Source organism: Anoplopoma fimbria, chromosome 21, assembly GCF_027596085.1.
Source record: "Anoplopoma fimbria isolate UVic2021 breed Golden Eagle Sablefish chromosome 21, Afim_UVic_2022, whole genome shotgun sequence".
Lineage (NCBI taxonomy): Eukaryota > Metazoa > Chordata > Actinopteri > Perciformes > Anoplopomatidae > Anoplopoma > Anoplopoma fimbria.
In genome coordinates, this window is record NC_072469.1 from 966,075 (window position 1) to 1,081,074 (window position 115,000).

A 115,000-nucleotide genomic window follows, 5' to 3' on the forward strand; every position below is an offset into this window, starting at 1 on the left:
GCTGACTTCATCTAGATATGTGTGTGTGTGTGTGTGTGTGTGTGTGTGTGTGTGTGTGTGTGTGTGTGTGTGTGTGTGTGTGTGTTTATGAGCGTCTCTCTCTCTAAAACTCTCTCTCTTAAATCTTTACAGTTGATCCACAATGCTGCAGCACGTGTTCTAACAAAAACTAAGAAAAGAGATCATATTACTCCAGTATTAGCTTCTCTGCACTGGCTCCCCGTTAAATCAAGAATAGAATTTAAAATTCTTCTCCTTACCTACAAAGCTCTAACTGGCCAGGCACCGTCTTATCTTAAGGAACTTATAGTTCCATATTACCCAACTAGAGAGCTGCGCTCCATCAATGCAGGGTTACTTGTGGTTCCTAGAGTATATTACATTACATTACAGTCATTTAGCAGACGCTTTTATCCAAAGCGACTTACAGGAAGTGTATTCAACATAGGTATTCAAGAGAACTACTAGTCACCAGAAGTCATAAGTGCATCTCCTTTCTTAAACAAGCATCTTAAAGCATAAACCAGAGCAAAAGTATAGTGCAGAGGCAAATTACTACGAAAACAATAATTGCAACAGACTAATACGAATGCAATAAGTGCTACGAGGAAGGCTCCGGGTAGTACTTCTTGAAGAGGTGAGTTTTCAGCCTGCGCCTAAAGATGGGCAGCGACTCTGCTGTCCTGACGTCAGTGGGGAGTTCATTCCTCCACTGTGGGGCCAGGACAGGAAGAAGCTGTGACCAGGTGGATCGGCTGCAGGGACCTCTGAGCGACGGGGCAACCAATCGCCCCGAGGCAACAGAGCGGAGTGGTCGGGCGGGGGTGTAGGGCTTGACCAAGGCCTGGAGATAGGAAGGAGCTGTTCCTCTCACTGCCCTGTAGGCTAGCACCAGAGTCTGTAACTGGATGCTCCTACAGGGAGCCAGTGTAGAGAACGGAGAAGGGAAGTTGTGTGGGAGAACTTGGGGCAATTGAACACCAGACGTGCTGCAGCTTTCTGGACGAGCTCCAGAGGTCTGATGGCCGACGCCGGGGCTCCGGCAAGTAGTGAGTTGCAGTAGTCCAGGCGGGAGATGACCAGAGCCTGGATGAGCACCTGCGCCGTCTCCTCAGTGAGGAAGGGGAGAATCCTCCTGATGTTGTAGAGGAGGAATCTGCAGGAGCGTGTGACCGATGCAATGTTTGCTGAGAGCGACAGTTGGTCGTCCAGGGTCACACACAGATTCCTCACAGTCCGAGTTGGCGTCACCACGGCATCATCAATGGTGATGGACAGGTCTCGGTGCGGGCATATAAAAGTAGGATGGGAGCCAGAGCCTTCAGTTATCAGGCTCCTCTTCTGTGGAACCAGGTTCCAGTTTCAGTCCGGGGGGCCGACACACTCACCACTTTTAAGAGCAGGCTTAAGACCTTCCTTTTTGATAGCGCTTATAGTTAGGGCTGGTTCAGGTTTATAGTTAGGGCTGGTTCTGGTTCGCCTTGGTCCAGCCCCTAGATATGCTGCTATAGGTCTAGACAGCCGGGGGACTACCTAGGATACACTGAGCTCCTCTCTCCTCTTCTCTCATCCTTCTTTATGTATTAATCTCCTATTTATGCACATTACTGATTTTGCTTCTTCCCTTGTGCTTTCTCGCCTCGCAGGTTCCCAGGAATCGGGGTTATATTTGGACTGTCATCGTGGCACCTGCTGAGGCCCTGCTGACACCCACTGCTACTACCACTATCATTATTAGTCACATTACTATTATTATTGCCTGTACTATTACGCTTATTGACTTGCTTGTACCCTGGAGTCTCTGTGCTTTCTCGCTTCGCAGGCTTCTATACATCGTGGCTGTACCTGGACCGTGGATGTGCATCCTGCTACGGCCCTGCTGACACCGACTGCTACCACCATTATTATTACTAGTCACATTACTATTACTATTACCTGTACCATTAAGCATTTTAGCTTTACTTCCACCCTGAAGCCCTTTTTGCTTTCTCGCTTTGCAGGTTTCCATGAATCGTTGTGGTACCTGGACCGTAGTCGTGCCTCCTGCTGTGAGCCGACTGACACCCACTGCTACTTCGATTATTATTATTAATCACATTACTATCCCTATATCATAATTATAATTCTACTGTAATAATTGCTGCTGTTATTATAAGTAGTCTTATTATATGAATCATTTATGTCATATAAATTGAATGTGTTGTATCTCTGTTATGCTGTTAATTCTGTACACGACATCTATTGCATTCTGTCCATCCTGGGAGAAGGATCCCTCCTCTGTCGCTCTCCCAGAGGTTTCTTCCTTTTTTCTCCCTGTTAAAGGGGTTTTTTAGGGCAGTTTTTCCTTTGCCGATGTGAGGGAAGGACAGAGGATGTGAGGGTCTAAGGAGAGAGGATGTGAGGATCTAAGGACAGAGGATGTGAGGGTGTAAGGACAGAGGATGTGAGGCTCTAAGGAGAGAGGATGTGAGGGTCTAAGGACAGAGGATGTGAGGGTCTAAGGACAGAGGATGTGAGGGACTAAGGAGAGAGGATGTGAGGGTCTAAGGACAGAGGATGTGAGGGTATAAGGACAGAGGATGTGAGGGTCTAAGGACAGAGGATGTGAGGGTCTAAGGACAGAGGATGTGAGGGTGTAAGGACAGAGGATGTGAGGGTCTAAGGACAGAGGAGGTGAGGGTGTAAGGACAGAGGAGGTGAGGGTCTAAGGACAGAGGATGTGAGGGTGTAAGGACAGAGGATGTGAGGGTGTAAGGACAGAGGATGTGAGGGTCTAAGGACAGAGGAGGTGAGGGTGTAAGGACAGAGGAGGTGAGGGTCTAAGGACAGAGGATGTGAGGGTGTAAGGACAGAGGAGGTGAGGGTGTAAGGACAGAGGAGGTGAGGGTGTAAGGACAGAGGATGTGAGGGTCTAAGGACAGAGGAGGTGAGGGTGTAAGGACAGAGGAGGTGAGGGTCTAAGGACAGAGGATGTGAGGGTGTAAGGACAGAGGAGAGGGTGTAAGGACAGAGGATGTGAGGGTGTAAGGACAGAGGATGTGAGGGTGTAAGGACAGAGGATGTGAGGGTGTAAGGACAGAGGATGTGAGGGTCTAAGGACAGAGGATGTGAGGGTGTAAGGACAGAGGAGGTGAGGGTCTAAGGACAGAGGATGTGAGGGTGTAAGGACAGAGGAGGTGAGGGTGTAAGGACAGAGGATGTGAGGGTGTAAGGACAGAGGATGTGAGGGTGTAAGGACAGAGGAGGAGGGTGTAAGGACAGAGGGTGAGGGTAAGGACAGAGGATGTGAGGGTGTAAGGACAGAGGAGGTGAGGGTGTAAGGACAGAGGATGTGAGGGTGTAAGGACAGAGGATGTGAGGGTCTAAGGACAGAGGATGTGAGGGTGTAAGGACAGAGGAGGTGAGGGTGTAAGGACAGAGGATATGAGGGTGTAAGGACAGAGGATGTGAGGTCTAAGGACAGAGGATGTCTCATGTGTACAGATTGTAAAGCCCTCTGAGGCAAATTTGTGATTCTGGGCTCTACAAAATAAACTGAATTGAATTAAATTCGACTTAACAGCTAAATTAACCAAGATATATTAAAAGTTAGTCTGAGTTAAATTAGCTAACAGGTATAATATAGTTTGACACGCAGATATTGTCTTCTGATCTGAAGTCAGTCTGAGAGCAAAACAGTAACACTGACTGTGAGCTCACAACACAAGAATCAAGACCGAGAGAACAGGAAGTAAACACACACACACACACACACACACACACACACACACACACACACACACACACACACACACACACACACACACACACACACACACACACACACACACACACACACACACACACACACACACTAAAGTGTAATACAACAATCAGATGTTGGATTAACACTCACCCTGCCTCAGCCTTCACTTTACCTCCTTCTGCTCGTTCACTCAACATGGAGTCTGAACTGACGCACTGAACTATTCAAGGTTCACTCCCTCATGTAACAGGATCACATGGTCACTGCTCCTCCCCTCTCCATTTACAGGAAATCAAGTGAGTTTATCTAGAAGTGTGTGTGTGTGTGTGTGTGTGTGTGTGTGTGTGTGTGTGTGTGTGTGTGTGTGTGTGTTCATGAGTGTCTCTCTCTCTAAAACTCTCTCTCTTAGATCTTTACAGTTGATCCAGAATGCTGCAGCACGTGTTCTAACAAACACTAAGAAAAGAGATCATATTACTCCAGTATTAGCTTCTCTGCACTGGCTCCCTGTTAAATCAAGAATAGAATTTAAAATCCTTCTCCTCACCTACAAAGCTCTAACTGGCCAGGCACCGTCTTATCTTAAGGAACTTATAGTTCCATATTACCCAACTAGAGAGCTGCGCTCCATCAATGCAGGGTTACTTGTGGTTCCTAGAGTATATAAAAGTAGGATGGGAGCCAGAGCCTTCAGTTATCAGGCTCCTCTTCTGTGGAACCAGGTTCAGTCTGGGGGGCCGACACACTCACCACTTTCAAGAGCAGGCTTAAGACCTTCCTTTTTGATAGCGCTTATAGTTAGGGCTGGTTCAGGTCTATAGTTAGGACTGGTTCAGGTTTATAGTTAGGACTGGTTCAGGTTTATAGTTAGGACTGGTTCAGGTTTATAGTTAGGGCTGGTTCAGGTTTATAGTTAGGACTGGTTCAGGTTTATAGTTAGGACTGGTTCAGGTCTATAGTTAGGACTGGTTCTGGTTCTCCTTGGTCCAGCCCCTAGATATGCTGCTATATGCCTAGACAGCCGGGGGACTACCTAGGATACGCTGAGCTCCTCTCTCCTCTTCTCTCCCTCCATCTTTATGTATTAATCTCCTATTTATGCACATTACTGATTTTGCTTCTTCCCCAGAGTTCTTGTGCTTTCTCGCCTCGCAGGTTCCCAGGAATCGGGGTTATATTTGGACTGTCATCGTGCCACCTGCTGAGGCCCTGCTGACACCCACTACTACTACCACTATCATTATTAGTCACATTACTATTATTATTGCCTGTACTATTACGCTTATTGACTTGCTTGTACCCTGGAGTCTCTGTGCTTTCTCGCTTCGCAGGCTTCTATAAATCGTGGCTGTACCTGGACCGTGGATGTGCATCCTGCTACGGCCCTGCTGACACCGACTGCTACCACCATTATTATTATTACTAGTCACATTACTATTACTATTACCTGTACCATTAAGCATTTTAGCTTTACTTCCACCCTGAAGCCCTTTTTGCTTTCTCGCTTTGCAGGTTTCCATGAATCGTTGTGGTACCTGGACCGTAGTCGTGCCTCCTGCTGTGACCTGGCTGACACCCACTGCTACTTCGATTATTATTATTAATCACATTACTATCCCTATATCATAATTATAAGTAGTCTTATTATATGAATCATTTATGTCATATACATTGAATGTGTTGTATCTCTGTTATGCTGCTCATTCTGTACACATGACATCTATTGCATTCTGTCCATCCTGGGAGAAGGATCCCTCCTCTGTCGTTCTCCCAGAGGTTTCTTCCTTTTTTCTCCCTGTTAAAGGGGTTTTTAGTTTTTTTTTTCCTGTGCCGATGTGAGGGTCTAAGGAGAGAGGATGTGAGGGTCTAAGGAGAGAGGATGTGAGGGTGTAAGGACAGAGGATGTGAGGGTCTAAGGAGAGAGGAGGTGAGGGTGTAAGGACAGAGGATGTGAGGGTCTAAGGACAGAGGATGTGAGGGTCTAAGGACAGAGGATGTGAGGGTCTAAGGACAGAGGAGGTGAGGGTCTAAGGACAGAGGATGTGAGGGTGTAAGGACAGAGGGTCTAAGGAGAGAGGAGGTGAGGGTCTAAGGACAGAGGATGTGAGGGTCTAAGGACAGAGGAGGTGAGGGTCTAAGGACAGAGGAGGTGAGGGTCTAAGGACAGAGGATGTGAGGGTGTAAGGACAGAGGATGTGAGGGTCTAAGGAGAGAGGAGGTGAGGGTGTAAGGACAGAGGATGTGAGGGTCTAAGGACAGAGGAGGTGAGGGTGTAAGGACAGAGGAGGTGAGGGTCTAAGGACAGAGGAGGTGAGGGTCTAAGGACAGAGGAGGTGAGGGTGTAAGGACAGAGGAGGTGAGGGTCTAAGGACAGAGGAGGTGAGGGTCTAAGGACAGAGGATGTGAGGGTGTAAGGACAGAGGATGTGAGGGTGTAAGGACAGAGGATGTCTCATGTGTACAGATTGTAAAGCCCTCTGAGGCAAATTTGTGATTCTGGGCTACAAAATAAACTGAATTGAATTAAATTCGACTTAACAGCTAAATTAACCAAGATATATTAAAAGTTAGTTTGAGTTAAATTAGCTAACAGGTATAATATAGTTTGACACGCAGATATTGTCTTCTGATCTGAAGTCAGTCTGAGAGTAAAACAGTAACACTGACTGTGAGCTCACAACACAAGAATCAAGACTGAGAGAACAGGAAGTAACACACACACACACACACACACACACACAGTGTAATACAACAATCAGATGTTGGATTAACACTCACCCTGCCTCAGCCTTCACTTTACCTCCTTCTGCTCCGTTCACTCAACATGGAGTCTGAACTGACGACTGAACTTCCTGATCTCATGTAACAGGATCACATGGTCACTGCTCCTCCCCTCTTCATTTACAGGAAATCAAGTGAGTTTATCTAGAAGTGTGTGTGTGTGTGTGTGTGTGTGTGTGTGTGTGTGTGTGTGTGTGTGTGTGTGTGTGTGTTTATGAGCGTCTCTCTCTTAAACAGGTTGAATTAAAATGAGTTCTGGTCATAATGTTGCTGCATTATCTTTATGTTTAAATCATGAACATTATCTGTTTGAAGTTCTCTGTTACAAACTGTGAGGGATAAAAACACAGTGAAGCATCAGCTGCTCAGAGGTATAGTTATAGAATTCACAATTCCCCTCTATATCTTTGCATGTGGCTGTGAATGATCTACTTCAAACAACTGTATGTGTTCAAGTTCCTCACCAACACTACGTTTCAATAGATTACATGTGAACACAACATGATACCGTTAGAGGTGCTGCCACCAGCAGTTATAAATACCGACTAACTTAACCTAGTTATCGTCTATTTGACTCTAAAAAATAATGTTTAAAAACTGCTCACATTCAACCTCTGAAAGAAAATAAATCAGCCACAAGCTGTGGAAGACGTTAATTCACAATATTGGTGAGAAATGTTCAAACTTTCAGCCCTGAAGTTAATCTGACAAATGTGTTTAGTTAGCTAATGACTTAACTAACAGCTAACTTAACCAACATACATTTATACGTTAGTTGTCACTTGTGTGTGTGTGTGTGTGTGTGTGTGTGTGTGTGTGTGTGTGTGTGTGTGTGTGTGTGTGTATGTGTTTTTGACTGGTGTGTTTTGTGTTTAAAGCAAAAAACTTAAATCAAAATATTTTTCATTTTCAAACACGTTTAATACCAAGAACATAACAATCTGAACTCATTTCTCAAACAATCAATGTGTTCAGTTTTCTATTTCATCCCAACCGTCCAAATGCTCTTTGATAAATGTGTATTTACCAGCATGTCCTCACTTCTACCACAGGTCAGCCCGTAGAGTCTTCCTGAGGTCCACCATGAGGACTGGAACCAGCTTCGGTCTCTTCAAAGTGAAGAACAGACTCCCACACATTGTGCGTTTCGCCTCATAGGTTCTCTGTGGAAGATGAATACTTTGCCACGTGATGAAACTCCCTCACAGGTCACAGCACATTTTTCATTTCACCAAAGTCACAGTGTGAAGAAGTAACGTGAGCGTCTACGCCACAGCGGGTATGAAATACTGCAGAGACACATCTTCATGCAGCAGAATCAGGTGGACGACCCTCTCATGGACGATATCTGAGGAGACGAGATCCAAATATGATTTAACCAGTGAAGGAACATATCGAATACTTTATTCAAGTAAAACAAACCGTCCCACAGAGCAAAAGCACTGTTACAGGTACATTCAGTTTGAAAAACAGACATTTTCAGTGTATTCACAATCATAGTAATTTATAAAATTAAATAAATAAAAGTTCAAACAGGAAATTAAAACATTGAATTAAAAAATTAAAATGATACATGTGCACACAGAGGCAAAACATTTTTTTCAATTTGCTTGCTGCGTTGTTGGGTGGCCAGATGGCAACCTCTGGTTCTTTAAAGGAAAGCCAGAGCTTCCTGTGTTAAAGCTGCATTCTCTCTCCTGTCCACCAGGGGGCGACTCCTCTGGTTGTATGGAAGTCTATGAGAAAATGACTCTACTTCTCTCTTGATTTATTCCCTCAGTAAACATTGTAAACATGAGTTTATGGTCTCAATCTCTAGTTTCAAGTCTTCTTCAATACAGCATGATGTTCATTTAGTAAATGATGCTCCATCTAGAGTCAAACAGACCATAAAGCAGGGGATGCTTTAGGGCGGGGCTACACACTGATTGACAGGTCTCTACTTCAGCGTTGTCCGGTAGATAAAAAAGGGATTTGTTCCACTCAGCTGATATAAACCCAGCTCAATGATCATAATAGAAGATATTCCCCTGTTTCTCATTTCAGTGCTGATGTTATTAAAATAGGAATAGAATTGCAGTCACTAGGAAACATGACACCAGTGACTTGTTTCCCTCTGGATGAGGAGCTGTGGGTCGACTTACTGCACATGGCCTTGCTGGGGTTGACCTGCTGTCCCGTGAGGAACTGCTGCAGCTTCCTGATGTCCACCCGGGCCTGGACCATCGCCTCTGGGTCCCTGCTCTGAGACGGACCACCATCCTGGGAGGCCTCATCACCTGCAGGGACAGGAAGCAGAACGAGGGAAGGAGGAAGGTTAGTGGAAGACAGGAGGAGGAAGAGAAATGTGTCCTGAACTAAACCCTGAACCCTCTTCAGAACAACAGCAGCACTGCATGATTAAGGAAGAAACGTTCCACAGCGTGGCTTCATTTCACGGAGAACGATGATGAAACGTTGTAGTTTATCTTAACACCTTTAAATGTTATTCTGCAGACTTTCTGCACGGTGATCTCAGAGAATCACCGCCTCGTGTTTGTTTGTCTCCACCAACCAGAGAGTCAGTGTCCATCCACGTCTGTCCAAAAGACGTTTTTGTTAATATTAACATAACTGGTTATATAAAGTTTTCACTCCACAGTGACCTTTGACAACAAAATACTGTCCAGTTCATCTTTAAGTCCAGGTGGACGTTTGTTCAATTTAAAAAAATTCCTTCCAGATGTTCCTGATATATCACGTTAATGAGAACGGACGAACAACCGTCGACGGCGTGGAGGAATAAAAAAATATCTGAAAACCTGCGTAGGCCTTGTTTTGTTCCACACAGACGATTGATCAGCGATCGATAAAGAACCGGGACGATAAGCAGAATCAATTATGGCATCGGTATCCGTTAAATCTGATCAATTATTTCCTGACTATTACTTTTGCAGTTATTTGTTTTGGACCAAATAAAACACGTTGCTGCATGAAGAGTCAGAGGATGATCAAAGTGGTTACATTCATCCTCAGGGGAACATGAATGTCTGGACCAACGTTAACAGCAAATCATCTGATAGTTTAGACATTTCACTTAAAACTGAAGGTGAAAGTCAATGTGTTTAATCCTCTGGGGACCATGAACTTCTGCCGTGAACTCAGTCTGGACCAGAGTGTTGTCCTGAACCACAGCTAGCATGTTTATAAAAACAGCAGACGGTAACGTTGTTTTTACCCCACGGAGGGTTTCCCAGGTCTCTGAAGTGAGTGGTGACAGAAACCAGATCCGTCTCGATCTTCAGGTTCATCTCTCCGTTCAGGTTGGCCTCCATCACCTGACACACACACACACACACACACACACACACACACACACACACACACACACACACACACACACACACACACACACACACACACACACACACACACACACACACACACACACACACACACACACACACACACTTTAATTTAAATCTAACAGACTGAACTTTAAGTGAATTTACACTCAACATGTCGCGTCAGCTAATGTTTGGACCAATTTAAATGATAACTTCCTAAAATGTGCTTATTATTTTAACATCTATCAGTAAAAACAACATTTTACTCACCAAGTTCAAAGCTAAAACACAAGCAGCTCTTCTCACAACGAAATAACTTGAAATATTCCTTTTTTTTTAACAGAAGGACATTGATCTGTTTGGGATTTAAATACCAGAAGCCAGCTGGTCCAAAGGTCATTGTGGCTGTAATGAGTTCACATGGAATATTAGAATCAGTCCACCTCCACCAGAGACAGAGATCCTGTCTGAATGAGGCTTTAAATAAAATGCAGGTTATCATATAAAGACACAAAGTGACTTTACGGACATTCACTCACTTCTCCTGGTGACACAGTTTGTGTTTTATTTCCAAACCCTGGCTTGATAGAAACTTGTTGTTCCCCATTTTACGTGTTTTAAGGTTGAATTAATGCCTCACTATATTTAAAACAACGTTTATACTCTTCTTCATTTTAAATTGATACGCCCTGAACTAACCAAACCTGGAGTCGAGAGCCGTTTGGAGGAATGTGAACCTACCAGGAAGTTGGAGAGGTTCTTCATTCGGTCCACGACGTTCTTGATGGTCTTCAGAGGAGGCAGGTAGATACTGACCTGCAGGGACGGACAAATAACAGCACGTCTTCTGAACTGCACTTCTAATGAGGGACAATATTCAGAGGTTGATCCTGTACAAACAGATAACGTCTCCAGTGTTTGGTCAAATATGTGGCCGCTGGATAGAGGTGTCACTTACGTCGAAGTCTGGCATGCTGGGTTCTTTGAACTCGTGCCAGAGTCTCCGGGGGATGACGTCAACCGGGACGTCGTGAGTGACGACTCGACTGATGCTGGACATGGTGGGCTGGACGGGACATCGCTCCGTTAGGCCTCTCAGACTTGACAAAGCTCAACACTTTATGCAGTTCAACTTTACATTTAGTCTAACTGTAGAGCAAACCTTGTCAAGCTTGGACGCGTACCGGGCTGAAAGGAAACTGTTTGGTTCAGCACGTTGTTCCTCGTTTGATGTTTATTTAATCTCTCAGCTTTCTTTCAGTTTAAACAATCTTTACTCTCAGGCAATAACTTACTTTAATTATTGTGCACAATTCACTTAAATAATGAACTGGCTTCATGAAGTCCTAGTTATTTCTGTAGCCCAGTAGCACACATTCCCCTCAGGATGCTTTACAATGGCCATCCTCTGTCGGGATTTCTGCCAGAGCGACGTTGTGAGTCTCACCAGCTCGGCGGCGATGGTGAGGCAGGCGCAGTGCTTCTTGGTCAGTTTGACTTTGACGGCCTTGGCGCTCTGGACCGTCTTCAGGGCTCTGGACAGGTTCTCTGGAGTCACCTCCAGACAGATCTCGTTGTCCTCAGAGGACACGCCCTCCATCTGGTACTCATCGAAGAAGTTGGCCTGCAGGGAGGAAGGACACGTAAGAGGAGCAGCTGGAGGAATAACGGGTCGAGAAACGGACACGAGCGTCGCTTCTGTTTTACTTTGATTAAAAGAATTCACTGGAGCTCAAATACACAGAGAAAGAGACACCGATCCATCAACTGTTTCAGTCATTCCCAAAGTTAGTTCTGGTTTCGGTTTCTCGATTTGTTGCCTTCGTTGCCATAAATGTTCTTAGATTCAATGTCTTTAAGTTTCAGACTGTCGGTCGGACAAAACAAGAGAGTTGAAGGCAACACAGTGAGCTGAGAGGCTTTTAATGTCTCACACTCACACAAACGTTCATTCACTGATGGAGGAATATAACAAATCATTTTTCTCTGCCGTCCCGTCATTACAAACCACTGAGTGGTCAGTTAGTTCAAAGAGAACAGAGAAGGTCACGTTTTGAGATCTAATCAGGTGTCTCATGAGCTCCTTCCTGATCATATAATCATAATAATATTTTAGTTTTTATGTTTTTTTACTTATTTATCACACCTTTACTGTGTGATTACTTATTTATTATACTTGTTTTGTTCTTTGTTTTTCCACTTATGCCTCTTGTTGTTCGTTTGCATTGTCCTCTCTCCTGTAAATGTCCCCGCTGTGGGACTAATAAAGGTTTATCTGATCTGATCCATCTCCATTCTGCCGGCATGCGGTGACGGTTTTGTTCCCCAACAGGTGAAACATGGAGCTGAACTGGAACTCTTACCTGTGACAGTTCACACCACATGCTGACGCCTCCGTTGGCCACTTTACCCGACAGAACGAAGAACAGGTTGTCTGGAGTCAGTCGCAGGACGCACGTCTTGGTCAGCTTAGAGATGGTGGTGATGACTCCTGGTGAGGACGAGGAAGAGCAAAGTTACTAACAAGACACATAAACTAATGTTGTAAAGTTAATAATCAGCTGTTCTTCTTTTCTCTTCAATAAGAACTCTTCATAACAGTTTGATTCAGACACCAGATGTCTTATATACATGTTGAACTTTGATTATTGATTGAAGAGGTTTAAACTGTGATTAGTTCAGCTGATATTCCTACAGCGACTAACCTGCTGTTTCTATTGTGAAGTCTGAAGACCAGCTTTGCTAAAACTCATAAAACGAGTCACAAGTCACAACCGAGAGCTGTGATGATTGTAGAGATGCAAATAATTACAAGTAATGTAACATAAATTTCCCAATGTTCATTTTTATAATCTCTAGTTTTCAGTTTGAGTTTACACTAATATAACACAGGAGAGCAGAAAGTCCTATTTGATACATTTGATCTAATTATTTGATGCATAATTCAATTGTTTTCTTCAAAAGAAGCATATAGTCAATACCTCACAGCACTGATCTTCTCTAATAACAGATAACTTTGATATAGTTCAAAATAGAGCTGAACGATTCGACAATTCATTGATTAGTGCAACTACAGCAACATACAGAACATCTGGACTGAATCCACTGCAGAACATCTGGACTGAATCCACTGCAGAACCTCTAGAGTGAATCCACTGCAGAACATCTGGACTGAATCCACTGCAGAACATCTGGACTGAATCCACTGCAGAACATCTGGAGTGAATCCACTACAGAACATCTGGACTGAATCCACTGCAGAACATCTGGAGTGAATCCTTCTCTTTAAAGTTTGTTCTGTAAATGTTTCAGGTCGTGTTTCATGCCGAACACTAAACTGTCTTCTAGATTTCACAAAACTAACAGCAGAGTTTGAATGAGAGCCTCGTGGTGCTGTGGTCACGTGTCCCAGGAGACACGTGGGTTTCCTTCATGGACTCTGGTGGGAGCTAACGATGCTAACCATGCTAACCATGCTAAGGATGCTAACCATGCTAACAGAGACTCACGGGTGAAATGGTTCAGACACGCCACGTCCACGAGCTTCCCTCGAAACTTCATGTTGAGTTATGACTCACAGCAGACACGTGACGTCATCAGCGCTCAGGCGGCGTGTTGTTGTCTGTGGTCCGTCCGTGTTTGAGGTCCGACGGAAACATCAACCGGAGTCAACAGTTCCGGAGAAACAGAAACAATACTAAGGCTTCTAGTTAAGATATATATATATATATATTCTGTAGTTTGTATATTATATATATATATATATATATATATATATATATATATATATATATATATATATTCTGTAGTTTGTATATTATATATATATATATATATATATATATATATATATATATATATATATATATATATATATATATAATATATATATATATATATATATATATATATATATATATATATATATATATATATATATATATATATATATATATATATATTATATATATAATATATATATATATATATATATATATATATATATATATATATATATATATATTGGTGCATTGTTTCACCAGGTGGCGCCAGAGTATTTGTTAACAGAAGATAAGATGGTCCAATTTGTGAGGCCTTCAGATCTGCAGGTGACCTGCCAATTACAGCAATCATCATTCATATTATTTATATATTATGTTGTTGAATAAGAAGTAGTAGCATTCGTAATACGTGTAATAATGTAAGTAGCAGTTGTTGTAGTAGTTTTGGTGTTATGGTTGTGCTGTTGTTTGTAATTTAAACAAAAGTTACTACAAACAACAAGAATGTACTTACACAGCGATCAACACAACACACGGCATTTAAAATGAAACTAAATGATAAGTGTGTTTAGTTTGGAAAGAGATAAGTTCAGGGGAAGCGGTGGGCTATGATGCATGACACATTAAGAAATAGTTGGTTTGAGTTTGGCTCATACTTTCTGATGCATCAACTCTCTGTTTGACTTCCTGTCTCTCTGTGATGGATTTTTAAAAGAAAGAAATGCACAGAATGAACCGATATAACAGAAACTTGTAACCGGTGTTTACAGTTAAAATAATGTAGTAATTTTTATGAGATTCTTTGGTTGAGGCTTTTACACACACATTGACAAACTATGATATATCGACAATTAATAAAATTTTAAATATTAAAGCAGGAAGAGTATCTGTAACATATTCCCCAGAGCAATTGTCATTTTAACAACAATTTTAAAAGGATATTGTAACGGACTGAGTGACATATAATGTCCAACTGTTATGTTATCAGGGTTATTGTGTTACAAGAAGAAGTTGTTCAAGTTAAGAGTAAGAGTTATGACATTTACTGAGTTCAGCAGGTCAGTGAAGGTCTCATGACCTGTATAGCTGTCAAACCTGTCAATCATTTGAGCTTCCTATGGGGTTTAGGTGGCACAAGAGAGAATACCTGGGATTGGCAGATACAGTTGGGTGGGATGTAATTGTGTGGTTCTGCTAACCTGAGGGAGTGAGTCTGTGTGCTGGAGCGTGATGTCCTGCCGGTTCAGACTGTGTTTAACGGTGTATCTGTTGTGTTGGCGTAGGCTACGGCCCACGTTAGCCTGTGTACTGTCCGCTAATAAACTGGAATAAGCCAGATAAAGTCTCGTAGCTTTCCTCACCAAGGGTCGCTCCAATATTAACAAATTTAACCAAACTCACATCAAGATAATGGCTTACAAGATGAACAAAAAACAAATAACATGTCGGCTATGTTAAACATAGGCTTATAGGTTACTCTGATGATGCTGGGTAAAAAGCACTTGCCCACCAAAACAGTGTCTTATATTCTGTTTCACGTAGGTTTTCTAATTGTGCATTGCATTATTGTTTGTGGGTGGGAAGTCAGTGAGGTATCATGTTCTTGTCACTGCAAACATCAGGTTACATTAACTTGTAAATAGTACTTGTAGGTTGTGGCTAATCAAGCTGGATTTAACTTTTTTGACTTACTTTGATACTTACTTTACTTATACTTAAATTATATCAATGCACTAAAATGTATTAGTTGATCAAATGTTTGTAAAATCTTAATCTGAAAAGAAAGTAACGGTAGCCATCAGAAAAATGTAGTTGAGAATAGTTATAAAGTAACATGACATTATGTATCTCAAGATTATACTTGGTAAATGGATGGGAAATGGAATTGTGCATGTATAGCACCATTCAATGCGCTTTAACACTACATGTCATTATTCCATACACACCCATTCATACACTGATGGCAGAGGCTACCTTGCAAGGGGCCTCTGCCCATCCTACTCAAACACTGTAGGCAAAGCCTTCTGGAGCGATTTACTCTAGATGTTAAAGGTTACGATATTCAGAGCATTAATAAAGCAGAAAACAACTACTATGCACCCTTTAAATCAATTATGATGAGTCATCTGTGTTTCTAATGTGATTTAAACGTCTCTGTGTTTTTTTAAGGTTTCAGAGTGTTTAAAACACATTTTGGTAAAATCAGGTGACATGTTTTGTAGTTTACTTTGAATGGCAAACTCTTGCAACACAAAAGTGTTGACAGGGACGGATCTGTAGATGGGGGAAGTCAGTAGTAAACACTTCGTTACGCACAGACGCTGCTGAGAAGACCGACAATGAAAGCGCTCTCATGGGTCTGTCTCTTTGGGTTCTCCATCTCTGTTACAGGAGACAGTCTCTATGTCATCAAGGGAGAACAGGTTGAGTTTACAGCGACTGAAACGTGTAAAGAAAACGGAGCAACACTGATACACCGGCTAGAAGATGGCACCGATCTGTTGGTGGCTCAGTATGACGGGATTTGGAAGCCGGGACCAGGTTTTGGAGACAGGATCACGGGGACCAAAGTCGCCATAGCAGAAGCTGTGGTTATTATTGTTATTGTTATTGGTGGCCTTTATTGGTTCATATCCCACAAATGTAATGTCTCATCTCATGAAAACTCAGATGTGGAGATGAAAGCATTAAATGGGACTGGTCCTCCTGGATCTCGAGTTCTCGAAGACCCCCCGTCTTCGATGTCCAACACATATGATTAAGGGGGGGGGACTAATACTTTTTTAATTAAATCATGAATTCCAAACATGTATTTTGCACTACTAGCCTGTATGTTTACCTGCTTTGCCAATAAATTAGATTCAAATATTTTAAATCTTTGTTGTCTAGTCATGTTCTCTGTGTGTGTGTGTGTGTGTGTGTGTGTGTGTGTGTGTGTGTGTGTGTGTGTGTGTGTGTGTGTGTGTGTGTGTGTGTGTGTGTGTGTGTGTGTGTGTGCAAAGTGACTGAATTATTGTGTAATAAATGTGGACGGGCCGATGAGGTGTAAATAATATAGAAACCAAAGCGCCAAAGTGACTGAATTATTGTGTAATAAATAAATAAAAATCAAACTAATGTCATCGGTGTAAAAAAAAAAAAATATATATATAAAAACTATATTTTGTTTTTATTCCAACGCAAAATCGGTTGGTGTCTAGTTTAAAGACCTTGTTTGGATGTTTTTATACCAGTTTGTAAATAAATATTTACCCTTTTGTGTGTTATCCTTTGTTCTTTACATGTCTGCCTTTTAAAAAACACTTTGCGGAGGTACAGTTTAAGATCAATTTTAAGAAAGCAGAGAACAATATACTTAGTCTATCCTAGCAGAATCAAGTAGTTCAGTATCCCTCCAGAGTCAAAATACACTGGAGTAAGGTTTGTGTGGTCTGAGTATATATATCCTTGAGATGTGTTGATGGCGTTTAAATCCCAGAATAAAAAAGTCCTCCCCTAGCAGTTAAGAGGACAATTGACCTATTGAAGCTAAAGCACACTTTTCTCAGAGCAGTTCCTGATTAAAGGCACAGGAGCATCAAACACTTCTTGATTAGAGAATTTCAGAACAGTTAGAATCAAGAGAATCAGCATCAGTCACTAACCCTTTTTTAAAAAGCACTTGGTACAGTTTAAGATCAATTTTAAGAAAGCAGAGAACAATATACTTAGTCTATCCTAGCAGAATCAAGTAGTTCAGTATCCCTCCAGAGTCAAAATACACTGCAGTCAGTCTACACAAGCAGACTGACTTTTCCTCATTCACCTACAGGACTGAAACCTTGTTAATATATATTACAGTGAAGATAACCGGAGCTGAGTTGCTGACGTCATCAAGTTCGCTGCTGTTCCGATTGCAGAATGACGTAATGACGTAATGACGTAATGACGTACTGCGTCCTCGGGAGTTTGTACTCCCGAGTCGAACTATCCAAGTCTGAACTAGCAAGTTTGCAAGTCCAAACTTGACCATACTTGGTATTGAGAAAGGGCCACAGAAACAATACAAAGGCTTCTGTAGTTCTGTACTTTACTACTTAAGATGAGAATACTTCTCTACTTTACTACTTAAGATGAGAATACTTCTGTACTGTTATGGAATGAAAGAAAACATTTAAAATTGATTTTTTTTATGGCTGTTGACAGTATTTTCTTATTTATGGAGTGATACAAAGTGATATCCTAAATTCCCTCTGTAAAAACCTTTGAATCTAAAACGTCAACAAAATGAAACAAGAATTTTGAACCTGGCTTCATTAATGTTTTTACACTATTAACCCGTAGTGTCTCCTCTCTAACTGCAGATCCACAGCCCTATACATCATTTGATTCTCATTCAAAGGTCATAAAGTGCATCGTGATTGTATTTATTCTCAGTGTTTTATATTTCATTGTTCTGCTTTGGGTATATTTCTGACTTTCTCTCTGTTTTCTTTGCCCCTGGTGAATCTCTTTGTCAGCTTATTTCTCTCCTATAAACTGATTTCTGGTCAGGATTTAACAGCTCGTAGTCTGCAGGATGAAGCAGTCATCATATTTGTTCAGGCAGTGAGCGGAGCAGACGGACAGTATCGGTGATGAATTCCTGTTTTATAGCTCTCGGGGCTGTAAACTGACTCTGCAGCAGCTGAGTGGTGCTTCATGGTCTCCGTCTGGAACCTGTTCCCCCACACGGCTCTGGACTCTGCTGAAGAGTCACTACGTCTGTGTTGTTGAAGTAAAAGTAGCAGTAGCACAATTTAAAAATACTCTCTGTTACATGTAAAACTCTTCAGTAAACAATATAAATAAATAGCTCTAGATGTATGAAGATAGTCACTGCAGTGCTCTGTTACGTTATTATACATTAAAATATAGGATTATTGAGATTTAGACTCAACTGTTGTATTTAATGTGCTCTTACAGGTTTTAAAATCTTTATCTGCAAAGTAACTACAGGTACTGGATACATGTAGCTCTGTAAATACCAGAGCGGACATATAAAGTAGCTGGAAATTAAAACACTCAGAGTACAAGAACCTCAGAATTGTACTTGAGTAAATGTACTTAGTTACTTACCACCAGTACAAGCTGACTCATGGAACTGGTTTGTAAATCATTTACAAAATATGTGTAAATATCTGTTATTGTAATTTAAAAATATGTATAATGAAACATAAACAACTGCAAATTATTTGAAATCTTGACACTCATTTTATTATTTAACTTACTTCTGTTTTTGCAGCTATATCTGTTTGCGTTTTGTTGATCTGTGATCAGCTCCTGTATCATTCATGTACAGACAACATTCACTAAATCACTGAAGAAGTTCTGCAGCTGTAAGGAGAAGAATAAAGCAGCTGCTGCAGGTAAAGAGTGTGTTTTTAGCGTTCATTAATGATTGAAAACAATGACTTGGAAATAATAGAAATGTTGTCAATATTGAACTTGTTTTTCAGTGATGCTGTTGAACGGAGTTCAGGGATGAATTGATGAATTGATGAATCTGCTGCACCTGTTGCAACATATGCAACATATCATTTATGTGATGAATTGTTTATGCAGTAAATTCACTACAATAGTTAAGAACTGGACTGAAACCTGCTGCTGCAAACAAACAAGTCGTTTTTACATTTATAAATAAAGTTATATTCAAATGGGTTGAAAAGAGAAACATATGTTGGAAATCATCTAAATGATTAATTTAGTAACATCCAAATAAAAAACCTAAATAATGTAAAACAATAAAGCTCTGCATCAGAACATGGAATAATAATAATAATCACAACAGCATGAGTCTGAAGTATTGGAAGCATTTCTGTGGGAAGAATAAAACAAAAGAGAGCTTTTATGCTGAGTGGGCCGAACCGGACCTGCGGGCGTGGTCTCGGGAGCGCGCATTAGAGGAGGAGGAGACGGACGCGCGCTCCGGTTTAACAGACTCACCGGATAAAAACCTGCAGCAGAGAGAGAGAGAGAGAGAGAGAGCAACAGAGAGCAGCAGAGAGAGAGAGAGAGAGAGACAGACAGAGAGAGAGAGAGAGAGACAGAGAGAGAGAGAGACAGAGAGAGAGAGAGACCGACAGCAGCAGGGAAGATGAGAGAGATAGTCCACATCCAGGCCGGACAGTGCGGGAACCAGATCGGGACCAAGGTAGTAATAATACTAATAATCATAATAATAATAATAATAATATCATAATAATAATACTAATAATAATAATACTAATAATCATAATAATAATAATAATAATAATAATACATAATAATAATAATATAATAATAATAATAATAATCATAATAATAATACTAATAATAATAATAACTTTATTTGTTTTGCACCTTTTAAAAACAAGGTTTACAAAGTGCGTCGACAGACAAACCAGCAGAACAATAGAAGCAATAGAAGAAACATTAAGAACAATAGTGAGGATAAAACTAAACTAAGAAGCAAAATGAAATAACAAGTGACAATCAAATAAACCAACGAAATAAGTAAAATAAATAAAGTGAAATAGGTAAAATATAGTAAACGAATATAAGATAAAATAGTAAAACCAAATGAAAATGAAACATTAAAACCACGACCTCACATAAAAGCCATTCTGTAAAAATGTGTTTTAAGAAGTGATTTAAAAGAGAGAAGCTCTTCTGCTTAGTTGAGTTCATATGAACACTCACACTGGATCCAAACCAACAGAACGTCACGTTTACAAAACACATCAGGCTGAACCTAGTTGTTGAAATGAGTCCTAAATAATGCAAAGACATGAAGAATATTGTCTGTTTGAATATTTAACTCAGTGTAACTTTTATAAAGCTTCAGTTCAAATCAGGGACATGTTTCAGAATGTGTTGAATTAGATATTTGAACATCTTTAAAAAGGTGGACTATAAGGGAAATATCCTACATGTGCCTTTAAGTGCATCAAGTCCAGTGCAACCAGCACTCCCCATTATAATACTTAATATAATAATACTTAAATAGTTTGCAGCAATTTGACTAAAAACAACTTTAACAAGAACATGCGTCATAACTATGTCATATTGAGATTCAGGAAAACTCTGTATTAAATGTGGATCAGCGGTTTATTCTGTTTTAGTGCTGATTCTGATTGGATGGGTTGGATCAATAAACACACCAGTGTCTGCAGGTTATTAAAGGAGCAATAAACAATATTTATATCGTTAATATCTGATCAATAACTAGCCTTTTAGTGCATGTGAGCCTGCATTTTAGTGCATGTGAATGTGCTTTTTAGTGCATGTGAGCGTGCCTTTAGTGCATGTGAGTGTGACTTTTAGTGCATGTGAGTGTGACTTTTAGTGCACGTTAGTGTGCCTTTTAGTGCATGTGAATATGCTTTTTAGTGCATGTGAATGTGCTTTTTAGTGCATGTGAGTGTGCCTTTAGTGCATGTGAGTGTGACTTTTAGTGCATGTGAGCGTGCCTTTAGTGCATGTGAGCGTGACTTTTAGTGCATGTGAGTGTGACTTTTAGTGCACGTTAGTGTGCCTTTTAGTGCATGTGAATATGCTTTTTAGTGCATGTGAATGTGCTTTTTAGTGCATGTGAGTGTGCTTTTAGTGCATGTGAGCGTGCCTTTAGTGCATGTGAGTGTGACTTTTAGTGCATGTGAGCGTGCCTGGTTAGCTCATCGTTCTAGTCTTGAAGAACCGTTAGCTGCTCAGGCATCGCCATGTTGAGAGCCATTGAGAGGCAATAGAAATGCCCCCAATGTCGGATCTTGCACAATGCTCTTTAAATATGTATAAAATGAATAAACTGTCATGTAATGTAGTGTAGTGAGCATAGACTGCTCTCTGTCCTGTAATAAACCCTTCATGGTGAATGGGAAGTGAACTCAGAGCCATGACTATTCAAAGAATGTGAGCAACACATACACACCCACAACACACACACACACACACACACACACACACACACACACACACACACACACACACACACACACACACACACACACACACACACACACACACACGTCAAGTTAGTGATAGAAGTGTGCTTTCCCACGCTGTGACAATATTGTGTAGATGAAGCAGTAAGTCCACCATGATTTCATGCTACAGTTACAAAACATAAAAAGCATCAAATGACTGTGGTGACTCGTCAGTTTTGGGAGGTGATCAGTATTGTGTGGATGAAGCAGGGAGTCCACCATGATTTCAGCTGGACCTAGTCACGTTACAAAAGGCATCAAAGTACAGAAGATCAGTAGAGACCTGAGTGTGGGGAGCCACTTCTTCTGGAAATAAATCACATTTCACCTCGTAAACCAACACGAAGCTTGTTTCTTAATCGATACAGGAGAGTCAATGGGTGATAAATATTCACTATTTTCTTTTTCTTTCTTTTTTTTTAAATAGGTCAGATAAAAAAAATATTTTATCTGACCTAGCTGGAAATTGTTCTAATCTTGTTTTCATCAAATTAAATTTAGTTTGTTGCCTTATGCAAAAATACTTTTCAACTTGAGGCATCATGTAAGTATTAAATATGTAATTATATGCGTACATGAAGCAGCACTGCCAGGAAAGAGTTTTTGATTAATTGATTGATTGAGGCCGCACTTTTCTGCATTAATCTTTGGTCAAATATATTGAAAAATGTATTTATAATTGATCCACCAATTAAAAGTTACGATCCAGAAACAATGTGAAATATTTAGAAGCTTTGGCTCAAATCAAAACAATTTCAATTTACATATTTATCAAATATTCCCAAATGTTACAGTTTGATTTTCTATTTTGCTGAGTGCCATTTAACAATTTAAAAACTACTTTGCCATGTACATTTTTCTACATCCACCTTTCCCTCCTCTTGTAGAAGTAACAAGCTGTTTTGTAGGTTAAATATACAACATTTCTGGTGCCAGAAAGTGTCGACTCCTCTCTGTTTGTGCAGCACATAAATACGTCCCCCGGGCTGTGTTGGTTGACCTGGAACCAGGAACCATGGACAGCGTTCGCTCAGGAGCCTTCGGACAACTCTTCAGACCGGACAACTTCATCTTTGGTAACAATCTCCTGCTTTTATTCCAAAGATTTATTCAGGGGTTGGTTCAGTTTAAGGCTGTTGGTTCAGGGTTGTCAATGTGACGCCTTGGCGGTTAATGTTCTTGCATAGATTGACAAGATATCGCACTCTGCCGTACTTCCATTGCCAAACATACATAAGTCATCATCGTTTACAGACTGTAAAAGGGTCTATTCACTCTCTTTTAGCTCTGTTTTTGGTCTCCACCACCGCTTAAGCTGCTCAATGCTCCACTATGATCACCAGCTAGTCTCTAACTGAGTCTGTCCACTGTCTTCTGCTGATTAGGTATTGAACACTGGGTTTATCAGAAAACACTGAGACTGAATGAGACAGAAAATAACTGCAAAACCAAAACCAAGAGCTGAAAGAGGCTAAAATAATTATCTGCAGACTCGTCACTTATAGATACCTTGTGTGGTTACTGAGGACCGAGCAGCGCTAAAACTTTCCAGCATTAAATCTGCTCAGTAAACAGACGGAGACTCCTCCAGCGTTTGTTTAATGAACGGATGTCTCAGTCGGAGGAGAAGCAGGGAGGTGGTGGATCGCTCTCCAGAAAATGGGTCACCAGTCGAGTGTGCGTCTGCAGGAAACATTCCCATCTGTCGTGGCGATCGTCTTACATTTCACAGATGGATTTTTTTCTCTGTGCCGATTGGTTGTCTGCAGGTCAGACAGGTGCGGGGAACAACTGGGCCAAAGGTCACTACACGGAGGGGGCGGAGCTTGTGGACTCGGTCCTGGACATAGTGAGGAAGGAGTGTGAGCACTGCGACTGTCTCCAGGTGACTTATGGGTTTTAGATTCTTAAGTGTCCAAGGTGGAGCTGCTTGGGAGGCAGAAATACTTTCATTGGTTGAATTGAAGAAGCCTTTTCTTCTTTTCTTTAATATTTGTAGGTATTTTAAAGGATATATGACTCGACCCCTGCTAATAACTTTGTGATTAATTACAAATTAGTTTTGGAATATACACTAAAAACCATAAAAGTGAAATGGTAAGGGTCTCTGAGAAGACAAGGTCAGTCAGTCCAGACTGAAATATCTAAACGACTATTAGATTGATTGCCATGAAAAAAGGATGAAGAACGTTGACTTTGCCATTTTGAAACAAATTTCAAGGACTTTTATTTTACTTAGTGTCATAGTTCTTGCGACTAACGACCCTCTGAACTACTAAATTTGCCAATTTTAGATTTAATTTAGACAAAAAGTTGTTGTCTGGCTGCTTTTATTCAGACCATATTAAACATTTAAGAACTTTGCTTTCTTTTGTTAAATGTCAAAAAGTTTTCTATTTATAAAAAGGTATCTGTACTAAAACTCATGAGCAAAAATAAACCAGTAAACTACATAAACACGTGCATAAATATCTGGAGACAAAGCCTGATCATCCGTCTACGTATCCGTCATCTTTCTCCACATTCTCCTGCAGGGTTTCCAGCTGACTCACTCTCTGGGGGGGGGCACCGGCTCGGGTATGGGCACCCTGCTGATCAGCAAGATCCGGGAGGAGTTCCCGGACCGGATCATGAACACCTTCAGCGTCATGCCCTCACCGAAGGTATCAACGGGACTTCTCTGAGGGATTTTATTAAAATACTTGGTATCTTTTTTGTTTGGCTTTCCTTGATTCTTCTCTTCTACCATAAACCTAAACGTTTGATGTATTGGTGTATTTGAACACACAGACCAACCTCTCTGTAACCCTTCCACTTCAACCTCTTCCTTTACATCTGATCTGCTTTTGCCCCGTCAGGTGTCGGACACGGTGGTGGAGCCCTACAACGCCACCCTGTCCGTCCACCAGCTGGTTGAAAACACAGACGAGACCTACTGCATCGACAACGAGGCCCTCTACGACATCTGCTTCCGCACTCTTAAGCTCACGACGCCCACCTACGGCGACCTCAACCACCTGGTGTCGGCCACCATGAGCGGCGTGACGACCTCGCTCCGTTTCCCCGGGCAGCTCAACGCAGATCTCCGCAAGCTGGCCGTCAACATGGTGCCGTTCCCCAGACTGCACTTCTTCATGCCGGGGTTCGCTCCTCTGACGGCGCGGGGCAGCCAGCAGTACCGGGCGCTCACCGTCCCCGAGCTCACCCAGCAGATGTTCGACGCCAGAAACATGATGGCGGCCTGCGACCCTCGCCACGGGCGCTACCTGACCGTCGCCACCGTCTTCCGCGGGCCGATGTCCATGAAGGAGGTGGACGAGCAGATGCTGAACGTCCAGAACAAGAACAGCAGCTACTTCGTGGAGTGGATCCCCAACAACGTGAAGGTGGCGGTCTGCGACATCGCCCCCCGGGGGCTCAAGATGGCCGCCACCTTCATCGGCAACAGCACGGCCATCCAGGAGCTGTTCAAGCGCATCTCGGAGCAGTTCTCGGCCATGTTCCGCCGAAAGGCTTTCCTGCACTGGTTCACGGGCGAGGGCATGGACGAGATGGAGTTCACGGAGGCGGAGAGCAACATGAACGACCTGGTGTCCGAGTACCAGCAGTACCAGGAGGCCACCGCCAACGACGGCGAGGAGAACTTTGAGGACGAGGAGGACGAGATCGTGGAGTAAGGAGCCAAACATGTCGGGTTAAACTCTTCAGAGAACACATGTAGAGTGATTCTGGGATGCCAGAGTGAAAACAATCATACGAGGAGTCACTTTAAATTCAGACAATCAACTCTTTAATTAAATTATAAAGTCAAAATATTAAACATTTGCCTCAGATTAAAATATAAAATCATTAAAACAAATTCTTCTGGGTTCCTTCCTTCCTGATTGGATATCTCCAGAATTTTTTTTATTAAATATCTTTTCAACATTATATAGACTAGACAACTAATAACATAAATGAATAAAATCATCAACAAATGAATCCAAAGAGAAACTATCTGTTTTTATTCTAAAACACTTCTGACATATTCTAAAAAATTGCTAAATATTTTACATAATATCGTCTTTTAAAAAAATTACTCAAAGTTCATGACTAACCTCACAACTTCAACAATATACTGCAATATCTAACTATTTATTAATTTATTTCTATTTGAGGAGGTGTTTTGTTTCTGCATTAAGGGAGAATCTAATTTTAAAGTGAAACTCTTCAATAACAGTATACATTTGTTTATTTTGACAATAAACATGAAGTCTTCCTCTAACTTTAATCAAAGCATTGTCACATCAGAAAACTCTCATATGTTTCATTTTGGAAGGTTGTGTCACATGACTCCTTTTGTTGAAGTATGAGCGCCTATATTTTAGTTTAAAGCAGTGAATATGTGTCATAAATGTATCAGCATACACAACACAAGATAGTAAAAGTTTAGACTTGTCTTTTGAACATGTGAGAACGTCTAGATGTCTGAAGAGAGTTTTAAATAAACGCTTCTATAAAGACCTCACACTGTTTCATGTCTGCTGTGTTTGTGTCTGTATTGTTTGTTATGTGTCTGTATATATTTATGGAATAGAGGAGAGATGGGGTCATTTATAAGATAACAGACAGAAACGAACTGATCAACAACTCACATGTGTTCTATTATATAAACATATCAGGTGATACTTATACAAATGTGGAATAACTTTGGTGCAATTTGACTTTGAATGGACTTTGTGCATCGTTACTCTCACCTTTGTCAGTCAGGTAAAAATAACACACTGATATAAACTTGAATTTTTTACATCATTCTCTTTAAAAAAAACACATTTCACATAGTTTCCTTATTAATATGTAACACTTAGCTATTACGGCCCTTAAATTTGATTTAAAAAATATTATTTATATTATATATAATATATATATTATATTTTAATTTCAATTTTCAATTTCATCAAACGTTTACAGCAACAGTTTGTAAAGAAAATTTTACAGTAGCCTATAATTGTAATTGTATTGCGTTACTTTCGTATTCTTACCTCGTTACTTTCATATTGCAACCACGTACCACGTTGCACGATGCTACTTTCATCCTGCGTTTCTTTCATCAAGCGTGACTTTCGTCAGGCGCTACTTTCGCTACTTTTGTTCTGGATTACTTTTTTTATCAGATAATTACTAAATAAAACATTATTCCCCCCATGCACACTTTTAAAGAAGATTATTGTGCAGCTACTTTGTATTGAGACATAATTGAACTGAAATGGGTTTTATAAGTTTAGATTCCTCTGTTAGACAAAAATAAAAATAAAAAGTTAATGTGGCTCAAAGTGAGGTGTCAAAAGTATTCAGTCAGCTGAAAGCTTTAAATTAAGAGTCAATACAGGAGTTTTGTTGAGGTTTCCCAACCACACAAGGTCACCTGAACTCACCTCACTGTACTGACTAAACACCACATCAGGCCTCAGCGGGATGTTAATCTCCCTCGTCCAGCGTTGTGTGTGAGACTTGATTTCCCAGCAGTTCTGTTTGTGTTGTGGATTATGTGGAGAGCAGCAGCAGCCGTCAGAGACAAAGAAACGCTTGGCTCATGTCTGTCGGTGTGAGCTGGTGTCTGTGGGTCTATTCTCCACCACGGCTCTTTGTATCTGTGCAACACAAAGTATTCAGAGCTCTAATCTATTACAGCAGCAGACACCTGCTGTTTACTCCAAAGCATCAGTAACGTTGCTTCATTTAACGGATGTTTAAGTGAGGACTTTTCGTCTGCTCCTCACTGTTTCACAAGCTGTTTGAGAGTTAGGACTTTGTCACAAGGTTAGAAATAGTTCAGGGTGGGGGGGTCGTGGAATGTTTTATCATCAGCGATGGCTTTGGTTCAAACGTCCGGCTGCTGTCGAGGTCTAGAAGACAGCTGGGACAGAAATAACATCAACTGTCGGACTCTTTCTCTTTTCCTGCAAGCAGAAAACTATTCTGAACCATTTTTGACTGAATATATTTGCAATTGCAGGCGTGGAGCTAAAACTCTCATGAATTTTTTTTTTAATTTGGATCCTTCATAGCAGCAGATTAAATCATTTAAAGAATATTATTAGTCTAAAGTTCAGTGTTCATTATAATGAGACATGTACAGTAGATGGTGCTTTTATTCATTATGTATATCTCAGACACAGTGTATTTACAGCCCATATTTAATGTAATGTGACTGTGTTTTACTGTTGATCCTATAAACAGGAGCTGGAATGCAGAGCGACAGTTTGACGAGCCAATCAGAGAGCAGGACGACAACTTAAGCCCAATCGATTAGAGGCAGAGAAAATTTAAATAAAATGAAATCCTGCAACGTGAAAGCTTTGAGAGAATTCAAAAATAGCATAAATGTTTAATCAGGATATCTGTTTATACGTAATATGTTTACAATTTAAATCTGATTTAAAACTAATTTACTGTTTTTGTGAGCAAATGACCCCAAACTTCTACTCAACCAGACAGAAGGATCAATTATGTTTTTGTACATTAAAGGTGAACATTTATGTCACTAATTATCATCCACATGGAGTTTAGTCAAATAAATGACAAGGTTATGTTTACAAAAAGATTGTTACTGTTTTTAAATATCTCAAATAAAAAAATCATCTATGTCTTACATCATCTTTTTGTGTCTTCCATTTCTACTTTGAGTTCAATCTTTTTAGTTTATGTTCAATTGAAACAGAACAGGATTCACTGCAGTGCTTTATTTATTTATTTTGTTTCGTCTTATTTATGTGAAAACTGTGCGGCGTTTATTACTTATTGTTGTTCTGAAATGTAAACTAACAAACTTATAGAATAGAGATTCACTTTCACTCACATTAACTCTGATGTTCATGACTGGATGAAGGGTTTGTTCGTTACTGCTGAAGAACATGGTTTATCCTGACCTCTAGTGGTCGGATGTAAGAACTGCAACTAACATAGAGTCAGATAACGAGTCTGGAGCGTTCTGCTCATAACAAAACTGTTACCATCACACAGGAATGAAGTTGAATCAACTAATATGTTTTCATTACCTCAATACAAGAGTTGTATTTATGTTGAGTCAACTTAAAGTCTTCTAGACATCAGTTGTTCTGTAGTTTCTAATAAACAAAACACAACCAACATATTAGGAGACGTCCCAGAATGCAATGCATGAGAACTACGAGGTAAATATTGTACTTTTTACTTAATCTCAGAGGCAGATATTGTACGATTTACTGTACTACATCTCAGAGGTAAAAATTGTATTCGTAAAAATAAGTATAAAAACACACATTAGTGCAATTAAAACCATTCCCTGTCTTCATTGTTAATCTTTCTTTTCATCTCCTTGAATAACAATTACTTATTTTCTCCATTTCTCCTCCAATCATTCTCTCCCCCTCTTCTCTCCTGATGTCATCATTTCCTGTAATTGTCATGTGCAGCCACAAGGAGGCGCTGCAAGACAAATTATTGACCTTCCTGACTGAGCAACCTGATACACATTTACTACCAATAACCATGACTTTGTAGTTTTTAGGCCTCTTTTTAATGTGGTTTTATGTTCTGAGCCTCTTTGTAGTGGTTTTATATCTAATTGTAGTTGTTTGTGTCTCTGTGGTTATTTTGTGTCACATCATAGTTGTTTTATGTCGTTATGTGCTTGTCTAGTGTCTCTTTATGGTTATTTTTTGAACTTGTGTTCTGTCTATTTGTAGACGTTTTTGGTATCTTGGTTGTTGGTTTATATCTCTTTGTAGTTTTGTGTTTCTTTGTGTATTTTTGCAGCTGTTTTGCATCTTTTGTAGGTGAAGGCCTACAGTAATCCATCCATGCCAATAACTACATATAAGTCTACATATAAGAACTTTATGCACTGTTGCATTCAGCCAATGTTTCAAGGGCACTTTGTGTTTGCGTGTGTGTGTGTGAGTGTCTGCAGTGTTCCAATGAATAATTCCACATCTTGGCTTCTTCTTTCCTCAGAAACCTCAAACTGAACTTCAGGAAACATGAAGGTGAAAATCTTTGGGTCGTTTGCAAAGCCAGCAACTTTTTTGAGTGTGTTTTAGTCAATTAACGTACCTTTGAGATAAGCAGCTGCCCCTAACGAGCGACCTCAGATAATTGGCTGCAGCTAACGAGGAGGCTGCGATTAGTGCCCATCTGCAACACGGCGGCTCAGATGAGTGGATAATGTTAACTAGAACACTGCTCTGTGATCGGCTGCCAAAACGCTGCGGAGACGAGCTCGCCGTACGCCAGATGGTTTAATTGGCAATTACAGGGACAAAAAGCGCCGTGCTCCGAGGGTTTGAATATTCAGAGAGGCCGGCCGGTCGCAGCGGCTGGTCGTTTTAAGAAAGCCGACTGGGATTCTGCTGCTAGATGCTGTCTGTAGTTTCACTTTGCTTCCATCACCCAAACATAGGCAGACTTTCTCTCTTCGGGCTTCAACTTAAATCTTTCCCTCTGTTCCTTTGACATGAAACATACCGTAAGCAGCAGACTAATATATTAGAAAGATGGAGAGAAATGTTGCTAATAGACCAAACCTTTATTAAGATGAACAGATGGCCAGCTGTTGGCTGGCTACTTAGCTTGCTAATTCCACCGTGCTTTTATGAAACACTCATTACAGAAAATGATCCAAACAAAGTTGTTACTTACCTGTTGATAGCAGTGTGCTTCCCTACGCTGGGACAAGAGTGTGTGCAGGAATTATCTAAGTTGTTTAATTTTACTCATTTAGCGGCTGGCTAGTTAGCTAGCTAGCTTGCGATTTCTGTCATGCTTCCATGGTAACGTCACACTGGTTACAGAAAATGAGCGCAACAGCGGCAGCGCTGACACTAGCTAGCTAACTAGCCATTGCTGGATGGATGGACAGTATTGCTAGTTAGCTGACTAGCCAACTCTGGAGATGGATAAGATAGCTCTTGAAATAGACAAGCTAGCTAGCTAACGAGAGCTCCCGTCTGCCAGCAGCGTAGAGTTGGTTTAATATGGTCCTGTTGATTAATGGTAACTTTCTAAAAGATTTCAGAGAAACGCTTATATTTTCAGCCATTCTAGAAAAAACAAGCCAACAAAAGTTGCTAGCCAGCGTTAACACATCATTCTGTTAACTAACATAAAAGGGTCTATTAAGGGGTTTAGATAATGTGGATAAACTGCTGGAGTTTAACCATCATCTACGTCTCTATTTTCAGCTGCCAGATGTTTTTTTATTTTCTTCTCACTTGAACAGAAGCAAATATAAGTCTTCATGTGAGTTATTTTAGTTTGTTTTGTTCTCTTTATACAAGCGTATATCCACAGTATCTACAGATTGTTTTATGTTTATAGTTTTACTGCTGCTCGGATTAAGAAAGAAAACTGAAGATCAATCCTGGAAACTCCAGTCTGTGATTTATAGACCGTGAACTCTCTGTCACCCTGTCTCCTGGTCTTTTGGATTAATGTCTGCAATCTTCACGCTGACTGCAGAAGGCCGTGAGGGCAAACGGAAAGAGACGAGGCAAGAATACAGAAACAGTTAGAGGCCAGCTGATGAACATAGTGGAGCATTTAGCAGCTACAGAGGTGGTGGAGACCAAAAACAAGCTAAAAGAGATAGAATATTGGAGTAACATTCATCAGATGACACAAACACAAAGACTCCTGATGACGTTGTTTTTAATTGATGGATATGTAAAATAAGAAACTGCTTACTAACACATTTGTATGAACATATTTTATAGAAAGTTTAAGTCAAGGCTAACATTCATTAGCTAGTTATTACTAGCTGCTATAAAGCCGAGCAGTCTTTGCATTGATTAAGTTTTATTTAAGCCATAGATTGGTCGCCAAGGACTTATGAAACTTCCCCACTGATTGCTAACTTCTAGAAATTAGTTTTTAGTTTTTTAAGTTTTCTGAAAATGTATGTTTAAATATGCAAACGGGGCATTATCTAATCAATATAATATGTAAACAGTAATGTGTATATTTGATGAAGCCATGTTCAAAATTCTTGTTTTATCTTGTTGACATATTAGAGTCAAAGGTTTTTAGAGATGGAATTTTTGATATTACATTACATTACATTACAGTCATTTAGCAGCTTTTATCCAAAGCGACTTACAGGAAGTATCTCTTTGTATCTCTATATAAATCTCCCAAAAATCCAATTTCCTTCATGTTTTAGTAATAAATGTTGTATAAATCAGGCTGTGAATGATATATGAACAAACCCCTCTGTAGAAACCTTCAGAATATAGAGAGGAATGAAGCTGTAAAGTTTGGTGTATGTAAGAGCTACTGAAGTGGAGATTTCTGGATCAGAGTCTGAGAAAAAACTCATTTAGAGAAAACGTCCTTTAAAGATAATGTTTAGTTAAATTACATACATGTTGAAGACTCTACAGGTGAATAGGGTAAAAAAAATAACTAATAGATATCAACATGAAACTTCACCAGTTGATTACTGACATTAATACAATTTATTTTTTGTATAACAAGTTATCTGAAATGTTATGTTAAAATATGCAAATTAAGCATTATCTAATGGTAACTTTTGGTGAATTAAGGAGAAATCTACAGACGCAAAAAGATTTGTAAAATAAATGTTTTCTTTCCCCTAGTCTAAACGAAGACGTGTTATGGAAGAAAAATAGACCAACATTTCTAAATGAAACAGTTCTTTAAACCCACACAGGTCTATGGCCTTATGGGATATGGTGTTCGTTAAAGAACACCATCCTAAACAAAAGTTAGGATTAACATTATTAGATGTTCTTTTAAGTTACCCACGGTACCTAAACATCTCCGGTCGTTGTTGTTGAATTCTTCCGCCCTCTAGTGGCCAAACTTCCCTAAAAACAGTTTTAATTACTGTAACAGCATTCATCATTTATCACCTGGACACCACATACACACCAGTGCACTGAACACATCAAGCTCCACATCGAGCGGCCTCAGCAGCGACGGCCGTTCTTTATGTTTGCACAACTTTATTGGCATTTTTACAAATAGGGCAATTACCGACATGCCCTGGGCCTCTGAGCTGTTTTTATTGGAGTGTTTACCATGTATGGCACAGGACCGAGGGCTGGGGGGGGGACAGAAGTAAGAAAAGGAAAGTGAGATAAATGGGGTGAGAGCTTTTAATTTGGCGAGACTCTGTGAAGCTGCATGTGGGAACTGAACCTTAGTGAGACTTACCTTGCTGCCGTGGTAACGGGGTAAAGAGGGGGAGGGAGGGGGGGGGGGGGGGGGGGGGTACAGTAGCATGTGAATGTAAGAAAGGGGTGAGGAGAGGGTGAAGGGAGGAGAGAGGGGGAGTCTCTCCAGTGTGAGAGGAGGGACGCCAAAAGGAGCCTCCTTCGTTCTTGCTGAAGACGCACACACACACACACACACACAACACACACACAACACACACACACACACACACACAACACACACAAACACACACACACAAACACACACACACACACACACACACACACACACACACACACACAACACACACACACACACACATGCACGCACACACACACACAACACACACACACACACAAACACACATGCACGCACACACACACACAACACACAAACACGCACACACACACACACACACACACACACACACACACACACACACACACACACACACACACACACACACACACACACACACACACACACATTGGTAGGGAAAGAAAACGCTGGGTGTGCAGCAGACTGGAGGGAGGAAAGAAGAGGAATGGGGCTGAACGAACAAGCCTGAGCACACACACACTCTCTCTCACACACACACACACACACACACACACACACACACACACACACACACACACACACACACACACACACACACACAGTTCCTTTGCCAGGCAGTGAGACGTAGAGCGAGCGAGGCAGCAGCAGCTTGAGGAGAAACCAGAGCTGCAGAAACACCAGACGTCTGCTGGAGCCGCCGGGCTGCCTGACAGTCCCGAATCAGGGTTACACAGGACCCTGACAGTCTGGAATGAGGGTTTATTGGACCTTTGAGACAGTCTCATGGTGGAGGAGTCTTCATTTTCTCCCAGAGCATCTTCACGGACGGAGACCTGCTCCTCCAGCTGCTTGGACTTCTTGATCAAACCAGACCTGGGGAGGACCTGCAGACAGCAGCACTCAGCTGCGTCATGTTTTTAACGCTCTGCAGACCTGCACACAATCTTTATTTAACAAGGTTTCACAGAGTCAAGTGTTTAAACTAATGTAACCAAAGGACCCACAAGTTGCAGGATTACAAACTGTTTTTTTGTCCACAATGGAAGAAGAGAAGTTCAGTAATCAATTGAGTTGATTTTATCGCTTTAAAGTCAAAAAGGAGAAGTTATCTGGATCTGGACACCTGCTCACAGTTCTTCACTTCTTTTCAGGAGCGGTCGTGGAGTTTTTTGGGGGGATATTAAATCATCATCTCAAGTAAAAAGAAGGGGTCATTAGAACATCATTTCTGAAGAAAACCTCTGTTTAATCCTGTTTTATTTTGAAAAGGAAGAAGTTTGGATTTAAGGATCTGAGAGACACAATGCATCTACTCACAGACTGTCGGCAGCCTGAAAGTGTTTTTTTAGGGAGTTTGTTGTGTGTATTACTACTTCAGAGGCAAATCAAGTAGCTTTCAAATCTAAGCTGAAGAACCTGAAGGAGAACTAGTAAACCCCTTTAGGGTTTTACTTTTAGTCAAATAGTTTACATTTCAGAGATGCTGCTGCATCTCGAGGACCGTCTGCAGTAAACCTGTGAGGAGATAAAAGGTGACACTGACCAGGTTCCTGCAGGATTTGTCTGGTGGCTGCAGAGACCGGCTTCACTTCGAGGACGCGGTGAGTGAAACAAGCGGCCTGCTGGTCCGCTCGCTAGGAGGAGATCCGGAGGGTTGATTGTGGGGGTTTTGGCACCTGTTGCATCTGAGCGGCCGACGGCAGCTACTGTCTGATGTGACTCTTAAACCTGGTGGAAAATCACAGCAAGCATAACTAGGACTTTATTCTTCATCATTCAGCTGATAGTAAAAACCGACAGCATGTAGAAAAAAGTCATTTTAAAGTAAAACCAGACGACTGACACAAATTAGAATCTAAGCTCTGAGAGACACATTTAATAAGAATGATGAGGAAATGATCTGGCAGGTCACAGAAACGTTGATACGTTCTGTAAGATGTTTAACGGACACATTTATATAAAAACTTGTTGAAAGTGTGAAGCATTAAAAGAGGAAGATCGTTTAACATTTTGAAGCAGATAATCAAATTATTTTATCACTTATGGTGGAGGTCTGAACTCTCCATAATATTAAATCTTGTAATATATATATATCTGCTCGTATCTCCTGCAGCGTTATTGAACTTCTTTCTGGTTGTGTTGACGACCCTGTGAGCCCGTTAGCTCACAAACATACCTTCATTCACTCAAACACATTGTTCCCTATGAGCACCATGGCTCTCATATGAAGATAAAGCTGCACTGATGGCTGATATGTGGTTCTATCTCCTGGGAGCCGAGGCCTCTCTCCACGACCTTCTGCTGGGTTTCTCTCCTTTAGGACTATAAGAGCTGGTTTTGTTCATCTGGATCTCTGAAGAGCAACACAAGGCTGCTCGTGTTTTTTCCAGTTGGTGGTTTGGACGCTGCAGAGAGAGGAACCACAGAACATCAGGAAACCGTAATGAGGGCTAAATAACGGGACAGCAGAGTTTCTGGATGTGTCTGCCAAAGTCTTTACAGCGTTACAGAAAGACCCCTCGCTGTGCTTCCTTCAGATTTAGACCAGAGGACAGATATGAAAGCAGACTGACGAGCTCTCTCTGTGAGAAACGGACTCTTCAAATCCAGGAGATAATTAACTTTTTAACTAGAACATCAGAGCAGAAACCAGTTTTATTAGTTCGGTTTCCTCTTTTCAACACTAAGACGAGGCGTGAAAGAGACCATCAGATATCAGAGAGTTTCAAAGTGAACTCAATATGATTTCACAACTTTGAAGCTCGAAAAAAATCATGAAAGCAAAACTTTGATCAGCAAAGTTTCTCTGAGACTTAATTTCTGTTCTTCTTTGGGGAGTTTTTGATTATTATGTTTCCATCTGAGTAAAGATCTAAAACACTGACATCAGTTCTCTCTCTCTCTCTCTCTCTCTCCACACAGATCTTTTTCCACTGTTCTCAGATCAGTGTTTTTTTTATCAAGGAAACTTTTCTGCATCTCTTTTTTTCGCCCATTAAGGAACTCTTCTCCGAAATAAAAAGGACGTTTTCCAGCATCGCAGAGCCCCCCTCTTGATTTTTCTAAAACCAAGACTTTCTTCTGTCGCAAGTTTCTCGTTTGTTCCCTGTAAATAATTTCAGGGACATTTTTTGTCCGAGCTTGAAGACGAGACGACCGCAGAGGCTACAGACGCCACGAGGAGACGTGAGGACGACATCGCAGGGACGTCTGCTGCCAGTGTGTGAGAGTGCATGAGAGAGTGTGTGTGTGTGTGTGTGTGTGTGTGTGTGTGTGTGTGTGTGTGTGTGTGTGTGTGTGTGCAGCTTCATGCATGCTCATGTGTCCGTGTGTCCAGATGCCAAACTGCCACACATCACGGCGGCGGTTCTTTCCTGTTGCTCAACACTCGATGACTCGCTGTGAGGAAATAAATGAAGCAGTCGGACATGAGAAGACCAAGTGTCAGTGAGAAGAATCTGAATTTCCAAATATTTCTGGTGAAGCTGGAGGTCGCCTCGCTCTGATTGGATGATTACAGGCTGCTTTCTTCTGCAGAGTTTTGTCTTTGAGCGTTTCTGTGTCTCCAGGACGGATCATACTTCTGAGTTCGACCGGACTCTTCCAGGAGAGACGGGCCTCGATGAAGTCGATGTTTTTCATTAAACACAAATTCTTGAAGTTTGGATTCAACCTTAACTGACTGCAGAGCATCATGGGAGATACGGCGGCACGATGAAAACCTGGTTCCTCACTGGTGCAGGAAGATGCAATTAACACAAACGCCCTCTTTCTAAATTGAAAATCACCAAATGATCATGAGAGAAAAGAACGTTTGAATCCTAAACTCATTTCATAAGCGCCCAGAAGTATTTATGTGCCGTCCTACGTTGGATTATTTAGCTTTTTCCAGACAAATAATAAACTCCTTCAGGCTATAGATTTGTTTTTTTTTGAGCGAACATTATAAACATCCAGAATCTGGATCTCTAGTTGGACTGCTTTATAAAAACACTCTCCGGTAACGGCTCAGACGACCCCCCCGGTGCAGACATGCTCCCTGGAGGACTGGTGTCGGGTGGAGCGGGCCGCGGCGGCGGGCGGTGCCTGCTCCGGTGGCTGGGCCTCAGGCTGTGGTCCCGACGGGGGACCCTGCTCTTCGCTCTGCTCTGGTTCGGATCCTGGCTCTTCCTCAACGGCCTGGTTCTGGTCCACAGGAGCATCCTGTCCGACTACTGCACCGACGACAAGAGCAAGAGGATCCTGCAGAGACTGGTGAGTCCGACCCGCTGCAGTACTGCGTGAAGGTGATGCATGGAGACAAACACACAGACTTCTTCTTCTTCTGGAGAGTTTGTTCACTTTTACACCTGTAGACATTTTATTGTTTCATCCTTGACTTTTAATAATTCAAAGTAAAGGTTCTCTTTGTCCCAGAGGTTCTTGATCTGATCAGACGTACATTTCTCTGGATCTGCATAATCTGTGGAAGAAGTAATCAGACGCAGCAGCTTTTCTCAGAGAACTAGAGTCCAACACGGGGTTAATGACGCGTTGTTAACGGAGACACAAGCACAGCTTCCTTTCATTTTCATTAACGGAAGCCCAAAGCACCAAAAGTGACCGTCTAATACAACATAAGTGCTTTGTGAGTTATGTTTCTAGGGAAAAGAATGTTTTGTTGGTGTGGATTTGATGTGTTTTGCTTTTATTTATTTTTATTCATAAGTTGTGTTGTTTAATTATTCTAGATGATTATTTAGGTTAGATTTTGGGATGGCTTTTTCTTTTGGTAGTTATTTAGTTGAATTATTGTTGTTGTTTGATAAACTTGGTTTGTTCGTTTGTTTATGAATTTGGTATCACTGTGGTTATAAATATGAGTCGGCAGGAACAGGACCTCTCGTTGGCTTCTTTTGTTTTGCTCAATAAATCATCAGAAACACAGAATTTCTTATCAACACTCTTTTGTCTGCTTCGACCACACACCCACAGTGCGTCAGTGGCCCTTTGATTTATGATTTCTTTGTTTGGATATTTCGGATTAATGGCCTCAACATGTGCTGTTGATGCGTTTAGTTTTAATTCAATTACATTTTTAAGCCAGACTATTGTGTTTTTCACCAAGTAGTTTTGCAGACTGTAATCTGGGACGAAACACGTCTATTTGAGAATCTTGTGGAGTTGTTTGGAAACGCAACGTTGATGTTGAACTAAACTAGAAAGAAGTTTGAGTTTGTTTACTCAATATCTAACTGAATGATTTATGATTGATACAGATGTGAATCTAATGGTCTTTGTGTGCAACTACATCACTGTTACAGGTTGATGAGTTTATGTGTGTGTGTGTGTGTGTGTGTGTGTGTGTGTGTGTGTGTGTGTGTGTGTGTGTGTGTGTGTGTGTGTGTGTGTGTGTGTGTGTGTGTGTGTTGTGTGTGTTACACATCGTTTTGCTGTTTATTGAAACTGGATTATTGGAGGAAATATTCTGTCTTCTTGAAGTTGAAAGAGTTTTTGTTTGAAAGTTTCTCTTCCTTTCGACAGTGAATCAGTTTCTTTTGGAAAAGAGTTTAAACTTTAATGACAACAAAAGCTTTTTCATACCGATAACAAAGAGCAGAAAAGATAAATGATAAAAATAACTCATGTGTTTGCTTCTTTTTTTCTAACTGCTCGTTTTTAGTCATTGAGTTTACGTTAAATGAATTTTACAGATAATTTACATCGGTCACTAAATCAGTTTTAACATTGAGTTCCTGTTCTTGGCTGTAGATATCAGAGAAATGTGATCTTTTCAACATCAAAGCTAGTCAATGAGACGTGACAGTCAGTTATCTGACATCAAAGTGTCCTTGAATGCATCACCAACTACACAAGACTTGTCTCTGTAGATCTGCTGCAGGTTTAAAGTCAATGCAGGCTGATGTTCTTTGTGAACAGAAGGAAGGAGATCAGAAACTGATGATGAAGATTTGTAAAACAGTCTGCAGGAATGTGAGATACGTTCTCCAGCGTGTTTACGGTCCGGAGGTCAAACTGCGTCTCTCGTCTGTCTCTGTCGTTCATCAGTCAGACGTTTACAGTGAACGGCCAGAGGTCAAGAGCTTTTAATGGCCTGCTGTCTTATCTCCTGGTGCACTCTGGGTAAAAACACTGATAACAAGACTCTTTCTTTCTGGTCCGTCACAAACACGTTTACGTCTCTCTCTCTCTCTCTCTCTCATCTTTCCTCTTTGGTTCTCTCGTCTAACTTATCTCTTTCTGTCTCTACATTTCCTTCCATCGCCAGTCTTTTCTTTGCTTTGTGTCTTTCTCATTTGTCTCTAACTAAATATTCCTCTGTTTGGTTTTTAGTTGACACATAATCTCTCTCATAGTGCTGCAGTGGAGGATGATTAGAGCTGGGTCGCCCCATCATGGATTCATTAAAGCTAGGATTGGTTCTAATCACAGTTTAGCAAAACTAGTTTTTAAATGATTAAATCCAGATTTAAATGTAGCTCTGTTACGCAATTTGAAAATAATCTTCAGACCAAAATGGATGATTATACACAATGAAAACAAACATATCAATATTATATTCCAATCTGACTATAGATCACCCTGAATGCTACATACCTTTCCTTTAAGAGGACTTGTAGAATTTGCAGCAATTGATCTTGTATCGGTGTCGGGTTCTGAAAAGTGAAGTCAAAGCTTCCTGTGTTAAAGCTGCATTCTCTCTCCTGTCCACCAGGGGGCGACTCCTCTGGTTGTATAGAAGTCTATGAGAAAATGACTCTACTTCTCTCTTGATTTATTCCCTCAGTAAACATTGTAAACATGAGTTTATGGTCTCAATCTCTAGTTTCAAGTGAAGACAAACTAAGATGGCGACAGGTGATCCTCCGTCACACAGCTCCCTCTGGAGTGTCAAACCGGTGGAATTCACCTTTAAGTCTGGAAACATTCTCTCCTCTTTTTTTACCCTCTGAACAAACAATGGGGACATTTCAGTGTGGTGATGAAGAATGGAAATATACAAACACTGTTGTTGTTGTTGTTGTTGTTGTGAGAGTAACCGTTTAATCAGAGAGAAGAACATTTCCCATCACACAGGCTGTGATGTCACTCCCTCCCTCCTGATATTAACCCTCTTACGGATCCAAAGTGGAAACTGATGAAATCCTAAATAAACACAGAGATCCAGAGTCAACAAACAGACGAGCGCTGCAGTTGTGCTCCATCCATCTCGTTGTTTGAAAAGAGGACGGCTCCAGTAACATGCAGACTGAGACCGACGAGACGTTTCGTGTTTCCAGAAGCTCATTTAGCTCTGGAGGCCGCAGTAATGAAGCACAGATGCATGAAAAACCGCTGCACGGATCAGCTTTCTGCAAATCTGCTCTAAAGACGAAGAGCTTTGCAAACAAAAGCTCCACGTTGTGTTCGCTGACTGACAGCTAATCCTGCCGTCGCTGCCCGTCCAGGCTTGTGTTAACTGCTCCAGGTGTTGTCGTTAGCTGAGCATAGCTTCCTGTTGGATCATCCCTTCTGCTGTCAAACCTCTCAGCCTGCCTTTGAAGCTCCAGCTTAAACAGCTCTCCAGTTCTTAAATGCTGAGGTTGAGTGAGAGGTTAGGAGATAAACCATGTGGAGACATTTGAGGTGAGAAGCTCCAGTAGAGTGAAGAAGGAAACGAGGCAGCTTGGCCTGGGCTTTAATGAGCTCTCATTAAGGATCATTAGCTTCACTCTGCGTGCATATCGTGGACCAACATCTCTGATTGGAGCAGCATGCTGAACGAGAGGAGCTAACCTGAGCTTTGGATCACATCTAGTGCTGCTGCCAACCCTCTAATGATGCATTCACTGCTTCCAGAACTTCACTGAACCCTTTTTCACCCCAGTGGGAAAAATAAACCGGCCAATCAGATCTTTGTCATCTTCCTACGTCTAGCTTCCTACGTGGATAAACAAATAAATACATAAATAAATAAATAGAGCTGCAGGAATGAGACCTGAAACCAGGTATGAATCCTGTTCCCTCGTCTGGAAGTCAACGTGTGTCATTGTAAGAAATAATGTCTGTGTTCAACACAAGCTGAAGAGATTTTAACGTTTAGTTCTCTGATATAACATATGTCAGTAAATGCCCCTCTGGTGAATTTAGAAGCTTTTACGTGTCTCTAAAAAAGTGTTTAAATGAGATGATGAAATTTGTGAAGATATCTTGATGAACAAAACCTGTAAGAATCATAAACGTCTGTTTGACACGACTTCCTGTTTGGTCTACTGAAACACGTCCTCCATAAATGTGAAGTCATCAGGTTCTTCTTTTCAACAAGTCCTTCAAACTGTTTTGTGCCTTCAACACTCGATACCAAATAACTACTTCTTTAAGAAACTATCTTGGTTTTTGTTGAAATAAGCTCTTAGTTGAGGTCAGGTCATCATCACCATGGTAACAAGTATAACAAAAATAGAGTTGCAGGGGGCTGTATTCTGGTTCTGGAAGTAAAACTACTAAACATTTTTTTCTCATAGAAAGTGTAACGACACTCACAGCTGGAGAACTTCTGCCTCTTGGATCGACATGAAACTCTCCTGGTTAAGTCATCAGAGCCAAATATGAAGAACTCTGTGAGCGCTCTGGTTCTTTCATTAGAGAGCCGAGCCGTGAAGGCCAGGACTGTAAGGCAGACTTTAACTGAAGCTGCATTTTGGCTTTAAAACGTCCAATCAAGATTCACTCGTTTACAGCGTGTGGAAGCTAAAGATAATGGCGTTAAGAAAACATAAGAGGCTGCTTAGATCAAATCACTTTTATTTATTATTTTCACCTTTTCGCCCGACGGACAACCGTCCCATCGACTCCATGATGGAGGTTAAAGTCACTGCTTCACTGTGGCAGCTGTAGTCGTGCAAATAAAGTACATTTACTCAAATAGTGTACTTAAAGGACAACGTTGAGGTACTTGTACTTTCCATTTTATGCTACTTTATACTTTTACGCCACTAAATACATTTTTAAGCTTTATTGACTTTACAGATTCAGATCATTAAAACAAATGATCAACTAATAAATTATGTATTAATACAGATTAAACTACCAGCAGTACATAAAGTTATTAAAATGAGCTCCACCTTTAAATGAAGAAGATATTAGTGCATCAATAAATATAAAAAAAATAATAAAATAGTTTATTCTGCATAATGAGTACTTTTACTTTTGGTACTTTAAGTATATTTTGATGCTGCTAATTTGTACTTTTACTTTCATTTTAAGAGAGTATTTGTACACTGTGGTATCAGTACTTTTAGTGACGCAAAAGTGGGCGGGGCTAATGCATCACTCATTGCTGATTGGTTGAAAATCATTTGGATTTTATTGTGGAAGACGAGTGATTATAACGTCAGGTTTCTGTTGATTAGTTTATGAATCTGATAGAAAGCTGCTATGCAGATGCTGAGAATCTATTCTTTGGATTGTAGTTATGGATGCTGGAATAAGTTTGAATGAAACGATCATTCCATCAGTTCCTTTAATAACAGTTCTGGATTAGAGATCAGAGCGACTCTCTGTTCAGACGTTGTGCAGGACGGTGATGTCATGGGACGGAGACAAAAATACACTCTTGGGAAACTCATTCATCTCAGAAACATGAACTGTGAGCGGACAGCTGCTCCACACGAGATCTCAGGAGGAAAGAAAAACGTCTTATTTTGGGCCGAGAAGTCCAGAATTCGTTTTATTGCCTGAATGAAACTTTTCTAAAATAAAAGAGTTCCCACTGCTGTAATGGACAACTTTTAATTTCAGTTTAAATATACATTATGATCACAAACACACCGTCCTTCACTCCAATTATTCATCCGTCCTGCTGCAGGATAAACTACTAAAAGTTCTCTCTGTTAGGAAACGTATGAAAGAGAGTTTTCTCGGCCCTGATGTCAATAATACAACATTAAACAGAGTCATATTATTATTAATAATTCTCTGTCATGTCTGTATTCTGCATATGTCTCCTTCATGTCAGGTTTCTGAGAGAAAGACATTGATCAGAAAAACTAGACAGGAGCTTAAATAACTGCTTGATTTAAAATGTAATGAGAAAAGAAAAGCACCACAATTGTAAATAAGGAACTCTTAATGCATTAAAACCTTAATTATTAATGATATTCATTCATGAGCAGATGGATTACTGAACGGAGATACCAGGAACAAAACCAGGGGCACAAAGTGTCGGGAGTCCCTGGGACTCCAATATACAAAATGACACAGGAAGAGACTTCAAAGAGACACAAAAAGACTACAAAGAGACACAAAAAGACTACAAAGAAGCAGAAAACAACTAAAGAGAGACACAACATCACTACAAAAAGACCAAAATGACTGTAAAGACACACGAAGAGACAAAAAACTATAAAGAGATACAAAACAGCTGCAAAGAGCAACAAAGAGACTCACAACGACTATGAAAAGGGGAAAACACAAAAACACTTCAAAGACACACAAAACAACCCCAAAAAGATTCTAAATGACAACAAAGAGACACAAAATGACTACAAAAAAGCAGAAAACTATAAAAAGAGACAACAAACCAACCACAAAATCACTACAAAGTGACCAAAACAACCACAGAAAGAGACAAAACAATACAACAAAGAGACACAAAACAACTACAAAGAGACTAAAAATGACCACAAACAGACACCAAACAACCAGACACAAACAAAAGTCTCTTCAGACACATCTGATGTGACAGATGTCTCTCCTGAGGACACAGTGAATGAATCCACTTCTTCCAGTCTGCGCTCATAAACTCTGTTGTGTGGAGCCGTCAGGGTGCTGCTCCTGATGTTCAGGTCTTCAGTCTCTCGTAAACTGAGGTGTGTGTACGTCTCTGTTACTCACTGACTTCAGATAAATCATGTGGTCTGAGCTGCTCGGCACACATGCTTTCTGTATGTTTGTAGCCGTCCTCTGACTATTTATGGTCTCACCCTGTCCCTACTTGTCTCTGGCATTCCTCTGCCTATTTATGGCCTGGTGCTTTTTTAATGTTGCTTTACAGGGACATATGTGAGAGAACGGTAGGTTTATGTAGAGCTCAGCTTATCAGGCATCTAACGTGGTGCATTCATGACCCTGTAAAACTCTGAGCTGTTATGTGCATGCGTGGGAACTGTCTTCTGTCTACGGCTCTTTGTGCAACAAGAACTCGTCCATTGACAAATAAACGTCAACGTAAAAGGGGCAGGAACTAACTTCTATCAACCTCTGAATCTGAACATTTATACAACGTTTCCCCAGAGTCTCTTTATGGACTGTGTTACCACAGACCGTCTATAAGTCGTCATGACGTCTCTCTTTGGTTTGTGGATGTTTTGAAGCCTTGAATTCAGTGTTTTTGGACGTTTTTTTGCAACCAGTGAACAGGAAGTGACCATATATGGACTGAGGAGGAGTGAGGTAGAGACGCAGTATACATCTCTTGAAGACTTGAAACTAGAGATTGAGACCATAAACTCATGTTTACAATGTTTACTGAGGGAATAAATCAAGAGAGAAGTAGAGTCATTTTCTCATAGACTTCTATACAACCAGAGGAGTCGCCCCCTGGTGGACACAGAGAGAATGCAACTTTAACACATGAAGCTTTGAAGAACCGGAAGTTGTCTCCTTTTTGTGATATCCATTAAATAATGAACAATTTTTGAAACATGGCTGCACACACATGAACTTGCATAATAGTGTTTAAGAGATGTTTGTGTGCTTGTTTCTTTTATACTTGTTTTTACATAACTAGTCTTATTATTCATTATCTTATTGATGCATGTAGTCTGGTGACCCCCCACAGACTGAACACACCTGTGATGAGCCTTTAAACTGATCTATTGTAATATTAATATATATCTGTAAGAACTAAAAACACTAGAATCTCATTTATTATATTTATTTTAAAGCAGTGTGAACGGTGAGAGAGAAAGTCCCTCCATTACCTTCATAACTCCGGTTGGAGGTCTGTGGAGGTCCCGACCCTCAAAACAAACACGCTGACATTTGACATGAGGTGGCGCCGAACAGCGTGGCGGCGTCTCTGTCCCCTCCGGCAGGAAGACTTCACCTTCGTCTCTGAGGGAAGAAACAAACACCACGTTTAGCAGCTGAAGGTCGACTGAGTGAAACGAAAAGGCTTCAGGTGTTTAAGTCAAAGTCTTCTGACTGAGAGAGAGAACACACAACGCTGTAATTTAACCGGGTTAATGTACACTTTTATACCTATTGACCTTTGATAATAAAAAAGGCTTGATAGAAGATTAGTTAGAGCATTTTGCCGTCAGGGTCCAAAATGATGCCGAGACAAAAGACAAAAGAAGATACAAATAAATAAATGCCAGATTTCAGCAGATTTCACCTGTATGTTGCTGCATTCAGTCACAGGAGACATTATTATTATTATGATCCAACAGGCCTCAGCCTCCGTGTCTGAAAAGCTAAGCCAATGCTTCCTGTGTTAAAGCTGCATTCTCTCTGTGTCCACCAGGGGGCGACTCCTCTGGTTGTATAGAAGTCTATGAGAAAATGACTCTACTTCTCTCTTGATTTATTCCCTCAGTAAACATTGTAAACATGAGTTTATGGTCTCAATCTCTAGTTTCAAGTCTTCTTCAATACAGCATGATGTTCATTTAGTAAATGATGCTCCATTTAGAGTCAAACAGACCATAAAGCAGGGGATGCTTTAGGGCGGGGCTACACACTGATTGACAGGTCCACACCAGAGACGTATACGGCGTCTCTACGTCACTCCTCCTCACTCCATATATGGTCACTTCCTGTTCACTGGTTGCAAAAAAACGAGATGGCGACGACCAAAATACCAAACACAAGGCTTCACAGAACAAGTTTAAGACCATAACTCAAGAATTCATAAATTATGACAATTTCACACAAATGTGATTCCATGTTGGTCAGACATGGATGTAAACTGACACTTGACTGGTTGTCGGAGGCAAACGACAAAGAGGTGGTTATTCTAGTTTTTAAAATGAAATGTGAATTAAAAGCCTTTAAATGGCGCTGTTTGTAAAAGGTCTGCTTCCATCCTCTGGTGTTTAACTTCAGTGATGAGATGAAGAAAATATGTATTTCTTCTCTTTCAGATGTTGATTTTCGTAGATTTATAGTTTTTGCAGCAGCACAGTGTCTTCAGTTGTGTCAGAACACTTAAAGATCAGACATTAAGACCGGAGCTTTGTAAACAGACGGATATCGGAGTACTTTAACTCACCGTACTGGTTTGATGTACTGGTCCTCCACTAGAGGCTGATGGATGGACGAGCTGCTCCGTCACTGACTCTGTGTGCAGACGTTGATTCAACCAGACTGTGAGACTAATGCTGAATGAAGCTCAGACTGATCCTGGATCAGTGTTCTCCATTCAGCAGATTTACAGATTGGATTTCTGTCAGAGGAGAAAGAAAAGTTTTCCAGAGATGAATGAAGTGTTTTCTGCAGAAAGACGTGAATGTTGAGTTTGATGAACGAGTCCAAGAAGGTTTTTCTAAACATGGAGGTAGTAAAACATTTTATAGTTTCATTTCCTGAGATGCATAAACACATATATCCATGACAAAGAAATGGAAAAATAAATAATAATAATAATAATAATAATAATAATAATAAAATAATAGATAATAATAATAATAATTAAATAAATAAAACATAAATAGATTTTTTATTTTTGTTTTTAAAGATCAGTGGGAACCAGAATTTACTTTAACAATCCAACACATCTTCCTTTATTCTAGTCACACTGGCATTCTTTTTAATTAAAGCTGTACACAGTATTAACTGTAACCGTGATATGACCTTGTGTGAATGCTTTAGATTCAGGTTTCAGGTTGATTTCTTTAGAAAAGAAGTGAAACCAACGTCCGCCTGCAGGAAACAAAGTCCATGTAGGAAGAGATGAGGAAAGTTGATGCATTAAAAAGGAAAATAGAGACACGAGTGCTGCAGCTGAATCCCTGAACGTTGCTCCTCATTAAATCAGTGAAACAAACTGATCATCAGTCCGTTCACACATCCAGGAGAAACAGCTGAGATGTCCTCACGAAGCTAGAAGAGCATCAGTAGACGAGATGTTCACAACTGGGTTTATATCATCACAACACATTTCTCCTCCAAAGAGACGAGCAGATGGGAGAGTGTGATGATGGAGAGACTTTAATCGCCAATGAACAGTTATATAATTATGATTCAGCTCATCACATCGTTTCCTAAAGACCTGATCTACACACTGAAACGAGTGGAAACCAACGGTAGCAAGAGTTCGTAACAGAGTTAATAAAAGCAGTGTACTTTAAGTATTCTTGTAACCCGATACAGTCCCGAGGAGAGAGACATCATGTTTAAAGAACTCCTTTAGAGAAGTTAACTGAGGTTAAACAGGCGTTTTAATCATCAAACGTCACGATGAGGCCGATGAAGCCTCAGAAACACGAGTCAGGAGCCGATAAGGCCGGAGAGGAGAGGACGCTGCTCTAGTTAAACATATGAAACCATGAAGTAGTCTTAAATCCTCTAATATGTCAGTATATTGATGTATATTCTATATATATTATGAACAACATGAATGTCTGCATTTTCACAAAACAGCTAAAAATGCTAAATTCATCTCGGATCACATTTTGTCTTAAAGAAAACGTGAGTTAATCCATTTACAATAAATCAAATAAAACTCAGTGTTGGTAGAAGTATTCAGAGTCCAGAGTTCCCGTTGACCGGACCGGTCTTTGACCGGAAAAAATGAGGAGGACCGAAAATTCCAAATGTCTCCGGTCAGAATGACCGATTGGAAATAAGGCCCCGTCCACGCGGAGCCGAAACGTTCTATCCGGTTTCGTTTTATGCGGAATATTCAAGGCGCTGGTTCTCCACAGAAAAAGCGCAAATGTGCGCATGCGCGCATGCTGTATGCGCGCATCAACCCTGCGCACATACAGCATCAGAAACGCTTTATACGAACATTCAGTCACGAGGAGATTCAACCTTTTAAATTAAATACTTTTGAATGTGTTAATTTGAATTGTGTTTAAATATGCTACAGTGGTCATTTGTTTAGCCAATTCATGTAAAAAATGAGGGTTTTGATTGTGCGTAGCCTGTGTGATAAAATAAATAAGTTGTTACATTTCGTGCACACGCTCAAATTGATCTATAGACTACCGTATGTTTATGAACAGCCAAGCGCGAAGCGAGATGCCATCCCAATGATGACAGCCCTCCGCAGTTACGGGGGCTTGCATTTTTCATCGGCCTGCGAGATGCTCATAAGAGATTACGCGGAAATCTTCCCAGAGTGGGTCAAACTGGCAAATAGCCTGTGTTATCCCCGTCTCCAGTGTGCCAGCGGAGAGAGGCTTCTCCCTGCAGAACCGCATAAAGAAGGAAGAGTCACAATTATGCATTACTAGATACAACTTTAATTCAGCAATGTGCCAAATATCGAAAGAAGTAAAATATCGATTTTATTTATTTTATGCTTAGGCCTAGTTCAAAAATTCAGTTTCTTATCCACTTTAAAAAAATGCGTAATTATTTTCATTAAGTTGCATTTTATGTTCAGTTTGTTTTACTGTAGGTATACTTTGTATTGTTTTACATTATTTATGCCTTGCCTTGCAATAGACCTAAATAATTTTTGTTCGTCTGCACTTTAAAATGCAATGTTTAATTGTTCTGTCACCTGCCAACCTTTAATTAAAAACACCAGGCTATAAATCGACATGCCTTGATGATATTATTCTTTATATAGCCTGCCTATCAATTTTTTTAAGTGCAATAAACACGGACATTATATGGACCGATTTTTTTCCAATTTGACCGGTAAAATTAAACCTTCCCGGTCATATGACCGGCACCAATTTCTTCTAGCGGAAACACTGATTCAGACCCTTTACTGCAGTACAAGTACTAATACAACAATGTGAAAATACTAGTTTAAGTCCTGCATTCAAAAACTTACTGCAAAAAAGTATATCAATTAAAGTAAAAGTATAGCTTGATTCGTAAAATGTTTTTGAATTAATATATCTGCTGCATCAATATGTATATTGCATTGTAACTCATTTAAATCCTGTTGGCTGGTTTAATCTACATCAATGCATCATAATCCTACATTATTATTAATAATATTTAATAATAATAATTCATATTTTTAAAAGGATAAACAGCCTGTTTTTAGCTTTGTGACGATGCATTTTCAGCCGACTGCAGAAAAATGAGCAATCTGTGGTCTCCTGACTTCTGCTGATTGTTGCCTAGCAACAACAGAAAGCCAGACAGAGAGCACACTTTCTGCCAAAGTTAAATATTTCTTTAAATATAGAGACACAGCTCAGTTTGGCAGAAACATCAGCAGAGACGGATCTATGGAGGCCCAGAGGGTCCAATATTATGTTTGACTTTACTTTTGATTTGTTTGGAATAAGTCAGCAGACCCATGACGGTGTAATAGGGCCATAATGGGAAAAATATAAGTATATGAAGAATGAAAAATGCTGAATTTAATGTGTTGTGGTCCATTAAGAAAAAAAAGATTCTCATAAATTAGTGTGTTTCTTCTCGTAAATTCATAAATTAACATCTTTATAATCTCATAGGATAGGATCCTTTTTTAATACATTTGAATTTTTTTCTTGTAAATTATTAACTTTAATCTCAGACAATTTCTGATTATTTTCTCTTGTAAATTTAGTATTTTACAATTTCATAGAATATTTTATTTGTACATTTTTTTAACTTTTATTAGTAATTTTACGAGTTTTTTTCCCTCCGGCTCCGTAATTTATTGTTTTTTTTACCTACGATGTTTTAACAGACCGGGCCGACTATTGATATCTTTAACTAAAGCAGTGCATCATATTTTATAAGCTAATTGTTTGTTTTTTAATTAAAACAACATTGTTTTAAAAAGTAGAAGATTCAATTATTGGACTAAACTACAGAAACAACTTCAGTAAAGTGAAGCCAAAACTTTAAATTGGATTTAATTAGATGCACTTTGTCAGTTTTCCCCTCCGCTCAAAGAGAAAGCGTTATCAGTAGAAACCAAATGCGGTCATGGATTCTTGATGTGTATTCAGCCACGGAGAGAAGAAGAGAACAGAAGGTCAGAGACTCAGATAAGAAGAGAACTGAGACAGATGAGAGAGATGAGAGCGGCATACCAACGAGGAGGCCTGCAGGGTCACAACAAAGCCTCCGCACCGCGTCAACAAGGCCGCTCTGCTATTCTCTCTGAAGAACCACCGCTGACCCCGAAACAGTTTCTAACCGAGGCCGGCACAGAGCTGCAGCTCCGCCTCTGAACAGAGAACATCTACACCAACGAGGTCTTTAATCTGCAGCGCCTCATTAAAGAGTGAGGGTTCTGAATCAAAGAGGTTTTGAGGATATAGTGGATCTCAGGTCAGCTGCTGATGAGCTGTGAGTTTGCTCTGGTTATTTCATAGATGTTATGGATTCTGGATCTCTGTCCAGTATCTTTGTTGTGTGATTTGACTGTCTGCTGTCGTCCAGATGAACAGAACTCTGGAGCGTTGTCTCCTCTGTGTGCGGTTCTTTTGGGTTCTCAAACTCTGGTCCAGGACCAAACAAACACTCTCTGTTCTGCTGTCATGTCAACATGTTTTTCTATCAGAGGTGTGGCTCCAGTCACATGACTCGTTAACACATCACGCTCTCCTCAGAATCAGCCTTTTGTCTGCACGCTGTGGATACAACAGGCGTGTGTGTGTGTGTGTGTGAGTGAGTGAGTGAGTGTGTGTGTGTGTGTGTGTGTGTGTGTGTGTGTGAGTGTGTGTGTGTGTGTGTGTGTGTGTGTGTGTGTGTGTGTGTGTGTGTGTGTGTGTGTGTGTGTGTGTGTGTGTGTGTGTGTGTGTGTGAGTGTGTGTGTGTGTGTGTGTGTGTGTGTGTGTGTGTGTGTGTGTGTGTGTGTGTGTGTGTGTGTGTGTGAGTGTGTGTGTGAGGATGAATGGTAGTTTTTTGACAGGATTTTAAAGCCCGCGGCCAAAACACACGACTCAGCACAAAGCTGCTTCAGCTCTCTAATTACATCATTGTGTCAAACTATTATACGGCTCATGAAATATTTACCTTCAGGACGCTAAAACCTCAACCTGCAGCTGCTCTGTGGGAGGTCGTCTGAAGCGCTCCATGTCTTCCTCCTGAACCAGTAAAACCATAAACTAGAACCATCATCACTTCGGCCTTCGGTTCATTTGCAGACACCAGAAACTTTGAATTTCATTTTGAAAGGTCTTGGTGTCGATGCATTCAGGGACAATCTGACAACCTGAAACTCAACACTAGCTACAGTATGAAGCAGATAAAAGAAAATCTGATTCAGGAAAAAATAAGTCTCCCCCTATATTCAGCTGTAGATATTGGAGTAAATGCATTAAAGGTGTTTTTAATAAAACAATTTAATTAAAAAAACATATATATATATTTTATATATTTTTTCAAATCTTAAAAACTTCATGCACCAGTGGACATCAGTCAGACTGTGATGTATTTTTAGATCTATCCTTTTATTTCCTAAAATCTTTCTGGAGAACTTCAGACACCCAGTCTTTAAAGTTAGTGCATATATAAATATATATAAATATCTATGTGGGTTTTAATCTATCATTTACCTGTTTGTATAAAAAAGATTTAGATATCGTATATTCAAAAACTGTATACTATGAAGAATACCAGTAGTACTTCTTTTTCAGAGCTCAGAGAACCAACGATGATCGCCTCTTGTTGGAAAATATCAAAGTGAAAGTAAAAGTTTAACACAAACAAACTGCTGATGTTGGGAACTTCTTTTAACAAGCGGGTAGTTTCCAGAACAGTCAATACTTTCAGCTACTCAACAATCAATAATATTAAAAAACACAAGAAGAGATGACTTAGTGCAGAATTCTACATGTTGTTAACTCCTCACAGTTAACCTAGTAGTTCTTGAAATAAATATTTAATTGACTGTTTTATACTCACTAACTCTTTGAGTCCCTCTCAGACATTTTGAGTCCTTAATAAACACTTTACGTAAATCCACATTTCTGCAGATTTTCCCTGAAGGAATTACCCACAATTCATAGCAATGTGACGTTAAACACGGGGGTTACCAGTGGAAGAAAGAGACGTAAAATAAAGGTAAACAAAGAGAGGAGATTAAAGATGGAACATAAAAACACATGAAATCAGAGGAATGGAAGCAGAGATCATATTACACAGATCCATTCATCAAACATTTCATTTTATTATTGAAGCTGTTTTGAAAAAAAAAAAAAAAAAAAGTAAATAGATTATTTTAAATCAACATCTTGTGAGGAAAGAACCTGGAAGACGTTCAGATCAGGGAGTAAAAAATATGAAAATATAAACCAACAGTTGTGCATCATATATGTTGACGTTGCCATGGTAACATGATATGTTTGTATTTACAACATTTCAACCCTTTACAGTTTCTCACACTTAAACCGTCTACCAGGTGACAGGTCGGTCCCTGAGGGTTCAGGGTCAAAGGTCGTAGTGGGGACACTGGGATCGGGCCGATGAGAATAAATCCCTGTAAGGAAGCCTGGAGGGACAATTAAGGGATTCAACTCTATTTAGTTTGGGAGGACAGAGGGAGAAAAAACCCCGGAGGAGATCTGGAGCTCTCTACTTTTCTAGAAAGCAATGAACCAAAAGCAGCTGCTGACAGAGAGAGAGAGAGAGAGAGAGAGAGAGTGTTTCTTTAATCTCTATTTTTATGTGATTTAATATGAAGTGGAGCCTGCAGGGAGACATGGCAGCTGATAAGTGTGTGTGTGTGTGTGTGTGTGTGTGTGTGTGTGTGTGTGTGTGTGTGTGTGTGTGTGTGTGTGTGTGTGTGTGTGTGTGTGTGTTTCACTGCAGGCTGGTTAGATCTTCTGGCTTTCTGAACATTCTGAACAGAGGGAGGAGTTTGTACCTTCGGGTGTGATAAGCGTCCTGACTCTCAGCGTCTCTGAGTCTCAACACGCCGTTTGTCTTCAGGTGTTCTGAGGCTGTTAGATTCATCGAGTCTGGAGAAGGTCGTTAAAAAATACAACAAAAAGATGCAATTACATGCAATTGTTTTTATCACATATATCACAATATCTGGATCAATAACTATGTTTATAGTCCCTCTGCCTTTTAGGATAATTAAATCCAAAAGTTATGGACATAGTAATATTTCGTCAATGTATTAACCCTCACATGACCGACTCTGCAATCTCACAATCATCGTGAGTTGAGAAGTTATAAACATTGGTATAGTTTCCGTCTCTGAACGCAGCATTCGTTTTTATTAAGTAATGAGTCCAAGAGGAAGACATCCCATAATGCTTCAACTGTGTGAGCAGAAGGAAATTGTAGGATTTTTTTTTTTTTTGCAGATAGATTCATTTATCTATAATGATTTTTATCATCTTTTATTTTATTGAAAAAAATAATTCATTAAGATTTTATTATATTTTTATAATCTTTTATTTTATGTAATAAAAAAAAATCATGAAGAATTATGTCATTTTTAAAGAATTTAGATTTTCTTTTATATCAATTTATTTCAAAATATATTTTATAATATTTTATTTATATATATATTTTTTTTTTAACTGGAATTTTATGAATGAAATGCCCCCTGAGTAAACGATTAGTCAATTGATCGATCAATGACCTGCAACTGTTTTTATGATTGCTAATAATTTCTGCAAAAATACAAAATTTTTCTTTGTTTCTACCTTTTCAGTTGGGAGGATTTGCTGCCTTTTTTCTGTTGAATATGACTTTAAACTGAATATATTCAGCTTTTAGACTGATGGTCTACTTGTAAAATACTTTAAAAAGGTTGTTGCTAAAGTACAGAAGTTACGTGACAAATAAATCAAACATTCTGGTTTCACATGAGCAACAAACATCAGTCTACTGTCTGAAAGATCGGTTTGTGTTTGACTCGTCCACCTCCATCCACTGTTTTGTGTCTTTATACTTCCTGGTTCATGATTATATTGATTACATTGAAATAGATTTGATCAGTAAATCAAAGTGTCACCTGCTCGTCGTGGAGGAGAACTGTGTTCATCAGCAGCGAAACAGTGATGTGAGTCTGTGAGATCAGCAGACACTTCCAGTGAACCGACCCCGAGGTCGACTGCTCCACCCACGCTGTGTGTGTGTGTGTGTGTGTGTGTGTGTTTGTGTTAGTGTGTGTGTGTGTTAGTGTGTGTGTGTGTGTGTGTGTGTGTGTGTGTGTGTGTGTGTGTGTGTGTGTGTGTTAGTGTGTGTGTGTGTGTGTGTGTGTGTGTGTGTGTGTGTGTTAGTGTGTGTGAATACCAGCCATTCAGCCCACACCTCGTCCGTCCCACTGGCTGTAAAAATCACACTATTGTTCTGAGCACAACAGGAACTCTGCTGAGAGTTGATCTACGCGGCGGGCTCGTGGGACACTGTACGTTACTGCACTCGACCTCTGACCTCCTGTCAGCCGTGATAAATCTGTCGCCTGTTTAAGAGCAGCTTCTCACTCCACAGACTAGAGGGTTGCAGAGTGTTGCTCGACGGCACTTCAGCAGCTCTTAGGTCCTAGAAACAAAAATATATATATAAATAAATATATAAATTATATATATATATATATAATTTATATATTTATTTATCAAAATAAACATTCCTGTCTATCTTCCATGAAGAGGAAACTCTGTTGTCTCTGCAGTCAAAAATATTGAAATGTAGACAACAAAACTACTTAGTTAGGTTTAGACAACTAAACTACTTAGTTATGTTAAGACAACTAAACTACTTAGTTAGGTTCAGACAACTAAACTACTTAGTTAGGTTTAGACAACTAAACTACTTAGTTATGTTAAGACAACTAAACTACTTAGTTAGATTAAGACAACTAAACTACTTAGTTAGGTTTAGGAAAAGATCGTTGTTTGGGTTAAAATAACTACAGAACTGCCGTTACTGAAGTACAGAAGTTAAATGACCAATAAATCTGACGTATGAAGTGGACTAATAATCAAACTACTAAAAGACAACATGAAACCACAGAAGTAATATTGACCTCCTGGTCTTCTGTCTTTTCTCCGTCTACATACAGCAGCTACATTTCAGGAGTGAATTTCCAAAACTCAAAACTTATCCAGCCTCTAAAAGTTATTTCATTAACTGAAGCTGAACTTTAAAACACAGCATCCGTTTCTTTTAATTAGAAGAGAATGCTCCTCTAGAGCAGAGCTGAACTTCCAGAGAAAATCGATCCAGAAGTTTTTAGAAAACCTCCAGACAGAATGTGTCTCTGCTGCTCGCTGAGCTCGGTTCACTCAGGAATGTCATTAAGGCCTTTTAATGTTCCTCGTGTGTTCAGGCTTTTACGTTATGGAATGTAATGCCGAGACAAACAACAAAGACGTCCTTTCTCTGTGAACCGGCTCGGCTTTCACTCTAGAAAAACTCACGTCATTCACTCAATTTAAAGTATCAGTACATCACAGTACAAACAACATAAATACTGCATTCACATTATACCGAAGTTAAAGAAGGAGAAGCTGTTATCAGCTGTAAAAGTACTCTGGTTTCATTTCAAATGAAGACCGGAATAAACAAGGGAGGACAAACGAGAGGAGGCAACAAAGGAAAGACAATATAATAAAGAAAGGAAGTAGGAGGAAATTAAAGAAAAATGAAAAAAGAAAGGAAGAAGTAAAGACGGAATTACTGAAAAATAAAACATGGAAAGAGACAAAAAATAAATGAAACGGGGGAGAGAAGGAACTTAGGAAGACTACAAGAAAAAAGAAAAGAACAAAAAAGGGAAAGAAATGAAAGGGAGGAAGACAAGGAAGAAGGAAAGGGGACATGGGGAAATAACAAATGAGAGGTGAAACAAAAGAGGAAAGGAAAGGAAAGAAGAGGAAGACATTTGAAAGAAAAGCTGAAGGAAAAGAAGAAAACAGAAGTATAAAATAGAAACGAAAGAATAAGGAATTAGGAAATAATAAAGAAATAGAACAAACAAATACAGCAAAGAAATAAGGAAAGAGGTAAAGAGAAGGAATGTAGGAAGAGAGGAAACAGAAAAAGGAAAGAAAGGAAAGAACAAAATCTGTGAAGACAGAAATGTGAAGTGAGGAAAAGTAGAAGAGATGAAAGGAGACACAAACAAGAAATAGGAAGTAGGAATGACAGATGTAAAGAAGTAAAGGGAAGTAGGAAGGAACTAAAAAAGGAAACGAGAGGAAGGAAGGAAAGACCGCAGGAAGAACTAGACAAAGATTTGGAAGAACTGATAGAAAACATGGAAAAGATAGAAAAGAAGGGAAGGACAGAGATAAAGAAATTAAAAGAGAAACAATAGAGGAGTAGGAAGAAATAAAAAAAGAAAGACGAAAAGAAGAAAACAGAAAGAAAGCAAAGAAGGACGGAAACAGAAGGAAACATTAGGAAACATGAGGACAAGTAAAAGTCTCCAGCATGGAAATAAAAACCAGACCCGACTGGATCTCATCTGTTTCTGTTCTCAGCTCAAATAAACACATCAGCTGACGGACTCTTTAGGATCCATGTTGTTCATCATCACTGTGTTTCCTCTGAGAGCTGAAGCTTCTTAATAAAACAGGCAAACCAGAGACACACTGAGACAAACACCTGCTGCGTCTCAAACCAGCAGCTGGACATAAACGCTTCATTAACGCGTCATAACGGGTCATAACGGGTCGACGACACCGGGACACACAACGGACAAACCATACATTCATTCATCTCTAGTTAGATGTATTTTCTCTTCTGTCAAACAGTTTTCAAATGTTCGATGAGGTAAACCGGGAACATTTGCGATTCGACTCTTTGCAGATGATGTGGTTCTGTTGGCTCCTTCAGAATGTGAACTTCAGCAGCACTGGGGCGGTTTGTAGAGTGATCGGTAAGAAAGGCAGTACCTCCATGTCTGAGGCCATGGTTCTAGTAAAACGGTGGATTGCACCTTGTAAGTGAGTCACTGGCCCAAGAGAGGGAGTTCAGGTATGTCGCGGTCTTGATCACCAGTGAGCGTGAGATGGACAGGCGGTACGGTGCAGCTCTCAATTTACCAGTCCATCTACGCTCAGACCCTCATCTATGGTCACAAGCTTTGGGTAGTGACTGAAAGAATGAGATCGCGGATACAAGAGGGAAACATGAGCTTCCTTTGTAGGGTGTCTTAAAGCTTGTTTGCTACATTGATCCATCTTTGTGGATCATTGTAGCAAACAGAGCAAATTATAGTAAATTAATTTCCAAAACTGAGGTTCATTCAAGACAAACTTTGATGCTTTTTAACCGTCTCTCTGTCTCTGCAGCGTTGCAGAACAACAGGATGAAGTTTTGTCGGCGGGTAAACAGGGAGGTTCAGGCAGGGAACGTGAGCATCATGAGCTAGCGTTAGCACGTCTATGCTTCGCTAGCTACTGAAGTCTGTTTCACACCCTTTAAACATGAAGACCATGTGGAACCTTTTAAAAGCTTATACACATAAAATACATCACACACACACACACACACACACACACACACACACACACACACGCACACACAGCAGTAGGTGAGGAGGCGGTGGGGTCGAGGACGGAGGAAGCAGCTGCAGAAAGTGATGTGACGCAAGACGGATGAAATCCAGGGAATTAGAGCGGATGTGTGTGGAGGCTGCAGAGCTCACAATAAAGAGTTGTGAGCTGGAATAAAGAGTCAGCAGTCCAGGAGGACTAGTCTTTAAAAAACAAAGAATGGACACTCAAAATAGAAGTTGTGTGTTGAGTGTTTCGAGCAGGTTCTCAAAGATTAAAATCACAATCATCCGTTTGAAATGTTTCAGTTTAGAGCAGAGAGATGAAACAGAGTCTAAACCACGTCTACAAAGTTTCTGTGTACATATGACCGATGCTCTTTGTGTTTATTCAACTATTTAATACAGAACAATCCAACACTAACAGGAAACGTTCATCATTCAGAGGGATGTTACTCTCAAACTAATTGTTCTACTCGTAATGAAAGATTCAGAGGTGTAATAAAAACAATCCTTTGATGTCTTTGAGGCTTTAAGAAGTTTCGCTATGGAGGAAGATGATGAAGATGCTGTGAGTCCAACGTTAAACGTCTTTGTATGAACTGGTTTCACAGATTAAACCTACATGATTTGGTTGTAAACCTTGAAATGTGAGCGCTCACTCCGGTGCAGATTTACAGAGCGTGTGCTGACGTCTCTCACTCAGGAGACGGACGGAGAGCTAAGCGTCCACGTTATCTCAACTCTCCCCTTCAACACGTTAACCGTCCGACGCTGAAACCACGGAGGAGCGTCCGTCATCAGGCTGCTTTCATCACGCTGCTTTTCCCCGACGTAATAACAGAGTCTCTGTCTCTGAGGACAATTAAACCTGTCTGTGTCTTATCTGTCTGTGTCTTATCTGTCTGTGTCCCATCTGTCTGTCCGTCCCTCACACTTCCTGCCTCTTTAACCTCGACTCATGTTACCCGCTGAGCTCGTCCACTGATCCGGAACGATTTCAATCCTGACTATCTTCCTACAGCAAAGTCCTCATAAAATATCTATATTTTCATACTTTTGACATCATTTTCAGTTTAGGACATTTCATCTTTGGTGTATTTTTTCCAACTGGCTCTCTGTAACGTTAAGTTAGTTCCTAATCCAGTCTGATTAGTTCAAACAAAGTAGATCTGAGGATTTAAGTGTTGAATTTCTGGTTAGAAGGTTTATCATTTATCATTTTCTTTCAGCTGACTCACTGAACATTAAGTGCAATATCATGGATCCCTATTGTTAACCTGTTTACATCTTAACTTTGTATTCATTTTGAATCTGCACCTAATTGTTAATGTTATCTGAGACTTTCCCACTTTGCACTGCAGCTGCTGCCCAGTAATTTCCCTCAGGATAATTTAAGGTTTATCTCATCTTATTTAATTGAATTGTGACCATGCATCCAGCGGTGCACTCTTCCATCACATGTACAGACAATCAGGCAGCATCCAATTAAATAGGAATTCCGCCTGAACAGTGAAAAGTCATAATTGAAGGGGGGGTTACAGGGAATGTTTATCTGATATTGTGAAGTATTTAAGAAGAGTTTACAATTCTGCCTGCTTATTATCTGGTCAAAGTGAGTTTTCCATTCATTCAGTTTATTCCCATTTAATGCCAAAGGAATCTTTCCATCTTGAATATTCTTAGAATTCTGCCACCCTCAGTGCAACTCAACTAATTTGCACTCTTGTTTTCAGTTCGCAGCATTTTAATTTGACTAAACTGAACAGTTGGTATGTTGTGGATTTAAAACATGAACCGACGGAGCTCATCCAGCAGGTGTTTTGTAGATCTGGAGGTGTGTGTTGTCTCTGAGATCCTTACTGACGGATGTTTGTGTTGGAATGTGGGCAGAGCGAGGATTAGCCGGGTAATCCCTGACCAGAACGACGCTAATCCTCAACCTCATCCTCACACCTCTGGACACATGTGTTTATCATGACAGCGTTCACTGAGAGGTACAATCATCAGGTCTCCTCAGGCCACGATGAAGAGACTCTCAGCTGTTTAATCGTTTTATAGAAAGTCAAAGAAAAGAAGGAAATTCTTCACGTTAAATAAGAAATAAAGAAAGCCAACAGACTTTAGCCAGCTGTGTGTTCTAACAGGATAACTCAACACATTGTCAACACAGATTCATTAACTTTAGAATATACATTTTTTGCCGAAGGTTTAAACATAACATCATTTTCTGGTGTATTTTTCAGGAAAACTTCTAGAAAGATTAATAAAAATGTTAATTTTAGGTGAAACTATTAGAGAGATAAAGAAATGTCCCACTGTTGAGTTTATTTCTGTAAGCAGTGTAGCATTATAGCATGGTGGAATTAGCAAGCTAACTAGCAGACGGCTGGCTACTTAGCTAGCCTGCTAATTCCACCATGCTTAGATGCTATACGGTAACAAAAAATTTCGCTTATCTGTTGATAGCAATGTGCTTTCCTACGCTGTGACAGTGTGGATGAAGCATTAAGCTGTTATATTTTACTTATTCAGCAGCTGGCTAGTTAGCTTGCTAGCTAATTCCGCCATGCTTTCATACTAACTGGTGGCCAGTGGCAGCACTTAATCTATGGTCCAGCTAACTTGCCAGCTCAAGAGATGGACGAGCTATTTATCTTACTCGCCAGTTCTCGAGATGGAGAAGCTAGCAAACTTGCCAACTATGATTATGGACAAGCTAGCAAGCAATCTAGCCAGCTCTGGAGATGGCCAAGCTATCTGGCTCTATAGATGGACGAGGTAGATAGCTAACTCGCCAGCTGAAGTAGTTGAAGTAGAAGTTGACTAATATGGTCCAGTTGGTTAATATTAACCTTCTAAAGTAACATCGTGTGTCTGGTTCCACTTCTACTTCTTCTTCTACTCTGTTTAATGGCAGATCACAGCTTTGCATAGCCTACAGCGCCAAGTGCTGACAAATTGTACTGTAGTTTGTACCGTATTTATCAGCTTTAAACCAGTTGATGGAAACACACCGAATTCTTTTATTGCAACATTTCCAAGGTCCACTTCAAATTAGCTTGACAGTAGAATGTTGACCCAGCTACTGATTGGTGGTCCTGTACTGAGGTTTGTGCTCTGTGTGTCCCACCCGCTCTGCCGTACAGTGTCTGGAGTTCGGCGAGGGTTCGGTGACGGGCGACATGTGCGAGGACCTTTGTGTGCTCGGCCTGGTCGAGTACAAGCGCTGCCTCTACTACGAGAACGGGAAGAAGGTGATCGAGGCGCGCTGGAGAGGAAACCCCATCATCCTCAAGTCCAAACTGGAGAATTTCTCCTCGTATGAGCCACTGGGAATACTGGACTACCAGGTGACGTCCCTGATTATTGATCGGGGGGGGCTCGGCTCGGCTTAGATACAAAGAACACTGAATAATGATTAACAGTCATTCTCTCTGACAGGACACGGCAGAGGAGCTCTCACCGCTGGATGTGGTTTTCTACGCCACTCTGGAGGTAAGTCGGATCCTGTGATGCTAATAAAAGATGCTAATCACTCAAAAATCTGAACTTCTACTCAGAATTCAAACTGATGTGTGTAAACCTCCCTGTGAGAGCAGCTTCCTCTTTCCTCTGATCTCAGGTACGAAACTCTCTGGGGCTGGCTGAGGATGAAGAGGACGAAGAAGGAGGAGGAGGCGGAGGAGGAGGAGGAGGAAGTAACAGCTCTCTGGCCAGACTTCTGGGGAAGAAGCTGAGAAACCGAGATAAGAGTTACTCCAGAGCGGAGCTGGCCTCACTGTGGTCTCTGCTGCAGCAGGAGGAGTACACCTTCCTCCGGTAAAACTACCAGACACAGGAAATAACAGGAAATACCATGGAAGCATGTACAACCTCAAAGAGAACGATTTCAGTCTTAGAAATAAGGGCTCCAATCAGGTTCTTTCTGAAGGGTTAAGGTTCTCTCTAGAACTATTAGCTTCTGAAGAACGAGGGTTGATAAAGGAGTTTTCTTCGTAAGACTAATGGTTTAATTAAGAACACATTTCATCCAAAAAAAGGGTTATTTTTACGACTATGGGTTCCACTAAGAACCTTTTTTTGAAAGAAAGGGTTCTTCAAGGATTGTTGAAAGCATTCATGTTAAAATAGAATGCCCACAAAAAAATCCAAATCCCCAAAAACTGTGATTGTGAACCAGGATTGTTGTGAGTTGAGCTGAATCACATCCACCCTTTTCCCAAAAAAAGTCCTGCAAAAGAATCATGAAGATAAAATAGAAACGTAACTTCATCTTCCCTCCTCTTCTCTCCAGAGTCCTGCAGGACCTCAGCATCCACGTGGCCAAGGTGTTGGGCTCCTGCGGTCACTTCTACGCCGTGGAGTACCTGTCCGCCGGCCACGCCTGGGACCAGAACATCTTCTCCCTGGAGGAGGTGGCTGGAGCCCGGGGGAGGTGGACCGTCAGGGAGAAGGTGCATCGCATCGCGCGGAGTTTCCTGGACATGGTGTGGCACTTTGACAACGACTTCACCCACAAACTGCACCTGTGTGACATCAAACCGGAGAACTTTGCCATCAGGAAGGACCTGACGGTGAGTTTTCTGTCTCCACAATGAAAACCACAAGGCGGGTCTGAATGTTTCCTGAGTAAAGTAATGAACGTAAAGAGACTCAAAGCAAAGCAGGGAGAAAAGAGATCAAAGGGACGTTTTTTTTTATTAGAGGGAGTAGAGCCGGACGGTGGAATACGTGAGAGGTTTTTATAAAAGCAGAAGATGTGACCCTGAAGCTGAGAGAGAGAAGGTCATTCTGCATCGACCGCACACACACACACACACACACACACACACACACACACACACACACACACACACACACACACACACACACACACACACACACACACACACACACACACACACACACACACACACACATACTCACTACACACACACACACGCACACACACACACACACTCACTACACACCACGTTATTATCAAACTCGTTTAACTGATATCCCTAATCAGATTCAAAATTGGTTTATTGCCAAGTAGGTTTGAAGGAGATTTTTTCACGTTAATATAAAATAGATATTAGAGATGAATTATGATGTTTAACTTCCTAACATTAGCTCTAAACAGATTACTATACATCATTAAAACTACTCATGACTAAATCTGTTTTAAATAACATACAATATGTTATTTCCTAATCATTTGAATTGTGTGTTTTTATGAATGAATAAAACACTATAAATAACTCTAACAAAGTAAAAGTATAACGTTTATTATTTCAGAGCGGTGAAATTATTTATGGGACGGTGATGAAAAATATCAATAGTCTGGATTCTTGTAGACCAGCTGCTATAATCAAACAACAAAGGGATCTGTATCTGTCGGTATGGATCATCAATGATCAGTGATTAGTGTTTGCTCTCTTTTTTCTTTTGTGCTGATCTGATCCGTGAGTTTAAGGATCCGTTGCACAACTAGAAATAATGGAGGAAACAAAAAACTAAATAAAAGTACGTTAATATTAAAGTCAAAATCTGACACCTGTTTATTTAAGCTGTACAAATAAGGAGCCTGACAGAGAACACGGTCTTTGTTCTCTAACTGCATCACAAGCAGCGCTGAGAAAATCAAACAAAAGTCAGCGGTTGTTTTCTCAGCGCTATCAGATGCTTTTATGGTTTCGGCAGCAGACTGAGCCAGAACGTCATTAATCCAACACCGTGTCAGCGCCACGCTGGTCTCCGGCCAACAATCACGACTCTTTCATCCTCCACTCTTCATGATTGAGGCAGAATGAGCAGCTGGAGAGTGGGCCACAGGCTCATCGTTGTTCTCGTGTTTCAGCAGGATTTGTGTTGTTCTTTCCTGTAAAGGTTGTTGACATGGAACAGATTTAACAACTCATTGTTTATAACGCCAACATTGTAAAAGGTTTCTTATAAGACAAGAGCTGACATAACGTTCACGGCCAGAACAACAAGACGTCGTCTGCAGAAGCTTTTGTGTTTATTTTGTTTTATAGACAAAACATTTCACTTTAATGTCTTTTCTGACAGTGAAAATCAGTGAAAACAGCTTCCAGAGAGGAGTAACTGAAATGAATAACTTCATCTAATTAAAGTAGAAGTCTTGTGTTATCATCTCTGACAGCTGTAAGCCTTTAAGGAAATGATGTGCTTGGTTGTGTGCGTGCATGCGTGCATCTCTCTGTCCACGGCTCATCTCTAATACTACAAGACTCACCAGCCTGATCTTTTCTGTACTCATTCGTGAGTATTTGCTGAAAGACCTCTTGTGGTTGCGGTAATTCCCACTTTTTGAAAAATCTACTTTTTGACGGTTTAATGTCGCCATTGACCGTTGATTCCTCACTCCTCTTAAAGGGCCAGAAGGGGACGTGTTAGCTTTTGTTGTGGTTGAAGAACTAAACAAAAAGGTTGGTCTCATTTTTAACCTGAGCATCTGCAGATTAACTCCATACCTAATATGTTAAGATCAACTACATTTAGACAGATACGAGATGGATAAATCTCTGGTTTTGTTATCTTCCCCACCATCTTAACTGTAAGGAAGCCCCGAGGGACAATTGGTTGATTTAACGCTGACTCATTTCTGGGTTTTAGGACTCATTACTGCAGCTCTCTATTGTCAAAAAAAGGTGTCACTCCGTCTCTAAATTCTCTCTGACTTCCATTGGTTTTAACTGAAGAAGTAAATCTTTAAAACCACGACTTTCAAGTAATTTTCTTTCCTCTAAACACAAGGGACTATTTGTGGGTTCTTTATAAGTTGATTGCAGTGTTAATGTTCAAGACAGAAGAGAAAGTAAGACATGCAGAATACAAATAAACACAGCAGCAGATTCACCTGTTCACAGATCAACTCAAAGGTCCAGTGAAACAAACTCACTTCACTCCAGCAGCCACTAAAAAGACATGCAGGACATTAATACTTAAAAATATACTGTAAACAAATAGATTTGAATTTAAACATCTGAAACTTGTGATTTCTTCAGATCATTTTGGTTTGACTCCAAAAACCCAAAAATGTTTGATTTATAAAGATCCCAAAATTGTGCACAGCTGGAGTCTGGAGTCACCTGAATATTATTATATTAAATTACATTATAATCAATTAATTATGTTTCCTCTAAAACAAAGAGTTTCTTCAAGTGTTCTGTTAAGTTTATAAACTATTTAAAATACTTGTTAAAAGGTAATAAAAGTATTAAATTAAAGGTGCAAATTACTATTTTAAAGTGTTAATAGGTCATGAGCTGTAACATTTATAAACAGAAGAATTTAATTAAAATCAGTAAAAGTGTCAAAATATTCTGTTAAAATGTGTTGTAGTCCTAAATGATCTTTTCTTTATGACATGAAAACCTTCAGGATGATACTAAACTCAGTCTTTTCTTTCGTGTCCATCAGGTGGTGGCGATCGACGTGGACATGGCGTTCTTCGAGCCGAAGATGAGGGACATCCTGGACCAGAACTGCAGCAGCGACGACGACTGTAACTTCTTCGACTGCTCGTCCAGCTGTAACCTGAACAAACGCAGGTGCAGCCCGCGCCGCCGCAACAGCAACCTGCAGGTGAGACTGAGATCGAGGCTCCATAGGAAAATGAAATTATTAAAATAACTCTGTGTTGTGAATTCTAGCAGCAGACTTCATAACAAGGTTTGACTGTTTATTATCTTTGTTTTTATTTAAAAATGGGCAAAACTTTTTCTGTTTACTAAAAAGGTTAATTAGTCCAGGACAGGAGTTTCTTCTAAGGTAAAGTCCTCAAAATGAAATACTTGTTTTATACATTTATTAATAAATAATTCAGTATTGCCTCAACAGAATTTTAATTTATGGTTTAAAACATTAATTCAGATCTTTATGATCTTTAATTTCCCAGAAAAATAAAAAGACAAATATATATTTTTTTAATTTTGTATTTTTGTTAATAGTATAACATTCACAGAAAATATATTAATTTTTAAATAAATATTTTAGTTTATAGTACAAAATCCAGATATTTCAAAATACAGCTTTTTTTTTTTAGTTCGGTCCAAGATTTAATTATTGATCTCAGGAAAGGTAACTTATATATATTTTTATACATTAATGAATTTCAAAACACTTGTTTTAATTTATTCAGATTTAGACAATTCATTTTTACTTCAGTTGATCAGTTTTAATCATGAATTTGAAGTTAAAACTACATTAATTAGGAAACAAATGACTTTAAGAATTTAAAATTGAATAAAGAAAACTAATGCAAAGATTTTTTTTTGGGAGATTTAAAAACACAGGAAAACTACATATTTAAAAGTTCTCTCCTGACTCGGTTCCAAGTAAGGTGGATGATAAATTACAGGGCTGTCTGTTTCCCAAGAATTCAGAGCGATCGGTCTTTCACAATACTTAATTATACGTGTGTGCCGCCTGGAATGATAATTACAGGAGGCTTCAAACCTGCCGACAGGTTCTGTTTTTAGATCTGACATGAAGAGACATTTCATTAGAAATCTGCACTAATACATTTTCATTTATTCTCTTCTGATACTTCAAACACTTTATTTTCTTATCTAACCTGTAGAAGTGTTCAGAGGAAAGAGAAAGATAGATCTAATCTCATCTTCTGTTCTAATCTACAGAAATCTGTAAAAATGTTGTTAAAATGTTAATTTTATTGATTTAAATTGGACATTTCTTTTTCTTACTGCACAGACATTTTGAAGATTTATATTTTTCATCCAATGCATCAAAGATTTAAATTCAAATAAAAAAATATTAAAACTTAAAGTCACAATTTAGTTTGTGATCTTTCTCTATCTACATATTTTACTTTTTTAGATTATCCTTATCAGTGTTCTAATTAATCTTATTTTATTTTTGTTATCTTATTATTAAAACTATTATTTTTAATTTTGTGAAACACCTTCTGAAACTGAGGTGCTTTGTAAATAAAGATTTCAATTCATTTAAGAATCATAAGGTAGCATTCACCAGTCATAATAATAATAATAATAATAATAATAATAATAATAATAATAATAAGAGTAATAATAACTAGTCACATGTAATAAATGTTGATATTGAAATTATATTTTACATTATAACATTACATTATTTTAAATTCAGTATTCATTATTTACAAAGTATTGGTTAAATTATTACCAGTAGTAGAAGAAGTATTATAACCATCATGTAATTAAATTATATTGCATTTTGATTGACTCCATTTAAATCAGTGTAATTCTAAAAGCAACATAATGGCTCATCAAGTTGAAAAATATTATATATATATTATAATGATGTTACATTATTGCAGCTTTCAAATCATTTAAAAATGATTACGCAGAATACTTTTATTAATTCTATTAACACTGCAGAAAACTGATATGTATCAGAGTAAATGCTAAATTGTGGCTTTTTTATAAGGCAGTTTGAATAATAATAATAATAATAATAATAATAATAATAATAATAATAACCTACAGTTGGCCTCTATATCAAGCGTAACTTGAAGCCATTTTGAAGCGTCGGCCCGTCAGACTCGGAGGAAACGTCCAGGAAACAAAAGCCAAGCGGGACATCACCACCATCACCACCATCACCACCATCACCACCTTCATCTCCATAACAACGCCGGGGACGGACTCTCATCACCCTGCCGGCTCCGGTATCACATGTCACATGATACGAGATACCTGCATTCATCACAGGAGAATATGTGTGAATATGAGACGGAGGGAAAATATTTTTCTACGGCCGATGACTGGATGTGATGCACAAACACAGAAACATCTGATGATGAGAAAAGAGAAGAAAAACTTTGACATTTTATAGAAATAGGACGCAAAAAGCAATCTGTAATAGTAGTTGGTTGTAATGAAGGTTGCTAAAAGAAATTAAATGCAAGAAATTAAGTAAATAAAATAGTGAAAACTAGGAAACAAGAAGAAAAGGATGTAAATAGGTAAGAAAAAAGGAGAACGTGAAGATGGTAGCAAAAACTACAGATGAGAAAGAAAAAAGATGATTAAGATGATGAAGAGAATAAACTTAAAATAGGAAAACAACCAAAGAGGAGAGGTTGAGGATAAACTACAAATTAAAGAAAAGTTTAAGAGAGAAAAATAATTAATAAACAAAAGAGGAAACGAACAGTCAACGATGAAAAGAAAATTCAACAAGAGATTATTTAAACATGAAAAAAAGATGAATAAAAAGGGAAAATATGGAATGAAAATATAGATTAAATTAAATAAAGACAAAACTAGGAAAGAAAAGAGGACACAAGAAAACAGCAGAAAAGATACACTAGAAATAAAACAGGAAATAATCAAAGTGTAAAAATATGGATGAAAGATCAAATGAAACAACCAAAGACGAGAGGCGAGAAAAAACTACAAATCAAAGAAACAAATAATTAAAAGAATAAAATGGAGGAAACAAACAAAGTCAAAGATTAAGAGAAAACAGTCCTTGTTTTTAGAAAAAGGACGAACAAGAAAACAAGAACAAAAACAGAAATAAACTTAAGATGAAGAGAACAAAGAGAAATCTAAAAAAAAGAGTTGAAGACAAATGGAGAAAGAAAAGAGAGAGATGATCAGAAAAGATGGAAAAAGTGTAAAATGATGAACAAAAGAAGAGAAGAAGAAAGACGCGACGATCAGACCGGACAGAGGGTGTTGATGACATGGCGATGACACGCTGCCGTCCTATTGGTCCACCTGAAGCTCCACAGGTGTCTCCTGGCGACCCTCCGCCTGTCAATCTTCTCCTCAGAGAAAGGAGGCATTGTCTTTTTAACTGTGTGTGTGTGTGTGTGTGTGTGTGTGTGTGTGTGTGTGTGTGTGTGTGTGTGTGTGTGTGTGTGTGTGTGTGTGTTTGCGTGATGACTGATTGAGAATGAAAAGCGAGGCGTCGTCTGCATAATGACGTAGAAACAAAAAGCATTCTATTCAGGATCACTCATCTTTTGTCTCTTCTTTTATCTTCCTCCCCTCTTTACCTTTCCTTTCCTCTACATGTTCATCTTGCCTCCTCTCCTCTTGTCTCCTTTCCTCTCTACTTTTTTCTTTTACTTCTATTATTACCATTTTTCATTTATTTTCCTTCCCCGTCTTCTTGTTCTTATTTTCTCCACTTGTTTCCTCCTCTCCCATCTTTTCCTTCGTCTCTCCTCCCGTTTTCTCTTTCTCTTCATCCTCGTTTCTTGTCCTCTTCTTGCGTCACACCTGTACTATCCTTCAACACTTATCTCCTCACCTCTTCTTTCCTTTCCTCTCAACCTCATTATTTCCCTTTTCCCCTTTTGTTTCCTTTTTCTCCTCTCCCATGCTTTTCTTTCTTTTTTACCTTTTCTTTCCTTGTCCTCTTCTCTCTCCACATCTTCACACTCAACTTTAATTTCTATCCTCTTGTATCCTACAACTCGTTTCATCTCCTATTTCCTTCCTAACTTCCAATCTTCTCAACATTTTTCTTCACTTTATCCACTTCTTCATTTCCTTTACTTTCAGTTTTTCCATCATCTTTTTTCATTTCTTTGTATCTCTTTTCTTACTTTATTTTATTTTGTTTCCTCCCAACTTCCCTCCTCTCTTCCTTATCATCTCTTATTTTCATTTCCTCTCATCTTTACTTTTTGTTTCTTTCTTTTCACACTTATTTTATATGTTCTCTCCTTTCCTTTCCTGTCATCTCTCCATTCTTCTTTACTTTTTTCTCCCACTATATATTTTTCTCTCCTCTTCTTCTCATCTGTCTGCCTCCTTTTTTCTTTCTTTCTTTAACATCTCCACTCCTGTCTTGTTCTTCTTCTCTCTTAATCTTCTCTTCAGGTGATTTGTGAAAAGATCTTCCGACCTTGGTTTTCTCCCACACTGCTCGGTGCCAAAGCAGGTCTCCCTCTGCAGGTAAGATTGTTCATATTTTATTTACTTTAATATCTATATGTATTCATGTTTTGTACTTAAAACAATCTAAAATGTTTGTTTTATTTATTAACATATTTTATCATATTTTTATTGGTTACTTTTGTTCAAATAAATGCAGCAGCAATAGAATGAAGACAATCATCAACACTGTTAAGTACTTGTTTGGGTTTAGAAAAAGATTCTGGTTCGGGTTAATACGTAGGCAGACGTTTGTTACGTAACTGGCTTTAGTGATGTACAAAAGTTGCGTAACAAAACGATTGAAAAGTCAGTCAATGTTGAATTGGTGTCATACGGGACATGAACAGCGGTCTCCTGGGTGAAAGTTGAGTGTTTGTTTGTTCATAAAGACACCAAACTGTATAAGACTGTGTCTTTAATTGACGAGTGGGGAACAAGAACAAGTTGAAATATGAGAAATTGAGATTTTCTCTAAAGTCTGAGTCTTTCTCTAAATTGTATATTATCTTCTGTGTTTGTCTTGATCAGGTGGAGCTGCAGCAAGCGGTGCAGGAGTGTTCAGAAACAGACGGAGGTGTGGAGGAGGATGGAGGAGAGGCAGGTCAAGATAGGGGCGTCCATCAGCGCCTCCTCAGCATCCTGACCCGCCTCCTCCAGGAGGGAGGGGCCTCAGGTGAGGGAGGAGGGGCCTCGGAGGAGAAAGGTCACGTCCACACTGCACTGAACTTCTGAGGTTTTGGGGTTGAAATGCTCATCCTGGAATCCAACGACCCTCCTGGACAAAACCTGGACGTTTGTTTACACGTTTGATGTTTTCAATCAGAATCAGAATCCAGATCCAACAGGACTGAGATGGATCAATATGGATCGTTTCTGAGACATATTCAGGATTATTTCTGATCAAACTTTAAACGTGAATATGTCCGTTATGGCTTCTTAGTTCCAGAGAAGGAAGAGAAACAGTTCCTCCAGTTTGGTTTGGAAGAACTTGACCTCACCTCCATCTAATACCTTTGGGATGAACTGGATCACCGATGTGAGCCAGACCGGATCACCAGCATCGATGCTCTGGTGTCTGAATGGGAAGCAAAACCCAGCAGCTGGTTCAACATCTGGAGTAAAGACTGAAACCAGGAGACTGGAGCCTGACAAACCTTTGAGTACATCTTTGGGACACATACACAAACTAGATTTTGTAGATCAGATGTTCACTCTTTGTCGTCCAGGAGGATTTCAAGTTAATGTGTTTTCAGATTGTTAAATCTCCACAACACAACATCCAGACCAGGACTGGAGTGAGAGAGCTCAGCGACGCCTCAAGTGTCTTTTCATCAGAGGAACCTGTTCTGGATCCTCTGAGAGGTTTTTCTTCTTTTACTCATCCAGTTAGTCTCAGTGAGATATATAAAAAAAAATCTCTCTCGTTTGCAGAGAGGCTGCAGTTAGAAAACATCTGTGTACATAAGTGTTAGCTGCATACGACATGTAACAATGTAGTAAATGTATTAATCATTAATAACATCAGTTAATAAGTAAATTAATGACTAATGGCTGTCTTTGTGTTTTTTAGGCTTTCAGGATTGGGTACAGTTTTTTTTTAAAGCGGAAATGATTTTCATTCCAAACAGTTGCACAAAACATTACATTCTAATTTCTAACCCTGACTTGACTTGACTACATATGAAACTTCTTCGTTCACCATTTGTTGAGTGAAATAACACTTGCAGTCCTTCAGAGTGAGTAACTGAACATATTGATAAAAACTGGTATTTTCTTCAGTCAAAAAAACAAGTCAACCAGACTTGGTAGAAAGCATTAACTAACGAGTTCAGAGAATTATTCTGTCTCCATCTACACTCCACCCATTAAAATACTTTATCACATTTAATCACAGAAAAGAGGTGTATAACCAGAAACCACATGGTCAAATACGTCACGTGACATGACATGTCAGCTTGTCATTTCATTTGGTTGTAATTTAAAATCATTTTAAAGAGATTTTTGGCAGTTTAGGCCAACGTGGATCCGACAATTAGCACAAAATGTTTTCAGGGTCTTTTAAATGTGTTCTGGCCCTCCGGAAAGAATCCAAGAGATAACATTGTGTTCATGATCCGTTTGCACCCAAACTGATTGGATGAAACTTGTTGGACAAATGTTTTTTTAGAGATCCTAATAGCAGAACATCTTCAAGGTTAAAAACCAAACTAGTGCACGTGTTTCTTCAACAATCACTTAATGAATACAAACCACAACTGGCTAAATACCGTTCTAGACACGATGAATGCCGGCAATCGAAGACTTCCTAAAAGATATTTCATACAAAAGTTCAACTCAAAAACCTGTCTACCAGTCAGAATATACATTACATTACATTATTACATTATTACATTATTACATTACAGTCATTTAGCAGACGCTTTTATCCAAAGCGACTTACAGGAAGTGTATTCAACATAGGTATTCAAGAGAACTACTAGTCACCAGAAGTCATAAGTGCATCTCCTTTCTTAAACAAGCATCTTAAAGCATAAACCAGAGCAAAAGTATAGTGCAGAGGCAAATTAATACGAAAACAATAAGTGCAACAAACTAATACGAATACAATAAGTGCTACGAGGAATATACTGATTGTACTTGCATACTTTTAATGAAGAAACATTTCCAATGCAGGACTTTTACTGTAATAAAGTCCTTTTTCAGTCTGCTGGTGTTTGGACTCCTGCCCTCCACAGTCCAGTTATTCTGTGAGGAATCTACAGTATGGGATTTCTGGTTTGTTCAGCTGCGGCGCTCCGAGGATTTATTCTTATTGTAAAGTTCCTCATGTATAAACACAGAGTCCAAACCTTCTCCAGCTGCTTCTCTAAACCCAGCTGCCGGTGGTTTAGTCAGATTTTTTTTTTGACGTGCTGCGAGTGACTGAGCAGCTTCCAACAGAAGACATCATATGTGAGAGCAGAATAATCATCTGCTCTCCTTTGTGTTGAACGTGTCTCCTGACAGCTGGGCGTAAAAGTGATGAGCTACTTTACTTCATCATATAGTAGTTTGGAACAAAGAGATTGGTCTTGTTCTATGAACAAATGCTTCTTTAAGGGTATAAATATAAAGAAAGCAACTTAACTCTGGACTGTACAACCCCAATATCAGGAGTGAACAGCAGGACTTCAGCTCTGTGGTTTTCCACCGACAGTCGATCTCCTCCTGCAGACGTCGGCCTCCCGGCTGATCAAGTTTCAGTGTTTCTGCAGAAATCAAGAAGAAAAACGGAGATGAAGAAGAGGAAGAGGAAGCAGCAGGAGAGACTGAAGGTAGACACAACATGTCAGAGACGACCTCCGTCCATCTGGGCTGAGAATTCAAAATATAAACTAAAGCTTCTATTAAGATAACAATGACAGAAAATGAGAAATCTAATATCCACTTAGTTTAAACAGAGACTGACCCTGGGGGGCCTCAGGACTGGAGAGGAAACATGAAGCACAGGGCTCATCGGAAGGAAGCTCACATGCATATATTTATATTAAAGGAGAATATTGAATGTTTACTGGACTTTTGAAGTTTTTCCATAGTTTTGTTGAGGTTTTCATCATTAATAATCAAGCTGGAAAACGGGAGGAGACGCTGTTTTTTCCCTTCTGACATTTAGTGTGTTTGACTTGTTTTTATGCCCAAAAAACCTGAGTGGAAACACAAGAAATAAATATAAAAAGCTGAAATAATTGGTTAGTGTTGTTAATCTGACGGATTAACAACACTAGACAAAGTCAGACAAACAGACAGGTTAGAGAAACTTATTTGAACGACAAAACAAACTATTAAAAGGAAAACCAACGACCCAAACTGTCCTTTTAGAAACACAATGACACAATTGATAATCAATATGAACCGGCTGTGAAGAGATAACTTCCTGACAGGATACAAATGAGACGGTCCTCGTTCTGTGTGAAAAGGATTTTTAAATCCAGCTGAATAAAAAGGACAAACTTTAGCAGTCTGAGTTAAATAAAGTTTGTCTCTTTGTGTTCAGCTCACTTGAACATTGTCCAAACCCAGAGAGGGAATTAGAGACTCAAAAAAACTGTTAAATTGTAAGAAACAAACTGTATATTTGTGTTTACGTCAGACTGCAGAGGCCTCAGATTACTGGAGCATGACTGGACAAGAACCTGAGACAAACTGTTCTGTTTTGTAGAAATGATTTACATGAGAATCCTGCAGAGCGGTGCTGGCACTGCGAGGAACCCAGCCTGGCATCCGCCCACTGTTTTCATCTCCATGACTACACACTCTGCAGAAAAAACATCTACAAAAAGAACCAAAAACTAACCCTGCATCAGTTTCTTGTGATATAAAACACCTCAGACCTCCTCCTACTTCATGAGCATTTTACTGAGAAAACTTCGGACTTCTGGGTATCGGATTCTCCAACGATGAGCTCATGCTGCGTTTCTGCTGCCAACATGCAAAGACGTTGATGGTTTATCAGACATCAAAACACAGCTGCTTCTACTTCAGGACTCTTATTACAGCGACAATCATTTCATCCTCCGTCTCCATGACGGTGAAGCTCATCTATCTGTTTTCTGTTACTTATCCAGGTTCAGTTAAAGTGCAGATTGGTAGAAATAGGTAGGAACGATACTTCTATGGAATGAGACGATTCATGTCCAGTGGCAACGCAGGAAGTAGAGCGTCCTGTTCAACACATTCGTGATCCAAAATCGTCAAATACCGACGCTTGGTCAGTGACCCTCGATTCAAACTATAACGATCTACGTACTCTCTAGTTTTAGAGGTCGGCCCGCCTCAAACTAATCTACCAGCGCAGGTTTTTCTGCCAAACAGAAGTACTTGGATAGGTGTAGGCAACAAACGTACTCTGTTAGATTTAGACAACAAAAATACTTGGCTAGTGAAAGCAACAAAAGTACTTAGGTACTTAGGTTAGGTTCAGTCGAAAAAAGTACAGGGTTGATTTTACGCAAAAGAAGTACTTGGTTAGGTGTAAGGAACTGAAGTAATCGGTGAGGTTTAGGCAGCAAAAGTACCAAGATATGTCTCGGCAACAAAAGTACTTGCATAGGTTCAGGCGACGGTGGATTTTATGCAGAAAAGGTACTTGGTTAGGTTTAAACAACAACAGTACTTTGTTATGTTTAGGCAGCAAAAGTTCAGTAAAAGATCTTGGTCTGGGTTGAAATAAGTACATTCATAACCATTCATACATACGTAAGTTACGTAACAAAACTACGGTAAAATAAGTCAGTGTTGACTTGGTTTCACACAAGACATGAACATCGGTCGTCTGGGTTAAAGTCCTTTGTTTGTTTGACCTCAGGGTTAACCAGGAGGAGCTGGAAAACGTTAGTGAGGAGACGGACATCTGGACGACTTTGGTAATAGAATGGAGAATGGATTTATTATGTTAGCCATCACTAAAGTCTAGCTTTGATGATGTCATCTATGTGCAGAGGATCTTCTAAAGAGTTCTAATTAAAAGGTGGTTTTTAAGGTTATTTTGCCAAAACTCAAGCAAGATTCGGAGGTCGACTTCAGGTTGGACTTGTCTTATGTTGATGAGACAAACTGAGAACTCAGCTCAGGGCTCTTTAACAACAACAGCATTGTTTAACTGGCGTCACAGATCATCAGCTGTTTGACTTTCAAGTCTCCGAGAGGTTAAAGTGTCGCTGAGTTCAACATCAGCTGTCAGAGGCACAAACACCTGCTGACACACCACTGACCCAGGTGTTTAACGCGCTCTGTGCTTCAGAGGGGATTTGGTTGCATTGTGGCACAAAACGAGCAGAAAGTGACACGGTGAACTCTCAGTGAGTCGGGCTGTGAGATTCAAACGACTCCTTCCAGTCTGAACTCGTAGCCTTCATGCATGAGGAGACAAGTTCAGCGATGCGGCAGGAATTCTGTTTGGCAAAGAAGCCTAAAGGTTACTTCATCATCCGAGATGTCTGTTTGATGTTTGTCACTTTGTGGCTTCTTTCAGCCAGATAATCAGATTAATCAAAAATGTTTTTTGACGTTTTTTTGATTGGAGATAAATCATGTAGTTGTAAATGAACTTTAGTACAATAAGAACCAGTTCCAGGGTTCAGAGGAGCTACCAGGCTGCCGGTTTAACTTCAACCCTCAGGGAGTATTTACAGAGCTGTAAATAGCTGTAATCACTGTAGTCTGAGATCAGTCAGTGAGTACCTCTCTTATTTTAAAGACCAAATGGCTCTTCAAAGAGTTGTTGTTCAGATACTATTTTTTCTTTCCTGATAGCGATCTGATAACTGAATTTGCGTATCGGCGATACCTAGTACGATACATACTTTTTAAAGAAGTGGACGGAGTCACCATGACAATGTTGCTTACTGAGTTTGGCATTTTTGCCGTCGCCCTCTTGGTTTTTGGTCGTTGCTATCTTCATTTTTGGTCCGCACCCCATCTTCTTTTCTGGGCCTCACCATCTTGTATGAAGGCAGTTACCATCTTAGTTTTTGTACGTCACCATACAGGCTTTTGGTCATTGCCATCGCCATCTAGTATTTAGGCAGTTACCATAATGTCCTTTTGCAACATGAAGTGACATGAGGGGAAGAGCTAAGTACGGAATGCCGAATACGAAACCAAAATGTTACAATAAACTTTCATGTAGTGAAAACACACTGTGAAAGGATTAAAGTAGTAAGATTAAAACATAGACTCCTCCCAGACCGGCCAACGCCATGCTGTCGACCTGTCAATCAGTGTGTAGCCCCGCCCTAAAGCATCCCCTGCTTTATTTTACTCTACATGGAGCATCTATTGAAGAAGAGTTGAAACTAGAGATTCTCTCATTTCACAACCAGTAAGAATCCCAAATGTGATTTCATTGCTGTGGAAATAAAACGACACAGTTTGGCCTCAAACGACATGGAAGATTTCCTGGTTTAGAAATCACTGCTGTATTTTTCATCTGCATCTAATTTCTCAAATAGCTGATCTACATTTTCCACCGAGAGGAGAAACCTGCTGGGAGCCACGCCTCCTCCTAAACACACACCATCACTTCAGTTCAGCTCAACAGAGGACAGAGTCTGACAGCAGAGCCGAGAACACAGTATTTCTACTGTGTGGTATCAGTACTTTTACTGTAGCAGAGTATTTACTGTGTGGTATCAGTACTTTTACTGTAGCAGAGTGTTTTTACTGTAGCAGAGTATTTACTGTGTGGTATTAGTAGTTTTACTGTAGCAGAGTATGGTATTAGTACTTTCAATATAACAAACATAACGGTGTGATTTTGTTTGGTCGTTTTGGATAAAGAAAGTAGTTCCAGTGAATTCTGTTCACAAGTTAATTCTCATTAAGCCGCAGAATTAAACTCCGACTGTGTAATTAATTGATCTTGGAGTTTTGTTCTTTCACAGTTTGAGCTCCGCTGCTCTGCTCCAGTTCAATTAAAGAAGACGAGATAAAAGGTGGTTCAGTTCTTTAGAAACTAATTTCACACTGCGTTAAGTCTGACCGGGAGCAATAAACTCTGTGAGCTGTGATGAAGAGTGAGACATCAGAGAGGACGACCCACAAGGATATTCAGAGAGTTTGGGTTCTTTTTTCCATCATTAATAAACAAAAACAGAAGTCAGAGAGAAAGTTTAGCAACTTCCCTCTGGATTAATACAGTTCTATCTTGTCAGTATGAAGTATGCATGAAAACATAGATTAAATAAATAAAAAGATAGTAAACATAAATAAAAATACAGATAAAAATATAGATAAAAACATAGAAAACATAGATAAAAATATAGATAAAAATATAGATAAAAACATAGATAAAATAGATAAAAATATAGATAACATTTATAAAAAATTGATAAAAACATAGTAAACATAGGTTAAATAGATAAAAACATAGAAAACATAGATACAAATATAGATACAAATATAGATAAAAACATAGATAAATAGATAAAGACATAGATATAAACAAATAAATAAAAACAGTTTTGCAGAAACATTCCTGACACATTGAAAATCTGAAACCACAGAAACACTGATCATGTTTTTTGTTTATCAGGATGTCCTTCAGTTAGCTTCATGGAACTTTGACTGGATAATCTTCCTCATCTGTAATACATATATTGTCATAACACATAACAAATAAAGTTGTTTATTAAAGTAATAGTATAGGGGACAAAAAAAGAAATGTACCACCTTTTATGATTATCAGTGTTGTATAAATGTAGTCAACTGAAGTAAGAATTTCCTCACTGCTGCTATAATGACAAGGAAAGCTGCACTATCTGTAGTTCTTCCTGCATCCATCCGTCATGTGACGTAGCTGGATGCAGGAAGAACTACAGGCTGTTTCTCTAGATGATAACAAACTAGTTTTGTTTTCAACAGCAAAAAATGCCATCCCATAATATGAGTGCAGAGGACGTTTATGGATGGAGTTTAATATTCAGCCTTATCTATTGGAGCCAGACATCCTATCTTTATACACCCGTTCTTTTTCTGTGCGTTTTCCTACAAAAGTCCAGCAACTCATGTCAATGTCTGCCTGTTTCATGAATACATTATTTTCAAAATAAACTACCGTCTTCACAGGAAACAATTTAGTTAGGTTTAGGCAGCTAAAATACTGAGATAGGTTGTGCTCTGGTTTAAAATAAAAGATGGTGAGTATTTGATACATGAAGCTTAGATTTCAGGTGAAATATGCCTTCAATGTCCCACAGCATGTCAGCGTGTTTGAGCCGGCTGACGACATCATCTTAGAACACACACACACACACACACACACACACACACACACACACACACACACACACACACACACACACACACACACACACACACACACACACACACACACACACACACGGACACACACACACACTCAGGAGACCTCTCCTGCTCTCTAACATGTGATCAGTTTCCTGCCATCTGGCTTCAGTTGTTGTAGCTTCTCTGATCACAGAGCAGCAGACTTCAAAGACGAGCTGCAGCCGACAGGAGGCTCATCGACGGAGGACAGAGGTGTGTGTGTGTGTGTGTGTGTGTGTGTGTGTGTGTGTGTGTGTGTGTGTGTGTGTGTGTGTGTGTGTGTGTGTGTGTGTGTGTGTGTGTGTGTGTGTGTGTGTGTGTGTTACCTGTACAGACCAGCATTTACAGACAAGGTGTGCAGAAGGAAATGGAAGCAGGAAGAATATACCATTTTGAAAATACCGTTAATACACTTTAATCATGGATGGATAGGTCGGTCAGTCAGTCGGTAGATAGGATGGTCGGTAGGACGTTGGGTTGGTAGGTTGGTTAGTTTATTGGTCAGCAGGTAGGATGGTCGGTCGGTTGTTGGGTAGGTAGGATGGTCAGTAGGTCGGTCGGTTGTTGGGTAGGTAGGCTGGTCAGTAGGTCGGTCGGTTGTTGGGTAGGTAGGCTGGTCAATAGGTCGGTCGGTTGTTGGGTAGGTAGGATGGTCAGTAGGTCGGTCGGTTGTTGGGTAGGTAGGCTGGTCAGTAGGTAAGCCATTGGGTTAGTCGTCGCTCACTCTCTGGGCAGGTTAGTCAGTTTGTCGGTCAGTGGTCTGTGGTGGATGTTTGGTCAGTAGGTCGGTCAGTGGTCAGTTGCTTGGTCCCTCACTCGGTAGGTTGGTCGATCGGTCAGTCGGTAGATAGGATGGTCAGTAGAACGTTTGGTCGGTAGGTCAGTCCATGGGTAGGTAGGATGGTCAGTTTGTCAGACAGTCGGTTGGTCAGTTGGTTTATCGGAGAGCAGGTAGGATGTTCGTTGGCCGGTCGTTTGGTAGGTAGGATGGTCTGTAGGTAAGCCAGCGGGTCAGTCGCTGGCTGGCTCTCTCGGTAGGTTGGTTGGTCGGTCAGCTGGTAGATGGGCTGGTCGGTAGGTTTGTCAGTTTGTCAGACAGTCGGTTATTGGTCAGCAGGTAGGATGGTCGGTTGGTTGGTCGTAGGGTAGGCTTGTCGTAAGGTCGGTCAGTTGGTAGATAGGATGTCTGTAGGACATTTGGTCGGTCGGTGGGGGGATAGGACGGCCTGTAGGTTGTTCAGTTTGTAGGTCAGTTGGTCGGTTTATCAGTCAGCAGGTACAACGGTCGGTAGGTAAGTAGTTCGGTAGGTAAATGGTTTGTTGGTCCGTCGGCAGGTAGGTTGATATGATGGTCAGTATTCGGGTAGGACCAACTTTTTATTTTATAACAATAAGAAAACAAATATATATACAGCAAATTCTAAAATAAATAAATATTCTACGTTCAAAAAGGAGTTGGCAGAAGTAAACACTTAAAAGGTTCCAGCCCTTCACTAACGTATACTGTAAATTAAACAATGAAGTGAACCTTGAAGTAAACATTTGAATGCAGGACGTTTACTGTTAAGTATTACTAGTTTTACTTTTAATAGTGATAGTTTTACTTTGGTTAAAAGTCTTCTTCTACCGCTGTGAATACCAACGTTCCCAGTTAGATAAAGAGTGAAAAGTAGCAGCGTTTCTCTACAGCCCAAAACTCTCTGAACACACCAGACAAAAAACGTAAATACTCAAACTAATCATGTGACTTTCATCATGAGTGTCATCAGTTTGTTCTGAAATAAATGAACACTGATCTGTTTTGAGCAGCTGGTTCCTCGTGTGGAGCTTTCTGGAAACCATCAGAGAGGAAAGTGAGCATGAATAAATGAATGAATGAATGATGTCGGTAAACAGTTTTACATGTTCAGTAAATCACTTTGGATTAACACTCAAACATTATTTTTAATAATTAAAAGTTAGTTTGCAGGATATTTCACGGATTTATGATTCAAAGAACGAAAAAAAAGTTTTAGATATGAATCCAGGATTTTTAAAAAGCTTTTCTGAAGACATTTTGTCATTAACTTCTACACTTTCTTCAAGCTGTATTTGTCACATTCAGTACTGTGTAGTACATTATGTAAATCTCTGTGTGTGTTTAGATTCAGATGTTAAACTGGGTCCAGATGTTAATGTCTAAACATGGATGTAAACTGATAAACTCTACGATTAAAATAACATTTAAACTAAAAGTTGGAGTGTTTTCCCGTTTGTGAAATGCTACTGATCTGTTGCATAAACAACAGATCTACCTGATCAGACAGTTCACATGAATCTCCAAACAACAACTGGTCCATGATGGCTCCAGATGTTTGGAGGAGGTCAGCTCTAATAAACCTCTGCAGCGAGATGATTAACAGACGGCTCGTCCTCATGCTAATAACAACCTCCTACTGAATAAAGACAGACTTCATGTTGATGAGGTTTGACGGCTTTACAGATGTTTGCAGTTTACAGCTGCGAAGAAGGATTTTTACTCAACAGATTGTAGCTTCCTCACAGATCCACTGGTTTTAAACCATTAATATCAGTTCCGTATTTGGGAGGCAAAGCGAGATGATGACCAGCACGACTCCTGAAGGTCAGAAGGTCAAACTAAGACTTGGTGTCACATATCAGTCGCCTCGGGCTCCGTTTTACCTCCGTGACACGAGCCGAGGCCTCGATGCACCAAACGGAGTCGGGTTTCTCAAAGCTGAACCCCCCCGAGGAAAAAAAAATCTGAAGTGGATTGACTTTGCTTTTAAATGTGAAAAGATTCTCTTTTCCGCTTTTATAAATAATAATTTGGTATTTTTTATTAGTTTTTTGCTTTGTTTATCGCCCTGATCAGTTTTTACAGGTTGTTTAACTTACATTTATCAGATCAGCGATCAATAAAATCTGGGATGTTTGAGCTGATTCAGACGTCTTGACTTTTGAAAAGTGAAGTTTTCACCTGACAGAGATGACATCGTTTATTTTAATAATATTTAATCTTATTTACATAAAAATATATCGTTTTTAAAACACCAACAACGCTCGAGCCAAATAGACCAAACTACATTTAAAAAACTACTAAATTTAGAAATGTTGAATATTGATTTTGATCTGAATCTAATATTAATATGTGAGTTAACAGAGACATGAGGTAAAACAAGTGTTTGAAGTTCTTCCTATCAGTACAATCGTGTTTCCTGTTTGCTGTGAAGGGTTAAATGGATAGAGGTGGTTTCTCCACACTGAGTTTCCTCACAGAGGATCCAGAGGAGGCCTCCGGCTGCGACTTTCATCTGCTGCTCCTCTTAATTAATCACACCTCCAGCAGCAGAGCTCCGCCTCCTGCAAGCTTTTTTAATTAATCACCTTCTCTGGGAAACATTCATCACATCTACCCGATGGATTAAGAAAAAGAGGAGGGCATTTGTCATCCTGCAGAAATCATTTATAACATCACATATGTTGGATTGTCTTTAGTACCAAGAGGTGATTCAGAGAAGAAGTTTGCTGCAGGTCGACAACGACGACGACGATTTTGCAAAACCCCAAATTATGTTCAATATCAGCCTTTTTCAAATGATTTCTTTGTTCAATATCTGCATGTTATTTACATCAGAGTTCAGAGATAACAGGACACACAAGAAGGATGCAAACCTCTTTCTCTGGTGTCTAATTTAAGATCCTATATTTTTGCATTAATGCATCATAAAACTTCTTAATTCTCCGTCTACGTCGTTTGTTGAAGGAGCAAGCAAACAAGCATTCACCAGCTAACAGCTACAGTAACAGTGGATCTCTCTCGCCCAAAAATAACCGCAAAATACACTAAAATGACTCAGTTTTAGTTTGTAAGAAGTTTGTGTTTTCATTACTTTTGGTCTGTTTTTGTTATGGGCAAATGAATTGGCACATTTCATTTTGGACGGATCTAATCGTTTGTTGTGTATTTAAAATAAAAAAAGATGATTCCAGTCAGCATGGCAATGTTTCTGTTACGTTAATAAGAGCAAATCCTCCAGTTACAGATACAATCTTTCTGGATGATGACATTTCTCTTCACTTTCATCTCTGACCTTACACGGTCCTGATCATTAGTTTTTCTTCAGCACATAAACCTCCTGAAATCACATAATTTAATGTGAAACAGACACAGAGCATGAAGGAGGCCGGATACACATGAGGAGAAACAAAGGGAGGTTAAAGTCTTCTACCTTTTGATGGAGAAAACCTGGTTTCATCAGCGGAATTCGAACCAGCAACCTCCAGGTTTTGTCATTTTGTCACCGAGGGGAAGTTTGTCAGAAGAAAGTCTTCCTTCCTGAGGAGAAGACAAACTGTGGGAGAAGTTCAGCCGTCATTTCATCACTTAACAGGAAGACTGATGACTTTCTCTCAAAGCCTTTGCTGCTGATGAACGATGATAAAGACGGATGCCTCTGCTGAACGGCCGACAGAAAGGCTTCATGGGAAATATTCTAATTATTTTCTCAAACAGACGTGATGGATTATTGGGCCGGGAACAAATTAATCTACTTCCAGATAAAATGTCCTCTCCGTGACCGAGGCGGAGACGCTTTAAAGTCAGAAGCTGCTGTTTGAGTGCCCAGGTTTTCTCTTAGAATGCCTCTTTCTGTAGTTCACATGTGAAATATTGGATTTTTCCTTTAAAGCTCATCTGATGGTGAAGTTTTACTGGAGAGATGGTTGTTCTCGTTACGTCTTCAGAAATGTATTGAACGGTTATTTTTGTATTCAGTCTATTAGTCACTTGTTGTAAAAAAAGAACTGGATACTTTGTTTCCCATAATGCAACTGGATGCATCTTTCATCAGACCCTCTGTTCCTGGTAAATGCAAATATCTTTTGAAATCCAGTTTTATGTTATAAATCGCCGTATACGTCTCTGGTGTGGACCTGTCAATCAGCGTGTAGCCCCGCCCTAAAGCATCCCCTGCTTTATGGTCTGTTTGACTCTAAATGGAGCATCATTTACTAAATGAACATCATGCTGTATTGAAGAAGACTTGAAACTAGAGATTGAGACCATAAACTCATGTTTACAATGTTTACTGAGGGAATAAATCAAGAGAGAAGTAGAGTCATTTTCTCATAGACTTCTATACAACCAGAGGAGTCGCCCCCTGGTGGACAGCAGAGAGAATGCAGCTTTAACACAGGAAGCTTTGACTCCAAGAAACTCTTAGAAAAACCAGCAGAGAATCTCTTTGATATATAACAACTTCACACAGACTCAGAGAGGCTTTGATGTTTGGTTATGAACTGACTTTATAACAGACAGTGACTTCATACCCTCCAACAATAGAGGAGTCTGGTGTTTGGATTCTGATTGAGTATAAATGAGGCAGTGGACATTAATGGACGTCCTCCATACTTTATAACTGTTCGTTTGTTTGTTTGGTGTCACTTTAAGACGAGCCCCTCAGGACATGTAGAACATAAACTACACAAACACTAGAACATGGAATGTGTTGCTGAAAACATAATGGAAGCAGATTTTCTCCTCTGCAGCAGCTTCTCGTCTCCTGAAAACATCCCTGGACATAAAGAGACAGGACGGCTGAGGATAAATCAATACAAGGAATCACATGAATAATAAAGAGCCGAGTGCTTAGTTGTGTCTCCCTGCTTCATCCTGCAGAGAAAACACAGCTAATAACTCAGTAAACATGCAAACATCACGCACGCATCTATTCAGACGGGTTGTAATGAGGTTTATTTGTTTCTGCTTTAATTCCCAGGAGGCCGGCAGCGTCTCTGGTTCCAGACAAAGTCAATCGATGCGACTGAATCATTTTAAACAGGTTGAGCCTTCAGAGCCACGGGTCAGCCGCCAGCAAATTACACTGCTTCATCCTCTTCATCCTCTTCATCCTCATTCCAGACGCTTCAAAGGTCAAGGCCACGAGGAGGACGACTAACACCTTCATCCAGTCACACATACCAACACTCATACCAGCTGACCAGCAGAACCACAGTGTGATACTGGGATTCCAGTGAGACGCTGCAGCTAGCAGCTGCTAACGGAGACTTTTCACTTTATTAGGTGAGAAATGAACCTCGAGTGTCCCAGAAGGTCAACGCCACGGATCTCTCCGACCAGACAGCTGGCCATCAGGAGGTTTTCCTCTCAAGATAATGAACTTTTACTGCAGTCACGTGCACAAAAACAACTTTTCATGCTGCTCTATCCTCATTCTCCTCCACTGCTCGTAAACCTGCCTGTATGGTACATTAGCTGCTTTTATTAAAAGGCATTGCTATGGATTTATGAGTCTTTTGGGGATATCATCTACCTAAAACTGAAGCTGAAAGATCAGATTTATTTCACACTAGCTCCTTATTAAGCACTATTTGTTCAACATAAAGCGAGTTTGATGCATTTTGTCCTTGAAGTTGAATTATGCTGCAGCTAAGGATGGGTGAACTTTAATAAATATTTTAATCAGAGCTTTAAACTGAAAAGTCATAGTTAAGTTTTGGAGACGCCTGTAATGATGGTAAACTTTTTTAGTATTCAACATATTAAATGACATGACCAAACATGGTAACCTTGACAATAATTCAGAAAAGTATGAAACTTGGGTTCAGTTTCATAAGAAGGTGGAGTCCAAAGACACACATACCAAGAATGAAAGGAGCCGCTTTAAAGGCATCACACAGAGGTTTCTCTCTTTGTCCTCGGCTGTCACTCACTCTTTTGTTCTCTTGTTTGCTTTATTTTCCGTCTGCATAAACAGACGGTAAAAGGACAGAGGGGAATAAAAGGAGAGGATGAATCCATTTCAGACCCGGAGGGGACGGCTCGAAAAAAAGAAAAACGACGACATGGATAAAAAGACGGAGCAGAGTCGTCGCCGGGAGGAGAAACGTCTCGGAGTGAAATGTCAGCGGACAAAAGCAGCAGATTGGCACAGCGAGGAAAGAAAGCTGCTGGGACCACCTCGTCCTGTTTCTGGGTCAGGACAGCAGAGGACACACCAGATGCTTCACATTAACGTTGTCACTGGGCCTCTGATTACAGGTCTCACTATGGGACAGGATGTTTCAAGCATAAACCGGTAGAGCAGAGACACTGTGTGATCGTCCTGCTTCTTTGTGGAAGTTTTCTTTGCTTTTGCTCTTTGCGGTCGTTTACTGTCTCTGATTGGTTGAGTTACTTCCTTTTCTTGATGTAGCTTCGTGGTCTTCTTGTGCTTCTCTTTGTTGTCGTTTTGCATTTCTTCGTGGTACTTTTCAACTGGTCCAAGGCCCTAGGTTGGTACCCAGAAGGCCTGTCCATTCATTTGGCTGTTTTACTTCCTTGCGTTAAGAAAGTAAAAAGTTCTAAATAACAGCAGAAATAAAAGCTGAAGACAGACAAAGAGACATCAGGCTGGGGGAGAAACAAAGGAGCGTTGAGAGGATGAAAGAGAGCCCATGACTGCCGGAGTGTGACGGAGGTCAGACTGATCAGCTCCACATCGCAGGAAACGAGGAATGAGACATGAAACTAGAGAGAGCGGTCATTCCAGGCCTCAAAGCTGAAGGTCTTCTTCACTGTTTGCTGTTTAACATGACAAGTTGTTTGTGGTGTGAGTTGAACGCACAGCTGTCTCCACGTCGATCTGAGCGCCGTCCACATCCATTAAGGCTTAACATACAACAGGGAGGCCAAAGGTCATCACCACGCATACAGGTGGGAGAGGTAAGTGATGGTGACGGGACGCGGGCGATGTCAAGAGGTGCTGACGACAGGCAACCCGTTCTCACACATCGGTTCGTATCGTATCTTATTGTTCATTCTTTGTGCGTTTTACTACCAAAGTCCAACCTCAGCTCATTACATGAATACAGTCTTTTCCAATGAAACTTCTGTGTTATCAGGAAACAACTTAGTTAAGTGTAGGCAACAAAAATACTAAGTCAGGTTTAAGAAAAGATGGTAAGTTTAGGAATAGGTTTGTTAAATTCTTAGTTAGGTTTAGTAAAAGATTATTGTTTGGGTTGAACGAACAGTTGTCTGTTAAGCCACATTATTTTTCGTAGGTATCTCTGGACGTAGATTGTAGTTCTTCTACTTTCAGAAGTGAAAAGACCCTAAAACTTCTACAAAAGTTCTCTACAAACTTAAGTTGTGAACGCCAATTGTTTTGTGAACTCCTTGGTGATTTGTAGTTTTCTCTCCTATCACAGAACTCCACAGATATTTATGGTTTAAGGGCTCAACCTTTTACAGTACAGGAGATCCTCTCTGACCACCAACCCTCAGTAAAAAGTAGCACACACACACACACACACACACACACACACACACACACACACACACACACACACACACACACACACACACACATTATAAAACACAGTTAGCTGGTGCACATCCATCACGCTGACTCTCTGCTGGTTTCGGTCCCACAGAAACAAAAGAGTCTTTGTGTTGGATCTGGACTGGATTCTCGTCTCTGCAGCCTCGGCCAACTTCCCCACATGAGGATTTAGGAATTAGGCAGTGAAAGAAGGAGGCAGTGGGATAAATCCCAGAGCTCATGAAACAATCTGGCTCACCAGCTCCTCTGCTGCAGCAGAACCACAATAGACCACGAGTCTCAGTAAAAGTTAGTCCTCATCATGTTTTGTGCTAGAGAATCAAAAACCTGCAACTGCTTCAGGAATCTCTCTCTGCTGTTGGAGACCTTTAACTCTGTCCAACCAGACAACAGCTGTCGGTGACGTGAAATAAAGCCATTCAAGTTTATTCACGGTTTGTCCCCGTTCCCAGAACTCTGCAGTACTAACTAGTCCACGGTTTAATCCCCTGGAAACAGGATTTAGGGGATACACATGCAAACTATTTCCTTTTCCCCGAGAAAAATAACCAGTAAAAGAAAGTTGTGTTGGAGACATAAACCAGAAATGTGGATACAAACAAAATAAAGGTTTCAATCATTGACTGTATATCAGTGGAAGAAGAAATCAACCATTTGTTTGTGGACTGATGAAAGGAAGCTTCTAGTTCGGAGAATTCACCGTCCAAATCTTTTTTTTCACAACCAGTGAACAGGAAGTGACCATATATGGACTGAGGAGGAGTGACGTAGAGACGCCGTATACGTCTCTGGTGTGGACCTGTCAATCAGTGTGTAGCCCCGCCCTAAAGCATCCCCTGCTTTATGGTCTGTTTGACTCTAAATGGAGCATCATTTACTAAATGAACATCATGCTGTATTGAAGAAGACTTGAAACTAGAGATTGAGACCATAAACTCATGTTTACAATGTTTACTGAGGGAATAAATCAAGAGAGAAGTAGAGTCATTTTCTCATAGACTTCTATACAACCAGAGGAGTCGCCCCCTGGTGGACAGCAGAGAGAATGCAGCTTTAACACATGAAGCTTTGACTCCAAGAAACTCTTAGAAAAACCAACAGAGAATCTCTTTGATATATGAAAACTTCACACAGACTCATCTCCATTAATAACTAACACGACAGTAAGAAGAAGAATATATATTTTTTGATTTTGGGGTGAACTGTCCCTCCACATCCGTCCAAACTAATAGTTTAGTTTAGTTTCTCCACCTTAAGAGCCTCTTAACACAGGAGAGGTTTCCGTCACACACACTGCTCCGGACTGTCAGCTGATACGTATACAGAGAGTGTGTGTGTATATATGTGTGTGTGTGTGTGTGTGTGTGTGTGTGTGTGTGTGTGTGTGTGTGTGTGTGTGTGTGTGTGTGTGTGTGCGTCGGACCTTTTAGATGAGAGTCATGGGATCGGAACCAGATGCTTCACACTGTTGAAATCCAGGGAGTGAAAATGATGAAACACCTGACAGCTAGCGGTGACTTCACCTGCTGGGAATCTGATTGACACACACACACACACACTCACACACACACACAGACACACACACACACACACACACACACACACACACACACACTCACACACACACACACACACACACACACACACACACACACACACACACACACACACACACACACACACACACACACACTCTCAGCGTGTCTAACATAATGGAATTCCTCAGCCTCCCATAGCTCAGGATTGAGTTTCCTGTAGGGGGAAGCTATCGAAATGCATTGTGGGAAACATTAGACTTCACACGGAGCGCTGAGGAGAAGTTCATAAAATGATTTGGCTTCTTTTCTTTTGGAAAGAAAACTCATCTGACATTAATAAAGTTCTGCGAGGAGGATTTATTTCTGTCGTCCAACAGGAAGTCATCATCACTGGTTCCCTCCTCAAAGAGCCAATCAGATTCCTCCAATGGATGTTGGATTATATCAGAAAATAATCTAATCTCTCAGCCGCTAAACTAAAGGAGAACACTAGCTAACTAGCTAACGGTGAAGCATGCAGACTTTTGAAGTATATATATATATATATATAAGTATAAGTATATATTGTACTTATATTGAATAAAATGTTATTCATGTTCACTCTACAGTTTGATAACAAACGTTTCTTCTGGAATCAAATCCTGCAGATTCTCCCAGACTGACCTTTATTTTGAAAATCCTGTTTGCTTCACATTTGGAGGCTGATATCCACACACACACACACACACACACACACACACACACACACACACACACACACACACACACACAGACACACACACAGACACACACACACACACACACACACACACACACACACACACACACACACACACACACACACACACACACACACACACACACACACACACACAGATCTCTAATGCTGGCCTGTGTTGTGTTTAGAGGACTCCCTGTCCGTCATTACGTTCAGCACTAAGATGTTTCCTCTGGGAACATTTCATCTCCACTCTGTGTATTTTCTTAGAGATCATTTAGATTTGTTTTGTTTTGTTTTTAGCTTCGTTCCCAGGAAGACGGATTGTTGGAGGATACATGAACTTAATTTAGAGACATTACTTTAATTAATAAAAACAGAGGACGCTGTCGTTTCCCAATAAACAGGGATAAAGTTATTCTGCTCTAAGATCACTTCCTGTCTCACTTTATTCCACGAACAACTGAAGGTCAATCAAATCTCTCACGACGAGTTTGTTCCATTCGTATTTATGAGCAAATTAAACGTGTTTCTCATTCTACAGCCAGCGTCTGATAGTCTGTCTGAGGAAAACTGTTGTATAGCCTGAACTACTGTAAGATATTTGAGGGGATTTGAGTTTCCTCTGGTAAACAGTTACACTGTATATGTCTACGGGCTTTTATTGTGAAAGGTACGAATGAAAGGAGTGGATCTGTTCTGCAGAAGCAGTCAGACTTCTTTCAAACTGTAAAGTCAACAATTGTGATGCTTCATTAACACACAGCTGACACCTGCTGACTTAACACTACCACACACACACACACACACACACACACACACACACACACACACACACACACACACACACACACACACACACGTTCATAGCCAAACCCTGCTGACTGAAGCAATTCTGCTGAAACGTTCTGGATGTTTAAACGATTTACTCCTGACATGTATAAACTAACGTATGGACGACTAGACACATCTGTGTGTGTGTGTGTGTGTGTGTGTGTGTGTGTGTGTGTGTGTGTGTGTGTGTGTGTGTGTGTGTAAAACAGCTGTCCAAACAACCTGGAGAACACACAGGTGGACAGATGAGAACAAGTAGAAAGAAAACTACTCACTGCAATTTCTTATAAAAAATGTTTTTATCCACAAAACTTTTAAAGCATTTAAATATAGTTAAACATTCTTTAACAACAAACATGCAGCTGCTGCATAAATACTGTAGCATTTAGCAAATATTGGTAATAGAATACAGAAAATTCTCTATAAAAACATAAAGGTTTTCAAATTCAAAGCACACTTTTTGAAGCAGTTTTTCAGGAAGAAACTTTGAATGTGTTTTTATTTAAGATAACTCATTGTAAGGGTCAGAGGTTTGTTGACAGAACATGAAAAACCTGCTGAAGTAAAGAACTAAACCTGCAGTAAAACATCTTCGTTTGGTTAAAGCTGCTTTACGACTCTAAACAGCAGCGAGAGGTAACATCTTATTTTAACATCATAACTCCTTTAACCTGAACAATCTCTGATGCCTCAAAACAAACAAACCCAACCAGACCAGAGAGTAAAACCTTTACTTTGTCACTTCCTGTGTGAGCCCCCGCCGTGACCTTATCTGACACGAGAATTTCGTTTTTGGCAAATCGTCAGCATCTCAATTAGCGAAGATGAGACGCTCTGGTCTGCTCCGGCTGCACTCTCTGATTCAGACGGATAAAGACGGACATATTTTACATTAAACCCTTAAATGAGGAGCTTAGCACAGCATTAATACTGCAGAGGAAGTCTATTAATTAAACACTGTGTGTGTGTGTGTGTGTGTGTGTGTGTGTGTGTGTGTGTGTGTGTGTGTGTGTGTGTGTGTGTGTGTGTGTGTGTGTGTGTCTCTCTCTCTCTCTCTCAGGCCTCGGCCAGACAGCCCATGACCTTCAGCATCAGCTCCTCCTTCCTGTGTTTGGCGCTGACGAGAACTCCTCTTCCCTTCAACCAGGACAACAGAGTCGCAGAGTTCACTTTGGACAACTGAGACAGAAAGAGAGAGACGGGGGGGATATAAGGAGGGAGAAACAACACACCATGACCATATATGGACTGAGGAGGAGTGACGTAGAGACGCCGTATACGTCTCTGGTGTCGACCTGTCAATCAGTGTGTAGCCCCGCCCTAAAGCATCCCCTGCTTTATGGTCTGTTTGACTCTAAATGGAGCATCATTTACTAAATGAACATCATGCTGTATTGAAGAAGACTTGAAACTAGAGATTGAGACCATAAACTCATGTTTACAATGTTTACTGAGGGAATAAATCAAGAGAGAAGTAGAGTCATTTTCTCATAGACTTCTATACAACCAGAGGAGTCGCCCCCTGGTGGACAGCAGAGAGAATGCAGCTTTAACACAGGAAGCTTTGACTTCACTCGGCAGAACAGCGTCTCCTGAATGAAAAAACGTCTGTTTGTTTGTCTTCCCTGGGTGGGTTTGTTGCTGTCTTTATAAATGGTCATTCATGATTACGTGGATAACATACGGAATGATCGTGGGATATCTATGAATCAAGTAAGTATAGCGGTGAACGATTGATGAGAGCAGCCTGAAATCTGTCTGTTGTAGGAAAAAGCCTCATCAGATGAGGAGGAGAAAACATGCTAATACTGCTGACATGCAAATGAATGTACTGAGAAGAAATGTGAGAAACATCACAGAATAATAAAAAGAGACCAAACTCACAAACATGAAAAAGATGATAATTAAGGTGTAAAACTGTTGACTTTGTGATTACAATCTGTCTTTTATTCTCTTCTGTGTTTGCTAGTTGGTTTAAAAAGGGATCTGACAAAAGGGAGTAAATGTTCAGAATATTTAATCACCTAGAACCTTTTAACCTCTTGTTAATGCCAGGAGGAACTGAATTCAGGGGACTTTGAACAGAAGTAAAGGGTCTGTGTTGTCAGACGTGTTTGTCCTCAGCAGCTCACCTTTAACAGTGTTTGTAAAAAATACTGAGGAACAATTTGTCCAGAGGTGAAGCTGTGTAAATAAAAGTAAAAGGGTAACTGATGTATTGTTCTTGAGAAGTTGCAGGTTGGAGCAGTAAAACTGATGAATGTTGTTATTAAAGTGCTGGGCTCCCGGTGGAGCTCCGCCTCCTGCTGACCATCCATCACCGTAACGGTGCTCGCCCTCCTCTCAGAGGATGTTTGTGAGGAGACAGAGCAGATCGGTGTGTGTGCTTTTCATCAGGCTAACTCCCTGTAATACATCACCTTAATGTATGTGGGCCTCCTAAAGCATGTTTATGAGGGAGCACATACAGTCAGAGTGGATACACTGGAAATCCATCACTTCTTAAGTCTCTTCTTCTACATTACACTCCACAGGTCTTTAATCTCGAGGTCTAGACGGACTCAAAGACAAAAGACGCACTCGCCCTTCTCTTTATACTTCTCTTTCAGGAAAATTCAGAATGGGTCGCGGCCGCTGATAGCACCACGTCTCAAGGTCTCACAAACAATATTGTGCTCATGATATCACAGCACAAACATGGACAGTTTTGCGTCCACCAGGGGGCGACTCCTCTGGTTGTATAGAAGTCTATGAGAAAATGACTCTACTTCTCTCTTGATTTATTCCCTCAGTAAACATTGTAAACATGAGTTTATGGTCTCAATCTCTAGTTTCAAGTCTTCTTCAATACAGCATGATGTTCATTTAGTAAATTATGCTCCATCTACGGCCGAAAAAAACAATATAGTGTTGGCTATAAACCAAAATGGCGACGGCCAAAATCAGGATGCCGACGGCCAAAAACCAAGTCCACTTCCTATAAACAGTCTATGGTACAGTCAAACATGGACGCCCACAAAGGAAAAATAACAAAATCTTTGCTAACTCTCTCAGCTAAATGGACACAGAATGTACTATTAGTATTTCTTGTTTGTTTTGTCCAGTTTGTCCTGAAGGTGGCGCCAAAGGAAAACTGAAATAACCAAAGAGAAAGTAAGATAATAAAGAATATGTGAAGTTCTGTGCGTCTCCTGACCTGGTTGCTTCTGGCCATTTGCTCCACGTCCACGTCTCGTATCGCTGATCTGGGTTTCTTCGGTTTTGACTCGAACGCAACTCTCTGAAACACAGTAAACAAAATACGGGACGGTTAGAAGTTAACTCAGTATTTGTTCTGCTAGGTGTGTATCATCATCATCAAACCCTTAAATGATAGTTCTTAGAGATTCTGGAGGAGTAAAACCTGTGACGCACTGTTTACTGGCGGGAGGAGAGCTCTGGGGTTATTTTTTTAAATTTGAACAGCAGCAACTGTGAGTCTGTTAGCACGTTAGCATGTTAGCATAGCAGCTGTAGCAACAACAGGTCTGTGTTTACAAGAACCCAACGGCCTCAACATTTGATTGGTTCTGTTATGCAGGTTGGTTTCAAACTCTAGAATTGTATAGAAATTCGAAAATGATCAATAAGTAGATTTAATCGACAGATCTGTAAAACTTTCTCCACAAGGAATAACACTAAAGCACCAATTTAAATCTCCTGTTTAACAGAGATGTGTTCATTAGTTTCTTGGAAAATCATTCAGCAAGAAAAGTGATTAATCAATTTAAGAGGCAGGCAGCCCTACTCGAGTTTCCATGAGCAAACCGTTTAAACACTGGCTTGTGAGTCGAGCACTAAGGAGGCCAACAATTATCCTTTAACTGCCGACAACATTCAGAAGGAAAGCAGCAGTTAGACGTTGGATAAATCAGTGAACGGTTGGGGGAGTTTAGATCTTGACAGGTGTCGTAACCTCTCGTAAAACACGAGCACAGAGAGGAGCTGCTGTTAGAAATAAAAATGATTTAACATCTGCATGTCTTACATCTGGAGGAATCTCTATTATAAATTAATAGAAAGTAACAGCTTTCATCCAATCAGGTAAGGGTTGGTTAGAAGTCGGACGGGTCAAGAAAGAAAGAAATACAAAAATAAGTTGTATTGAAGCAGAACAAATCTTTGTTAGTTCAAAGTGAGTGGACTCACCCGTATGCTGCTGCTGGAGGTGTCTTTGTTGGAGGTATCAGAAGGTGGAGCAGCTGAAGGATGTTTGTTGGAGATATCAGAAGGTGGAGCAGCTGAAGGATGTTTGTTGGAGATATCAGAAGGTGGAGCAGCTGAAGGACGTTTGTGGAGCAGCTGAAGGACGTTTGTTGGAGGTATCAGAAGGTGGAGCAGCTGAAGGACGTTTGTTGGAGATATCAGAAGGTGGAGCAGCTGAAGGACGTTTGTTGGAGGTATCAGAAGGTGGAGCAGCTGAAGGACGTTTGTTGGAGATATCAGAAGGTGGAGCAGCTGAAGGACGTTTGTTGGAGGTATCAGAAGATGGAGCAGCTGAAGGACGTTTGTTGGAGGTATCAGAAGGTGGAGCAGCTGAAGGACGTTTGTTGGAGGTATCAGAAGATGGAGCAGCTGAAGGACGTTTGTTGGAGGTATCAGAAGGTGGAGCAGCTCTTTCCTGCACTTTACCAGAGTTAGCAGCAGTATTTCCGTCAGAGCTGGACTTGATGCTGGTTTTGGAGCTGGACCTGTGTTTGGTGATCTCCGGCGTTGGAGCCAGGAGGAGTCCTGGTCTGGACTTAGACGGTGGACTGAGGCTGGAGATGTGTTTGAGTCCGGGGAGACCCGCCGGCTGAGGAGGTTTAGGGCGACGGTTGAAGCGAGGAAAAGCTAACGAAGGAGGAGGTGGGAGTGACGCGGCTGACAGAGAAGAAACAGACGAAGAAGAAGCAGCTGTAGTCTTCATCCTGAAGGAAGGTAGAGTGACCCTCCCCCTCTCCTCACCTCCTCCAATCAGCTGCTTCCTCTGCTTCTGGAGACGCAGCAGGGCCACGTTGACGTGACGCGACGGACACTTGTTCTTGAAGATGGGAACCAGTGTGGGAGCAGGGATCGTCGGGGGAGGAAGAGGAGGGAGGACGAAGGAGGAGGGGGAGGAGGAGGAGAGGGAAGAAGCTGGCAGGAAGAGTGGGAGAGTAGCGGAAGATGATGAGGAGGAGAGAGTTGACTGGAAACCAGAGGAATCAGAAAAAGAAAAAAGTGAGGAGTAGGAGGAGGAGGATGAAGGCCAGTCTCCTTGACTTTGTGTCAGACTGTTACCCAGAAGCCTCTGGGCTCCGTCGTGCTGGGAGCGAGGAGTCCAGGCTGGAGGCTGTGACCCGAAGGAGGGCTTCAGGGGTCGGGGAGGAGGAGGAGGAGGAGGAGGAGGGAGCTGGGTGAGGACCGGCCTGATGGAGGAGGAGGAGGTGCTGGAGTTGATCTGCTCACCACCAGACACCTGAAGAGGAAGAGGAGACACAAACTGTTACCATAGAAGAAGATCAGGATCGTTTGAGATGAGCTGCTCCTCGTCAGTAAAGAGGATGAGAGGAGGAAGAAGAAGTCGGACGGCTTTCAGCTGCCTTCAGATAATAAACAGGAAGTCACAGAAACAGTTACTAAACTCTAATTTGATTAGTATGAATGTTTTGTCTACATGATGCTCCTAAAAGATGAATGAATATCAACATATCACATGTCTTAATCTGAAAACGCTCCATTCAGAGTGAGACCTAATTCAAATAATCCAAAATGAATATTCTGTTTACATAACCCGTCAATACAAAAGATAAATTACCAAGAAGACCTCTCTGAAATAGCAATTTTCATACTTCTCAAAAACTAAAACTGAAAAACTGATCTTCTTCAGAACCAGAAATCTGAAAAAAAAAAAGGTTTTCAATCTCTACTCTAATAAACTTCAGATTTACTTTCTTAAATTCAGAGTTTTTCAGTTCCTCTCTCCGCTCTCACAGATGGAAATGAACCCCGCTGAACACTCTAAATATTTTATCGTTTCACTGAATCGATCTCTCCTGAAGTTTAACCATGCAGAGTTTTCTCTCACTGATGAAAAAAACACTTGAGCTGCACCACGAGAATAAAAAAAACCTCTTTCATTACTGCGGCTGAATTTATGGTTTCATCTGTGGAACTAATAACTGATATGTGCTTTTATCGAAAAACATTCCCTTTAACTAGTTTTTTTTTACTTATTAATATGGTATATAGTATTAATATGTTTTATGCTGCATGTATCTACACTTTAAGAGTTCACTAAAGTGCTTCACAGTCTGCAAGAAGAAAAAACATTTCATAAGAAGTGAGCTGTGGACATCAGGGTTTCTCTCCTCCTCCACCTTTATGCTCATAAAAACTGTCCCTGTGAAGGTTTTACAAGGTGGGAAATGAACCAATAATCGCCTTTTCCTCTCCTCTCCCCACAGCGACCTCCACACAGGCTCACATAAAATAACCGGCATGTGAGGGAGTGTTATATATATATAGATATAATATAGATTTACAGATTAAGAAGTTTGGAAAATGTAAGAAAAAGGGAAAGAAATAATAGAGAGAAAGTAATGTTCTGCTGTGGACGTATTTAAGACTCCTAAAAGAATCGATATCAGTTTAAGTGAACGCTATGTTTAGAATATTTTCACCTCTTTACCTTTATGACGTGAAACTGAAGCTGTTATCTGTTCTCTATTCAAAGACACCAGACTCCATTCACAAAAACAGTGATTTAACCTCACAGAACAGTTGCTGGTCTACTGCTGCCTCCATCTGTTAGTTTGTTTAAGTTAATGTGTGACTTTGGTGCAAAGTAAAATCACTGTTTTTGTCAATGGAGTCTGGACAGAAAGGTAAAGAGGTGAAAATATTCTAAATATAGCGTTCACTTAAACTGGTTTTGATTCTTTTAGGTGTCTTAAATGCGTCCACAGCAGTTCATCACTTTGCTCTGTCTCCTGTAGTAAAACACTGACTATGGAGAAGAACCTCATACAAACACACTTCTAAACATCACAGCTATCCCTTTAAAATCATTCTCCATCTTGTCTACTTCCTGTGATGGATCAAAATTATTCCACCTCTGAATCACAGGTATAAGAATCAGTTTACACCGTCACCGCTTTAACACTGATTCCTGATTTCTTCTACGCTTTCTTTACACGATGCTGCCTCCTGGTGGACACCTACCGAATGATCATAACTCGAGCTTTAGGCAAATAGTTTGTGTGTGTAGTGCAGTTTGTAGTGTAGCAAAAATGAAAACGCTTCAGGCGGCATGTCTTGTTCAAGCTGTCAAGATGGACAAGTGAAGGTCATATGTCTTTAACGAGTGATGTTCCTACCAGGAGACAACCTCCGGTTCTGAAAAGTGAAGTCAAAGCTTCCTGTCTTAAAGCTGCATTCTCTCTGCTGTCCACCAGGGGGCGACTCCTCTGGTTGTATAGAAGTCTATGAGAAAATGACTCTACTTCTCTCTTGATTTATTCCCTCAGTAAACATTGTAAACATGAGTTTATGGTCTCAGTCTCTAGTTTCAAGTCTTCTTCAATACAGCATGATGTTCATTTAGTAAATGATGCTCCATTTAGAGTCAAACAGACCATAAAGCAGGGGATGCTTTAGGGCGGGGCTACACACTGATTGACAGGTCGACACCGGAGACGTATACGGTGTCTCTACGTCACTCCTCCTCAGTCCATATATGGTCACTTCCTGTTCACTGGTTGTGAAAAAAAAAGGCTTCATAACATCAGTCCACAAACCAATGGGTGACGTTACCATGACTACATCCACTTCTTAAATACAGTCTGTGGTTCCTACCTTTCATGCTGTGCTGAGAAATGTTATATTTATGTTTTATTTTACTGTCTTTAATTAATTAATTCAAATCAAAAAAATATTAATTCCTCTTGTTTTTTGGAAACATTAGAACAAATGTGAACTTCAGTGACGACATCTCTGTATAACGATAATGAAGCTGAACTGTACCTGCACCGCTGCAGCAGCGCTCAGACCGACCGTGTGGTAACGGGGTTTGCCGGTCAGCTGTGCAGGGAAGCCGCACACACTGTGCATTCTGTCCCTGATGTCGGACAGGAAGGAGCCCAGCGCCCCCTGCAGGTCGACCCGAGGGCAGCGCTGCACCGGCTGCAGGCGGACGCAGCTCAGAGGGTATCTGCTCAGGATGACGGTTAAAGGAACATTCTGCTGGTTTTACAACGTCAGACACAAATCATGTTCTCTGTTCATCATGACTGAGCTTTTTCAACAGGTTTAAACTGAACCCTGAGCAGGCGTTTATGTTCTAGAAAACTATTGTTTATATTGATCAATAAGAACAAGGATTGCTTGTTGTATGTCAATTTATTTCCTTTTTTATTGTCTCAACTAAAGACTAGTCTCTTTTAACCCTCTGAACCCAAGTAGTTTTGGGGCGTTTTTTCGCTCCTGTCACATTTAACTTTCTGTTTCAATTTCTGTGATCATTTATTTTACAAAAATGTGAAACAATGGAATTTATATATCCTCTCTGCTCTATTCTGAGCAGAAGTTCAGTCCAAGTTTCACAGATTTGTTGTCACATGACTGTTGGTCTCAGATGGATCAATCATAACTTCATAGTTTCACTGAGGAGCTCAGAATTTAATGATTTTTACAGAATCTGTAAGTTTTTTTAGGATACGTGAAGAGTCTCTCCCCCACTAGTCTGAAGTAGACACTGCAGTACACCACCTCCTCTTCTGCGAGCTCTGGGAGTCTGTAACCGTACTGGAAAACACACACACACACACACATATAATACCTGGGTTTTTGTATAGAGACGCAACGTTAACGTGCAAGAAAACGAAAAAACACTGAAGATCAATGTATAAAATGAGCATTTGTTTGATGAAGTCTTGCACAAATACTTATATAAGAACTATTCCTGATAAAAACACAGTTTTAAATGAAGAAAATTATAATTTAAATCAGGTGATATATGATTTAAAAGCTGGCCATAAACGTTCTCTTCCAACTTTTTAAACTTCAGAGTTTTTATTGTTTTTTCTACAGTATTAAATTATTGTGGTTTTGAGAAAGTATAATGTGTGTTTGTGTGTGTGTGTGTGTGTGTGTGTGTGTGTGTGTGTGTGTGTGTGTGTGTGTGTGTGTGTGTGTGTGTTGTGTACCAGGCGGTTCCAGTGGTTCTGCAGGTCTCTGTAGGTCCGAAAGGGTCCGTCTCTGGGCAGCTGACGGGTGATGGTGATGATCTGACCTTTCTTCATGCTGAAAACACACAAACGAGAAACACATCCGTCAGTCAAAGACTCATCTCGTCAAGGTTTCAATGAGGACAGAAGTGGTGAGAGAATAAACAGTGAATAAAGAATCAGGCTGACTGTCAAGTGTTTATAAAGAGCTGCAGCGCCCCCTGCTGCTCACAGTCAGTAAACACAACCTGCCTCCACTGCATCAGTCAGAAAAAGAGTTTATTTCTTTTGTGGTTGTTATGAGAGATAGAAGCTGACAAAATCCATAAGAAATTAATTAATAAAAAAGTTCTCAATAAATAACTTAATATGCCATTGAATGTACAGTAATAATAGAATAATAATAATAATGTAGCCGTTAATTAGTCAATAAAATGTAACACAAATTGATATTTCTTTTTTAAATTGGTTCTTAATGTACCTTATTATTAACACAATTATTTATTTATTTACTTTCCTATTTATGTTATGCATTTATCTGAAATTAATTCAAAACTTATATTTAACTGTATTTATTTATGCAAAAACCTATTTATTCATTTTAAAAATAAAGAAGTAATGAAATAAAAGGGAAAATTACATAGAAACATGTATATATAAGGGAATTTATACAAAGGTTAATTAGTTAAAAGTAAATTAAAAAAGAAATGTCAATTTTCTGCTTAGGAGGTTCAATCTCAGCTCCTCCAGGACGTCTTGTGTCCTGCGAACATTGTTGCAGAATCACTGATTTTAAACGTGAAACTGTTTAATTCTGTGGTAGAAAAAACTCCTGAACCATGAACACTGAAGTATGAGGACAACAACTCCCATGATCCCACGCTGCTTCACCACCAAACGACGTCTGTTGTTATTGTGTTTAGTCTTTGACCTGTTGGGTGTGTCTGGTGTTTGTCCAGCAGGTGGAGCTGTCCTACCTGGGCAGGACGTGACACCACATGGCTCCTCCGGTGGAGGTGGGGTCGAGGACGGAGGCCGGATCGCTGCAGAACCTCCTGAGCACCAACGGAGGGAGGTCAAAGTCCTCCAGCTACAACACACACACACACACACACACACACACACACACACACACACACACACACACACAATTAATTAAACGCATATAGACACAAAATAAAATGTTGAAACAGATCTGAGTCTCTCACTCTGGTCGGTGGCAGCCGGACTGTGTTTGCTTCAATGCTGATGCACAGTTGACCCTCGCAGGTGCTCAGCTCCATGCCTGACACACACACACACACACACACACACACACACACACACACACACACACACACACACAAGGACACACACACACACACACACACACACACACACAAGGACACACACACACACAAGGACACACAGACACACACACACACACACACAAGGACACACACACATGTTTTTGTATCATGATTTGACAAAAAAATTATACAAAAATAGTATTTTCCCCACTTCAGTTGTGTCTTATTTGTTATTTCACAGACTTAAAACTCACACAAATCATGTTCAGACATTTGGAAATGAAACAATATCAATGAATTCTGCGTTAAAAGGTTTCCAGATGTTTGTATAACATCACATTGTTCATGGAACTAAAAGTGGTTTTCAAGTCGTGGGTCAAAAGAAGAGTCCAGGAGTCACAAGAGAAGATAAAATCAGTTTATTTGTACTAAAATACTTCTAAAAATCCTTTAAAACAAATCAAAGGATTAGGTTTGAGCTGCTCACTACTCACGCTGATAACCCATAACCTCCTTGGCTCAAACACACATCCTGAATTACTCTCACTCCGGTTTAATCTGATGAAGTAAACAGTTAAATATAAGGAGTGTCCGAGATAAATGAAACTCACCGACGGCGTTGAGCCGCCCGCTCTCAGTCAGAAAGTCTTTCCCTGAGGACAAACACAGGGAGAACAGAAGTCACCATCAAGAGTCACAAAACTAAACTTTATAACACAATTTATCCTCCAATATTCAGTAAAACATGAGATCAGGACGTAATTTATGCTTTTCTAGTCTCTGATCTCTGATAATGTTACATTGTAAACAACCAATCTGTGTTTAAACCAACAGGAGAGCTAGTAACGTTAGCAGCACCGCTAACGGCTAACAGGAGGAGAGCGAGTAACGTTAGCAGCACCGCTAACAGGAGGAGAGCTAGTAACGTTAGCAGCACCTCTAACAGGAGGAGAGCTAGTAACGTTAGCAGCACCGCTAACGGATAACAGGAGGAGAGCTAGTAACGTTAGCAGCACCGCTAACGGATAACAGGAGGAGAGCTAGTAACGTTAGCAGCACCTCTAACGGTTAACAGGAGGAGAGCTAGTAACGTTAGCAGCACCGCTAACAGGAGGAGAGCTAGTAACGTTGGCAGCACCTCTAACAGGAGGAGAGCTAGTAACGTTATCAGCACCGCTAACGGTTAATGAACGGAGGTTCAGTTCAGTTACATTATGATGCGTTCAGGCTCTGTTCAGTTAAATGAGTATTGTCTGAAGGTAAATTATAACGTTATGATGTGTTCACATGTAATCTGTAAAATGTAGTGTTGGTGATGAACGAGAATAGATCCAGTAGTTTGAAGATGTTTTCCGTTAATATAAAATAGCTGATATAATCAAACAACAAAGGGATCTATATCTGACAATATGGATCATCGATAATTAGTATCAGTAGTAAAAAAACGTGATCATGGATCTAAAAGTGATCCTTTCTCCCTTTTTTCTTTTGTGCTGATCCGTGAGTTTTATGATCTGTTGCATAACTAATAAATACCAAATGTCCCATATTTTAATCGGGGTAAAGTGCAGCCTCGTAGTGCTTCAGTCAGCATGCTCTGCTCAACATTTTCACATCCTCTAAACCGATCTGACTCTTTCTCTGTTTGAACGTTTCAGCTGTCTTGTTTGAACTCCACCTGATCACGAGGACGTTTGTGTGTTTTGTGATTTTTTTTTTTAGCTTCTACACAACTGACTCTCCTAATATACCCATGAAACAGGATGAAAGGCAGAACACAACATATCAGCGTTTATTTGATCTTTTAAATATCAACTTTCTGCCTTAAGAGCTCAGATTTAATTACAGATTCGACTTCAGACTCATTATCAGATATTAATGTTTAAAAGCTCCACGCACACCTTTCACCTTATATCTGACTGGGTCCAAGGTGAAGGCCTGCCTGAGTGTTGCAACACTCACACAGTCTATTAATAATCTATCCTGAATCTAATCTGACCGATCAAACTGTTTAAACGTGGAGCTCTGGTGCTGCTCGAGTGTAGTTTCTGCTTTTGGTTCTTTAAACCTTTGTGCTCACGACCAGAAGCTCCTCACACACAGCGGCCACTAAGGGACTCTAGGTGGCGCTGTGTCTAATTAGTCATTCCAGAGGGGACGTTTTTAGAGATCAGTTCGCTGCACTTATTGAATTCGTATTCGTTTACTGCACTTATCCTATTCGTAGTAGTTTGCACTTATTGCAGTCTGTTGCAATTATTGTTTTCGTAGTAATTTGCCTCTGCACTATACTTTTGCTCTGGTTTATGCTTTAAGATGCTTGTTTAAGAAAGGAGATGCACTTATGACTTCTGGTGACTAGTAGTTCTCTTGAATACCTATGTTGAATACACTTCCTGTAAGTCGCCTTGGATAAAAGCGTCTGCTAAATGACTGGAATGTAATGTAATGTAATGTAATGTAATGTAATGTAGAGATAGAGAGACAGGATTGAAGGACAAACCCCTCTGCATGACCAGCCTGATGTGTTAGTTATATGACAGCGGGCTAAGGTTAGCCAGGTGATTTTTGTGACTTTCCAAGAGCATGACACACACACACACACACACACACACACACACACACACACACACACACACACACACACACACACACACACACAATGTAATGTTAGTGAACGTGTTTGGACCAGCAGCCTTACCAGAGATGAGGTAGAGTCCTGCTTTGTTCCAGCTGGGAACCAGTCTGGTGATCAGAGAGTAGGACAGACAACACTGGAGGACACCTGGAGACACACACTGAGGACAGCCCAGCTACACACACACACACACACACACACACACACACACACACACACACACACACACACACACACATAAACACACATAAACACACAAACACACATAAACACATAAACACACATAAACACACAATCCACTTTTCATCAACTAAAAATACACTGACATGTTTAAAATGTTTGCAGTCGTCTGGACTGAGACTAAATGTAAAATGTAAACGGAGTAGGAACTATGCTTTCATCCCACCTGCAGACTGCGTCTCTGTCCAAACACCTGGAGGATTCCTCTCTGGAAAAATGGGATCTGAAGAAAGAGACGAGTGATTATCAGAAACAAATCAACACAAAAAATGTGAAATAAATAGTTTAGTTTAAACCAGCTGGAAGAAAAAGAGTTCAAAAGTGCTGGTTCCATTTTTATAACAAATCTGCTTTTTCTTAATATTTTTAAATCATGTCTTAAGAGCAGAAATATGTAGAATATTACAATATTTTTGATGGAAATCTTTCCATCTTTAACCTGATTCAGAACACAGTATCATGTGGCTTATTGTGCTTGTTTTGAAACAAACATTTCTTCCAATCTAAATCAATAAAATCCCCCATAATTTAAGTCGTCTTGTCCCAAACAGAACCGGCACAACCTCTGATAAGATCAAATTAAATGTTCCTAAAAATTACATTTATAACGGACTCATTTGCATTGATTTATAATGCCACTCAGATTAAAAAAAAAGATTATATTTTACATTTAGAATTGTTTTCTCTTTTAATATCCTGTCAGCTTAAGTATATTTAATTTTTTTACGTGACGGAGCAAAGACTGAAGTCTTCACTTTTTCAACGTCCACAACTATCCATAAACATATTGTAGGGACTTTTAAAATGGTTTTGAAAATCTGTTTAATCCTGAAGCCTCTATATGACCTCCATCAGTAGAGAAGAGTGTTTGTTTCTATTAGTAAAATAGTAAAAGTGCTGCAGTAAAACGAGAGGTTTTCTAAAGGGACTCAGTAGCAGTACCACCTTCGTCCACAGGGGCCGCCAGAATCAACACAAACTGAAAGTTCCTCGTAGGAATTCAAAATACAAAGTAATAAACTTACAGTGAATGAGAGCAGAGAGAGAGTGAGAAAGAGACAACGTGAGTCTGTAACAGAGGGTCATTACATGAGCTGTCAGGTTTTGTGTGTGTGTGTGTGTGTGTGTGTGTGTGTGTGTGTGTGTGTGTGTGTGTGTGTGTGTGTGTGTTTGTGTGTGTGCGTGACAGGCGCAAAGAGAATGTTTGGAATTCAAAACTAAATTTTTTGGCTGCGTGTCTCTGCTTGAGGAGCAACACAAATCTGATCCAAGACATGGAAGAAGTACTCAGATCTTTTACTCTTTACTTAAAGTACTAATACTACAGTGTAGAAATACTCTGTTACAAGTACAGATCTTTTTCATGCACTGATCAATGAGTTATTTTTTTCTAGTTTTCTTCCATAACTCGTCTTCTTTAGTGGAAATAAAACATTTATTTCACTACTTTGTCTGTTTGTGTCTGTAGATTTCTCCTAAATTCACCAAAGTTACCATTAGATAATGCCTCATTTGCATAATTAAACATAACATTTCAGAAAACTTGTAATACAAAAGATAATCATCTTAATATCAGTAATCAACTGGTGAAGTTTCATGTTGATATCTATTAGTTATTTTTTTTTACCCTATTCACCTGTAGAGTCTTCAACATGTATGTAATTTAACTAAACATTTCTTTAAAGGACGTTTTCTCTAAATGAGTTTTTTCTCAGACTCTGATCCAGAAATCTCCACTTCAGTAGCTCTTACATACACCAAACTTTACAGCTTCATTCCTCTCTATATTCTGAAGGTTTCTACAGAGGGGTTTGTTCAGATATCATTCATAGCCTGATTTATAGAACATTTAACTCCTAAAATATGGAGAAATTTGATTTATTTATGTCTGTTGACAGTATTTTATGATTTATGGAGTGATACAAAGAGTCTCACAGTGTGTCCTTGTTTTCCTGTACGCCCGTATGTGTGTGTGTGCGATGGTATGTAGCGTGTGTGCAGACTGAGGTGGCGTGCAGAGCCTGAGGTGTGTGTTTCCACGGTCAAGTGTACGAAGCCAAAATCTTTAAAACTGTCAGCGAGACGAGCTCAGAGTGTTTCCTGAAGTTACAGCTGTCAATGAATTACTACAATGAAATAACTAAATATATTCATAAAAGATCCTTAAAATGTTTTAAATACAGATATTTAAATGAACAAATTGGTTCTAAATGTTCGGTAAAAGCAGTAGACGGCCGTGTTTATCTGAGCAGAGGATGTTTGTGTGAAGACAGATGTTTTAGACCTCGAGAGCAAGGACGTTTTGTACAGCGAGGACGTTTTGTCCCGTCTTCAAAGGGCTGATAATGAAACACAAACCCTGAGTCCACATCAGTTTAATTTCTTTACTCTGCATCCCTTTCCTTTCCTGATCACTTTTTTGTTTGTTTATCATAATATGCATATCACTTATTTTACATTTTATGTCTCGCACAGAAGGGTTGAGCTGATACAAGAAAGTCCGCAGGGATCGACGATGATCAAAGCGATTTTCCGTTAATATATTAAATTATTATAAGTAGTAGTATTTAATAAATATTACATTTAATTTGCCTCGTCATAGTTTTATGTCGGCATTCCCTCATGTAACCGACACATGAAGCAGAGTAGAGACCGAACATGTGTTAAAGCTGCATTCTCTCTGCTGTCCACCAGGGGGCGACTCCTCTGGTTGTATAGAAGTCTATGAGAAAATGACTCTACTTCTCTCTTGATTTATTCCCTCAGTAAACATTGTAAACATGAGTTTATGGTCTCAATCTCTAGTTTCAAGTCTTCTTCAATACAGCATGATGTTCATTTAGTAAATGATGCTCCATTTAGAGTCAAACAGACCATAAAGCAGGGGATGCTTTAGGGCGGGGCTACACACTGATTGACAGGTCGACACCAGAGACGCCGTCTCTACCTCACTCCATATATGGTCACTCATGGGAACTCAAGGCCACCAACCAATGAGAGACGTCACTTGTTGGTTTGTGGATTCAACTGACAAAGAACCAGATGAACCTGAACAAAAACAAACAAAAATGAGCTGCTGCTGCTTCAAGTCTAAATCTGGCCTCACAAAAGCTTCACTGTGAGGCTGTTACCCTTGTGTGTGTGTGTGTGTGTGTGTGTGTGTGTGTGTGTGTGTGTGTGTGTGTGTGTGTGTGTGTGTGCGTGCGTGCGTGCGTGCGTGTGTGGGTGTTTCTTACAGCCATGACCACTGTGATATCAGAGAAGGAGTCCAGAGCTGGAGAGGCCAGAACATCAGAGTACAGCAGCACCAGCTCTCTGTGGACGGACACACACACACACACACACACACACACACACACACACACACACACACACACACACACACACACACACACACACACACACACACACACAGTTTACTCAAGGGCACATCCACAGAAATGCTGTGTTCAAGTGATACAGTAAAACATGACTTTGACCTTCACAGTAAGACCATGAAGCTTAGTTTATATATCTTTTTTGTATTTTGCCGGCTTGATCACGTGATTTACACAAATAGTTAAAATATAAAAACACTGTTTACGTTTGTAGAGATTTTACAAAGAAGACTAGAAACAGGAGTTCTTAAAAATCTACATTTGAATAATATTTTTCAGCCAAATCCAATAGTTTACAGGATATTCAACCTTTGTTTCTTTATAATTAATTTCATAGTTTACTTCTTTCTTTACAGGGTTTGTATAAAGGTAATAAAGTAGTCCATGAATATGAGGTATGAGTTTACAGTTAAATATAATCCCTGCTCTCTATTGTGGAGGTTGGTTCATGGCGTTTTGCCGGTTACACCTCCAGCGTCTGGGCGTATCTATGAATCACTGCTTGTCTGTTTGATTCTTCACAGTTCATTTGGTTTTTTTTGGTTTGGAGATTTAGGAGAATAATGCAGTGAACAGTGCATAGAGTATAAACGCCTCCGTTCATGCTCGGAGTTTTATTAGTACTTTTACTGATGGAATTACAAATTTATCCTGGTGAAACCGCTCCTATGTGTTTGATCAAATTCAAACTTTGTAAACGCTTCATCAGTCCATGAAAACCTTCTGCACCTCTGCACCTCCCACTGTACTCAGAAGAAACTATGTAACTAATATTTGCTGTGTTTTTTATTATATTTAGGTATTAAAAGTGTTTAAAAAGTATTTAAATGAACAATAGGTTTTGCTGGAACTTGAGGTATAGTGGTAAGATGATTCATAACTTGACAAAAGATGTGTTCACTGACTGCTCCGACAAGTTATCCACACAGAAGGTTGTCTGGAAACATATTAAAATAATAATAAGATTTTTCCTTTAAAGTAAATCTGTTAAGTCACCATCTATCGCTGAATGAGAGGACACATTGGGGATTGAACCTGTGATGTGCTGATGAAAGGCCTTTTCATTTGTAGTATTATGAGCTGGCGTTGAGAGTAAACGGAGAAAAGAGTGACGACAGCAGACGATGAAATATAATTTGGACGTTCAAAAGAGAGTAACGCGACAGTCAGCGAGGAAACAAATCACCTGCAATGATTGTTTATCGCCATAGCTACCATCAAAGATAATGAAACAGAGATCTTTGAGGCTGTGACTTCAAAGGATCCATGTGAATAATTGTGATAAATATCATTTCTTTGTTCACCTGCAGGTCTTGATCTGTCTGCTCCTCAGCTCCTCGTCCTCCTCCTGCAGACTCAGAGAGACACAGCAGAGCTTCTCCAGAGCAGGAAGCCCCAAGAAAAACATGGACGGCTGGACTCCACTCATCCTGAACACACACACACACACACACACACACACACACACACACACACACACACACACACACACACAGATGAACCTCACTGCTGATCAATACAGCTGATCACTTCTCTATGTGATAAAGATAGTGCTCATTACTTAATCATGTGACAAACGGATGAGGACTTGAATGTGTCTTCGTACGGTTTCAAAGATCTTCTGAGAGATTCTATAAAGCAAACAAGCAAAACTTTATTGATATGGAACATTTATTCCAGCTGGAAGAACGAGTGATGGAAGTTGTAGCACTATGTGGAAAGTATTAAATAAAACCTTGAGACTGAAGAAAAACACATTAATAATAGTTAAAAAAAATTAAGAAGTAGGAATAAAAAGTAAGATAATTAAGTTCAGCAGGATGATTGTGAATCTGAACATGTGAATTAAAACTATTTCAAATTAATAATAAAATTAAATCAGATCAAATTACATTCATGACCAACAGTTTACCAATAAAATAATAATATAAATAATACAAGGGCAGGTGTCTTAAAACTAGCTGAAGTAAGAAAAATAAGATAAAGAAGTGGGAATAAAAATAAATATATCAAAATCAGCAACCGACCAGCAGGAATTAAGAAGGCATGTGAATTAAGAGCATTTAAAAAAGTAAGACAATAATAAAAAATAAAACATGTGCTTTAAAACTAATAAAAGAGGTAATAAATAAAGTAAAAAAATAAATAAAAAAATAAAATATATAAGAAAACGTTTTCAGTTGAGTTTAAAATTCATTAAATGTAATTTAAATCAATCAATTCATCCATCAATCATCATTTTTCAATAATAAATAACAGCTCTTGATTAAAAACCTTGTAAAAATGAGAATAAATGTTGAATCGATTAATTAATTAATGTAATAATAATCAATCAATCATAACAAAATTATCAATTCATTAATTTGCATATTTTTAGTTAGTTAAACAGATTTAACGATAATGAAAATAATAATTTAATTTGTTATTAGCCCTGTTTTATTATCAATTAAAAAGACTATTCTGAGGAATGACTGGTTTATGCAAATTGCAAATTTTATGCTAATGTCCTGATTTTATGCTAATTATATGGTAATGTCCTCATTTTATGCTACTTTTATGCTATAATTCTAATTACAGGTTTGAAACACGTTTTTAATCAGAATGATAATTAGTCGTATACATAATAGATATTTGGGCTCTAAAGGTTCTAAAGGTTCTCCCTCACCTGTAGTATCAGAACTCACCTGTTAGCTCCTCAGGCTAATGCTAACACAAGCTAACAGGGAGCTAGCGCTGGCTAGTTAGCCTAGCTAGCAGAGAACCGTCTCTTTCGGTTTTTATATTAGTATTTAGTTCACCAACGTTATGTTTGCATTCACACAGGATGGAGGTTGTTCTTGTTGTATGAGGGACGTCTTAGTTTAGAGCCAATTACGACAGAAACAACAATTTAATGAAATAAACGAGTTGAGTAGCTTTAAGCTAAAGATGGCGGACGGGAGGAGTCTCACTCCGCTCGGTTTACGCGAACCTGATACTTCAGGATTTATTTTTAGAAAGTCTTAAAAATGTAATTTTAATGGATTTTAAACTCAACTGAAACGTTTTCTTAGTAGTCTGGTTTGCCGGTTTTATTTTATTTATTTTATTTTTCTTTCTTTCTTTATTTTATTTTTTTATTTATTTTATTTATTTTATTTATTTTATTTATTTTATTTATTTTATTTATTTTATTTATTTTATTTGTCTTTTTTATTTTATTTTATTTTACCTATTTTATTAGTTTTAAAGCACATTGTTTTATGTTCTGGTCAAAAACCAACAACCTGTTGTGTGGATACTTCAGTATCTTAGTAGTCTGGTTTGCCGGTTTTATTTTATTTATTTTATTTATTTTATTTATTTTATTTATTTTATTTATTTTATTTATTTTATTTATTTTATTTATTTTATTTTTCTTTCTTTATTTTATTTTTTACCTATTTTATTGGTTTTAAAGCACATGTTTTATTTAGTATGTTTTTCTTACTTTTTTAAATGGTTTTATACACATGCCTTCTTAATTCCGACTGGGATTTATTTTTATTCCCACTTCTTTATTCTTATTTTTAATATTTTATGTTTTTCTTACTTCAGCTAGTTTTAAGACACCTGCATTATTAATATATATATATTTTTTTTATTGGTTTATTTGATAGGGAGAGTGCACATTAATAAAACATTTCTGTAAATGCGCCAGAGTTAGACAAGAGGCTATTTTTCATCTGTAGTCCCTAGACAGATGCTACAGAATATAAGATTACAATTACAAAATGATGTTAAATAGAACATGGACTAAAAACAAGAGTATCTTGCATAGTTAGACACTAAAAACATATATATCAGAAGCAGAATACATAAAAGAGCATGCAGAGAATGTATATTAGTGTCATTTCAGTCTGACAGGGCTAAACAACAATAAAAGACATGCATGCAGGTTGATGAGTGGCGACGGGCAATATCAAGACAGACAGACTGTAATAATAATAATAATAATAATAATAATAATAATAATAATAATAATAATAATAAAATAGACAAATATTGTACTATTTACGCTTAAATTACACATATAGATTATTTATCATAAACTAATAAACAGTTATGTTCCATTATAGTGAAGTTAGCCAGGAGTATAACACATTAATACACCAATAATTTAAATCCAATATTATAATCTATATAATGCTGAAATGAGACATTCTGCAGGATGAGTAATCTTCATTTTGGTTCTTCAAATATATTTCCACACTAATACTTTTGTATTTGTATTAAGTACGGACTTTTACTTCTAACATAGTATTCCTACATGTTTTATTAGTACTTTTACTTAAGTGAAACTTCTTAATACTTCTTAACACTGCCTTTTGACCATCATGCACTGGGACTATGGGATGTGCAATGGTACAGGTGAATTAAACATGGAAACACAGACAAAATAACTTCAACGTCGTATTTTCAGCAACTTTTTAATGTATATGTTTTATTGTGAAGCATCAATTTCAAAATGAACAAAACATAGAATTGCGATACTTGTATTCCATATAAAATAAGATAAAATAATCCTTTATTAGTCCCGCAGCGGGGAAATTTGCAGGATAGAGTAAAGTGCACACAAGAGACATAGTAAAAGAAAGACAAGATAAAAATAAAATAAAAAACAAGTATTATAAATAGCAATAAAAAACAGTAAAAAAATCCACAATAACTGAAATATTATATGTACAGACAAAAAATAAAATAAAATAAAGGAAAATCAGTACAAAGAATGTAACAATGAGAACACTTATACTATTAATACTAATATTCCATTAGTTTATGAGTGTTTATTTGAGAAAGAAAAGACTACATGGAAGGATTTTATTTTATTGTTCCTTGTTTTTACTGCGGAGTGACGCGTCAATAGACGATCTTTGACTTGAAATCGGGGTGTTTTCCCGCCAGAGAAACAGACAATCCGCCATCTTTGATCTCCGTTGCGTGAGAAGCGAGTTTCCTTGAAAGTTGTTGAACTAACGTGAACTTTAGCCTCGTCATCGCCCACAGCGGGAGGGCCAATCAGAGAGCCCCGCTCATAGAGAGGAAGCCCGACGACCAATAGCAGCGCTGCTCTCGGGGGGAGGGGGCGGGGCCAGGAGCTCCGTGAAGCAGACGCAGATAAACGCACTGAGCGCAAATCAGCCCTTCAAAATAAAATAGAAACTTTTAGGATGCAACTTTTATAAATGAAAGTCATATTAAGCGTCTGGAAGAGCTTTCAAGTTACATTATTAGTGTTTAAAATAAAAAATAAAAAAATGTTTTGAAAGTATTTCCCCCCCAAAAACTCTTCTGAGCAACTTGACAAACAAAATAAAATCTTTAAAATATAAAATAAACAATTTGCATAATGAAACATGAATGTTTTGTTGTATTTTCAAATCTTAAGCCTGAAATGTGGCCGTAGCAGAAAATTTAATTAAATGCATTAAATTAATTCTCCCCTGAGCCTTCCTCGTTGCACTTATTATATTCATATTAGTTTATTGCACTTATTGTATTCATATTAGTTTATTGCACTTATTGTATTCATATTAGTTTGTTGCACTTATTGTATTCATATTAGTTTATTGCACTTATTAGTTTATTGCACTTATTGTATTCATATTAGTTTATTGCACTTATTGTATTCATATTATTGTATTCATATTAGTTTATTGTATTCGTATTAGTTTGTTTATTGTATTCATATTAGTTTGTTGCACTTATTGTATCATATTAGTTTGTTTAATCGTATTAGTTTGCCTTATTGTATCATATTACTATACTTTTGCTCTGGTTTATGCTTTAAGATGCTTGTTTAAGAAAGGAGATGCACTGATGACTTCTGGTGACTAGTAGTTCTCTTGAATACCTATGTTGAATACACTTCCTGTAAGTCGCTTTGGATAAAAGCGTCTGCTAAATGACTGTAATGTAATGTAATGTAATGTAATGTAATGTAATGGTTCTAACGTGTTCATTTTAAAATCGAATGCATACATTTGACAGCCCTGGAGCTGAACCTTGAACAGTTTTCTTTATTTATTTAATTTTATTGAACAATTGCAAATGTACAATTTCAAAAATTGTCATTAAGAAACAGCAAAACACCAATATTCAAACTAATTTGCTAGAGTTGCAACCGTAGAGGATATGAAAGATCGACAGAAATAAAAGCATAACAAATTTAAATAAATAAATAATATGAAGAAAGAGAAATGGTGGACACTAAGGCACAACTCTGATTGTGTAATTACAGACATATATCACAGTCAATTCATGCCATTACTGGTTTTATGGCCTTTTTGTTGGTACAGCATTTAAACGTTTTTATATACAGTTCAAACTATTTGTAAAAACAAACAAAAAACTAGGTCTTTGGCTTGTAAACTCACACTTACGTATATTTAATGTGGCAAGAATAATGTATTTATGATATACGCCTTTTCCTAAAATGTTCTATCATCGTTAAAGAATCAGAATATAACATGTTTATAGAATAATGCAAAATCTTTGTACAAAACATTGGTAATACATTTTTTAAATATGTTCCAATAACGTTTTAGAGAACTGACAATGCCAATTAAATAGTTTCAAGTTGAAGAATCTTGAAGAGTTCCCATAAAAAAGACAACCAGTGATTCATAGAAACGCCCAGAGACAAAACGCCATGAACCAACCTCCACAATAGAGAGCAGGGGTCATAATTAACTGTAAACTCATACCTCATATTCATGAACTACTTTATTACCTTTATACAAGTCAAGTATTAAAGGTATTATGAAGAAGCACAGGTTGAATATCCTGTAAACTATTTGATTTGACTGAAAAATATTTACTCTAATGTCGATTTTTAAGAACTCCTGTTTCTAAAGCGTCTAAAAACGAATTAGTCTTCTTTGTAAAATCTCAAGAAATGTAAACAGTGTTTTTATATTTGAACTAAAGTACCAGTCAAAAGTTTGTTCACACCTTCTCATTCAATGGTTTTTCTTTATTTTTATTTGTTTCTACATTGTAGATTAATATTGAAGACATCCAAACTATGAAGGAACACATATGGAATTATGTGGTAAACAAAGAAATGCTCAACAAACCAGAATATGTTTTATATTTTACATTCTTCACAGTAGTTGAATGAGAAGGTGTGAACAAACTTTAGACTGTTTGTGTTTGTGAAGAACACGTTTTAAAGTCCTACAATTCCAATTAAAGACGAGCCACAGTTTCAAGTTGAAGAATCTTGAAGAGTTCCCATAAAAAAAAAAACAGAATATGTTTTATATTTTACATTCTTCACAGTAGTTGAATGAGAAGGTGTGAACAGACTTTTGACTGTTTGTGTTTGTGAAGACAATCCTACAATAAAGACCAGCCACAGTTTCACTTTCTTCAGGAGACCTTTATTGTGAAGGAGGAAGCTGCTGTGGCTCAGCTGTCTGTGTTATTATATTCCTCTGCACATGTGGGAGTGTCAGTGTGGCCTCAGAACCAGGCCAGCTCCTTCCTCACGCACTGCCCGCTCTCCAGACACGCAAATGGGGGAAAAGAAGGAGAAAAGTCCCGATGAGGTGACATACTACAGACTGTCAGAGGTGGAGGAGCAGAACTCCTTCAGGTCCACCTGGATCATCATCCACAACAAGGTGTATGACGTCACCAGGTTCCTGGAGGAGGTGAGAGGCTCATTACAGAGGAGAGCAGGAAATAAACACACAGCTTCCTGCTTAAAATGATAACAATAATAATAATAATAATGATAATAATAATAACAACATATGCATGTTTATTCATCTGGTGGTAGATCTGTGCTCCCTTCAGACCCTCATCATATCCAACAATCAGCTGATTGTGATTAATTCAATGAAATACTTTTACTAATCTGACTTTATTATAGAAGACCACAGGTGACATGACTGGTTTTATTATTTTTATATTTTAGATTACTTTGAGACATGAAAAGCTTTAATTAAAAACATAAAAATATATTTTTTATTGGTCCTGATTTAAAGTGTTTTCCACATGATGAATAATTAATAATAATAACAAACAGTCCTCTGCAGGCTTTTTTAATTTAGCGACAAACCCAATGATGAATGATTTATGACAACTAAGGCTTATTATCAGTTATTAATTAATTAATCTGGCAAATATCTTCTCTATTAATCAATTAATCAACTCGCCTTTAAAATGTAAGAAATTGTGTAAACTGTGAGGACAGGAAGTGCACTTTGACCAGACAGATTTCTAATATTCTAAACCATAATAAAACATTATGTATTTTATATTCTATGTTGTATCAGAGCTGCAACGATTAGTTACCTAATCGATAAATTGATTGACAGTTAATATATATTTAAATATTTCGATAATTTGGTATTTTTTTAAAAGCAAAACCAGCTTCTCATATGTCTGGATTTAACATGACAGTTAACTGAGTTTATTTGGTGAATTATAACAGGCTTTTTCACTATTTTATAGACAAAATATGAATTGATTAATGGAAAATAATCCCAAAGTGCAACTCTGAAGATCCATAACTTCAACAGGAAGTTTCTTCATGTAATTTGGAGAGAAAATGTGGGAGTTTCTTGAAGGGAAAAGCTCCATTTGAACCCAGATT

General features: G+C 39.5%; 5 protein-coding genes and 1 long non-coding RNA gene across 7 annotated transcripts in view; 3 read left to right on the plus strand and 3 right to left on the minus strand.

Moving 5' to 3' along the window:
• Positions 1-7,445: 7,445 nt before the first annotated feature.
• On the minus strand, positions 7,446-13,526 carry hus1 (HUS1 checkpoint clamp component). 2 transcript variants are annotated; one of them, XM_054623014.1, is made up of 8 exons: positions 13,361-13,526; positions 12,215-12,342; positions 11,299-11,475; positions 10,810-10,917; positions 10,593-10,667; positions 9,743-9,842; positions 8,670-8,804; positions 7,446-7,873 (listed from the first exon to the last, which is right to left on the minus strand). In XM_054623014.1, the coding sequence occupies exons 1-8, from the start codon at positions 13,410-13,412 to the stop codon at positions 7,791-7,793; spliced, it is 858 nt and encodes a 285-aa protein (XP_054478989.1). In that variant the 5' UTR covers positions 13,413-13,526; the 3' UTR covers positions 7,446-7,790. The 2 variants fall into 2 exon arrangements, with proteins under 2 accessions (XP_054478989.1, XP_054478990.1); XM_054623015.1 differs by having other exon boundaries at positions 13,430-13,519.
• A 6,222-nt stretch (positions 13,527-19,748) lies between these two features.
• On the plus strand, positions 19,749-27,907 carry tubb6 (tubulin, beta 6 class V). Its single transcript, XM_054622522.1, has 6 exons — positions 19,749-19,786; positions 22,585-22,691; positions 23,385-23,500; positions 24,150-24,278; positions 24,474-25,288; positions 27,835-27,907. Exons 1-6 carry the CDS (start codon positions 19,749-19,751, stop codon positions 27,905-27,907), a joined length of 1,278 nt encoding a protein of 425 aa, XP_054478497.1.
• Positions 27,908-34,196: 6,289 nt separating this feature from the next.
• dipk1c (divergent protein kinase domain 1C) lies at positions 34,197-70,830 on the plus strand. Its single transcript, XM_054623090.1, has 9 exons — positions 34,197-34,469; positions 35,791-37,122; positions 60,589-60,792; positions 60,884-60,937; positions 61,065-61,261; positions 61,737-62,016; positions 64,871-65,035; positions 69,289-69,363; positions 69,874-70,830. The coding sequence occupies exons 2-9, from the start codon at positions 36,901-36,903 to the stop codon at positions 70,075-70,077; spliced, it is 1,401 nt and encodes a 466-aa protein (XP_054479065.1). The 5' UTR covers positions 34,197-34,469; positions 35,791-36,900; the 3' UTR covers positions 70,078-70,830.
• A 19,169-nt stretch (positions 70,831-89,999) lies between these two features.
• Positions 90,000-94,554, minus strand: si:ch211-152c8.2 (uncharacterized). Its single transcript, XM_054623361.1, has 4 exons — positions 94,273-94,554; positions 93,795-93,986; positions 92,803-92,886; positions 90,000-90,785 (listed from the first exon to the last, which is right to left on the minus strand). Exons 1-4 carry the CDS (start codon positions 94,552-94,554, stop codon positions 90,663-90,665), a joined length of 681 nt encoding a protein of 226 aa, XP_054479336.1. The 3' UTR covers positions 90,000-90,662.
• A 5,295-nt stretch (positions 94,555-99,849) lies between these two features.
• Positions 99,850-100,780, minus strand: LOC129110417 (uncharacterized). The gene is made up of 3 exons (XR_008532266.1): positions 100,734-100,780; positions 100,042-100,118; positions 99,850-99,923 (listed from the first exon to the last, which is right to left on the minus strand). It is a non-coding gene; the product is annotated as an uncharacterized LOC129110417 (long non-coding RNA).
• Positions 100,781-113,837: 13,057 nt separating this feature from the next.
• The window catches only part of LOC129110792 (cytochrome b5), a 4,851-nt gene continuing 3,688 nt past the window's right edge, over positions 113,838-115,000 (plus strand). The window contains exon 1 of the mRNA XM_054623005.1: positions 113,838-114,053. Coding sequence (XP_054478980.1) covers positions 113,841-114,053 — 213 coding nt within the window. The 5' untranslated portion in view covers positions 113,838-113,840. The remainder of the gene's footprint in view (positions 114,054-115,000) is intronic.

Excerpts from the sequence above, each read along its gene's own strand:
- hus1 (XM_054623014.1), bottom strand. The coding sequence starts at position 13,412 with ATGAAGTTTCGAGGGAAGCTCGTGGACGTGGCGTGTCTGAACCATTTC. Across the intron at positions 12,343-13,360 it reads GTGTCTGAACCATTTCACCC|GAGTCATCACCACCATCTCT; the intron begins GTGAGTCTCTGT and ends CGTCCTCACCAG. Across the intron at positions 10,668-10,809 it reads CCAGCATGCCAGACTTCGAC|GTCAGTATCTACCTGCCTCC; the intron begins GTAAGTGACACC and ends CCGTCCCTGCAG.
- tubb6 (XM_054622522.1), top strand. The coding sequence starts at position 19,749 with ATGAGAGAGATAGTCCACATCCAGGCCGGACAGTGCGG. Across the intron at positions 23,501-24,149 it reads AGCACTGCGACTGTCTCCAG|GGTTTCCAGCTGACTCACTC; the intron begins GTGACTTATGGG and ends ATTCTCCTGCAG. Across the intron at positions 24,279-24,473 it reads GCGTCATGCCCTCACCGAAG|GTGTCGGACACGGTGGTGGA; the intron begins GTATCAACGGGA and ends TTGCCCCGTCAG.
- dipk1c (XM_054623090.1), top strand. The coding sequence starts at position 36,901 with ATGCTCCCTGGAGGACTGGTGTCGGGTGGAGCGGGCCGCGGCGGCGGG. Across the intron at positions 37,123-60,588 it reads AGAGGATCCTGCAGAGACTG|TGTCTGGAGTTCGGCGAGGG; the intron begins GTGAGTCCGACC and ends TCTGCCGTACAG. Across the intron at positions 60,793-60,883 it reads TGGGAATACTGGACTACCAG|GACACGGCAGAGGAGCTCTC; the intron begins GTGACGTCCCTG and ends TCTCTCTGACAG.
- si:ch211-152c8.2 (XM_054623361.1), bottom strand. The coding sequence starts at position 94,554 with ATGAAGACTACAGCTGCTTCTTCTTCGTCTGTTTCTTCTCTGTCAGCC. Across the intron at positions 93,987-94,272 it reads CTGCTGCTAACTCTGGTAAA|CTGCTCCACCTTCTGATACC; the intron begins GTGCAGGAAAGA and ends AACGTCCTTCAG. Across the intron at positions 92,887-93,794 it reads CCTCCAGCAGCAGCATACGG|AGAGTTGCGTTCGAGTCAAA; the intron begins GTGAGTCCACTC and ends ACTGTGTTTCAG.